Raw genomic sequence first — 130,148 nt, forward strand, 5'->3', positions numbered from 1 at the left:
CACTTAAAGAGTAATTTGCACAACATATGTAACATCATACGCCAATGACTATTTTAATGTAAAGTTCGTAAATCTTGAATTGCATACATTTACGAGGGGTGTGTGTCTGGGTAGTGGAGATAGTGGATAATAATCATATCGAAGCTAGGTCGGTTTCAGTCATCAATACTATACGGGTTTTGAATTCACCCCCAATTATTATGAAAAAGATTAGGCTATATGTACTAATACAAACAGAGTACATGTTTTCAATATTTAACATTATTATACTTAAGACATCACCATTCTTTCATATTTATATGTTGATTCATTTATTTATATTCTAGATAATAAGGATTTAGCTTTAAGAAAATGAGATATAAAAGGAACCTGAATATATATATCCCCACTGATATATGTAGTCATGGGGAGGATCCTGAACTTGACACTGCACACAACTACAATCGATTTTAGAGAGACATTTTCTAATTAACCACAACTAGACCTAGCTACCATAAACATACAATGCTGCATAGTGAAGAAGTGAACACAACTACAAGTCATTTTAGAGAGACATTTCATAACCACAACTAGACCTACCATGCATAGTGAACATAAGACACCAGAACTGCTTGACACTAGTCCACAACGACTTGATGTAAATCTACATCTCGTCGAAGACAAACTAAACAGTCATTGTAGTACATAAGGCAAACCAAGATAAGAAAAAAATATAATCAAAAATTACACATGTACAATCCAACATAGAGCATGCACGGATACTCAATCTCCCTGTTCATAATTGAGCCGGCTTTCCTTATTCAGTGCTATGGTTTCTTGTCGCAACTTCAAATCGTAATTTGAAACTCGAATTAAAAGCTCAATTAAGCTTAAGTGAGATTGTTTTGTTTTTTTTAAAATGGGCCTTGAGGATATAACATGCTGCAATTAAAGTATTCAGGGGCTTAGTTTAAGGCCGCCGTTAAGAAAAGACTTTAAACTAACCAAAAAAGAGGCCCGTTACACTGAAATCAACATTCATAATAAAGAATATAGTACAACTTAATATATTACAACTTGCAAGGTTTAAGAAACAAAAGTAACTCAATAATAATTATTTTTTGGGTGCAAAATGACTTAAAATTATTTTGCATACAAAACAAAACCTAACAATGACAAGATACGACTTATAAGCTAATTAATGTGTATCATTGGTTTTGGATAAGAATTTTTATTACAAATTAATATACTTATTATTTGATTTGATACCAAAGGGACCGTCATGTTCCGCTGTCTCCAAGAGTTAACGAACATCCACAAGTTATCTGTATAATTATTAGTTCAAAAATTATAAAAATACAAGTTTCCACATCTTTGGTTGACTGTTTGTTCGAGAAGAAAACATCAAACAAGAGATAAAGATCTAGTAACACCTTCTAGTTATAAAACTAATACTGCCCAAAAAAAAAACTAAAAAAAAAACTAATAATTGCCATTCTTTTATTTTAAATTATGTAACTTAACATGACAAACCTCAACATCTTTATAGTCTGTAAACAAAAAATTCAGAAATTTGACTAATAAGTTGTAAAAAAAGTGAATATATATAATTGTTTTGAAAGGATTAGAATTTTGAGATTAGATACAATTTGGGACGTTTTAAAACAATGAGTGGTAAAACCAAATGAATCAACAGATGACGGATCCACAAAACCAAAACCATGAGCTCATGACTCCACTTATTAAAACGTGTATTTGTGTTTTTTAAATAGATGATACTAGATGCTGACAAAGTAACCTAACAAAACCCGAATCGGAGAAATCCAGATAATAATACTATTACATAGAGACAGTTTTAGTAATAAAAAGTTTCCAAATCTCATCTCTTTTTCTCTCTCTATCTCTCTGTCGGCTCAAGAACCCTAAACATCTCCAGAAAACCAAAAGATCCTCCTCCTCTTCAACCTACCCCATTCTCGATCTGAGTCTTCTCGGGTGTTTTTTTTAAATTTGTTTCCTTGGTATGGTTTAGACTTTTGTGATTTAAATGGAAGCTGACGTGTCAATTTCCTAAACACCCTTATCGCCAAAATTTCCCAGAAACTAAACAGAACGAAACAATCGAAACTTTGGTCTTTGTTCGTCGATTTGTTGAAGGAGCACGGTAGGGACGATGAATCGTGCTTTGGTCCTACTTTTACACGTTTTCACTGTTTCTTCTTTAGCTTCTGCCAAAGTTATTCTCATGAGGAACAACATCACTCTCTCTTTTGATGACATCGAAGCTAATTTCGGTTAGTTTCTTACCTCTTTGATCCCTACCCTCCTCTGTTTTCGTATGCATCGATTCTAATTTGTCAGGGTTTTTGAATCTGTCTTTGGGTCAACGCACTTACTTTGAGGGTAATGATTGAAAAAGATGAGATTTTTAATATGTTTATTGCCAAATTTACCAATTTTTGCAGCTCCGTCAGTGAAGGGTACAGGTGAAATCGGAGTGGTTTATGTAGCTGAGCCTCTTGATGCATGTCAGAATCTGATGAATAAACCAGAACAGAGCTCTAATGGAACTTCCCCTTTTGTGTTGATTGTAAGAGGAGGCTGTAGTTTTGAAGATAAAGTGAGGAAAGCTCAGAGAGCTGGTTTTAAAGCTGCCATTATCTATGACAGTGAAGACCGCGGAACCTTGATAGCAAGTATGATCCATTCTTCTTTCGTTTCTCTGTTGATCCCCTATGATTCTAATTGCTCTGCTGGTTTTTTGTAGCTTCAACATTGGGCATGTTTAGTTCATGTTTACTGATATTTCTTGAGTTTTTTTATCAGTGGCAGGTAACTCAGGCGGTATAAAGATTCATGCGGTTTTCGTTACAAAAGAAACGGGAGAAGCGTTGAAGGAGTCTGCGGGGTTTCCCGATACGAAAGTTTGGTTGATTCCAAGTTTTGAGAACTCGGCCTGGTCAATCATGGCGGTTTCATTCATTTCATTGCTGGCAATGTCGGCTGTTCTCGCTACTTGTTTCTTTGTCCGTAGGCATCGGATTAGAAGGCGGACAGCATCTCGGTCCTCTCGAGTCCGTGAGTTCCACGGGATGAGCCGCCGCTTGGTGAAAGCAATGCCGACTCTTATATTCAGTTCGTTTCATGAAGACAACACTACTGCATTCACTTGTGCTATATGCCTGGAAGACTACAATGTCGGAGACAAGCTCAGGCTCCTGCCTTGCTGCCACAGTGAGTATCTATATTCTATACAACTGTAACTTGGAAACATTTGTTGGAACCAGCTAATAAATATATGTTTCTGCTTTTGGATGTGTGTTTTCAGAGTTTCATGCTGAGTGTGTTGACTCGTGGCTAACCTCTTGGAGAACTTTCTGCCCGGTGTGCAAACGAGATGCAAGAACGAGCACGGGCGAGCCTCCGGCTTCAGAGAGCACGCCATTGCTCTCATCCGCTGCATCGTCTTTCAACTCCTCCTCTCTGCATTCATCAGTCAGATCATCCGCACTACTGATTGGTCCATCCATAGGCTCATTACCCTCTTTCTCTCCCGCATACGCAAGCTCATCATATATCAGACAATCGTTCCAGTCTTCCTCTAACCGCCGGTCTCCTCCAATAAGCGTAAGTCGCAGCTCTGTTGATCTCAGGCAACAAGGAGCTTCTCCATCTCCATCACCTTCACAGAGATCATACATTTCTCATATGGCTTCTCCACAATCACTGGGTTACCCGACAATTTCCCCATTCAACACGAGATACATGTCATCGTACAGGCCTAGCCCGAGTAATGCGTCACCTGCATTGGCCGGTTCATCGAATTATCAATTCCATCCGCTACGTTACAGTGAATCAGCCGGAACTTTCTCTCCATACACCTCTGCAAACTCGCTTCCTGACTGCTAAATAACCAAACGGTCTTGGTTCAGGTCATATAAGATTATTTTCTTTTGCATTTGAGTTTTTACTACGAAACGTACGAGTGCTGTTTGTGTGTGTAACGGTGCATTATATAGTCTTTTGGTTGAGATGAACATCTTTCGGGTTTAGGTTAGAGATTTTAATACTTCCACAATACACAAACTCGGTTCCTTTGTAGAAATATGAGCTTATGTATATATACGTTTCTCTTCTTGTTGCTGTTCCACAGTATACAAACTCGGTTTTGTATGTCATGATTCTTTTCTTTTCCTTATAACAACTCTAGCTGTTACCACGAGTTCACCAACATACATCTTTGTGATACCACAAGATTCATAGTGCCGTATTCCTGTGAACATTGTAGAACAGGCCCAATAGAGAGTTCATGTTAATGATATTAATTAGGCCCAATAGTGAGTCCATTTTCTAAAAACGACATCGTTTAGTTGATTTATGTAATTTGGTAACTGGGACCAAGTAGACGAAAAGAAACTGAAGTGAATGAAAACTCAATCCCACCGTTTGGCCGGACTTTTCTCCTCCGGCGTCGTTGAGGATCTCCGGTGGTTTGGAGAATCATTCTCACCATGCCGATGAGGCACCTCAACGCAATAGTGGTGTTACTTATGATGTTCTTTACTCTCTTAATCCTCTCTTTCACAGGCATTTTAGAATTCCCATCTGCCTCAACTTCGATCGAGCATTCGATAGACCCGGGATCGAAATTACCTGATTCAACATCGGATCCATTCAGTGATGTCCTCGTAGCTTTTAAAAAATGGGACTTTAAAGTGGGTTGTACTCGGTTCAGGGAGAATCATAAGGATTTGATCCGGGGCAATGTTAGTTCGGGTTCTTTACAAGTATCTGGTGGTGGGCTGGGTTGTGGTAAGCTTGAGATGGAGCACGTTAAGGTTTTGGTGAAAGGGTGGACTTGGATTCCGGATAATTTGGAAAATTTATATTCTTGTCGATGTGGGATGACTTGTTTGTGGACTAAATCACCGGTTTTGGTCGATTCACCTGATGCTTTGTTGTTTGAGACAACAACTCCTCCTCTACAGGTAAATTACTTGTTTGATTGGTGATTAGTTTATAGATTTGGATGATTAGGACAGGTAATATCACACTTTCTCTTTTGTTTACCCCAAATTGGATGTAATCTTGTAATGTCAGCTGCATTCTAGCTCTTAAGTGGTGTGTTTAGGTTCTCAATGCTTGGAATAGCTGTGGATTAGTCTCAATAGCTACACTTCAGTTGATCTGAGTGTGGTCTCATGTCTGAGTTTGAAGCTTTTGAGTATTATGGTAGGGTTGACCATTGAGTGTTTATGGTGTTTTCAAATGAAGCTACTAGAGAAAATCTTTTGGTTTTGGGATTCACTCAAAGATAAACGAAAGTGTGCACAAAAATTTCTTGTTTCAGTCCGGTTATCACGACTGCCTATATGGTTCAAGAATTTTGGCTTAGAAACTTTGTGTACTGCTGTTCTTGTCTTGGCCAATTTCTGTTCCGACTTGCGAAACTTGCTTGATACTAATTTGGAGCGGCTTGTGCATTCATTTTGGAAATTGGGAGATAGATTTGGATGTTCAGGGCAAATTAAAATCTCAGAGCCTTTTATTTCCCATGAAATATGATGTCTGGATCCTTGAGTGTCATTATAGTGATCTTTCAGTTATTGGATTCCGATGATGCTGAGTTGCTTACTTTTTTCCTTAGAGACATGTTGGAGATCCGCTCCGTGTGTACATGGAGTTAGAGGCCGGAAGAAAACGCTCAGGCCGTGAAGATATATTCATCAGCTACCATGCCAAAGACGATGTCCAAACAACCTATGCTGGTGCGCTCTTTCATAATAACAGAAACTATCACATCTCTCCACATAAAAATAATGTAACTAACCTTTTCAACTCCAATTCCATACGGTTCTTCTTTCATTTTTTCGCTTTTTAATTCGATTGATTGTATTTCACAGGATATTCTAGTGTATTGGTCTTCCTCAAGATGCCTCCCTCACAGAGATCGCCTCGCAAAGAGCTTACTCGATTTGATTCCGCAACATTCCTTTGGTAAGTGTCTAAACAATGTCGGAGGCTTGGACTCAGCGCTCTCTATGTATCCAGAATGTGTTGCCGAGTCCAACGCTGAGCCAAAATGGTACGATCACCTCCACTGCGCTATGTCACACTACAAGTTCGTCCTTGCAATCGAAAACACAGTCACTGAATCATACGTTACCGAGAAGCTTTTCTATGCGCTCGACTCGGGCTCTGTTCCGATATATTTTGGAGCCCCTAACGTGCAAGACTTTGTCCCTCCGCATTCTGTGATCGACGGTACCAAGTTCGGCTCGATGCAGGAATTGGCAGCTTACGTGAAACGCCTAGGTGATGATCCTGTAGCTTACTCAGAGTACCACGCGTGGAGGCGGTGTGGACTAGTGGGGAATTACGCGAAAACCCGTGCAGTGAGTCTCGATACGTTGCCGTGTCGGTTGTGCGAAGAGATTAGCAGAAGAGGCGGGAAGAAAGCCGGAGTTTGACAAATCCACCGGTGGTTTTACATGTGTGAGATTGTTACATTTAGAGTGTTTCTGTAAATGTTATCTCATCTGCTCACATCATAAAAGTAAATTCAATCAAAAATTGAAATCTTTCAAAATATCTAGATCTTAGACATGGGTATTCAAAATTATATCAAAAATTCAGAACATTGTCACATTTTCAAATCTTAGGAAAAAGAAAGATAAATTTAATGATAGTTAAATACTAAAATATAATAAATACTTATTTTGCGAAAAAGAAGAAGATAAGTTCCTTCTTGTAAATATAGCAAACAGAAATAAAAAATTGATATACACAAACGTGTAAGTCATAAAATAATTTGATACTTTTACATCAAATTACATACATTTGTCTTCTTTTAACAGCTTTGTAAAGAAAATATGAGATCAGATTTTTAAGCTAATCATACTGAATTTTCTATAAAATCACCATAAATAAAACATAACAAATATACACAAGAAGTTCATAAAAAGAAAGAAAGAAAATAGAAATGGACAATAACAAAGATATGCTGAGATATATTTCTATCCGCGACAAAGCCTACGCTCCAATGAACACGTTTTGACAGCTTCCAATATCTTTCTCTATACATATGGGTTTCTTCTCTTAACGTCAATTTTTTTTTTCCTTCTCTCTTGAGCGTTCTTCGTGTATCACCGATGGACCGACCAAAGAAACGGGACGTGCTACGAGCTGTGAATTCGATGAGCTGTCTATCGGAAAATGGCGAGAAAAAGGGAGCAGAACGGATCCGAGCAGTGAACTCGGTGTGTTCGATATCGGAAATGACGGATGAACACCTACTGACTCGGATGCTAGACCGACCAAGACTTAAACTCGAACGGAAAAAGTCATTCGATGAGACGTCTTTAAGCCTTTACGACAGTGCACATTCATTAGACGGTAGGTCTGGTTGGGATACGCCTGTTTTCTCCATGAAAGACTCGTTAGACCCTAACCCAATGGTCACAGAAGCTTGGGAGGCTCTGTGTCGGTCTCAGGTCTACTTCCGGGGTAAACCAGTAGGAACCATTGCAGCTTACGATCCTGCTTCCGAGGATGCCTTGAACTATGACCAGGTACATTATTTTGTGTTTGTTTTTCAGATTTACAGCCGATGGTTACACTATTCTAAATATTGGGGGAGTAGTGGAACGTTTTGGCCTAACTAAATCAAACATAAATGTTTTGTCTCATTACAATAATTGTTGTCTATTTGTAAGGTGTTCGTACGAGATTTTGTACCGAGCGCTCTAGCATTTCTGATGAAAGGAGAGTCCGAAATTGTGAAGAACTTTCTCCTGAAGACGCTTCATATCCAGGGGCAAGACAAAAGAATCGACAGGTTCAAGCTTGGTGATGGTGCAATGCCAGCGAGCTTCAAAGTTCTCCATAACCCTATCAAGGAGACTGATACCATCATTGCTGACTTTGGAGAGAGTGCCATTGGGAGAGTGGCTCCTGTTGACTCTGGCTTCTGGTGGATCATTCTCCTCCGAGCTTATACTAAGTCTACAGGAGACCTTTCTTTAGCCGAGAGACCTGAGTGCCAAAAGGGAATGAGACTTATTCTCTCTTTGTGTCTCTCTGAGGGCTTTGATACGTTTCCGACTTTGCTTTGCGCTGACGGTTGCTCCATGATTGATCGGAGAATGGTAAAACTCGCTTACATCCTCTTGCCTATGTCATTTCATAAATCCAAGAAACGAACACGTTTAAGTATAGTGACCTTCTTTTCAGAATCTTTGAAGTTTGAAGTCATACAAGCTATTGTAAACTTGATGTTCTATTGCAGGGAGTTTATGGGTACCCGATCGAGATCCAAGCCCTCTTCTTCATGGCTCTTCGTTCTGCACTCTCTATGCTGAAACACGATTCCGAGGGAAAAGAGTTGATGGACAAGATTGTGAAGCGGCTGCACGCGCTGAGCTTCCACATGAGAAGCTACTTTTGGCTCGACTTCCAGCAGCTCAATGACATTTACCGTTACAAGACAGAGGAATACTCACACACCGCAGTGAACAAGTTCAACGTCATCCCTGACTCTATCCCTGATTGGATCTTCGACTTCATGCCTCTCCGAGGTGGCTACTTCGTAGGAAACGTCAGTCCTGCCCACATGGATTTCAGATGGTTCGCATTGGGAAATTGTATCGCAGTTCTTTCCTCCTTGGCCACTCCTGAGCAGTCCAATGCCATCATGGATCTGATTGAGGCCCGGTGGGAGGAGCTGGTCGGAGAGATGCCTTTGAAGATATGTTATCCGGCTATGGAGAGCCACGAGTGGCGGATTGTCACAGGTTGTGACCCTAAGAACACAAGGTGGAGTTACCACAACGGAGGCTCATGGCCAGGTGAGTTGCCTTCTTTTACAAGTCATTGATATATGAGATAACATAATTGATTGAGAATATGTTTTTTGTCAACCACTTTCAAAGACTTTAAATATATAGTAACATGAGCAAAAAAAATGAAAGAAAGATAATATATGCAAGACATGAGTGATTGAAAAATATTGTACTCCTTATAATATACTACATATAGTAGAATTGGGAATCCGATGCCTCTTGGGATTATATTGCCGTCAATGAGAAAAAAGAAAAAAAAAAACTAGCCTAGTAGAATATGTTTTTCATAATGTTTTGTTTTATTCTTCTAAACACACATTTGATTATTAGTGTTTTTTTTTTCGTTTGGGATAATCATTAAACTAATATTGTTGTCTCTCATGTGGGGTGATATGCAAAATGAAGTGCTCCTATGGTTGCTAACGGCGGCCAGCATAAAGACAGGAAGACCACAAATAGCAAGACGGGCAATAGACTTAGCGGAGGCACGGCTGTTGAAAGATGGATGGCCGGAGTACTACGACGGGAAGTCGGGAAGGTTCATCGGAAAACAAGCTAGAAAATTTCAGACATGGTCGACCGCTGGCTATTTAGTAGCCAAGATGATGATGGATGATCCAACGCATGTAGGAATGATCTCAATGGAAGAAGAGAAACATATGAAACCTCTTCTTAAAAGATCTTCTTCTTGGACTTGATGTGCGTCTTCTTTTTTTTGTCTTGTTATTTACTGTAGCCCTTTCATAATTACCATTGACAAACCACAAAAATATTCTTTAACACCCCAAAGTTAATTTTATGTGGAAATTTCAACTATGGTTGTCTTGACTTGAGACCACTTTGGTACTAATACGGACCACCAGGTAAATAAGGGATGGGTGTGTAGTAGGAGCCATTGACTATTGACCATTGACCAATCAAATTCTCTTCTTACAAGACACAATCCGAAAGGAACAAATTAGAAAAATAGACGACTAAATATAAAACAGAATACGACCATTCGATTAATATCATGTACGTCTGTAAACCCCACACTTGCAGACTTGCAGTAATATTTTGGGTACTTTTACTAAGTCAAACACAATAAAATCGCATGTAACTAAAGACTACTAATTTGAAGACAAAAAAAAAAACTAAAAAACGTATTAATTTATGTTTGATGAATCTTGTTTTGAGGTTATGAATGTTTTCGAATTTTGAATGTATATACAGTATGTGAATAAAATAAAAATATGTTTCAGTGCATTTAGGTAGACTAGAAAAAGTAGGTTGAACACTATGAACCTATACACAAAAAGTAAAAGTAAATTCTTTATCCACAATATTAATAACACCATAGACCATATAAATATACTTAGATAGCTCATATCTGTATACAAAATGAGCAAATCATATATATATAGTAATGTTTAAGGAATTTTGATCGTGAAATTTCATAGAAAAAACTTGGGAAAAAGAATCGTTAAGTGATCATAATTTTCTCTGATTTTCATGATCAAACATCATAGTTCTAAGTTCTAACAAAAAAAATAAAAATAAGTATTGGATCGCACGTTGAGTTACTTTATACTACTTGACAGGGGTCAACGAGTTTTTGCTTTTTGTGTCCTTGTTTCATTCCAGATTTTTAGGCCAATTTAAATACATTTAGTGGGAAAAACGGTAAAATATGTTTTTTTTCTACTTTTGTCAATGTATTCAATAATATATCATCGAGTTGAAAACTTGAAAATTGAAATAAAAAAATTAGTGATAAACTCAGGAGATAAACAAGAATAGTGATGAGTCTCTTTCAAAATTCAAAGATTTAGCTTTTTTTCATGTGGGAATAAGAATAAGAAAAAGAAGACTAAAACGGGTTGTTGAAGAGAGTGATTAAACATGAATCACCGCTCACCAGTAACGTCTTTATCTATCGACAAGAAAGAAAAATAAAAAACATATTTAAAAAAATGGTGAGTGGATCAGTATTATTAGCAACCACCAGATAGAATATAATTAACTATAATAAGATTGATTAATCTTTCTTTTCACTAATAATAATTTACCTAATTAGGTGTTTATAGAATTTCTTAACTAGTAGTCTATCGTGACTCTGATTCTAGCTTTCAAATGTGAATTAATTTAACCAACAACAATTTCAAAATTGGAACTAAAGTACACATCAAAAACACTCTAAATTGAAAGAGCTAATTAGGTGAATTATCACATATTATTCAAACCCAAAGATTATCAAACCTAGTTCTTATTTACCTTCATACTATTACTATATAGTTTTAAGAGAGCTCCATATTGTGTAAGAGTGTTCAATTTTATTGAATTAGTTTGCATAATTAACAAAAATTAAGAAAGATTAAGAATGGCCATTTTAAATAACAATGGCAAAAGCAAAGAAGGTGGTGGTGTTTAAAGAGACAGAAACAAAGAACAGTGTATGTAAGGAAACAAATAAGTCAATAAAGGTTGAAGAGAGAGAGAGATGGATTAGTTTCCTTTTCCTCTTCCTCACTCTGCAAATCACACACCAATTCATATCCACTTGTTTTTATATCTCCTCAATCATTCTCTCTTCTCTCTCTCTCTCTCTCTCTCCTTCTTCACAAACTCCATTATAGTAGCAGTAAAGCTCACATCTCCTTCCTCCTCTTAGTTAGATTAGATCTCCTTTCTACAGTCACTGCTTCTCTTTGATTCTTCCTTCAAATCAAAAAGCTTCACTCAGATTATGCAGGATTCGATGTCAAGACTCGGAATTCTCTTTGGGTTTCTTTAAAAATCACATCTTTAGTTTAAAAAAGCGTTTTTTTTTTTTAACTGTTGAGAAGCTTAAAGGAGATACTTATATGGAGCTTCGCACGAATCAGAATTCTGCGGCGGAGTCGACCCTTCAGCTTAATTCCGGTGATAAACCGTCGCCGGGATCAATTCCTTTTGTCGGAGCTATGTCAACGACGACTTCGAGTTCTACGTCTAATTCAACAAGCACGAGCTCGGGCACTGCTCTCGCCGTAGTTAAATCCGCCGTGAAAAAGCCGTCTAAAGATCGCCACACTAAAGTCGATGGCCGTGGCCGGCGAATTCGTATGCCGGCGATGTGCGCCGCTAGAGTTTTTCAGTTGACAAGAGAGTTGGGACACAAATCCGATGGAGAAACCATCGAGTGGCTTCTCCAACAAGCTGAGCCAGCTATCATCGCTTCTACTGGCACCGGTACGATTCCGGCGAATTTCTCAACGCTTAACGCCTCCTTGCGCGGTGGTGGCTCTACCCTCTTTTCTCAGTCGTCAAAGTCTGCTTCTTCGCCGCTCTCGTTTCATAGCACAGGGATGTCTCTGTATGAGGACAGTAACGGTACTAACGGTTCATCGGTTGATCCTTCTAGGAAGTTACTTAATTCCGCTGCTGCAGCAGCCGCTCAGCAGAACGCAGCTGCTGTTTTCGGGTTTCATCATCAGATGTATCCGCCTATAATGTCCACGGAGAGAGCTCCGACTAATTTAGTGAAACCTCCGTATAGAGAAGATTACTTCAAGGAGCCTAGTTCTGGAGCAGAACCAAGTGGGAGTTCTCAGAAACAGGGTCAGTTCCAGGATCAAGAATTAGGTCCTGGTCGTGCCACGGCTAATGTGGTGCCTCAACCTATGTGGGCGGTTGCGCCAGGGACTACAAACGGAGGAAGTGCGTTCTGGATGCTTCCGATGAGCGGTTCGGGTGGGCGGGAGCAGATGCAGCAGCAGCCGGCTCACCAAATGTGGGCATTCAATCCGGGGAATTATCCGGTTGGGTCAGGAAGAGTTGTAACTGCACCAATGGGGTCAATGATGTTGGGAGGCCAACAGCTAGGATTAGGAGTGGCAGAGAGCAACATGGCGGCTACAATGCGTGGTAGTAGAGGCGACGGTTTGGCCATGACTCTAGATCAACATCAACACCAGCACCAACATCAAGAGCCCAACCAAACTCAAACTAGTGAAAACGGTGGTGATGACAAAAAGTGATACAACCACCCTCTTGATCATTCTAATGACAGGCCACACTCGCGTTTAAAGATTCGCGATCTGCGGTTTGGCGATTAGCAACTCCAGTCGTAAAACAGGTTTTGGCGGTTAAATGCTGCCATGGCTAAATGAAAGATATGATGAAAACAGATGTGGTTTCTAAGCTTTTGAACATATTTGTCACATCATTTGTGGGGTTTTTGTGTGTGTGTTTCTGGCTTTCATCTTTTCTTTTGATTGTGAGTTTGATTAATAGATATGTGAATATGTTGGTCTTTCTTGATTTTTGGGAGATCTTTCTACGATTCATTCAAATGGATCAAAAGCAGAGTTTGAGAATTTCATAAAAAACTATTCAAAAGCTGAGAACAACAGCGTCATAAGGAACTCAAACCAGATGCCTGCTTCCTGTGCTGGAGGATAACTGCAAAGACAGGAATCAACACACACCGTAGCTGAAAGCTGTAAGGAGCCTAGAGACTACGATAAGCAGAAGCAGAGTATCAAGCAGTTGCCGCTTCGACTTCGGTTCAAAAACTTGGTGTCATAATCAGATACTCGACCAGTCCTCTATTGTGAGAATGTTGGCGCCATGTATCTATGTCCTAATCCCACCTCTCACTCTCACATGAAACATGTAGCTGTGGACTATCACTGTATACTTGAGCTAATACAGTCCGGATTTGGGTGTCATCATGTCTCGTTGAAAGTTCAGCTTGTTGATGTATTAATGAAGCCAATACTGAGATTGGTACTTGAAGCACACTCTTTCAAGGAATACAAATATAGAACTATCTTCCTTTACAGAGACATCATGAGACCTTGGTATGCGAGATTGGTGTAGCTTACAATACCGGTTGTTAGGTATGGAGCATCGGGGCATCCTCTGTCAGTTGCGGCTTTTGCCAATCTGGTTTGATCAATTTTCAAACTTGATCTCTCTACCTATCTCCCTTCTATCACAGATCTCTGTTATGTTGTTTTGATAGGAAACTAGCAAAATTTAGTTCAAGAGATGTCTTTCTTGGCGTTTGCAAGATCTTTCTACACAAAACTTCCAATTCGAAGCAACGTAAAAAAAAATATATCCATATCGGATTATCATTATTGCAGTATTAAACTGCCAGAAAAAGGAGGAAGAATTAGGAAAAAAACAAACACTTTACCATAACAATAAGACTTGTAGCTAAGGTCCAAAGGGAGAAAAGAAACTCTCTTGCAAAAGCAGAGTTTAAGAATTCATACAAATTATTCAAGCTGGGAACACACAAGTTTCCTGAGTGACTCAACCAGAGGCGGTCTTCCTCTGCTGGAAAACGACTGCAAAGATAGGAACTCCAACACCGATGCTGAAAGCAGTGAAGACACCAAGAGACATCTTGAGACCTTGGTACTTCATACGGTCCAAATTGTACATGTGTTTTGCGTGGAGGTAGTATGGCTCGTCGTGACCATGTCCTCCGCTCATCTTCTTAACTCCAGTCGAGTGGAAGCTTCTGCTTACTATTGATGGTGATAACAAAGAAAGATTCAGCAAGATTTTGAAATGTACCAATCAGGCACTTACGTACCATCTTATAGCTCATACAAATCTCAAAAAATACATCAAAACAAGCTGATCCTAATACTATAAAGCCTTGCTGCTAAATGTCATGTCTATACATATTGCGTTTGAGCAACAAAAGTTTACAAATGCTTGCAGAAACTATCGAAGCATGATTACGAAACTTTCAGAAGCAAAATGTGTACTTTGTTAGGTTCATCTCAGCCTTATGATAACCAATCTGTTTCGCATCAGGCCATTAAGGCGTATCAAGGAATAAGATTCTATAGTCCTATATCAAAATCTTAGAGCACAGGTGTTTCAAACAGAATTTGAATTCCCAAAATTAAACGCTTGAGAAATCGAACGAAGAACCACATCAGAAAACATGGAAATCTTAATCCTTACAATGAAAAAGAAGCTATACCCAAATCAAATCAATCAGAGTATTCGATTTCTAGGCAATCAAAACCCTAGACTACATAAAGGGCGAAAAAACAAGAGAAATGAGAAACCAATCAAGCAAGTAATATATTATTGGGTACTGACCAGATCTGGAGACTGATGCTTCGGAAGAAGCGATGATCTTAGAGACAGATCTGATGCTGGTGCTCAACGCCATGATCAGAAACTAATCGAGAAAAATGCAAATACTAAAGATGAACGAGACGACTTCTCTCAAAATTTTACGGCGAATCTGTTTGGAGGGGGTGAGACTGAGAAAATGGGATTGATAATATTCACACGTGCAAGCGCCATCTTCTTTTGGGCCCGGCCCGTTAACTCTTACACAAGGCCTTTATTGGGTTTATTTTTCAGGAATCACACGAAGTCAATATTCATGTCAGTTTCTTAAACTTTGACGTGTTGGGTTACAAAATGTCCACGTGGCGTGTAAGAGAATCCTAAATATTTTATCTCTCGATGGTCCTCAGCTAGCTATGATTCTTGACCACAAAAAAACACACAGACGATGGAAGCAACGAAGCGTATCTTATCTCTAGACATTTCATATTAAAAACGCACGAACATGAAACAGATAAAAGATTCTTTCTTTTATTTGAAAAATGCTAGAAAAATAAACATGGCTCACTTGCAACAGAGCCTCTACTCCGCCGCTAGGCAAAAGGTTCCTTATCGGGGAACGGATCAAGGGAAGCTGACGTGGACACGTTTTCCGGCGAAAGTACGGTGCGCGTCGACCGAGTCGTTAACGAGTTTGACTGAGAATAATGCGGCGGAGGTAGAGTTGAAGTATCTGGTGAGTCAGCACGGGTGGGACGTGAGGAGGTTGAACAGAAACGACGAGGATGAGATCAGGAGAGTGTCTCTGGTTCAAGCCGAGGCTTTCCACATCCCTCTCGTTCTTTTTAATGATTTTTTCCTTCTCTTTTTCCAGGTTTGTTTGCATAATTCTATATTGTAGAAAAAGCTTCAACATTGTTTTGATCATGGTACATGTATGAAAATTTTGGTATCTTGATATTGCAGGCAGAGGTACTCTCAGCACTTCTTTACAAACTAAAGAATTCACCATCTGACAGGTAAAACACAAATGACAATCTCATTTCTTCAATACTGTAATTTCAAAACGTAGTAAAGTTATATACAAAAAAACAATGCGGCAGATATGCATGTCTCGTGGCGGAGCAAACTAGCGAAGCTGAAGCTTCGTCGAGCTCAAGTGTAGTCGGAGTGGTTGATGTTACAGCTCAGAATGAAAGATCAGTGCTTTGCCATTTTCCTGGTGTTGAAGAGTATCTTTACGTTTCGGGATTAGCTGTCTCAAAAGCTCACAGGAGAAAGAAGATGGCAAGTACATTGTTAAAGGCATGTGATGTTTTATGCTATTTGTGGGGTTTCAAGCTACTTGCTCTTAGAGCTTATGAAGACGATGCAGCGGCTAGGAATCTCTACTCAAATGCTGGTTATAACGTTGTAGCTACTGATCCGTTGTGGACCTCTACTTGGATCGGCAGAAAACGTCGCGTTCTTATGACCAAACGCTTTTCTTAGTCATGTATATTTTACCTTAGCCTTGCACATTGCAGTGATAATAAACATACTACCATCTTAACTGGATAGAGTGTACATGTTCAACCAAATCAGAGAGACAATAACTGAAAACTGAACCAGATGATCATCAAGATTTTTAAGAACAAAACACCTAGCAATTATCCAGACGTCAAACTTTTCTACAAAAGGGTTAAACTAGCAACATGACCATGTTTCGTTTCTACACCTAAGTGGACAAAAACTGCAGACAACGTATTTTCCTAAACGAAAGATAAAAGCCGATCAAACCTATTGACATTCGATAACCTGACATGCTCCTTAGAGCGAACAAAAACAGAGTCAGTGAATGGATAGTCACGCAGATGGTCTGGTGAAGAGTGACATCGCCTTTAGATCTACAGGAGGGAGTTCTAATCCCGGGACATGATTGCCTTCAGGTCCCATCCAGAGACCTCCATTGTGATGCGGCAGCAGTACCGGCGACTGACTGTTGCTCTTCTCTGTTGATGTTTCTTGCTTCTTCTTCACAAATTCAAAGAATTCAGCAACCTGGCGTGCATACCTTTTAATAACACCAATGAAAAAACCGTCTGTTAGATTTAGGATTTCAACCAAGTTATGGTGACATTTACAGTAGTGTAAGAACTTACTGTGCCTTTGCCTCGATATCTAGGCTGAAGTCAATATTGGGTTCACAGTCCAAAACCAGAGCAGGGACCTGTTGAAACCAATGAATCAGTCTAAGCAAAATACATCTTCGACATTTAGCACGAGCATGCAAAAATGATATAGCTTTACCTTCTGGATACTAGAATGCATATGATTTCCTTCTAAGTAGAAGACGCGGTCTTTTATATCAGGATGCAGAGAGTTGTCCATGTGAAAAGACGGTTTACTAACAGACAATACACCATGGTTTCCGCTCTCAAACGGGAGAAGCCAGCTCTCATGCTTCTCGTGCAGATCTTGGAGGTATTTCAGCGAGACTCCACCTTCTTCTGCTCGTTTCCTGAGCATCATTCTCTTGTGGCAAGTGTCTGGACTCGCCCTCAAGTATATAAATCCATCAGGAACAAGTCCAGGTAGACAAGAGACAACCGGATCAAACCAAGAATCATAGATGCTTATCTCCATCTCATTCATCCACTTCGCTTCATGAACCGCTCGCACAAACACCTGAATGCCAAGTTGCACAACATATTAAGTATGCAATCACACATATCAAAACTATCAATTTTTAAAAGCAATTGCTTTCAAATTACCATTCTGTCACTGAAGACACTCCTTTCCATCAACCTTAGAGGTTTAACCCCTGAAGCAGACTCTTTCTCTTGCATCAGCCGAGTGACGAACACATAGTTCTGGAAAGTATAAGCATACCTCTGAGGCTCAGAGTAGAAAGCATCCAATATATTGAAATGGTCAGGTCCAACATCTTGCCACTTATTAACTGGCTCAGGAACAATCTCAACGAGGTCTTGTAACTCCACCGTCTCATTAGCTATTCTCTGAAGAAAAGTTGATTTGCCGACACTAATGTTCCCTTCAACACAAAATGTCAAACGTTTCTTTGCATTTAGATTAGGTTCAGAGCCAGAATCCTTGAGCTCATCATCCACACTCTCTTTGATAAACGTCGTTATACTCTCCGCATGGTTTCTATGTATAATCCCAACAGAGCTCCTAAGATAATCAACCATCTTCTGACTCGCTTTCCAGAACTGAGATTTACAAATCAATCAAAGAATGAAACTTTCAATCATTATCTCAAACCCTACAAGTTACAAAATGTAAGATTTTCAAAAATACCTTATCTTTATAGAGCTTCTTGAGCTCAGCAACATCTCCAATCCCGTTATCAACAAGCTTCCTCTGATTCCTTAAACCCACTCCAGGAATCTTCAGCAAATCTGGGTTACCGATAAACTCACCACTTCCACTAGAACTCCGACTTCTACGGCTCATCCTCACAGGCTTTTCATCTTCTCCGTCAGACTCTCCCTCGCTCTCAACCACTGCTCCAGCAGTAGCATTAACCGTGCTTAAGCCACCATTAGACTCCGAGCAATACAACGCACGCCACGACCCGGTTCGACCGACCCAAGCCCGGTTCGTACTACGGATTCCACCGTCGATTGAGCAGCGGCAAGCTCGGTAACCAGCTGTTGAGAACCGTAACGACGCCGGAGCTGGTCTTCGAACACTCCTCTGCAGGTAAGCAGAGAAACCAACACCGCCTGAAGAAATAGAAGCCGTCTTCGTCGGCATAGTGGAAGTTGGGAAGAAACAAGTAGAGAGAGGCTTAGAAGTGGAACAAGGAGTAAGATTTTTGACGGGGGGCTTAAACCCTAGTGAGATAAAACCGGCGGCGAAAGAGTTCACCGGAGTAGAGAGAACAGGTGTTGAACAAGTGGTACTTTTGCACAGAATCTTCTGCATCGTTTCCCTTAACCGAGCATTTCACATCACTCAAGAGTGCTTTTGTGTGTGGGGGGGGGGGGGTTTGGTGGTTTGGGCGCAAAGAGGAGGAAGATGAAGTTGCGAAAGTTGCGTTTTTAGGGTTTTTAATTTAATTAATTGAAATCATTAGTGTGGTTAAGTATTTAATTAGAAGATATGATTATGGGACTAATACGTTTTTTAAATCCTTATACTGTAATTTTATGGGGCAAATACGTTAAAAAAACAAAATGGTGTAATGATGTGTCTGTGAGTGTGAGGTGTTATTTGTCATTGTTCCGACTTGTGTAGCACACATGACACGTGCTGATAAAAACAACCTTTGGTCTTTTATTTGGGTCAAGCGAGCCTCTTGCTAAATCATCAGTAATTCAAAAAGATGTTACAGATGTAGGCCCATTTCATTTATTGGACCGATTGTGACGTTTCAAATTTATTCCCTTTTCCAAACTTTATTTGATCGCACATATAGTATGATGGGCTTATATAGGCCCATTATAAAATCAAAAGGCCAAGTTTTCTAGGTTAGATTTCTCCTTCCGGGAAAAAGATGATATATAAGTGGCCATTGTTATTAGTTCTTTCTTGTTTGGTTTAGCTTCTACACTACTGTGCGGCGTCTTTTGGAGATAAATTAACCCTAGTTTTTGTGTGATGGCGGAAGAAGCTAACAGTGTTGATGTGAAAGCTTCGACGAAGAAGGATATACGGAATTACCTCTGCCAGTATTGTGGAATCAGCAGATCTAAAAAGTACCTTATCACTTCGCATATCCAATCTCATCATCAGGTTTGAGATCTCCTTCCATTTCGATTCCAAAGTTTCTTCTGTTGCTCTGGGTTCGTTTTTAATGCAACTGAGAGCTTAAGAGTATGTAGAATTGGTGATAGTTTTGTTGAATCGGGAGTTGTTTGATTCGTTTGTGTAGATGGAACTTGAAGAGGAAATAGTTGATGAGGCTTGTGAGGTTGGGGAAGAGACTTCAAGTAAACATACTTGCCAGGAATGTGGTGCTGAGTTTAAGAAGCCTGCTCATTTGAAGCAGCATATTCAGAGCCATTCGCTCGAGGTAGATTTATGCATCCTCGTCATTGTAACTGATACTTTGTAGTCTTTTGAGTATTACTTGGGTTGAGTTTTCGTGCAAATCTACTACAGATGGAGATGCATAGAGATACTTGTGGGTTTTGATTCGTATTGAGTTTTGTTCTTATCGTGATCTGAAAGTTTATGCATTTGCAGGAAATAAATGGCCTTTTTGTTTAATTCAAAAGGCCTTACTTATATTATTGCGTGAGGCATTGGATCCCAAAGAGAGAACTCCAAAATGCGAGGCTACATGTTATGGACTAGTATCAGGTTGGGAGACCTCCTGAGAAGCTCCAGCAAGTAAGCCTCGATCACGCAAAAAGTTTGAGGTCTGATATTCTTTAGTTTAATATTTTCTCACAATGCTATGAATTTTGTTTCAATGATGAGCCATGTTTCTGATGAATTTCACTTTCTCGTCATGTAGAGACCTTTTGCGTGCTATGTGGATGATTGTGCTGCTAGTTACAGAAGAAAGGATCATCTCAATAGGCATCTTCTTACCCATAAAGGGAAGCTCTTTAAGTGCCCAATGGAGAACTGCAAAAGTGAATTCTCAGTACAGGGAAATGTTGGTAGGCATGTTAAGAAATACCATAGTAATGATGACAGTGCTAAGGACAATACTGGCGATCTTGATAAGGACAAATCTTGTTGTGGTGGTGGTGATAAGAAAAATATTGGTAATGGGGATAGTGGTAAAGACAATACCAGTAATGGCAGTTCTCCACCCTCTGAATGTTCAACTGGTCAGAAGCAGCACGTCTGCAAAGAAATTGGTTGTGGGAAAGCTTTCAAGTATGCTTCACAGTTGCAAAAGCACCAGGATTCTCATGGTAATTCCTTCTTCTAATTGCCATCTATTTTACTGTCTAGGGCATTTGAACATTGCTTGTGTCATGTGTCATGTCTGAGAATCATTCTTGTAAAGTGCATTTTCTTGAGCACTGAAAGCAGTTCTTAGCGTTTTCATTTTTTTCTTTTTACATATTTTTGTTAAATATTCCAGATTTCCTATCTCTTAAGGTTTAGATTTACTTGTGCAGTGAAATTGGACTCTGTGGAGGCTTTTTGTTCTGAGCCTGGGTGTATGAAGTACTTTACAAATGAGGAATGCCTTAAAGCACACATAAGATCCTGCCATCAGCACATCAACTGTGAGATATGTGGTTCTAAGCATTTGAAAAAGAACATCAAAAGACATCTACGGACTCACGAGGAAGATTCAACACCTGGAGAATTCAAGTGTGAAGTTGAGGGTTGCTCTTCGACATTCTCAAAGGTAAGAAGCATCAAGAGTTACTTGGACTCACCAAAACAAGTATCATTTTCCAGATTATTTAACAACCCTAATTACATTACCTTGATTTCGCAGGCTTCTAATCTTCAGAAACACGTGAAAGCAGTGCACAAGGATATCCGACCCTTTGTATGCGGTTTTCCAGGTTGTGGCATGAGATTTGCTTACAAACATGTCAGAAACAACCATGAGAATTCTGGGTGCCACATATATACCTGTGTAAGTTCATCCTTAATCTGCATCCTGACTTATTTTTGGTTACCAAATTCCATGACTAGAATATAATCTGACATATACAACTGAATGGTGGTTTCAGGGTGATTTTGTTGAAACTGATGAAGATTTCACATCAAGACCAAGAGGTGGACTAAAAAGGAAGCAAGTTACAGCAGAAATGCTGGTAAGAAAGAGGGTCATGCCTCCCCGGTTTGATGCAGAAGAACACGAGACTTGCTAGTTGCTAGTATCTTACAACCTGGAAATCTAGTAGCACTACTAGGCAGGTGTTACGACTTACGTGTAATTACCTTTTTTTTTTTTTTTTGTAGCGTCTGTAGAAGAAAATATATAAAACAACATAATTAGTAATGTAAAATTTCATTTGGAAATCGAATCTATATCTATCTTTCTTACCTCTAACTTCTTTATTAAGAAGACTATTGATTTTGAATCAAACATTCATGTAGAGAGTCATCTTTTTGGTCCAATCTTTAGTGGTTTGGTCAAAGTAAACAAGACTTTGACTGTTCAACCGTTCAACATTTTCATAAGTCAACGGTCGGTCGAAGAAGCACTAGTTTGAGTATAAACATCTTCTATAGCCCTGGGCACGAAGCAAATATTCGGAAAATTTGAGATATTTGTTATTTGCTTTGCTTCGATCGAATAATTGATTTTGCTATTTGGTTCGATTCGTAAATTTTCGAGTATTCGGAACTTCGAATATTCGAATATTTTTCGTAATATTTGCGAATTACTTGCTTCGCTTCGCTTCGACCCATCTAATTTTTTTTAAAAACAAAAAACATATAGTACAGAAATATAAAGTGCAAAATATGAAATATTAGAGGTTTTTATTTGACATATTTTCAAAATAAGAAAGAAATGTAACCACCGTCCATAGAATTCTCACATTTTATTTTTAATAATGATTTTTCTAGTAAAGTTTTATTTGCTTAAAAACAACATTTAGCAAAAAAAAAAATCCAACGAGCCATAATATAATAATTTGAATAATAGGCCTATCAGATATATACCCAAATCTATAAATACACCTATTATATATATTATATGTATTATATAATAATTTATATTTATACATATATATAAATATACGAAGCGAAGCGGATATTCGGCACTAAAAAAATTAATATTTGTTATTTGCTTCGGTTTTTACGAATACTAGATTTTCATATTTGCTTCGGTTTAACATCTTATACATATTTGAATTTTTCGAATCGAATCGAAACGAATATCGAAGCGAAGCGAATCTAACGAATATTTTGCCCAGGGCTAATCTTCTATAATAATCTAATATAAAGCCAAGAATTGCAGAGATCAATCAAGAAAGCATGGCTACAAACAAGATTTTGGTGATGTCTCTCATAATAGTAGGTACAGTTTTGCTACTCTAGAAAACCATACGAAATCATCAATATCCTCAATCATGTCAAGAATTAAACTTTCTGAAATTTCCATCAGATTATGATGTTCCATTGTTTCTTTAAAAAATCCATTAGGAGCGATGCTAGGAGGAGTAATCCCAGGAGTTACAACAGGAAAGACAGCGAAAGCTTGTCCTCTCTATTGCTTGCAAGTAGAGTACATGACATGTCTTTCCTCCGGCGATGCCAAGCTCCCACCGAGATGCAATTGTTGCCTTGCTCCCAAAAACTGTACTCTCCATCTCTCTGATTCCACTTCTATCCATTGTAAGTAACAAATGATTATAAATCTAGTAAGAAACGTGAACGCCTGATGGAATCCCTTCTTCGAATCCCATCCATTCCTCCCACTCGTCGATTTCACCCATCTCTGTAATCTCCATTTCTTCTTCTTCTTCTTGTCTCTCAAACTTTTGCATCAAACACTGAAAAAATTGTGATGAATAAATAAATGTTTGGTTCATAGGGATTGAAATAACGCAATTGAACACCTGTTTAGTGACTTTGAACACCTGTTTAGTGACTTTGAACACCTTGATTATACATTCATTTTTATTTATTTTTTTGGTTTTTCAAGAAGATCTTGAAATACCAAATCAAGAAAATCAAGAAATCAGACAAAAAACAAAAAAAAAAACAAAAAACCTCGTAAGCGGATTTGATGTCTTTGAAATCCTTGTCCTGTCCCTTGTGCACATCTGGATGATACTGCAATAACTCATTTTGTCTATTAGTTGTAATGTTGTTTTCTTTTCTTGATTTGATTCGGGGGATAATATATTAACAAAAGTTTAGAACTTTTCTCCCAACAAAAAAGATATTAACCTTAAGAGCGAGACGTTTGAAGGCACGTTTGACTTCGGTTTGAGAAGCGAGAGGGGTCAAGCCAAGAATCGTGTAATGACTAAGATCTGGTGACGAGCATCTTGTCGGAAAACGGATTAACCGGTTGCTCCCGGTTTGAATGGTGGAACCGGGATGATTCGTCGGAGCTCTGAACCGGATATTTCGTATCATCATCATCCTTCTTCTTCTTCTTCTTCTTCTTCTTCTTTTTCTTTCTTCTTTCCCATTTTGGGAAATTGTGATGGACCTTTTTTATCTTGTACCCGACGGTATGGTCATTGGATATCCGATTATCCGATTCACATTCCGATGTCACGTCGGTGATGTATTTTAATATTTTTTCTTTTTCTGTGTTTCTTTGTTTGGTCTCTCTTATAAGGGCATATAATCCAACATTTTTCCATGTCCAAAAATAATAAATAAAAAATCCAACATTTTCGCAAAAATATTAAAATGATTCCAAATATAATTCAACATTGTTCCACAACAAATAAAATTATTCCAAACATAATCCAACATTGTTCCAAAAAGAAATAAAATTATTCCAAATTCAAACATAATCCAACATTATTCCAAATTTCTTCAAAGGTAAAACAAACAATGTTTTACTTCCAGTTATGATCATCTGTCCACCCGTACTTTTCGGCCCACCCGTTTTCCAAACCTGAAAGACATAAAGAAAAATGTAGCTCAAGAATCATAAAACCAATAGATTGATCATATGATTATAATTTGGAATATATAAAAAAAGTTTCTAAGAGTATATAGTTTATACTAACCAAATTCAAAAATGGATGGAAGTCGGTATTCTGGCTTCTTGAATTTGATTTCTCCTAATTCACGAAAAATGTCTTCATCAATCTCTGCTACAGTCCTTTTGTCTTCAGGTTGTTCAACTTGAACAATAGCACCACGTCCACGAGACGTCCTCTGCACACATTAACCATAAGCATCAAATGTTACAACACAAGTTCTTTAAACCAATAATCAATTAATGGAAAAAGAAGAAAAATGCAATACTGACCGGTCCATATGCATATTGTCCCAATTCCGTATTGGAGGCTGCAGGAAGGGCAAGCACCTATATATATATTTTGGTCAATAAAAAAGTATTTGCATGTATCAAGTCTTTGTTTCATCCAATTTCCAATATCTTATATGTTTCAACAAATTAAACAATGATTTAAATTATGATATGAGACATTGAAGCAAATCTATATATTAATTCTCTATTGAATCATTGAGATATCTCATTAAATACTCTATCCTTTTAAATAAGACCAAGCAAATGATAGATCTGATAATAACACAAAAACATAATAAATAAAGATATAATTTATTAGATGGTTTGCGCGCGCAAACAATCTAACGTCTTATTCAAATTTTCGCGGGAAACCAACAAACCATCTTATTTAAAATTTAGCAGTCATACAATGATTTATATGTATTCACATATTCGCTTAATGATCTCATATAAGAACTTAAGATATGTAATCCTATATAATGATAGATCTATAGATCCTCATGCAAATAAATACATCATACAAAAAAGTTGAATCATCCCATGGAAAACAACATCAACCTCTCCATAAATCAACACATATTATATTTTAAAATAAATAAATAAATGACAGAGACTTTTCTACATTTTGTAATGAAAATCAGGACTTACAACTGATCGTTTTGGTTCAGGCTCGGCTGATTGTTTGGAGGATTCAGACTGCTTTCCTTTGGAAGACATGCTTGAAGGAGTAGATATGTCACAGTTTTTTTTTTTTTTGGTGCTTCAATGTGATTTGGGATTAACTAGTTTTGTGAGATTATATTAGATTTACAGTTTATGTATTTATATTATATATGAGTACTTGTATATATGTAAATGAAAGAAACATGAAGTACCTTTTTGTAATTTTAAAATTATAATAATTAAAATAAAAATGTCAAAACATATATTTTTTGGGTTTTCCTACTATAATTTCAAATTAAAAAAGAAAAAGAAAGAAGACAAATGTCCAATTAAAAGTAAACTCATAATTAGTTTTAGTGATTTACTAAATGACAGCTGTTACTGAGAAAATATAAATAATAATTGTTAAATATTTTTGGTAACAAATATTTAACTTGTGAAATAGACTTTATATTTCTTTTTTCTAAATATAACACCTTTAACTTTTAGTACTTTATAAAAATAACCAAAAAATTAAAATCTTCACCAGATTTTTTTTGACGCCCTATTGGTGGAAAAAAATTTCTTTCCAAATCAATTTTACAAGTTGTTTTGACCAATTAATTAATTACCATGAGAAATTAATTTACTTGTGTATACCAGGAAATTATTTACCAAAATATATAATGGTTCTCTTTTAATAAATTAAAATTAAATCCAAAATATAATTTGTTTGACTATATTTCAAATAATTTACTTGCTCACTAATTTTGGAGAAATTCATTAATGACTATTAGAGTTTTTGTTGAATAATAGATTAGTCAATCTTATCTTTCTTTCTTTTTTTTGTGTGCACCAGTCAATCTTATCTTATGTTAGTAAAGTTACTGTGAGTTGATTGGGCCTTAGTTATGTTTAGATCTATCGGGCCTTTGTAAATACTCAACCTGACGTAGGCCCATTAGTTCTCACTGTAATTCGACCCCCCCACACTCCATTGTCACTTCGTAAACGCGCCGCCGCGGAGAGAGAAGAGAGAATGGAGGATATTGAGGATTTGTTGGCCGGAGGAGTCGGTGGTGCACCACCGGGATTCCGATTACCGTTGAATGCTGTCGGTATAAATCCGAAGACGACGAATAAGAGCAAACGTAGTAGCTCGAAACAGGATCAGGTTACTGCTTCGAATCGTGACTCGCTTGCTCCACCATCTTTGAAGATTCCAGGAACTCAGGTCATTCTCCTCCAGTCTTTCTCTCTCTCGATTTTATTATCTCATTGCTTCGGTTTCTATATCTATCAACGTTTTTTTTGTTCGTGCACTTACATTTCGTGTCGATGAATTTTTCGCAGACGATATACATCAAGACGTTTGGATGTTCCCATAACCAGGCAAGTCAGTTTATGAATCTTCAGTGGTTGATACTGTTTTGGTGTTGATAGATTTCTAAGTGCCTCATCAGATTACACTTGCCATGTTTGTTACTCTAGTGATTGAGCTGAAATGTTTTAGCTGGGAATAGGCTAAAGCTAATCGTATCTGGTCTTGTCTCGTGTTTTGGTTATTTTTCAGAGTGATAGTGAGTATATGGCTGGTCAGCTTACTGCATTTGGCTATGCGTTGACAGAAGTCCCGGAGGAAGCTGATTTATGGCTCATTAACACGTAAGCTTTTAGCCTCGAGTTCTGTTTACCCAATGTAATTACTACGCTTTTATGCTGTTGAGATATTCATGAGTAGTGTGAAGTGTTAGCAAATATAGTTCACTTGTTCATGGTGTAACATTGTAACTTTATAGTTTTTGATGCAGCATTTTTGCTCAGTATAGCTTTACTTTGTGCTTACATTGTATTTTATATGTGGGGTTGATGCAGCTGTACTGTGAAATCCCCTAGTCAGTCTGCTATGTCTACTTTGATAACGAGGGGTAGAAGTGGGAAGAAGCCTCTTGTGATCGCCGGATGTGTTCCTCAGGGCAGTCGTGATCTTAAGGAACTAGAAGGTGTCAGTGTAGTTGGAGTTCAACAGATTGATCGTGTTGTGGAGATTGTTGAAGAAACTCTTAAGGGTCATGAAGTGCGGCTGCTGACTCGGAAGACTTTGCCTGCGCTTGATCTCCCAAAAGTGGGTAAATTTTTTAACTTTTGATTCTTTTCGTCTTAAATGCTGAGTATTGCTATTCCTAGCACCAAATAAGTAGAAGCCAAAAAACCTGGTTTCAGTACAGTTTTTTTATCTTTTAAATTTTGCTTAGTCTTTCATTACACAATCGTGTTGTTCGACTTCATTTGGGTGCTATATGTGAGGGTTGATAAGTCATTTTCTATTACAGGTGCGGAGGAACAATTTTATTGAAATTCTCCCCATTAATGTTGGCTGTTTGGGTGCCTGTACTTACTGCAAGACCAAGCATGCCCGTGGTCACTTAGGAAGCTACACAGTCGATAGTCTTGTAAGAAGAAGTTTCAGCTTCACAGTAGAGTTTTGATTTGTATCCAGCGTTTTCCCCCTTTTCTGTTTTTTTCTGCCAATTTAGTCTCCTAAACTGCAGGTGGAGCGGGTGAGAACTGTAATATCTGAAGGAGTTAAGGAGATTTGGTTGAGCAGTGAGGACACTGGAGCATATGGTTTCTTTCCAAACCCTTATTTTCTAATTTACTTTTAGTAGTTAAGACATAATTTTGCATTTCGTTATTCTTGGTAGCTAATTATTCTCAAAATGTTGCAGGTCGTGACATAGGAGTTAATCTTCCAATATTGCTTAATGCTATTGTTAAGGAGCTTCCTTCTGATCAAAGCACAATGCTAAGAATTGGGATGACAAATCCTCCCTTTATTCTAGAGCATTTGAAAGAAATAGCAGCAGTGTTACGTCATCCATGTGTCTACACCTTTCTTCATGTCCCTGTGCAATCTGGCAGTGATTCTGTGTTGACGGTGAGTTCAGAGTTGTTTAGGACTGCCAATTTTTCTCGTTCTAGTCTTATCTGAATATCTGTTGCAGGCTATGAATAGGGAATACACAGCAAGTGAGTTCAGGACTGTGGTAGACACCTTAACAGAGCTTGTGCCAGGAATGCAGATTGCTACTGATATAATATGCGGGTTTCCTGGTTAGTCCTGGATAAACATGGAAGTTTTATTTTTTCGAATAAATATAGAGTGAGGCTTAAAAACATTATACCACAATGCAAAATCACATTAGGCACATTCATTAGTTGGATGTGGATAGTTACATGGTCCTACGACTTGAGCACATTGATTGTTCATATAATTGGGTGTGTTGAAGATTTGTTAATCTCTTTTTTCCAATTTCAGGTGAAACTGATGAAGATTTTTCTCAAACAGTTGAACTTATCAAGGATTACAAGTTCCCTCAAGTTCATATTTCTCAGTTTTACCCCAGACCAGGCAAGCTTAAGAATTTAGTTATTTATATAATCTGGAATATGGGAGTGTTTCATAGGTCTAGACCTTAATTTGATAGTGTCATTTATGATATAGGGACCCCAGCAGCAAAGATGAAGAAGGTACAAAGTAAAGTAGTGAAGCAACGAAGCCGTGAATTGACTTCTGTCTTTGAGGCTTTTGCACCTTACACCGGATTGGAGGGCAGAGAAGAGAGGATATGGATAACTGAAGTAGCAACCGATGGCATACATTTGGTAAGCCCATCCTGAGCCACATACATTGTTATGTTTCAACAAACTTCATTTTAAATAAAACCAAAAGCAACTGTAGTTTGTTTTTATCTTTGATTGCAACCACTGTTTCATTTAAAAATTCTTACTTGAATTTGTAGGTTGGACATACGAAGGGATATATACAGGTCTTAGTTACTGGACCAGAAAGTATGCTTGGTAGTTCAGCTATGGCGAGGATAACATCTGTGGGGAGATGGTCAGTGTTTGGGGAAGTGATTGAGACATTTACCACTGCAAATAGAGAAACACAAGCCCGAGAAGAAACAAAGCCGCCTTGTTCAACGAATGTTAGCACTTGTGAGACATGCGCTTGCTCTGCTGAGAGCTGTGGAGAAGAGAGATCAAGAGAGGCATGTAATATCTCTGGAAATATCTCAAGACAGGAAGATGATCTGAAGGGAAAGTCAAAGAAAGAAGAGAAGGAGATCCAAGAAGCTGTTGTACCTAAAAGCAGCGTAGCAAATTGGGGTTTCATTGATAAGGCACTTGTGTGTGGAGTGTTTGTAAGCTCTCTCACCATTCTTGTTTTGATGATTAGCATTGCGTGTAGAGCTTTGCTGCGTCAATGAATCTCTCTCACTGTCAGATTAGTAGTTGTAAGAGTACCAATCTCATGTTTTTAACTATTTTCGTGCTCCCATTATGTATTTTTCTGATTTTGAGTCTTTTTGTTTGTGTACCTGGATGCATATATGATTGCAATTCACGTTGCATACAAAATAATTCGATAATTTGTATGCAAGTAAGAGTATCGTCTGATAAATTGCATCCTAAACAGACAAAAATCTTTGAATTAGACCAAACTTACACAATTATTTACTGGGCCTTACTGTACCAAAACTAGGCCCATTATGTAGTTTCTTCTAAACAAAGGTACGACCGTTTCGGGTACCGTGCAAAACCATCGTCGAGTCAACAAGTTTACTTTTCCTGTAGAGGGGACACGTACCACTACGTGGAGACACGTGTCATTCAGAAGCTAAAAGAAAAAGAAAAATGATTATTTACAGTTCTACATCCCTCCCAATGTGTTTGGATTATAGTATGGCTTAGTGGTAAGGCAGTTAAAGATTTGGACAGAGGAAGAACAACGAAATTAGTAATGACGAATCTATTGGCTTTGAGTCTTCTCTTGAGTACTTTACTAGCGGCGGAGGTATGGTCTCCGACCCCAGTCATGACTACCCACCCAACGGCGTCAGAGGGAGACGTCATCGTCAAAGACGGTCACCGCGTTGTGGTGGTTGAGTACGACCGTGACGGGAAAACCAATACTAGAGTCTCGATCTCGCCTCCATCGGCAGATCAAGAAGGAGAAGAAGAAAAGGGAAGTTCTTTGTTTAAACATGCTAAAGAGAGAGTGAAAGAAACGGCGTCGTATTTTCCACACGTCGGCCAAGGGATCTCGCAGCCTGTTATTACGACGGAGGAAGAAACAGAGGAGGCGCGTGATCATCACTCGACGGCTGGGGAAGTCATATGCGACGCGTTCGGTAAGTGCAGGCAGAAGATTGCGAGTGTGGTGGGTCGGGCTAAAGACAGAACCGCTGATACTGTCGGTGAGACTGCTTCCGATGTCGAAGACGCCGCCGCTCGCAAGGCTCACGATGTGAAGGAGACCGTTACACACGCGGCACGTGACGTGGAAGACGAGGTGGCTGATAAAGCCCACTATGCGAAGGAGAAGGTAACAGAAAAAGCCCATGATGTGAGACAGAGTGTTGCTCATAAAGCCCATGATGCTAAAGAAAAGGTGACGGATAAAGCCCATGACGTGAAGGATACGGTGACTCAAAAAGCCTATGAAACGAGGGAGAGGGCTAAAGATAGAGTGAGGGAGAAGGCACACGATTTGAAGGATTCGGTGGCTCACAAGTCCCAGAATGCGTGGGTGAGAGTTAAGAATGCATTGCGTGAATTCGGGACAGCAGCTGCGGGGATGCTAAGTCCGACGAAGATAGCGAGCGTCGTGGGGCTGACGGCCATATCTGCGGCGTTTGGGACTTGCGTGTGGGTGACGTTTGTGTCAAGCTACGTTTTAGCGTCGGTGTTGGGGAGGCAACAGTTTGGTGTTGTACAGAGCAAGCTGTATCCTGTTTACTTCAAGGCGACCTCAGTCGGAATCCTTGTGGGTTTGTTTGGCCACGTGCTTAGCCGCCGGAGGAAACTGCTCACTGACGCCACGGAGATGTGGCAAGGGGTTAACCTCTTGGCCTCTTTCTTTATGATTGAGGCTAATAAGTCATTTGTTGAGCCACGTGCCACCAAGGTTAATTTACATTTCCCATGGCTAATATCTTATGTTGGTGTAGTCATATATATACATGCAAATGACAGATTAGTTGAGTTTAGGAAATTAAATGAGAGAGTCCAATTAGGGTAATTTTGAGTGGTATATTGTTCATCAGTCTTTTGTCTTGGTACATGAATCTTCTTTTTTTTGGTCGCTGAGTTATAATTTTCTATGAGTTGGGTCAGGGATCTTCTGGTTGTATAATGTTGGGTTTTATATATGTATTGTTGTGGATGTATAGGCGATGTTTGAGCGGATGAAGGCGGAAAAAGAAGAAGGAAGAGGAGGAGAGAGGACGAGTAGTGAGCAGGAGCTAAGGCGGAAACTGGAGAAGCTGAGCGAGAGGCTGAGCAAGCTCAACACATACTCGTCTTGGTTAAATATATTGACGCTCATGTCTCTAACATGGCATTTTGTTTATCTCGGACAGAGACTTGGCGCCGCTTGCTGATCCATACTTTTGCTGTCTGAAAGCCTAACTTGTTGTTGTTGTCTTTGTTCTTTCTCGGTAGCAGCATGGTTTTGTGTTTTGTTGTCGGATTCCATGTGTGATATATTTTGTAATTAGGTCATACTTTCACTTTTATGTTAGAGTTTGTTTAAATTTCATCTTCGATCGGATAGCTATTTTTTAAACCGTCGCTTCCAGAAAATTAAATAGCAGTGTTATTGCATCGTCACGTTGGAGACTTGATGAGGTGATATATAAATTGATCCAACACAAGTTGGTACGCACATTTATGGATGAATTATTGTAGAAGACTAAACGTGCTCTAGAAATAGTTCGTAACTTTCTAAATATAACAAAACCAATGATAGTGTATTAAATTATTATAAAGATAACAAACTGAAGCTTCAGGATGAGACGTAAACAGAGAATCTATTGGAAATAATCACATGCTTATTTGAATGATTCACTAGGCTAGGCATGTTGTAATTAAATAGGGTTCGTTCATCCGTAGATGTATGCACGCCAAGCATTTCGGTTTAAACCTCTGGAGCATGAAAAGTCTTTTGAGGAGCAGCAGACTTCATCGTGTGGAGAGCTTCGACGATGAGATCACATAGGTGATGAGGGTCTGGAATCACGTCTACATCGACTCCGATGTTGATTATGAGTTTGTCCACATAGCTCTGAATACCAATTATGAGTCCCTTATTCAGAAAAAAGTAGACATCGGAATTAATGTTTCATCAATGAAGTTTCCTAACTGTACTAGTGCATGAATACGGTGAAGAAACGTACATATCTAAATAATCTAATATACAGTATGATTGCATGATTTTTCCTTTTAAATTACAATGATATGAAAATAATATGGATAAAAAGTTTAGTTTTAAAAACCGCATTGGAAATATAAATAAATAACTTTTGTGAAATCAAGACAAAACTCCAAAGAATAGTACATCATAATTAATCCGAAACCAATGATTTTGTGCAAGAGAAGAGAGTACCTGTGGAATGCCAAAAGTACTTGCAGCAATGTAAGATATTCGATGGCCAAAAAAGCTAATTTCTTCGGCTGGACCAACCACGTTTGAGAATATCATTGTTGTGCTTCCAAAAATTCTCGTTATAAGAGTTTTGAGTGCCTGATGGAAAATAGGCATCCATATAATTATGGCGATCAGATGCACAAATTACGTTTACTATATTTGGAGCTACATATATATATTAAGATGATATATGTTTTGATTTAAACATTTTACCTTAAATCCAAAAACCTCCAACGTACATTTGAGCAACCCATGGGAAAATAGAGGTTCGAGGGAATGCTTTTTACGATCCATCATAGTTTTGGACTGTCGAACATATTCAAATACATCATCATTTGACTTCATTTCCAAGGGAATCAGAACATAACCTATTGAGTTCCCCCATCTACATTTTGAACCTTTTGCCATCATATTTGCCAAATCCTGCATACATATGCTATGTGTTAAATTGTCACTATTTTAAATACAAAGCAAAGATCGTTTGGGGTAAGTATGTTATTCAGCACCTCAATATCTCTATTTGGCCTTAGATTGAAAAAAACAACACCATGAAGACGTTTTTTGTCTATAATTTTTCTTGACTTTGGAGATGTTTCAAGATCTGTTCACATATCAAGACAAAATGTCAGAATGTTGTTACAAATAGTATTTTATGCTATTTAAACAAGAGTAAATGATTTACCATATCTTTGATGTAAATATCGAGAAAGACCAGCTTGTACCATCCCAAAGAGGACATCGTTTACGGTCTAATGGTAGCAAAAAAAAAAGAGGAAAAGAAAGTCACAAAAAAAGAGAGGAGAAAAAGACATAAAAACTTCAGCTTTCTAGTCAAGCAACGTACCATACTCATGGCGTTCTTCACCATTTTGACATCATCCAAACTAATGATTCGATGAAGAAACTTATTATTCCTAAGTGTAGCTCCTGGTTTACCCATTATATGTGCTGAGGTGTCCTTCGCACAACAAATAAAAATGATAGACTTGATAACTTCAACACAAGTGTGGAACATTACTCTTACTATGAACCATAACCAACCAACCAAAGCAGAACAAACGTTCTTCGCTTTGCTTTTCTTCGGAACCACAAAGGTAGGCAGCGCCTCGGGATCACATGTTTTCCGGGTACAAGCGAGTAAAAGAGACATAAGAGACATCCCATCGCCCAAAGAGTGATGGAACCTAGCCACGGCTACAGATTCGGCATGTGATGTTTTAAGCTTCAATAAATGAAACTCCCATAAAGGTTTGGTCATATCCATTGGAGAGAGAGCCATATTTGATGTATAATCCTCAAGAAACTCATCAGGATTCTCAATGTTGGGATCTATATCCGGAACAATTACATGGTCTTCAACTTTTACTTTCGTTGGAATCCATTTAGCTTTTCCTTTCTGTTCACCATAACCAGTCACCTACACGTATCATATGATGTTAGGAATATATAGTATACATCTGAGAAAGCCTAACCTAATATATTGTGGATATGGTTAAACTTAGCATATAAACAATAAAAATGTGTGTACATTAATTAGTTACCGACCAGTATGCTAGAGAAGCGTGGATGGTTGATCAATGTGTTCTTCAAGCCTTCAATAATGGTTGATGGATTACCTTCGGTTTTGCATCCGATGGTAACAATGTTGAAGACATCGAGACCCGGCAAGCTAAACAACCGTGCAAATGGACTTACTGGCTCCTCTCCTTCAGTCACTTGCCTTTCTATTGCCATGTCTCTTTTTTTAAATTCCCCGGTTTATGGTATTATTTTACAAAGTACATAAGCAAATTTGGTTTATTTATATACACATAGCACATAGCTATGTTATACACTGTCGTAGTTAAATGAGGTTGTTGAGAAGATAAAATGCTTATTTATCTAACTATATATGTATGATGGGTCCAAGAACTGGTGACAATTATATCGTCAATAATAGACTAGTAAATAATTGAGATGGTGACATACATAGCCTATTAAATATTTATAGTGTCAAGCAGCTAAACTCTTCCTTGATCTAATTTCTTTGAAATTTCTTCAATAAACATATATAAAATAATTCTTTGGAGTTTTGGGTAAGTGTCTAGTACAGTCGACAAAGGAATAATTAACATAATTTTCTACATATCGCATATATAACATAAAGCAAATTATAGAGATCGTTAGAAACATGAAGTAAGACAGAAGTTAAGACTCCACGTGAAAGAATAGGACACGGTTCAAAGGTGTGTTAATGTGTGGCAAGAAATAGTATACGTCAATTTTTTGGTGGTTGGTTGGTGAACGATACTTCTTTCCTTTTTCATCATCTGATGTTTATTGATGACACTGTAGAAAGATACTAATTAGTCTACGTACACTATTAAAATGTTAATTTTGTGTGATGCCAAGGCTTTTCATATACTTTACAGAGTATTACAGTACTAATCTATAGTTAAAACTTCGCATGAAGTTGCATCTCCATAACACACATCAGATACTATCCTCTTAATCAGATTCCATGAAAAGCACATTCTGTGATGCAGAGTCTTGAGCATAGGAGATCTCGTCGATCGAGATGATGCAACTATCGCTCATTCGCTCTCCGGTTAGATCATGATCTAGCCTCCCAACTTTGTGTCCTCGATCATCCTCTCATAATCAAAATCCTTGATGGATTCCTCAAGCAACTGAGAGATCAGAGATGTTTCAACTTGAAGTTCACTAGGTCTTACTATGTTTCAACTGAGAGATACACAATCTTATTATGTTTCTCCAATTATCATATCAATCTTACTCTAGTTCACTAGGTCTTTAAAAACAAACACACGTGAAACATTCTTACAATATAAAAAAAAAAAATCAAAAAGACAAAACATAATTAGCATTAAAATTTAAAAGGTTAACAACTCAAACCAGTAATCTCGTTCGTTATCACTTTCGTTGGAGAGAAGAGAAAAAATGACCACGACTTCTGGAGTTATTTCTTCTCATCTCACAGAAGAAGAATACGTCACTGACGCCGTTGACCACCGTGGGATCGCCGCCAGAAGATCTAGTACCGGTAGATGGAGAGCCGCTTGGTTCATAATTGGTAAGCCGATGATTAAAATTGGGAGCTGCTCTCTCTGTTTACACTATTTTCTGAAATTTATGATGACATTTCATATTTTGCAGGTGTGGAAGTGGCTGAGAGGTTTGCTTACTATGGAATCGGATCAAATCTAATAAGCTATTTGACTGGACCACTCGGTCAATCCACGGCGGCCGCCGCCGCTAATGTCAACGCTTGGTCTGGAATTGCTACTGTCCTTCCTCTTCTGGGAGCTTTTGTCGCCGACGCTTTTCTCGGTCGGTATCGAACTATTATCATCGCTTCTCTTATCTACGTTCTGGTTCGTCTCTTCTCTTTCTATTGTTTTTCCGATTTGAAATGATAAAAAATCGAATCTTTATTTAGATCGAATGATAAAAATCGATTCTTTATTAGGATTTTTTGGATTAGATTGAGAAAGAATCTGAATTTTGATGTCAGGGATTGGCATTTTTGACTTTATCTGCGTTTCTGGTTCCTATGACTAGCAAAGATAGTACCCAAGTGACCTCTCCGCCTTCGTTTTTACTCAATGCACTCTTCTTCTTCTCTCTGTATTTGGTGGCTATTGGACAAAGTGGACACAAGCCTTGTGTTCAGGCTTTTGGTGCTGACCAGTTTGATGAAAAAGACTCTCAAGAGATATTTGACAGAAGCTCCTTTTTTAACTGGTGGTACCTTAGCATGTCTGCAGGAATCTGCCTGGCGATTCTAGTGGTTGTGTACATCCAAGAAGAATTCAGCTGGGCGGTTGGATTTGGAATCCCATGTGTGTTCATGGTGATCTCTCTTGTTCTTTTCGTGTTAGGGAGAAAGAGTTATAGGTATAGTAAAAGAATTCATGAAGAGGAGGAAATCAACCCGTTTACAAGGATAGCTAGAGTCTTCTTTGTAGCATTCAAGAACCAAAGATTGAGCTCCTCAGAATTGGGCAGAGATGCGTTGGAGGCAAATTTATCTCCAGAGAAGCTGAGGTATGTTCAAAATATATAGCGATAGTTATCGTAGGCTATGGTTCGAAAGCCTTGTTGGTGTGATTATGAATTTAGTCCACTTTCTTGTGACAGTTTCCTCAACAAAGCTTTGCTTGTTCCCAATGATTCTGCTGAAGGAGAAAAGTCATGTAAGTCTAGTGATGTTGAAGATGCCACCGCTCTCATCAGGCTAATTCCAGTATGGCTTACAACTCTGGCTTACGCCATACCCTATGCGCAGTACTTGACATTTTTCACAAAGCAAGGTGTCACAATGGAAAGAACAATTCTCCCTGGTGTGAAGATCCCACCTGCTTCTCTTCAAGTCTTTATTGGCATATCAATTGTCCTCTTTGTCCCCATCTACGACCGTGTTTTCGTCCCAATCGCCAGATCGATAACCAAAGACCCTTGTGGCATCACGACGCTCAAAAGAATCGGAACTGGAATGGTACTGTCGTGTATCACTATGGTAATTGCAGCGCTGGTCGAGTCAAAGCGGCTCGAGACTGCGAAAGAACACGGGCTTATAGACCAACCCGAAGCAACTGTTCCAATGTCGATATGGTGGTTAATCCCTCAGTATCTGTTGCTGGGATTGGCCGACGTATACTTTATAGTGGGAATGCAAGAGTTCTTCTACAGCCAAGTTCCCACTGAGCTGAGAAGCATCGGTCTTTCGCTTTACTTAAGCGTGTTAGGCGTGGGAAGCTTATTGAGCAGCTTACTCATCTCTCTGATCGACTTAGCCACTGGAGGAGACGATGGAGACAGCTGGTTCAACAGTAATCTCAACAAAGCTCATCTCGATTGCTTCTATTGGTTACTTGCGGTTCTTAGTGCCGTTGGTTTCCTTACGTTCTGGTTCATTTCCAGGTCGTATATCTATCGCCGGGTGGACTAAGTGTAGTTACCAAAATTATTCACTTGTTGTGTGACATATTCTATGTAGGGGGAAAAAAAATGAAAATGTGTAGTTACAAAAATTATTGACCAGCGGAGAAACATATGTGTATAAGAAAAAAAATAAAAATAATAAATAAAGACTCGTTTTGTAAACTTCACTTTCCCATAAGAGACAAGAAAATTTAAATGGTGCAGTCCAAGTGTTCACTTACTTTGATATATTTGGTGACGCAAGTGTTACCAAATTAATATCTTGTTCGTAGTCTTTCTCCAAATGGCTACTTCTGGAGAAGAAAGCGTGATCGACGCCGTGGACCACCGTGGATTCGCCGCTACAAGAACTAATACCGGTAGATGGAGAGCTGCATGGTTCATAATCGGTAAAGCTCTGATCACGAGCTGCTCTGTTTTCTTGAACTTCATTTTTTGAATCTCTTGAGGACTTTTTTTTTTTTTTTTGGCAGGGGTGGAGGTGGCGGAGAGGTTCGCTCACTATGGGATCGGATCAAACTTGATAAGTTACTTGACTGGACCACTTGGTCAATCTACGGCGGTTGCTGCGGCTAATGTCAACGCTTGGTCGGGAGTTTCAACTATTCTTCCTGTTCTTGGAGCTTTTGTCGCTGACGCTTTTCTCGGTCGGTACCGAACAATACTCATCGCTTCTTTTATCTACGTACTGGTTCGTCTTGTTCTGTCTCTTCTTTTTCGATCTGTCAGATTCATTTCAACCTCAAGTTTGAGTTAGATTGTGGCTTCTTTGAGTAGAAACTGAATTGATCGTAATTTGAATTTTGATGTCAGGGACTGGCATTTCTGACTTTATCTGCGCTCCTAATTCCCAACACTACTGAAGTGACCTCTTCACCTTCGTCTTTTCTCAATGCGCTCTTCTTCTTCTCTCTGTATTTGGTGGCTGTTGGACAAAGTGGACACAAGCCTTGTGTTCAGGCTTTTGGCGCTGACCAGTTTGATGAGAAGGACCCTAAGGAGAATAGTGACAGAAGCTCTTTCTTCAATTGGTGGTGTCTTACTATGTGTGTAGGAATCTGCCTGGCCATTTTAGTGGTTGTGTACATCCAGGAATACGTTAGCTGGGCACTCGGGTTTGGAATCCCATGTGTGTTCATGGTGATCTCTCTTGTTCTTTTCGTGTTAGGGAGAAGAAGTTATAGGTACAGTAGAAGAAGACAAGAAGAAGAAACCAACCCTTTTACTAGGATAGGTAGAGTCTTCTTTGTAGCATTCAAGAACCAAAGATTGAGTTCCTCAGAATTGTGCAAAGTTGAGCTGGAGGCAAATCTATCTCAAGGTTCTCCAGAGGAGCTGAGGTATGTTTAAAATATAGCAATCACAGGTGTTACGGTTCGTAGCCTTATTGCATACTTGCATGAATATGAATTTAATCCACTTTTTTGTGTGACAGTTTTCTCAACAAAGCATTGCTTGTTCCCAATGATTCTCTTGATGGAGAAATGGCATGCAAATCAAAAGATGTAGAAGATGCCACAGCTCTTGTCAAGCTTATTCCAATATGGCTTACAACTCTAGCTTACGCCGTACCATACGCACAGTTCATGACTTTCTTCACAAAGCAAGGTGTCACTATGGAAAGAACAATTTTTACAGGTGTAGAGATCCCACCTGCTTCTCTTCAGGCCCTGATCAGCATAACTATTATCTTCTTTGTCCCCATTTACGACCGTGTTTTGGTCCCTATAGGAAGGTTAGTAACCAAAGACCCTTGTGGCATCACAACGCTCAAAAGAATTGGAACTGGAATGGTACTAGCAACTCTCACTATGGTGGTTGCAGCTCTGGTTGAGTCAAAACGCCTCGAGACTGCAGAAGAACAGGGGCTTATAGACCAACCAAATACAACTGTTCCAATGTCGATATGGTGGTTATTTCCTCAGTATATGTTGCTAGGATTAGCCGACGTGCACACTTTAGTGGGAATGCAAGAGTTCTTTTATAGCCAAGTACCCACTGAGCTGAGAAGTATCGGTATGGCCTTTTACTTAAGTGCGTTGGGCGTGGGAAACTTATTGAGCAGCTTACTTATCTCTCTGATCGACTTGGCCACTGGAGGAGACGATGGAGAAAGCTGGTTCAATAGTAACCTGAACAAAGCCCATCTCGACTACTTCTATTGGTTACTTGCAGCTGTTAGCGCCTTTGGCTTCTTTACGTTCATACTCATTTCTAGGTCGTACATCTATCGTTCGGTGGATGGAGTGTAGTTTCTAAATAGAAATATGTCTTTTTTAACTATGTATGATGATAATGAAACCAAATCCACTCGTTCGTACAGACAAGATTACAAAATATAAATGACACACGTACGTTGTAAGTAAAAACAACATTTATTGGAAAGAGTTACATAGAAAGCACAAATAGCACGGGAAATGGAATTAACCGAATAGAGTTTTGCATGAGTCAGTTCTTTACTTCTTTTCGATCACTTCTTCAAACATTTCATTTTTAAACGTTCAAATCGGCAGAGCCTTTTGCTTCGGCAGTGGAATTCATCATAATGTGAAGAGCCTCGACAATGAGGTCACAAAGGTGATGAGGGTCTGGAATCACGTCGACATCAACTCCAAGATTGATAATAGCTTTGTTTACATAGCTTTCTACGTGGATGATGAGTGCCTTGTCCAACAAACAGCATATTAGTTTCGTAGAGTAAGGTTTTAATCATTTAAACACATTGAGAACTGAGAAGTTTATTGGGTAGTATGTACCTGTGGAACACCAGAGATACTTGCGGCAACGTAAGATACTTGATGGTCGAAAAGGCTTATTTCTTCGGTTGGACCGGCAACATTTGACAATATGATTGTTGAACGACCAAATATTCTCATCGCAAGACTTCTCAGCGCCTAATAAAATTCCATTAAACTCATCATTTATATTCATTATATATATATCCAGTTATCAAAATTGAGATTGTTTTACTATCTCACCTTGAGTCCAAAAACTTCCACGGTCAACTTGAGTAACACATAGGAAAATAGAGGTTCAAAGGAGAGTTTTTTCCTATCCATAATAGTTTTGGCTCGTCGGATGTATTCAAATATATCAACTTCAATCTTCATCCATAGCGGAATCAGAGCAAAACCAATTGAGTTTCCCCATGATCTTGGCATTGAACCTTTTTCCATCAGTTTAGCAAGATCCTGTTTATTATATACATGAAAGAAAATATTAATTAGGACGTTGAGATTCCAATTATTTTTTAAGAAAAATGTTGAAGACCGTTTAGGGTGCGTAGTATGTTTGTTTGCACCTCGATCTTTTTATTTGATCTTAGGTTAAAAAATACAACACCATGAAGACATATCTTCTCTAGAGATTTTCTTGGCTTCGGATTTGTTTCAGAATCTGTTTTCCAAAAGCCAAATAAAAAATGTAAGAAATGATAACAAATGTAATTTCATGACAGTAATAAAGATTTACCATATTTTTCACTCAGATATCGTGAAAGACCAGCTTGCACCATCCCAATAATAACATCATTCACAGTCTAATCAAGGAAGGACAAGAAAATAATGAAGCTCCTCATGTTTGGTCAAATTATATTAATTAAACAAGATAAATAAAAAACAAAAACAAACAAACAACATACCATATTCATTGCATTCTTCACAAATTTCACATCATCCAAACTGATGACTCTATGAATAAACTTATTAGGGCTAAGTGTAGCGCTTGGTTTACTCATAAGAGGTGCTGAAGCGTCACGACTGGAGCATGCGATAAGCAAAAACTTGAAAACTTCAACAAGAGTGTGGAACATCAGTCTTACTATGAACCACAAGCGAGCAACCAACGACAAAAAAACGTTGGTTACATTGCTTTTTTTTGGAGCCAACAAAGTTGGTAATGCCTCGGGATCACTTGTTTTCCTACTACAAGCAAGCAAAAGAGACATGAGAGACATCCCATCACCCAAAGAATGATGAAATCTCGCCACGGCAAGAGACTCTGCATTTGATGTTTTCAGTTTCAGTATATGGATCTCCCATAACGGTTTAGATATATCTATAGGGGAAAAAACCATATTTGATGTGTAATCCTCAAGAAACTGATCAGGATTTTCAATGGTTGGATCTATATCCGGAACAACCACATGATCTTCAACTTTTACTTTTGTGGGGATCCATTTCGCTTTCTGTTCACCATGACCTGTCTCCTACAAAGTATCACATATATTAGCAAATCGTATCAAAGTGGCATGCTCGCAAATAAAAATGATAAAATTAATATGTATATACAATGAACGGGTGTGTGTTAATTACTAGTATGCTAGAGAAGCGTGGATGGTTTATCAACGTGTTTTTCAAGCCTTTAATAAAGGCTGATGGATTGGATTCGTTTTTGAATCCAATAGTTACGATGTTGAAGCAATCAAAACCGGGCAAGCTGAACAACCGCGAAAACGGGCTAACGGGCACCTCTCCGGCAGTCACTTGCATCTCCATTGCCATGTCTTCGTTTTGGCTGTGTTTATTTGAATGATTCCACAAAGTGCATGGTTGGTTTAAATACACATGCTAAGCCTCATATATCTTTCAATATTATTGTATTATCAATATTGAAAAGATGTTTAAAAGTTTTGTTCTATATATCAAGCTCTATAAAAACGTTTCTAAAATATTGTATTTCGTCAAGGGCATTTATTATTACTTTAGCCATGTCAATGAGTTCTGATCATAATTAAACGACTTTCTTGTTCTTATCTCATTTTCTTCTTTTTTTTTTTTGTGGTAAAATAATCTGTTTTTTTTTTTTTTTTTTTTTTTCATTTTTAGTTATCAATTTCTTAAGATTCTATTGCAACATTAAGGTCCCTACTGTTTACAGTTAAAGTGAGTAAGTGACTGCTGGCAGGGCAACAGTCCGAATAGTGTCACGATCAAATGGTAAATCAATTCCATGATAACGTGATCAGTATTTTAACGCCGATGTGATTCACTATTTAGTTATTTCTCATTCCATTTGCAAACCATGAATTATTTCCAGTAAAATTGTTAGAAATAATATAATCCATTAGGTTAATTAAACCTAATTAAAATAAGGTGAGTTTAGTTAGGGTTAAGCATGCAGTAGACTTAGAAATTGCAAGGTAGCGTATACCGCAGAGAAAACTGCATGGAGACTTACAGTATAACTTATCTCAAACTTACAATTAATTAAGTCCAACGATTGATTAGAATATATACATATATATTCGTGAACGAGTCCTGAGATTGATTAGTTGTAATTCACAACGATTAAATTGTGATTTTGCATATCGTAATACTAATATGTCAAGATCATGCGTTTACGTCGGAATGGCCTAGTTCACTTAATTTTGAAGACAAGTAAGCTGATCCGAATTAATTATTCGTGGTACTTTTCTTCTGCCAAGGTTAAAGAAAGAAACACGACTGAAACTCTCCAACAGAACCGCACTATTGAAATGTGTAGTGTACTAATACTATAGTGTTTTTGTCATTATCCTAATATATGTCTGATCCTGGAGACTGTACTCTTACCAGCAAGATAGGAAAGGAGTTATTAATTGTACCTGCTGACCAAAACTTCAAAGAAGGTTGTTGAATAGATTATATTACTGTTAAATGTAGAAAAAACGTTTTTTTTCTAATTCGTAAATGTATTACTTTGATGATGAGTTCTCATAAATAACGATTTTTTTTTTCTTTTTCTCATTGTGCATATCCTTTTGGTTTCATACTAAATATGAAAAAGCAAGAGAAATTAAACAAAAAATTAATAAAAAATTAATATATTATATTAATATGGAATGTGATATTTTATGTCTTTTCACAATTTTGTTTTACCAAATCAACAAAATTAAAAGTCAATTTAAGTAGTCAATATCTTAAAACCTTTTTAAAGCAAATTAGAGCCCCCAAAGTCTTAACTCTTAAATACTTTATCTGTCCTATTTTTAGCATTTTGTAATGTTTGTTTATCCTTAATATGTTTTATCTTCTCTTTGTGTGTAAGGTTTTTATCTTGTACCTCGTAAGAATTTCCTACCAGAAAAAAGATAAGAAATGGATTGAAACTATGGACCTATATATTTTTTGGCCCAAATACCGACCCATTGTTTCCTTATATAATAAGCTCAAAACAAAAAGTTATGAACGAAAGACGAACATATGACGTGAGGCGAGATGTTGAAAAAAAAAAAAAAAAAAAAAAAACAATGAGGCGTGAGCTTCATATCTTTCAAATAACCTTTTTGACTGAAGTCAACGTTTTCAAACGACTTTTGAAAAACCAAAAGAAAAAAAAAAAGAAAAAAAAAGGAAAAGAACATATGGTATATTGTTATCGTGTTCCTCATATAACGTGTCCGCGAAGCCAACTACGTCCCACACCTCTCAAATCTCAATCATATAATCTTGCCGACAAATGCTAAATATTGCTCGATTGAGAATAATTGGTTTTATACATGTATTTTACATATATGAGATGTAATGTAAGTTAGGTTAAATAATATATTGTTGTGGTTGTTCATCTTCGTCATAAATGACTCTTTCACATTGGCTTTACATCCCATGTTCATATTTAAACAAACACAAGCACAAGAACTGAAGCAATCTAAATTAGTTGAACATGTTCAAACGACTTTTCAAACAAACAAAGCACATATACTATAGTCCCTTTGATCGGGAACTTATACGCTGCATACGTTAATAGTTTTGTTAATACTTCCCTAAAAGAGTCAAAAGCCAAGAGTTCCTCCTTCAACTGGCTGATGTTTGGAAACTGTCTTAGCATCTTGAAGACTCGTTAGGTCTCTCTACCTACATTCAAGAGAACCTAAGTTGGTCACTAGGGTTTGGTATTCCAGGTGTTTCCATGTTGCTTTCTCTGTTTCATCTTCCTCCTTGGAACTACCTCTTACCGTTTTAGGAGTGGAGGAAAGAAAAACCCTTTCGCTAGAATCACTCGCCTGTGTTTTTATTCTGAAGGTTGCAGTTCATCTTTTACTTTGGCTTCACATCAGATTTATGTTTCAGATTTCTTGTTTTCTTATGTTATCTTGATTTGTATTTAAATGATGCCTCTTTTGAGGAAAATATATAAGATGATTAATATTAAAAAAAAAAATTGAATCAGTCGCGTGTGTTTTCATGGAGGCTTTAAAGAAAGAAGACATCCCGATTTAGATATAGCTAACGCGAACGAGACTCTCCTTCTCCAAGCTCACAAGACTTCCAAACAGTTCAGGTAACATAATTAACAGAAATGTGAAAAAAAATTATATTGAAAAAATGTTTATAGTTTCATTTTCTTGAATATTATGCAGATTCCTAGACAAGGCAGCTATTTCATGTGAAATGGATGAAAGTGAAGAAGCTTATTTGAATTATTGACTATGTATGTTGTAATTAAATAGCGTTTGTGTACATCCATATATGTAAGCACGCCGAGCATTTCCGTTAAACCTCTGGAGCATGAAAAGTCTTTTGAGGAGCAGCAGACTTCATCATGTGGAGAGCTTCGACGATGAGATCACATAGGTGATGAGGGTCTGGAATCACGTCTACATCAACTCCGATGTTGATTATGAGTTTCTCCACATAGCTCTGTATATTGATAACGAGACCCTGACATCGGAATTAAGTTTCATCAACGAAGGTTCCTAACTGTACTAGTGCATGAATACGGTGGAGAGACTTACACTTCTAATATACAATATCCTTAATAAATACATTGCATCATTTTACCTTTTTAATAACAATGATTTGAAATAATATGGATAATAAGTTTAGTTTAAAAAACCGCATTGGAAAAAAAAATATAAAACAATGTGAAATTAAAACAATATTCCAAAGAATACTCATTATCGGAAAATAATGATTTTCTCATTTTGTGTAAGAGAATAGAATACCTGTGGAACACCAAAGGTACTTGCAGCAATGTAAGATATACGATGGCCAAAAAAACTAATTTCTTCGGATGGACCAACCACATTAGTGAATATTATTGTTGTGCTTCCAAAAATTCTCGCTATTAGATTTTTAAGTGCCTGTTTTCCACCCCCACACACCCATATATGGCGATCAGATGCACAAAATACGTTTACTATATTTTGAACTACATATATATATGTATTAAGAATATTTTACCTTGATTCCAAAAACCTCCAACGTTAATCTGAGCAACCCATGGGAAAATAGAGGTTCGAGGGAATGTTTTTTACGATCCATCATAGTTTTGGATTGTCGAACATATTCAAATACATCATCGTTTGACTTCATCTCCAAGGGAATTAGAACATAACCTATTGAGTTCCCCCATCTACATTTTGAACCTTTTGCCATCATATTTGCCAAATCCTGCATACATATGTTATGTGTTAGATTCTTTCTACTTTTTTTTTTGTTAGAAAAAACAGATTCCTACTATTTTAAACAAGAGAAATAAGAAGCAAAGATCGTTTGGGGTAAGTATGTTATGCAGCACCTCAATATCTCTATTTGGCCTTAGATTGAAAAAAACAACACCATGAAGACGTTGTTCGTCTATAAGTTTTCTTGACTTTGGAGATGTTTCAAGATGATCTGTTCACATATTTAAGACAAAATATTGTAAGAATATTGTTAGTTTGTTTCATATATTACTTTATGATATTTAAACAAGAGAGATGATTTACCATATCTTTGATGCAAATATTGAGAAAGACCAGCTTGTACCATCCCAAAAACAATATCATTTACAGTCTAATAGAAAAAAAGAGGAAAAACGGATGTCAAAAAAAAAGGAGAAATTAAAAGACATAAAACTTCATCTTTCTAATTAAGCAACGTACCATATTCATGGCGTTCTTCAACATTTTGACATCATCCAAACTAATGATTCGATGAATAAACTTATTACTGCTAAGTGTAGCTCCTGGTTTACCCATTATATGAGCTGAGATGTCCCTCGCACGACAAATAAAAATCATAGACTTGATAACTTCAACACAAGTGTGGAACATTACTCTTACTATGAACCAGAACCAAGCAACCAATGCAAAACAAACGTTCTTCGCTTTGGTTTTCTTCGGAACCACAAAGGTAGGCAGCGCCTCGGGATCACATGTTTTCCGGGTACAAGCGAGTAAAAGAGACATAAGAGACATCCCATCGCCCAAAGAGTGATGGAACCTAGCCACGGCTACAGATTCGGCATGTGATGTTTTAAGCTTCAATATATGAAACTCCCATAAAGGTTTGGACATATCCATTGGAGAGAGAGCCATATTAGATGTATAGTCCTCTAGAAATTCATCAGGATTCTCAATGTTGGGATCTATATCCGGAACAATTACATGGTCTTCAACTTTTACTTTCGTTGGAATCCATTTAGCTTTTCCTTTCTGCTCACCATAACCAGTCACCTACATGTATCATATGATGTTAGGGATATTTCGTATACATCTGAGTGAGAGGAAGCCTAACCTAATATATTTATGGATAATATATGGCTAAACTTAGCATATAAACAATAAAAATGTGTGTACGTTAATTAGTTACCGACCAGTATGCTAGAGAAGCGTGGATGGTTGATCAATGTGTTCTTTAAGCCTTCAACAATGGTTGATGGATTGCATTCGCTTTTGCATCCAATGGTTACAATGTTGAAGACATCGAGACCTGGCAAGCTAAACAGCCGTGCAAATGGACTTACTGACATCTCTTCTTCCGTTACTTGCCTTTCTATTCCCATGTCTCTTATTTTCATTTCCGGGTTGAAGGAATTGTTCGACAAATTACATATGCAATAATTTTTATTTATAGACATACACATAGCTATTCGTTAATTATTAAATGAGGTTGTTGGGAAAGACATACATATAGGTTTCGTTAATTATTAAATGAGGTTGTTGGGAATCTAAATGCCTCAAATAAATTGTTGTTCAAGAGATAATTTTTTTGAAGCTTTGGGTAAAAGTATGTACCATAAAAGCTCTAGAAATTTTATATTCAGTAAACTAATAAATTTTGTTAATTCCAAGTCAGGTCAATGTATGAACTAACAAAATTTTATGAAAATAATAAGATTTTTTTTATTAATTTATGTTTTTAAGTTTTTAAAATAATTTTTCCTAAAAGTCATCCTTATAAAACAGTTTTAAGTTGTATTTGAAATAACTAGAAACTTGAAACTACTACGGAGACAAAAATACGGTAACTCCAAACTGAATCTTTATTAGAAATTCTTCAAACATAACTCTTACAAACTTATTTTATCAATGTTACACAACATCATAACCTGTGATTTGCCCCTAAACGATTCCTAATCTACCTAGCTTACCAGCACAACAGCTATTGACACTCTTTTATTCACTCACCCACGAACTCACTTTACCCACTTATTTTTCTTGGACCTGATAGAATCTCACATTTTTTTCTCTCAAAAGTGTTAAGCCTAATATAATAAACTCACTTCGTTTATATAGCTCAAACTTCACAGCTCCTTTCTTTATTCAACATGCACTATGAAATTCCACATCATCGTGTTGAGTTCACATAAAACACATATGATTGATTAAACTACTAAATAACAATAGGAAATAGAACAATTAGATAATAGTATATTATAATATCATGCTAATTTTTGAAAATAATTTTTCAATAATGCTTTGATAAAAAAATATTATTAATTAATTATTTACATTATTTTTAAGGGAAACATGAATCATGATCGGTTCGTTTGATTAAATTATTAATGAACCTCTCGTTAATTACTAGTATGCTTGAGAAGCGTGGATGGTTTATCAATGTGCTTTGCAAGCCTTCAATGGCTGATGGATTGGCCTCACTTTTGAATCCCATGGTTACGATGTTGAAGCAATCAAAACCGGGCAAGCTGAATAACCGCGAAAACTGGCTAACGGCACCTCTCAGGCAGTCACTTGCATCTCCATCGCCATATCTTCGTTTTGGCTGTGTTTATTTGAATGACTCAACAAAGTGGATGGTTGGTTTATATACACATGCTAAGCCACACACGTACACATCTTTCAGTATATTTGTATTGAAAAGATGTTTAAAAGTTTAGTTCTATATAAATAAAAACGATTATAAAATATTGTATATCATTTAGGGAATTTATTATCACTTTTGACCATGTCCATGAGTTTTTCATTTTTCACCTTTTTACTTATCAATTTCTTAAGATTTAATTGCAACATTAAGGTCCCAACTGTTTACAGTTGGATTAAAGTGATTGCTGGCAAAGGGCAACAGTCTTAATAGTCACGATCAAATGATAAATCAATTCCATAATCATGTGATCAGTAATTTAACACCGATGTGATTCATCACTTTTGATTTTTGTTAGCATACCATTAGTTATTTTAATTACATTTCATTTGCAAACCATGACCTAATTAAAATAAGGTCAGTTTAGTTAGGGTTAAAGGCTTGAAGCAGTAGAGACTAGTGCAAGGTTGCGTATATATACTGCAGAAAGAAAGAAAAAACCCGCATACAGTATAACTTGTCTCAAACTTACTACCAGCGATTGATTCGAATATATTCAGAACGATTGAATTGTGATTTTGCATTGTAATAATAAAATATATTATGTCAAGATCATGCATTAACGTTGCAATGGCCTAGTTGACTTACTTTTGACGACAATAAGCTGATCCGAATTAAAGTCGATCGTGGTACTAATTTTCTTCAGCCAAAGGTTAAAGAAAGAAACACGACTGAAACTCTCTAAGAAATCGCACGATTAAATTGTGTGTTAGGTTAATATATGTAGTGTTTAATTCTGGTCATTTTCCCTAATGTACAGTACATTCTAAGTTGACGTAGTGTGTCTGATCATGGAGACTGTAGACTTACCAGCAAGATAGGAAAGGAGTTGTTACCTATACATATCCGAGTAGGAATTTTTTAGTGTACCAGTCCAAAACTTCAAAAGAAGGTTGCCTGATTAATCAATTATATATTTAAAAAAAAAAAAAATTATATATCTATATTAACATTTTTGAAGTACCTTTTAGAAAATAACCTTTTATTTTGTATTATTTGCATAATAAATCCTTGCCATTTAAATAAATAACAAACTTTTAAAACAAAATTTGTAATTAAATTACATCAAAATCGCAAAATTAGAAACTAATATTTATTACATTTAACAAAATTTCCTAATAATGTCTTCCTAACAAATTGAATATATCTCCAATATCTTTATATGATCTTATTTGTTTTAAAATTTACATTATTACATAAAACATAAGTATAATAAAAATACAATTTTTTTGCATATGTAGCAATTTGAATTTTTGAAAACGGGCATATATTACTCAATCAATAAAAGAAAAAAACATATACGTATAACGTCCCACATCGGGTAGAAAAATTTAGACAGTGGTTCGGAATCATTATAAGTATGACTAATATGAAACTTAAAAATCCAAAATCTTGAATGGAAGATTACAAAAAAAAAAGTTATGCCAAATTTTAGGGAATCCAAAATTTTAAAATCTTGATTGGTTAAAAATGAGTTTTTGGAAAACAAAAACTAAAATCTCTCTCGAATCTATAAAACATTCAAGGTTTATATTTTACATAAATATGATTTAACGGGTTTGAGTTATATGTTTTTCTTACGGGTTATCTTACGGGTTAACAAAACAAAAAAATAACAAATATAGCTTAAACATAATTTTTTTAGTCCCGCGATTTAAGTAATAAAAATAACAATCAAAAATACAGTTACACAATCTTTAACACTAACAGGATAATAAAAATTAACAAATATAACTTAAATATATATTTTTTTAGTCAAAAAAATCGTCCCGCGGTGTATTGCGGGTTAAAAGCTAGTTACTGTTAAGATAGAAAACACGTTTTTTTTCCTATAATTCGTACATGTAATATTACTTTGATGATGGGTTCTCATAGATAACGATTTCTTTTTTCTCATTGTGGATATCATTTTAGTTTCATCTTTTCACCTTTTTTTTTTGTTTTTTACCAAATCAACAAAATTCAAAGTTAAATTAAGTAGTCAATGTCTTAAAATCTTTATAAAGCAAATTAGAGCCCCCAAAGTCTCAACTCTTCAATACTTAATGTATCCACTTTTTAGCATATTTTATTGTTTGTTTATCCTTAATTTATAATTTCTTCTCTTTGTGTGTTTAGGTTTGTATCTCGTATCCTTAATTGAGTTTATACATGTATATAGGTTTTCGTTGTTTTACATGTATGATTTATGAGATGTAATGTAAGTTAGATTAACTAATACTGTTGCGGTTGTTCATCTTAGTCATAAATGACTCTTCCACATTCGCTTTACGTACATCTCATGTTCATATTAAGACAAACACTAGCACAAGAACTGAAGTAATCTATAACTAGTTGAACATGTTCAAACGTCTTTTCAAATAAACAGAGCACATATCCCTTCTATCGAGAACTTAGGGCATCCTTAATGGGGGTATCTTAGCTTCCTAAGATACCCCTATTGAGCAAAGAAAATTTTTATATAAGATATTTTCTTTGAAAAAGTGGGGGTATCTTAGCTTCCTAAGATACCCCTATTGAGGATGGTCTAATTATAAGCTGCTGAAAGTGAAAAAGCAAAGGCAGTTCTTAGGCTTATTCCAAATTTCCAAATATGGACAACTACTTGCTAATCTAAAGCAAGTAGTAAAATATCATTTTGGAGCCAAAAGAATTGGCTACGTCCCGCCAACCACACAATAGCGTTTTAATATGGTATTTGCTATTAAAAAAACATTTAGAGCTTTTGCCCCCAAAAAAAAAAAACATTTAGAGCTTAGAAAATAAAACGTGGGAAGCGCAGACTTAATAGCAAATACCATATTAAATCATTTCATCGGATTGGTCTGCTCCAAATACCATTGTTATTAATGAAAGTAACTCCAACATTGCCTTTTGTAATACATCAAGCCCAGTTCAAATATTAATACATCAAGCCCAGTTCAAATATTAATACAATAAGCCCAGTTCAAATATTAATACAATAAGTCTGCGACTCCATACATAAGGGCATGTGCATCAGAGGGACCAATTTCTGGTCCCAAATTTTTTTTTTTCTTTTTTTTCTTTTTACAAAAAATTAAAAAAAAAAAAAAAATTATCCAATAGCGGGCCGCCACGTGTCAGTGGGGCCCGCGAATGGAAGAGGGACAGTCCCGTTTAAAGGAACAACCCGCACATAAAATTTTTTTTTTTTTTTTTCTTAAAAAACTGGGGGACTGCCATGGGACCTTCCAATGCCCATGGTGTAACACTATATAGACCAGACACTTATTAAAACGTGGTATAATCATCTGTCTTCTAAACTGAATTGGCTTTTATCCATTTTTGATATGGCTTCATGACAAACCAAGTCAACACGGCATACCAACCACGGGAAAGTAAAAAGTCAAAGAATTGTTCAGCCACATCTATCACTAAATTAAACCAATCTGATCAGTAATTTAGCAAAATTGCATGATTCTTTAAATTACCATTTAAACCAAAGCCTATCATGTTATTCGTGTAATATATATATATATATATAGACATAAACAAGAACACCTATTTTAGTAATAAAAAGAAAATTTTATAAGAGATGATATGATGTCTTTGGGATGAAGCTTGCCCAATTGTCTCACATAAAACTCCGCCATGCAGCGTTCTCCTCCTGGACCTAAAATCATTAACTGCGATGCAGCTTACGCTAAGTTGGTGATATATTAATCAACACACACATGGCATCGTGATGAGACGTATCTGCCTCCATCACCGTTGTCCATCCACATCAATTTCAATTTTATTGAAAGTTCTTATATTACTTTATCAAACAAGAAAAACCCCAAAAAGGTACTTTACTAGAAAGTATTTTATTTCTTTTTATAGAAAAGATTATACTATTTTATAAATTGAAAAAGATTAAAACTGATAATTGTTTTTGTTCCTTATGCAAGTTTTCAAATCTTAAACAGATATAGAAAGTTTCTGTAGTAAATAGAAGATGCAAGAAAGTGTATTTGGATTTTTATTTCACCGCTAGAAACAAAACCAAGTTGATTTATTAATTTTCCAGCCGACATAAAAAAAAATAATAATAATACGTTCATGATTATTTCCTTTAGTCAAATAAATATAAGTTTTCAAATGTGTACATAAATAATAAAAACGCCAAGATTACAATAAACTACGTATGCGATAACTCCTAAATAAACTAATTTGGACCAAGGATGCATCATCAAAAGCTGGAGGTCGATCCCTATCATCAATTGAGTAAATCTAACTTTTCACTTCTTTTTATCAAATTCTAGTAACCACCCGATTTTTGACACTTATTTTCCCCTCGTCCCCAACCACTTCATGTACGGTCTCATTCCTAGCACCAAAGACTTTGAGGCGTTGCAATTATTGATATATGGATCCATGATCCACTGTAACGTTTTCGTCGTGATTCACGTATTAAAAGCTGGCAGATTATAATATGAAACCTAGTCTCGATTTTGGTCATCGTAATGTACCAACTATATATATATATAACCTATAGATCAATAAGCCCTGTCAAACAAATATTTTAACAGGCAAATGTCGATGGCCACGGCCGATACTGAGACTGGAACTACAGTTTCAAACGATATTGTTCAGGGCTCCGTCGATTTTCGAGGCAAGCCATCCGTCAGATCCGCCTCGGGTGGATGGAGATCTTCTGGCTTCACCATTGGTAAAGTTTTTGACCTATTTTTTCTTGCACCATGTATTCAAAGTCTCAAACTAAACTTTCCCGCCAACTAAACAAGAGAATATATATTCCGGCAGGTGCGGAAATGGCAGAAAAATTTGCCTACTTCGGGGTAGCTTCAAATCTGATGACCTACTTCACTGGGCCGCTACAAGAGTCGACCGCGGCTGCAGCCTCAAACGTCAACCTCTGGCTCGGAACAGCTGCTTTTTTGCCTTTGGTATGGGGTTCTATTGCCGACTCGTTTCTTGGCCGTTTCCGTACCATCCTCTTAACCTCCTCTTTCTACATCTTGGTAATAATTTTTATGATCCCCTACACTTGTTTTATGGTTGTTCCTACTTATTAAAATTCTCTAATATACTTATTTTGTGTGCTCTTGAATTTTATAGGGACTTGGGCTGCTTACGTATACAGCAACAATTCCTGATCTTTGTGCAGATCAAGAAACACATGATTCTTGCGTTTCTCAGGTCAAAATAGTAGTCTTCTTCTGTGCTCTCTATCTGATTGCTTTGGGGGAAGGAGGCTTCAAGGTATGTCTTCGAACTTTCGGAGCAGACCAGTTTGATGAACATGATCCTGAAGAGTCCAAAGCCAAGAGCACCTACTTTAACTGGTTGTATTTTGCGATATCAACCGGCATATTCACCACTCGGTTGGTCATCAATTATGTCCAAGAGAATCTGAGTTGGGCTTTAGGATATGGGATTCCATGGCTCTCCATGATGCTTGCCCTGTTCTTGTTCTTACTTGGAATCAAAACTTACCGCTTCAGCACTGGCGGAGAAGGTAGACAAATAAAAAAAACATAGCAACCCTTTTGTTAGAATTGGACGTGTCCTTATTGCTGCAGCCAAAAATCGACGACAAACTCCTTCGGAAGAGACTTGTCTTCTTCTGCCTGACGAAAGTTCGAATAAATACAGGTAATACTAAGTTTACATATTTTTTTTGTCAATATGCTAATCTAAAATTTAGTTAAACCATAAACCTATTACGCATCATCTTTTTATAATAAGTAGTAAATAAATGAATAGACAAAATATTCTAAATCTATAAATCTTAAAGTATGTGTTCGTTCGTTCGTGTGGCATGTTTGATATTTGTGTTTTGTCACTTGTACAAGATAGTAAAATACTTTTAAATAATACAAACTTTGGCATATGCAGATTCTTGAACAGAGCGATAATTTCGTGCGATTCATATGAAGTTGAGGAAGCAAAAGCTGTGTTGAGTCTCATTCCAATATGGATATGTAGTTTAGTGTTTGGCATTGTGTATGGACAATCTCCTACTTTCTTCACAAAGCAAGGTTCTACAATGGACAGATCAATCACACCAACACTCTTAGTCCCTGCAGCTACACTCCAATGCTTCATAAGCCTTGCAATTCTCTTCTTCATCCCAATCTATGACCGTTTATTCGTCCCAATCGCACGATCATTCACTCATAAACCAGCAGGGATCACAACGCTTCAGAGAATTTCCACAGGCATTTTTCTATCAATTATTTCAATGGTGACAGCTGCTTTGGTCGAGATGAAAAGGCTCAAGACCGCTCGAGATCACGGGATGCTTGATTCGCCTGAAGCCATTGTCCCAATGAGCGTTTGCTGGCTGATTCCACAATACGTTCTCTTTGGAGTGTCTGACGTTTTCACTATGGTTGGATTACAAGAATTTTTCTATGGACAGATCCCGGTCGAGCTTAGGAGCATGGGGCTGGCTCTATACCTAAGTGTTATCGGCATAGGAAACTTCTTGAGTAGTTTCATGGTATCGGCCATAGAGATAGCCACAAGCCAGTCCGGTCAAGCGAGCTGGTTCGATAATAACCTGAACCAAGCACATCTTGATTACTTCTATTGGCTACTTGCTTGTCTCAGCTCCATCTCCTTCGTTTGCCTTGTCCATCTCGCCAAGTCGTATGTCTACAAGAGCCCAAAGTAAACTCTCCAACAATTTTGTGGAATAATGTCACGTTGAATGACATGAAAGAAGTTTAATGGAAATTGTGAGACGGATGAATAAATAAAAATTTATTTACTATTTACGTTTTTGTGGTAAGAAAAAATCTTACGCCGAGTAGTTTGGAAAACTTACAAGGAACAGTTGCACCACATTTCAACCAGAGCATGTATATTAGTTTAACAAATACATAACTTAATTATCAAATACAACCAATATTAGACTATAAGATACTATTTCTATTTTGATGCAAGAATCATTAATTATTTATATGACATGATTGAAATAAGTTGATTCTACCCAACCGCTACTCTCCAAGTTCATCTTTAGATATGCTTTCTAGGTTACCATACACATAGCATATGGAGGGAAATATATGGGAGAAGCAGTGGCGGATCCAGCCCAAAAATTAAGTGGGTGCAAAGTGACACTTTCAGGATTCGAACTCACCATCTCTCATATATTATACATGTAAACATAGCCATTTTGCTACATTGATAATTATGAACAAAGTAATTTTTTAAATAATTTGTAAGTTACTGGTGGCAGCTGCCACCACCAACCACAATGTAGGTCCGCCCCTGGGGAGAAGACAAGGTGACACTTCCATCCCCCAAAACTCAATAGTGTAAGAAACAAGCTCAGCACTATATGAACTCAAGGTGCCTACGAACGCATACAAATGAGGAGTTCGGAATTCGATCTAAAAGCTACTCTCTCAATATATCTACTCCTTTGGTTCATTTATTGTAAAAACAGTTTTTTTTTTGTTCTGTGGAATACAATTTGATATTCATTCAAAAAAATAATGAAAAAGGTACTTTACTTTTAAAAAGTCTATTATTAGTTTATTACATAGTACTACTTATTTAAAAAGATCAAAATTGACAAATATATATATATTATTTTAAAAGAAAGTTTTTGTTGTAGTAAACAGAAGAGGTACAAAATAATTAATTTGATTTTTCTTGTCACCGCTACAAACAAAACAACATGATTTATTAACTGGGCAAGTAGCGAACAGAAAATAAAATTCAATACGACTATGATGGAATTAGTCAAAGAAAAATTAGTTTTTATAAAACATCTATATAAATGATAAAAATTCGAAGATTACAAATCATCTGACGTCTGCCAAAAATCTTGAATAATTCCATTGGGCCAGGATGCATCATCTAAAGCTGGAGATCTGATCGGCCGTCTCATCAATTGAAATCTAACCTTCATTAACTTTTTATTTTGACAACTTCATGTACGGTGTCATCCCTATACACCGTAGACTTTTTTGGTTTACGCAGTTATCAATTAATGGAGCAATCAATAGCGTTTTCGTCGTGGCTCACGTGTTAAACGCTGTCAGAATCTAATATGATGAAAACGCTAGACTTAGATAGATTTTGGTCAGTGCATGTGAACTCCAGGACAGGCATGCATGTAGATATCGGCCGTATCATCATCATATGTGAAATCTAAAATCTTGCATTGATTTTTATCAATTATATATAATAACCACCAGATTGTGCAAATTTCTCCTCTTTTCCAACCACTTCACACGGCGTCATTCCTGTCACCTATGAATTTTTTTTTTTTGAATGTAACCTATGAATTTTATAGCGTCGTATTTATCAATAGACCAATCAATAACGTTCTCGTGACTCACGTGGCTAATATATAAGATATGAAAGCATATTCTAGAATTTGGTCAATGTGATGCGCCAAAGTTGTGTATATACTATATATATAACCCTATAGATCAATGTTGACTTTAGAACACACAAAAAAAACTTATAGATCAGTAATTCTGAAACAATATTATAACTGGCAATGTCGATGTCCAAGGACGATAAGGAGGCTGGAATTATAGTTTCAGACGGTATTGTCGAGTGCTCTGTGGATTATCAAGGCAACCCATCCGTTAGATCAACCTCGGGTGGATGGAGATCTTCTGGCTTCACCATTGGTAAGTTTTTGACCTTTCTTCTTTTCACCACTTTACTCAAACATCTTTCCGGCCAACTAAAAGAAGATGATACATTCGGGCAGGTGCGGAAATGGCGGAGAAATTTGCTTACTTCGGGGTAGCCTCAAATCTGATGACCTACTTCACGGGGCCGCTACAAGAGTCGACCGCGGTTGCAGCCTCAAATGTCAACCTCTGGCTCGGAACAGCGGCTTTTTTGCCTTTGGTATGGGGTTCTATTGCCGACTCGTTTCTTGGCCGTTTCCGTACCATCCTTTTAACCTCTTCTTTCTACATAATGGTAATAACTAATCCCAAAGTTTCCTCTTATTCACTAATGGCCAGTTGGTTTTAAGACTGAATCTCATATTTCTTGAAAATCTTTAATGTCTTCTTTATAGGGACTTGGGTTGCTTACTTTTGCAGCGACGATTCCCGATCTCTGTGCAGATCAAGAAACACATGATTCGTGCGTTTCACAAGTCAAAGTAGTAGTTTTCTTTTGTGCTCTCTATCTGATTGCGTTGGGTGAAGGAGGTTTCAAGGTATGTCTTAGAGCTTTCGGAGCAGATCAGTTTGATGAACAAGACCCTGTAGAGTCCAAAGCCAAGAGTACTTACTTTAACTGGTTGTATTTTGCGATATCAACCGGCATATTGACCACTCGGTTGGTCATCAATTATGTCCAAGAGAATCTGAGTTGGGCTTTAGGATATGGGATTCCATGCCTCTCCATGATGCTTGCTCTGTTCTTGTTCTTGCTTGGAATCAAAACTTATCGCTTCAGCTCTGGAGGAGAAGGTAGACATGGAAAAAAACATAACAACCCTTTTGTTAGAATTGGACGTGTCCTTATTGCTGCAGCCAAAAACCGACGACAAACTTCTTCGGATGAGACTTGTCTTCTTCTGCCTGACGAAAGTTCGAATAAATACAGGTAATACTAAGTTTACATATTTTTTTTTTTTTTTGTCAATATGCTTATCTAAAATTTAGTTAAACCACAAACCTATTACGCATCTTCTTTTTATAATATTAAGTAAATGAATAGACAAAATATTCACCTAACTTCAATTTATAAATTTTAAAGTATGTGCACGTGTGGCATGTTTTGTCACATTTTCACTATAAATTTTCGAATAGAGATGTTATATATATAAAAAATGTTCGACCAGATATTTATGTATACAACGTATACTTTACATTTTATTCCACTTTAGACAATTCCATACGTAAATTCTATTTTACACAGACACAAAAATTGTTGACGTTTACATTTAGATTATACAAAAAAAAAAAAGAATGGAAAGTAAAAAAACTTTTGTGTTTTGTGACTTGCTTGCTTCAAATGTTGAAACATAATAAAATGTTAATAAATAAAAAACTTTGGTAAATGCAGATTCTTGAACAGAGCGGCTATTTCGTGCGATTCATACGAAGTTGAGGAAGCAAAAGCTGTGTTGAGTCTCATTCCAATATGGATGTGTAGTTTAGTGTTTGGCATTGTGTATGGACAATCTCCTACTTTCTTCACAAAGCAAGGTTCTACAATGGACAGATCAATCACACCAACACTCTTAGTCCCTGCAGCTACACTCCAATGCTTCATAAGCCTTGCAATACTCATCTTCATCCCAATCTATGACCGTTTATTCGTCCCAATCGCACAATCATTCACTCATAAACCAGCAGGGATCACAACGCTTCAGAGAATTTCCACAGGCATTTTTCTATCAATTATTTCAATGGTGACAGCTGCTTTGGTCGAGATGAAAAGGCTCAAGACCGCTCGAGATCACGGACTGCTTGATACGCCTGAAGCCATTGTCCCAATGAGCGTTTGCTGGCTGATTCCACAATACGTTCTCTTTGGAGTGTCTGACGTTTTCACTATGGTTGGATTACAAGAATTTTTCTATGGACAAGTCCCGGTCGAGCTTAGGAGCATGGGACTGGCTCTATACATAAGCATAATCGGCATAGGAAACTTCTTAAGTAGCTTCATGATATCCGTCATCGAGATGGCCACAAGCCAGTCCGGTCAAGCGAGCTGGTTCGATAATAACCTGAACCAGGCACATCTTGATTACTTCTATTGGCTACTTGCTTGTCTCAGCTCCATGTCCTTCGTTTGTATTGTCTATCTCTCCAAGTCGTATGTCTACAACAACCCAAAGTAAACTCTCTAGCGATCTTGAGGAATAGTTAATGTTATACGTTGAGTGACATGAAAGAGATTAGATGGGAAATAGTGAGACGGATGGATAAATGAAATAGTATTCACAATTTATTTTGATTGTTAAATCATTCTTCATATTTTTGTGTTAATATATCGGTGATTAACGCTTTAGTGGTAATAAAAGCTTTGTATACATACATCAAACTGTAAAAGGAAATAGCATCATTCCAACCCAAAACACAACTTATTCCTCCCCACGTGGGCTGTGGTAACATAGATGACTTAGCTTTAGCAATTGGGCTGCATTAAATATATGTTAATTTACATAATTGGGCCTAACACCCAACTAATCAAATTACATATTTTATAGTTTAGACAATAAGCAACTCAAATAGTTTTTTTTTTGTTTTTTTTTTTTTTGTCAACAACTCAAGTAGTTTTTTTTTTTTTGGTAATAGAAACAACACAAGTAGTTTGGCTGGCAGGGGAGAGAAAAGACAACCTTCTGATGCGAGTTGTTCTGTCTTCATCTGTTGATGCGAGTTCACTATGGTAGAAACAAATATATTAAAACATAGCGTACGTAGGTTTACCAAAAAAAAAAAAAAAAAAAAAAAACATAACGTACGTAATTTTATAAATTTTTTATATTATAATTTCATTTTGTATAGTAGTAGCATAAATCTTATTTTAGGCTTTTAGCCGTAGTGGCATTAGCATAAATCTACTAATATTACACATAGTCGTCATAGCATTAGCATAAATCTACTAATGCTACTAATTTTGTCTAGTAGTAGTAGTAAACTAGTAATAGGGTTAACATAAATATGTTGATTTATGCTTCTAGTTATGTGTAGTAATAGCATAAATTAAAAATTAAATCTTAATTTTAGTTGTAGTAGTATAAATCGTGTGTAAATTTGAAGCCGAATATTGCTAACTCATGCCCGGAGGTAATGTCAATCACTCAATTTGGTTTCTCTTTTGTCATTTCATGATAAAAGAAACAAAGCAAGTTGTCTCGTCATGTGATGTAAAAAGACCATATGATGGTGAAAACGGCAAGTTTCGTTTTTTTTGGGGTCTTTTTCAGGTAAGAAACGGCAAGTGTTCACAATTCACAAACACACTTTTTTTTTTTTTTTTTTTTAATTGTGTTCACAAAACACATTAGACAAAAAGAAGCGTTTGCCCTTTCCGTGAAATTACAAGAACTAGTTACATTAACGTATAATTGTCGGATAACATTTTGCAAATATTTTAAGCTATTTGCTTGTTTGCCCCCAAGTTTCTAACTATAAAAAAAATCCATATTCGTGTAAGTCGTAACGTAAAATTGAAAGAATAAATTAAAAAAAGTCAGATACGATGATCTTAGCATCTTTTTACAAAAGAAGTAAATAATAGTATCAAATATGATTTTATTATTAGCCCTCCCACCTAAATAGATATAAGAAATTCTTAATTATAAGGATACTGCAAACTAGGATCAATCATTGTTAGGAATGTATATAAAAATACAAGTAAGTGGGTTATGAAAAGAAAAGAAAAAAAACCAGCTAAATGCGATGTAAAGAGTGTATTAATAATAATAAGATGGCAACAGCGATGATGAACAAAAACAGCTTTCTTTCTTCTTTTTTTTTTTTTTTTTTTGTGTTGAGAAAAGCAACCCAATGAAGGGATTTTTAACGGATCAATCCGCCATTGTATACTACCAACTTTACTTTTTCGAATATGTAATCAAAATATATATATATATATATATTATTTGTGGATACGTATTTATAAGGTTTAGTCTTTAGAATGTAAATTGAATTCATATTAGGTGGCAGAAAAAACCTTTTGATGACCAAATAGAATATAGAACATACTATGCCATGTTTGGAATTTAAGTACTGTCTTATATGATGACTTTAACCGTGGGGTTGATGACAGCTCTAGTAGTAGTACCTATTGCAATTTTCTCCTTAATCTCTGGTTTTGAGTTCGAGTATAGAATTACAACTTACAACAACGCATCAAACAACGGTACGTGCCAATGTATATATGTTTATAGTATAGATGACCAAATACAATAATTTGAGGATTTCTTTACGTGCGAAGTAGTCTCTGGGTGTTACTTTTAGCTATATGTCTAAATGTGATCATGACATACTAGAGTTGAACCTTGATGAGACTTATGGATTCAAAACTACTCAGATTATCAACACAAATGGAGGTGTTGATATGTCGTAACATAAATACTTCAATTTATTTATACATTTTTGATATAAAAAAAATATATTTATACATGCACATGTGAATCTTTTCGGACCATGAAAGAAATTCTCAAGACTTCGTTTCCCCTTTTCACAAATGAAACTTATATATATGTATAACCTAGATTGAAATATAGTTAATTACTATAAGATTTTTGTCCCAAAAAATTACTATAAGATAAAGACAATGTCCTAACGTTCAGTGTACGTCAACAACTTGAAACAGGTGAAAGAAATGTTTATTTTGGATAGGCATGCAATTGCACACCATCACACTGCACGCAAAAGAAAGGAAATAAAAGCCATGTTTTTTTTTTTTTTTTTGATTAATAACATGAAATAAAAGCCATGTTATTAATTAACTATACTGTATATACTACGTTGATATCTGTGTTAATTACGGTTTAATCCTTTGAAAAAAAAATCTGACGTCTAAATAATTCATCACAAAATCATGACGGTTGATATGATTATATGAACATCAGTCAAAGTTTTCGAATTATGAACAAAACTATCGTGACATTCGCTAATTTGGTGTCAATATCTGTCTCAGTTATTAATTATTATTAACTAGTATCGGATATTATCGACGAATTCATTAAAAAAGTTGAAATGATCTGTATTTTATATTGATTTTCAAACGAGCTTTTTTTTTGTAAACTTTTTTCAAACGAGTTATACTTATAAATTTTTCTGATATCTGGGAGTATGATATGAATAAGTAAGGGCATTAAACGCGGTTACAGATTTTATTTACCAAAAAAGCTTTGTTAATATTCGACGAATTAAATAGTAACATTTTCTTGGAATTAATTTTGAAATCTTCATGAATTTATTGCTTTTGTACTAGAATAAAATACCCAAAAAAAATCTCATACTAATTTTTTACTTAGTTAATACTTAAAACTTTGGATTGAATACTAAACTTAATTTATTTTTACAGCAAAATGAAACTGGCGTCCAATCTTTTTTCGATTACTTGAAAATACAGAAACCAAAAAAATATTTATTAGAACTATAGATACAATCAATTCCAACTTAAATTCTATAAATAAGTTTTTCTACTATAATTTAATATCTGGTTTAGGCTAATAATATTATACTTCTGATTCGTGTTTATCCTTTATAATGAGAAAAATAAAAACATCTTTTAACATGTAATAAGAAATTGTATGTGTTGTTACTAATGTTATGATATAAATAACATGGTGTCATGATTTGAAACACAACTTTACTTTATAATAAAAACATGACTAGCATTAGCATGCTACTGTCCTTTCTCTTTACCGTTTCAGAAATGATTCCACTTTTTTTTTTTTTTTTGCCCCATTGCTTTCTGTATCTAATTTGAAAATATATCTTCTTTAATTGTAAAGATTTTGATAATTAATTAGGCACATAGAAAAGAATCTTGACAACTATGAAGAAAAGCAGTATATAATATCTTCAAATCAAGAAGAATCATAATAAAAATATATTCACAAAAGTGTAAATATAGTAACTAATATAATGTTAATTATGGAGAAACCAATTATAATACAACAAGGTAAAATAGGATTTGGTTAGAAATGGAAGTTTTACCAAAAAAACAAAAGACGGCCGTTGGGAGAAGAAAGAAGGAGGACCCCAAAGAGAGAGAGAGATGTGTGTTCGAATGAGCTGTCAAAACAGCTCCGACCAGTCTGTTCCCTTTTGCCAAATTCCTCTGTTTCGTTTTTTCTTCTTTTTTATTTATAAAAACCTCTCCTTCTTCCTCTTCTCTCTCTCATCACTAACCCTTCTCTCTTTCACTTTCCAAATTCTCTCTCTCTCTTTTTCTTGAATTTTTGAAAGATGGCTCAAGAAGAGGTACAAAAAGCAGCTGATGTCGCCGCCGCTGCTTCCGTGACTGAGAAACCTATGACTGATAAGGAAGTTACGGTTCCTACCCCTGTGCCAGAGAAGGAGGAAGTGGCTGCTCCTCCTGCCTCTGAGGAGAAGGAGGCGGTTCCGGAGAAAGAGTCCTCCCCGGTGGTTGAAGATGAGAAATCTGTTCCGGCGAAGGAGGAAGAGACTGTTGTTGTAGCTGAGAAGGTGATTGTTTTGACGGCTGAGGAAGTTCAGAAGAAGGCACTTGAAGAGTTCAAGGAGCTTGTGAGGGAGGCTTTGAACAAACGGGAGTTCACTGCTCCCGTGAAGGAAGAGAAACCTGCTCAGGAGGAGAAGAAAACAGAGGAGGAAACTAAAGCAGAGGAGAAAACAGAGGAGAAGAAAGAAGAGACAGCCACTGAGGTGAAGGTTGAGGAAGAGAAGCCTGCGGTTCCAGCGGCGGAGGAGAAGTCATCAGAGGCGGCTCCGGCAGAAACCAAACCCGAAGAGAAAGCAGCCACTGAAACAACCGAGAAAGCCTCTGTTGCTGAGGAAGATGGAACCAAGACCGTTGAAGCGATCGAAGAATCGATCGTCTCTGTTTCACAACCCGAATCCGCCGTGGTAGAGACCGTGGCCGTCGCCGAGGAGGAGCCAGTTGAGCCGGAAGAAGTCTCGATCTGGGGAGTTCCACTCCTCCAAGACGAGAGATCCGACGTGATCCTCACGAAATTCCTCCGTGCAAGAGACTTCAAGGTCAAAGAAGCTTTAACCATGCTCAAAAACACCGTCCAGTGGCGTAAAGAAAACAAAATCGACGAGCTCGTCGAATCAGGAGAAGAAGCGAGCGAGTTCGAGAAGATGGTATTCGCTCACGGTGTTGACAAAGAAGGACACGTCGTGATCTACAGCTCCTACGGTGAGTTCCAGAACAAAGAGCTTTTCTCCGACAAGGAGAAGCTTAACAAGTTCCTCAACTGGAGGATTCAGCTGCAAGAGAAGTGCGTGAGAGCTATCGATTTCAGCAACCCCGAAGCCAAATCTTCGTTCGTGTTCGTCAGTGACTTCAGGAACGCTCCAGGACTCGGCAAGAGAGCGTTGTGGCAATTCATCAGACGTGCTGTTAAACAATTTGAAGATAATTATCCTGAATTCGCCGCTAAAGAGGTATCATATTTTTCGTCACAACATGCAATATCCGTGATTTAACCAGGATTATGACATTAACATTAAATTTAGTATTAGAATTAAATATGATATAGTACTAATTTTTCATTAATCATAGGCTTTTAAGAAGTTTATAATTGGTTGATTTTGTTTTTATTTTAATTGCAGCTATTCATCAATGTGCCATGGTGGTACATACCTTACTACAAAACATTCGGATCTATCATCACATCGCCAAGGACTAGGAGCAAGATGGTCCTTGCTGGTCCATCCAAATCTGCCGATACGATTTTCAAGTAATTAAACGTTCTTTCACTTTAAACCATTTCATAATACGTTTTTTTTTCCTCACCGAGGCTTATATTATATGTTGGTCGAAAACAGATACATAGCTCCTGAACAAGTCCCAGTTAAATACGGCGGACTTAGCAAAGAGGTTCCTGCAGCCACTGTAGAAACCGTAACAGAAGCTATCGTTAAACCGGCAGCAAACTACACCATTGAATTGCCTGCTTCTGAGGTACTATTTTGCCTATAAACCCTATATTATATACATTCAGAATAGGATTACTATTAATAGTCTAATAAGTTGATATTGTAAAAATGTTGTTGATTAAGAAGGGTTAATGTTAATTTGTGGCAGGCATGTACGCTCTCATGGGAGCTTAGGGTTTTGGGCGCAGACGTGAGCTATGGAGCTCAGTTTGAGCCAACCACCGAGGGAAGCTATGCTGTGATCGTCTCTAAAACCCGGAAGATTGCATCAGCTGACGAACCGGTGATAACCGATTCTTTTAAGGTGGGTGAACCGGGAAAGATTGTGATCACAATCGATAACCAGACTTCCAAGAAGAAGAAAGTGCTTTACAGGTTCAAAACTCAACCAAGATCTGATCTTTGAAACTTTAAAATCCAAGAACCAAGAAAGAAGCAAAAAAAGAAGAAAGTTATTTTGTTATTTGGGGGGGAACAAAATTTTAATTAATTAATTTAGTTTGTTATATTATTTATTATGTTTGAAATCTCAAGACGTGGTTGTGTTTTTTGGCTTTGTTTTTGGTATTGGGGTTTGTTTTTGTGTGTGGGAGAATATGTGATTAAAATTCAAAAGAAGAAAAACACTTTGTTTCATTTTTGTTTTTACCTTTAACTTTTTTTTATTCCTTACTTTTGTTTGTAAAATTGTGTATATCTTAATGTATCCATTACTTACATTTGTCTTTTTCTATTTACTCCTTGTTCATGAAATTGATTCTGAAACAAATATGTTTTCTTGGTAACGCATTCGGAAAAATTAGAGTTGAAAGTTACATTAGGTAATGCTCATACCAAATGTTTTAAGTCTAATGTAGTATTATCATCAAGGTATAGAGATAATGGTCAGTGGATATATAGCTTAAGCCTTAAGAGATAAGGAGAAGAGACGTGTCAAGACTGATTTGTAGATTTGTTGTTGTATATCAAAAGATTGATAGAGAGATATGAATATAAATATGAAAAAGATCCCTCTGTATATGTATATAAATAGATGGAAGTGGATAACACTGAATGAGACATTAAGGACGAGATATTATAAGAATGGACCCTCTTTTGTTGAAAAAATATATGGACTAATAAGTCGTGGATAAGACATGGATCACAGAATCAAAAGCACATATTAGATTTGTCATAAAGAGAAACAAATAAATTCAACTGTATAAACTCTATGCTACTTGTAGGATTTGTTCGAATCTATTTTCTCTTGGAAGACCAAAGATAAGTCTGTTCCGGGTGTTTATTTTCCAAAGACAAGTCTATTTGTCGTATTATTTTTCAAAGAGATGGTTCGAAATTTGACTCATAAATATCGGATTATAATGAATAATTAGTCTGTTTAGAAGATTGACCACAGATTGAGTTCAGCTGTTCAGGATGTTAAAACGATTTAAGAGCCCAACAGAAGACAGAACAATGGTCCTAATACTGACAATAATTTTGTTTAAGTTTGTAATCAATGAATGGCCGTTGATTTATGTTCGAACTTTGAATTGACCTAATTAACATAAATATCTCACTGAATATTATGTGTATTGCCCAATCTAGTCAATGAATATAAACTGCTAATTAAACTAGGCTCATGATTTGGATTAGATTCGTTTCACATGCAAGTTAAATTATCATCTTCACGATATATGGTTTATAATTATCTTTTGATGATGAAACAAAACTAAGTAAAAAACAAAAACATGATTGGCAAGCAAATGTAGATTAACAACAAGTAGTTTATACCTTTTTAACGTGGAATAATATTACCAAAACATACGAAAATACACAGATAAATAATTGATGGGGGATAGGTGTGAATATTTTTTTATTTTATTTTTTTTGTAACAGACTTGATAGGTGTGAATGTTGACAAATGCAAACTAATAATGGCTAAATTGGCTATGCCCTACTCATTAATTAAGTCTAAAGTTAATATCAAGTGACTTGTCATCAAGTCTAATCCGCATGTTTATCAAAGTATATAATAGTTAAATAAATACTATCAACTACGGCCCTTACCAGTTACCCTAATGATCAAAACAAATAATTTCATCTTAAATTATATAAAACAACTGTATACATGTCATTGCCCTTTAGGTTTTTCGTTTCTTCTTCTTCATCCACCTACGTGATTACTTAAACTGGTCTAATTGTATACTTTTTTTTGTGTGTCGACAATAGCATAATATAATTTACAATTGATATGTAAATTTCAATACTAGAAGCTAAAAGAGAAAGTATTTCTACCAAAAATAGATTGTTGCTTCACCATAAATACCATCATCGTATATTTAGAATTTGGACTATTTTATAACAACATCCACCAAGAATACAGAGTGTCAACCTGAAAACAGCTAAAGTTGAGTTTTAAGTTTTTTTTTTTGGTAGAAAGCGTGAATTTGTAATGCTAACATAATTGAATAATATATGTAAAAAGAATGGGAGTGATCATAATGTCTGGTCTGAAGACAGTTCGGAGGATCATATGAAAAAATGCATATATAATCTTAGCAATAAGAAAAAGAAGGGGACATGCGTGGACCGACACAACACAAACAGCCATGAATGCAATTTGAACATATTCACTACTGCCCCTAGTCTTCGCATGTGCTTCTTCATCAATTCCTCATTCACTTTCTATTTGCTTTTTTTTTTTTTGTGTTTCTTACTTATATAAAATCTTAAGAGAAAATGATAAGATATCACTTTCACAAAATTGAATTACACAATACTTGTGGTTGGTTGATCACTTCACTTCCATAAATAGTGAGATACAGTATGTGTTTACATTACATATGTTTGTGAGTGTGAAAAAGAGTTGTAATACATAACGAGCGACTAACAAAATTGATAAACCGCCAAACATGATTTTCTTCCATATTCAAAACTTTGTTTAATTTTGATTAGTAAGCAACGATAAAACGAGAAAAGCGTGAAAAGGGTTTGTATGGTAGTGTAAGGGGTTGATCTTCTTGTCATATGGGTTCAAACCTTCTTAAGAGACGGAAATGTACATTCTTTAAATCGGAATGGAATAAAAACTGGCTTCGGATACCGGAAAAAAGATTATGGGCAAAAAAAGTTGAAACTCTCGCGGTTTAACGGAAGATAAAATAAAGTAGCCAAAGCTAAAATACTTTTTGTGGTTTTAATTTGTAGGTGGAAATAGTTAGGTTAATTCATAAATAAAGCTCTTTGAAATCTTGAAATTGCATTGATTTTGAAAGAATTTTCACAATCCATAATTGACATTTGAATGATGCAACAGCCAACAGTTTTTGAGTAAGCAAGACACAGATTGAAACCTCTCCCACCCACTCCAGTCTTGAGACAACAACAACCTTATGTCAGTGTCGGAGAGAAGTTGTTCCAACGTGTAAATCAACAGCCTTACGAATCTTTTTCTTTCTTTCTTTCATTTATTTTGAAATTGAATATAATAAACCTCGTGATTTAGACTTGATGTTGCACGACACCTAATAAGACGTATACGGTTGATTTCATATAAACAGACACGATCAAATAAATTGGTTGAGATTTTAAAGATCTTTATTTCAGGAAGTCATGTAGATATATATTCTCCTCAAATGATTACAAGAGCAAAAGATGCAGCAGCTCCATTGTATTAAACCACACATAAAATTACATAACATTGATAATGCAAACACTCTCACATATACAAACACATATAAGACGCATCTCACTTCTGTTTAAAGAACAACAAAAGTCTAGAAACCATTTTTTTGTAAAGTAAAAATGAAGTTTGGAAAGATATTTGTTTCTAAAACTTAGAGAGGTTTGACATTGAACCTGTAGACGAGCTTCTTCTTCTTAGAGGTTGGGTTGTCTACTGTGAGTAAAACCTTGCCAAGCTCGTTCACTTTGAAGCTATGGGTTAACACCGGTTCATCGGATGGTCTCATCTTCCTTGGTTTCTGTATAACCACCGTGTAAGCATCTTTCTCTTCTGGCACAAACTCTGCTTTGTAGCTCACTTCCCATCCAATTACCCTTATCTCCCACACAAGTTCACATTTCTGCGCCAACAACAACTTGTAATCAGACTTCACAGGATTTTACTAAGTATCATGACTCAGTGACCATGGTGTCATCTTTCAACTGTTTATGTTTTACGAACTGGATATTGCGGTAAGGACAGCACTAACCTCGTAGATTATGATCTCAACAGTTTGTTTTGTTCCGGGCTTAACAGTGATCTCTGAAGCTGCATCTTCCAACGAAAAGTCTGGATTGCAGTCACAAGGATCTACACTCAATCCTCCGTATTGTACAGGAACTTGCTCGGGTGAAATATATCTACAGTCCCACATTTTCCAAACAGAGTTAAGAGACTTTATATAATTGGTTAAGAAACATGACAAGTAACAGAATCAATCAGAATATGTCTAAAGTTACTTGAAAAGGGTTTCAGCAGATCGTGAAGGACCAGCAAACACTAGCTTGCTCTTTGATCGTGGTGTCATGAACGGACCAATCACAGTGTAAAACACAAGGTACCACCAAGGAACATTGATAAAAGCCTGAGACATTTTGATCAACAAAAAAATTAAAATATACCAATATTTCAATCATGTCTTAATCTGGACCATGAAGAGGGCCAAGAGACAACATGCTCAGATACCAATGAAAGACAATTAAACAGGATAAACAGAACCATGTTCTGCTCCAGTTTAGATTTTTGAACCAGTTTCAAAAGACAACATGCTCCGATTAACAGAACCATGTTTTGCTCATCATAAGTAGATCATCAGATTCGCAATTCTATAAACTAAAGATCTTAAGGAAACCAATATAGTGTACCTGTTTGAAGACAAACTCAGGGTAATTGTCTTGAAGCAACTCAACAGCTTGCTTAGTGGCGGATCTAAGCTCTTTCTTACCCAATCCAGGTGAATTCTTCATATCATTAACCTGAAAAATAGTAGAAACCCCACCAGAGCTAAAATCTAGCTTCCTAATACTCCTCTCCAAGAACTGAATCCTTGTCCTCAAGAAATGCTTCCTCTTCTCCTCATCCGAAAACGTCTTGTTGTAAAGCTCCTTATTCTGAAACTCACCATAGACATTATAACAAACAGGGTGGCCTTCCCGGTCCTGTCCATGCATAAACACAACCTTGTCTAGATCATCCACAAGATCTTCCTCAACCAGTTCATCGATCTTGAACTCTCTTCTCCACTTAATCGTGTTCTTGAGCATAGCCAACGAGTCTTTCACCTTGAAATCCCTAGCTCTTAGGAACTTCAGCAACACGACGTCGCTCCTGTCGTCTTCGAGCAACGGGATTCCCCAAATCGTGACTTCTTCTGGAGTGTTTGCGGCGGCGTCATCAGGCTTAGGGGTAGAGCCGAATTGGTGATTGTCTAAAGCATCTCGCACAAGACGCTTGAGTTCATCGAGTGACTTCTTCTCGGAATCTGATAGATCGGAAAGTTTGCTGCTTTCTTCTTTGAATGAACCAAGATTCAGTGGAATCATGCTCTTCTTCTCTTCAGCTACTTCCTTACTCGATGCTTCTTCGTCTCCAAGCTCTTTCTTCTCCGTCGACGCAGTTTCCGTCTCCGTCACCGTCGGTGGATGATGCTCTTCCGGCTGAGCCGCCGCGGTTTCTTCTTCCGGCTTGGTGGTGGCTTCCGGCAAATCAGTCACAGTCTCAGTCACACTCTTGGGAGCTTCAGCCTCTCTCGGTAGAGTAGACTCCGGTGCATCCGATGATGTTTGCTTTTCCGGTGTAACGAGAGTGGTGGTAATAGGTTCCTCCGCCATTTTTTCTTACTTGGCCGTCTTGTTCTGTGATTGTTCCTAAATTGGGTAAAACTGAGTTTTTGGGTTTATAGTGGAGACAAAATGTAAAAAAAAAAAGCGTTGAGACGTCCAAGTACAAAAGGGTATATTGGTCACGCCGATTGACCTGGTTTTTTAATGTTGTCGTCAGCGTGCGACATTTACAGTCTGCTGACATTAACTTCGCATAAGGTTTGGGTTTTTTTCTTTTCCGTATTTAAAATTACAGTATTGCTTCGTTTTTTCTTGTTTTACCACTAAATTCCAAATTAGACATCAGGATTTTTGTGTGACAAAGACAAAACAATCGTCAAATTCGAATCCAATGATAATTCACGAATAGTGCCTTTTTAATCTTTTCAGTTTTTGTAGAAGAATCAAAACAGAACAGATCCACGTGACCAAAAAAAAAAAAACTCATATTTTGGATTTTATATATTCGTTTGTTTTTTAATTTGTTTTAACGTCCTGACTCCTCCTTCACTGCTGCACATCACCGCCTCCACGTATCTATCGGACACTGTAAAAATTCTTCTGTTTTGTCTCTGTAAAGTGTAAACAACTCAACATTATTCGAATCCAAAGTACATGTAATAAAACATATAAGTAGACCCAAAAAAAAAAAAAACGGTTGGATGTAAAAGTATGTTAATGATTGGGGCCTTAATGGGTATACTATAATCAATTGAGCCCAATTATAAGCCCAAATTTGTTGTGACAGAGAAAGGAAACATCACGAACAACAACGGAAGAACAATTAAAAAAACCTCTGAGAGCGACCAAATTAATCGGAAGAGGAGATAGGTTTCGTGAAAGACATGGCAGAGAAGAAGGGTGCTGTGCCACCGGACTACGATGTCAATGCTAAATGGGACGCATGTCTCGATCTCACCGTCCGCCGCTTCGTTTACTCTTCCCTCGGCGGCGCATTCGCCGGTCTTCTTTTCTTCAGTTCAGTGTTTCTATATGACTCTTTACTCGATTCTCGTTTTCTGATTACTTTTATCTGTTTGAGAAGTCAGATTCTTAGAATGAATTGAAATATAGGATGATTGCATAGTGTTTAGTTTTTTTTTTTTCTTTCTAATTTGGATCATATGTTGTTTGATTTAGTTTTCCCTTTAGAGTTTTGATTGACATTTATGATTTATCATAATCTAGTTCCTGAATTTGTTTAGGGAGTCCTGTTACAAGATGGGCATCGATAGCTTTGGGTGCTGGAATTGGTATTGGCTCTGCTTACACTGACTGCTCTCGTGCTTTTGACGCACCTTCTTCATCTTCACCCAATTTAGCATCTCCCAAGACTACTCCAAAGACTTCTGTTTCTCAGGTCAGTTGGAATCTCTCTTGGCAAATCAATACATTAGTTTGGTACATAACTTGATACTAGAGAGCACAAATGTTATAGAGAGATTGTCAGAGATTAGAAAGGTTTTGATTGTAGCTGAAGAACCAATATCTTTGTCTATGGTAACGTAAATTGAGAAGGGTCGTTAATTCCACATTCTGAGCATTTTCACAGTGTGGTTTCCTATTTGATAAAAACAAATTCATGACTGGCTGTGTCGTAGTGATTGCTATTGAACTAAGGATTGGTGAATACAACATATAGAGCTTAGGTTTCTACCCTTGAATATAGTTTTGACTTTTGGTGATTACCAGGTTGAAAGCAGTTCTCTCTTGCAACTTCCATTATCAATGCTCACAACTTTGTAATGTGCGATGAGTAACACAAGAAGAACAAAAAGTAGAAGAATAGTTTTAGTTGCAAATGTGGGTTTCTGAATTTTCAGTGTCAATGAGTAAAGATATGTAATAGCGTTTGCCTGATTTATCTTTGAACAATCAATCTTCTTAAGTCCATGAGAAAGTAGGACTCAAGAGTTAATCTCATTTATTTCTTGTTGCAGGGAGCGGACGAGTAGCCAATGACTATAAACTGGAAGCTACTAATGCATGCAAAGATCAGGGTATCAAGAAACAGAGCTTTTGAATCACGCAATGATTGTTGAATTGTTTCCTTAAACCTGCAAGGACAAGTCATTTAAGATAGTGTCGCCTGTAAAAACCTCTTTTTTTTGTGCTATCATTCACTCACGGTGGTTTTAAACTACTACTAAATTCAAAATGTTACATCAAGTCACGCCAACCTCAATAACAGCAAGGTTTGTTACTCTGATTCGGCCGTCCTTTATTATTGCTTATGCCAAAACGATGTCGTTTCTTTCCTGTTGAAAAATTCTCAAACCGGAAATAACCGAACGGGTTCCACATGTGAAGGATAGCGAAGGACCACCAATTAAAAAAGAAATTAGACCGAACCAATCCGAGTTCCGATAGGTGGACCGCCATAGTCACCGACTAAAACAAAAACCTTCGAGCACGTTAATCTTGGAAGACGACGACGAAGAAGAATTAACGGAAGAAGAAACAACTCAGAGAGAGATGAATAGTCCACCGGAGAACGATCTTTGCTCGATATGTCATTCCCACTTCACCGCTCCTTGTCAAGCCAATTGCTCCCATTGGTTCTGCGGTCATCTTTCTCTCTCTCTCTCTCTCTCTCTCTCTCTCTCTCTCTTCGAATCATTCCTTTCTAGTCTTCTTTTTTTGTTCGTGTGTCGTGATTTGGTTCCTCTTGTACCTTTGCTAAGTTGGTTCGATGAGATCGGATGATTTTGACCTGAGGCTTATTTCCATTTTTTGTTATCACTGTTATTGCTCTATCATGATCGTTTGCTTTTGGTTAGAGATTCTATTGCATTTTAGAATCCAACTGTAGAATTTGGAGTCAAGTATGATTATTAAATGTGGGATTTTATCCTTTTTTCTAAAAAAAAATCCAAACTTTTTAACAGTTTTTGTTTACCCTCTCTGCTTTAACAGATTCTTGTATTTGGTTGACTGTGTGGTTTCAGAGTTTTTGGAACTTGATAACAACTATCGAATTTTTCATATTTATAGCTTTTACTTTGTATCTTGTTTTCAATCTCTTTATCTTAGGTCGATTCTGTGTTTTTGTTGACCTTGAGTTTGTGAGGTAAAGACCTTTGCTTAGTGTGTTCTTCATGTTCACATGTCCATTGCAGCTTGGTGAGAGTTATTTTAGGATGTTCTGTCTCTCTAACTCTGTTTCATTTATTTGTTAGGTAATTGCATCATGCTGGTGTGGACGCATGGATCTAGTACATTACAGCCATGTAAATGCCCCTTGTGTCGTCGTCCAATTAGTTTACTGGTTCCTTCAGAGGACACAATCAGAGACCGCAATGACGGTTCAGTTGCTGAGGTCCTTGGTAAGCTTGAAACGTACAACCGACTCTTTGGTGGCCGATCAAGTAGTTTATTTCAGGTATGTGTTTCTATCCCTGTGTTTTAAGTTGCATTTTTTTGGTCTTTGTGAGAAAAAGCAACTTTTTGAGATAGATAAGAATTCAACATGAATCTTGATATGTTTGGTTTAACTTCAAATTTGGTAATATCAAATCTCTTTTAAGGAAATTCTTTTTTCCGTTGGCAGAGGATGCAAGACCTTCCCTTCTTACTACGGAGGTTGTTGCGGGAAATGATGGATCCACAAAGAACGCTTCCACTTGTCATTAGAGCTCGGGTTTATATCGCAGTTAAGTTCGACCTTGATCTCTCTCTGTTTACAAAGCTTAGTCATGTTTAAGGTTATTATTGTTCTATTTGGAGTTAAAACGTTAGGACTAACGCAATGTCTTTGCATTGGATGCAGATGTTTCTCAGTTTTGTTTACATTGTCAGTCCAATAGATCTCATTCCAGAAGGTGATTTGTCCTTCTTATCCTATGAATCGTATCTCTTAGTTTTGTCTCACTGTCTTCTCACTAATCCTTTCTTTAACTAATTTATTTTAGGAGTTTTGGGGATAGTCGGTTTGCTTGATGATCTTCTCATAGCCCTGATTAGTTTCCTCCATGTTGCTGCCCTGTACCGCTCGGTTCTCTATTTCCGTCATGCCGGTTCGTGAACCAAAGAATGTTTTCGACATTGTGTCGCACTTTAGAGATGTACTTACCTTTTCTTCTGTCTTTGATCCTTTCCCTTTACAAATACACAATTGTTCTGTGTGGCCAAGGAAAACAAAAATGTGTGATGATAAGATCACAGCACGAAAAGCTTGGAACCACATATCAATCATCTTCGTACCACTTTCTCTACGCTAGTCTTTTTGACCTTTCCACTCAAGATTGTTAATTATGGTTTGACCATCTGACTGAGAAACTCCGAGATGGGTGATGGTGATGGTCAATATCAATTCTCTCCGACACAAATCAGTAATTGAGTGGTCCTCTTCTATACACCTTGATATGTTTAATCTCAGTAGCTGCTGAAAAGTCTTCACGGGTTTTTACGATCTTCATCTTCAGTTCATATAGAATCGCATAATCTTTTATTGACCAAAACAGACGTTGTGTAGATTTAAGAAGTTGGGTATTTCAAGAATCAACGGATTACTAGTCTGTCCAGAAGTCTCAGCCATGTACAAAATTTGGTTATTTGAAAAGGTCTTTTTGATGGTTTCGACTAAAACTAAAAGTTGATTTCCCATTAGTAGTCTCCAAGGGATGAACCGTTTGTTGTACACACATTTCATTCAAAGAGAGACAACACAATGTGTCATGGATGAGTGGACCATAAGATAGAACCACAATTTATTTTTGTCTCAATACGGTCACACGTGCATAGATAGAGTTGTACAGCTCGTGGATTCTATTCACATGTATACACCCCAAAAACACATACGCGTGATAGACTCATCTTTTTCATGTGCATGTCCCGAAAGTGACGTTGCTCCACTGAACTCACCCGCCTAAATCTTCAAAACGTTTCTCATGTCCCTCGATATAAATGCACTGGTTACCATATTCTCCATATTTTTCTTCTCTTCATCATCCAGCTTCATTAGTATATCACTTGTCACTTTTAAGGCAAACACACATTACAAGAGTTTAATTTGGCCACACTTATAACGGGTATTACACAAAAAGTATATACATACTTAAAATACACAAAAAATTCCCATGAAGAAGTTGCATAATCTTCTTGTCTTGTAAACAATTGTATTCATAATACTCTGACGTGACGTTGTGATTATTATACACAGGTATGGAGGACAGATATGCTCTTCTCATCAGCTTCTCTCTCTCATCCGATCAATATTATTATCATTGTTGGGACGACCCTACTCGACAAATTATAGACACCCACGTTTACATTATTGTAAAATATTTATATTATTAGCTACCCTCATGGCCTACTACTCTCACTATTAGCTTAGCTATTTTTCATACTGAGACCTCATCTATATTCAATGTTATGTCTGATACAATATGATCAACATATAGTTTGGTACACATAGAATGTTTTTACGGAAACACCTTTACTTGATAGAAATTACAATTCTTGATACATTGTTATAGTATGTGTGTAAGATCTTTTTTATAAACTGATAGAGATAAAAGTTTCGTGAACTTTTGTAAAGCATCGATCCTTTTAGTAAACTCAAACGAATATCTAAGATGAGTGAGTATAATAATCTAGTGTTTGTTGTATCAAGCGACATTAACTTTGAATTCTCTAATGTCTCCACCACCAATAGAAGTTTTTTTTTTTTTGTAATATGGAAAGAGACCAGGCAAAGAAAGAAGCCAAGTTAATGAGAAAGGGGAAGGGATACAGCTGGGGAAGTCAACATCCAAAATTCCAAATCAAAGATCTTTCTTTGATTCTCACTCACATAATTTATTAAGCCGTATCTCTCTTCCCACTTAAACCGACACTATACATTATCGCAAGAAAATTAGGTATTTCCTCACGGCTAATAATACTTTGATTATTTAGTAGAAACTAGAAAGTACTGTATATAGCAAAATGGACTATATTTTATTTAAGTTTTCCTACATTTTAATTAATGCAACGTTTTATTTACATGATTCTTGTATTGAAAATCATTTACGTAAAACGAAATTTGTTTTTATCTTGTAATTAAAGATTTCGATCCTTTAATATTTTTAAAACAAGTATACTAGCAGCATTATTGATTTTGGCCAAATAGTATGGGGAGAAATTTTTTAGTGTTTCCTCTACAATTATTGTTTTTGAAATCTTTCTGTCTCTGATTTCTTTCTCGTGCATTGTCTCACTTTAAAATAGTTAATTTTAGATATTTCTTTTGAAAAAAATAAATAAGAAATACTGTAGATTTTGTAAAAAAAATAAAGATTTGTGTATGATAAATAATAGTAGCACTCTAATAAGGGTCATTACCTACTAGGATATGATTGGTAACTTTGATAAGGGGTACTGTAGACTTGAATAAAACAATCAAGTAGTATGAGTGAAAACTAAACAATTTAACAAAAACGTTACGATGGATAATTGATAGCAATATTACCATTTATTTTTGTATTGCTATACTTACTGAAAATAATATCAACAAATATTTTTATATCATTATTTTCACAAACTATTTAATACTTACAACTCTTTTTTGCCATCTAATTACGTATCGTAATCTCTTATTATCATGCATCTTTCATGGAGATCGAGTTATAGTTTATGACTATTTCACCATCTCTTTACCGTTTCGAACAATGTCATAGGCCATTCATTCTTTGTCTTTGATATCAATCAGAAAAGAGAATTAAACCAATGATTAATTTTTCATAAAAAGTGTGTGTGTGAAGATCATTTAGAATTTGATTCGGATCAAAGAGGATAACAATTAGAGAAACGGATGTAGAAAGAAAAGGATATTGATGCGGTTAGACGATTCTTATCATACTTCACTTAAAAGGGTAATCCACGCAACTATACCATTTTTTTCATTTCTTATGTTCTTTTAGTGTTTTTTTTTTTTTTTGCTATGCTATAATAAGAGAATATTAACACTATACATAAGAAACCAAATGGTTCTTTTTTTATCTGCCTAACTATATATTATGGATCAATTCGATTCGTTCTTTATTAAAACTCTAATAAAGTAATAACCTTCATTGGTTTCTCCAAGTTTATTGTTTTACTCATGTGTGTAAGATTAGAGTTTTCTAAGTATATGATTTTTCTTTTTTCACTTCTCTTTTTATCAGGTTATTGTAGCTAGGAACTATATGAATAATATAAATGTTTCACGCATTAAACTTTTTTTTTCTTATAAAACATTCAACTAGCTAGTTGCTACTATTTCGAATAGGATAATTTATCGTTATCACAAAAACAAAAATCAAATAAGAATTTTTTTATCCAGACAACGACGTATCATTATTAATAAATAAAATTTGCATAATGTTTATTACAATGCATCTCCACTTATTACATATCAATCCATCTAGAAACATTAAACACGAAAGATGAATGTGGTTTACATCGATGAAACTATTTGTTTATGTACAATGCTGTTTGAGAGTATTAAAGTTATATATACACCGTTGGATTTTATTTTGTAGTACTAAACTATATAGAATCGGACAATTAAGAAAGATCATCACAACATATGTCAAAATCAGTATTGTATGGTGAGAGAAGAAAGAGAAGAGAAGAGAGTCGATTAGATAAATGATGAAACCTTTTTTGGCTCCAAGTCTCAACGACAACTCTCTCCTCTTGTCTCTTCCTCTCTCTCATCTTCTCTCCCCAATCTTCTAACAAGTCTTCCTTTCTCTCTCTTTCTCTTTCTCTCGTATTTCTTGGAAACATCTTTCTCTGTAATTGTTCTTCTTTTGAGAGAAACTAAAAGTTAAATTTTTATTTACAATTCCTTATTCCACTTATCTACAAATCAGGCACCTCCCTCGAGATCAATACTTTTTGTTGGTACCTAGAGATTTTATTTTCCTAGATAGAGGTCCAAGAAAAATCACACAAAAAGGTCTCAAGAAACCACAAACAAAGTCTTGATTACGACCCTCTTCCCTGTTTTGGATTCTGTATTTTCTGAACCCTCTCTCAAATTTTGCCTTCAACAAAACCTGAGAGTCTGGATTGTTTTCGACTATCTTAGGTACATATCTTCATTTATCTTTTTTTGTTTTATCTTTTTTCCTTTTCTTGGTTTTATGTTTTAAATCTTTAAGCCTCACACTCTTTGTTTATTTGACTCAATCTAAGGTTGTTTTACTACCAAAGGTTTTAAGGTTAGATATTGTGAAAAAAAGTTACTATGAAAATTTCCAAAATTTCAAATGTGTAGGTTAGTTGCTTTACTAATAACATAATTACTTTATATCCACTAAGTTCAAATCATTAATCCTTAATCTATACTCAATTCTCAATGTTGGGTTCTTCTTTTTTCACTGTTCAATACTTTTTAAGTTTCTATTCACTAATCTAGAAAGTGAAAGATCGATCATTTGCTTTACTTTCAAACCAAATAATTAGATTAGCATTTAGCAGAAAAATATTAAAAAAAAAAACAACTTTCTGCACTGTAATTGAGTACCTTTAAAGCTCACTTATGGAGTTTGTGTATGTTTTAGTACTTAAGCAAGCTTAATCTGTCCATTTTTACATATAATCTTGTTGGTGATAAACTCTATATTTGTATATCTTCTTTATATATAACCAATCAGTTTTTTTTTTTACATATAAATGATTTATTTATATGTGCAACAACTTAATTTATTCATTATACAAAATTATGGAAGAATCACATGAACCCATTCTTTTTACAAAATCTTTATTATTGATTTTGCATAATAATTATTATTCATATATGCATGTACGGAATATAATAATATACAAAACACAATTGGCAAATCATAACACAACTACCAACCCCCACATAGACATTTTGATAGTATATATTTTTCCTACTAAATTGTCTTTGTTCTCAATGTTAATAATATTGTTTAAATCTATTTCTAAAGTGAGTCCCTGTGGCCAGAGTGGATGATTAATTGTGACTAATTTTACTCTTTTCACATTAAAAGATTTAAATATGTAGTGGTTTTGTTTGTTGATTTCATTTTTTTTTACATTTTTCTATGTAGGTGGATGCCTAATTACAGTGCATCAACTATGATGAAAGCCTAAGCTGTAAATTGACCCTTTTGCCCTTGGATATTGCCGGAAATGTCGAGAAGACCGGATATCCAACGTGGCACGCTCGCCACCGTGGTCGGCATAATACTCCTCTCATTTTTCCCGCCAAATGTAGAATCGACCGTTGAGAAACAAGCTCTGTTCCGCTTCAAAAACCGCCTCGACGACCCTCACAACGTACTCGAATCATGGAAACCATCCGATTCGCCGTGCGTGTATCGCGGCGTCACATGCGATCTGATCTCGGAAGAAGTCACCGGTATATCTCTAGGGAACGCAAATCTCTCGGGCACTATTTCTCCATCAATCTCAGCTCTCACGAAGCTCTCTACGTTGTCACTTCCATTTAATTCCATCTCCGGGGTGATCCCGCCGGAGATCACCAACTGCACGAACCTTAAAGTCCTCAATCTCACCTCAAACCGACTCTCCGGAACAATCCCAAACCTTTCTCCACTGAAAACCTTAGAGATTCTCGACATCTCCGGGAACTTTCTTACCGGAGAGTTTCAAAGCTGGATTGGGAATATGACTCAGTTGGTTTCTCTCGGTCTTGGCAACAACTACTACGATGATGGTTTGATTCCTGAGAGTCTTGGAGGTTTAAAGAAACTGACTTGGCTCTTCTTAGCTCGCTCCAACTTGACCGGACAGATACCAAACTCAATCTTTAATTTAAATGGTCTAGACACTTTCGACATCGCCAACAACGCAGTTTCCGGTGATTTCCCACTGCAGATCACAAGATTGGTAAATCTCACCAAGATTGAGCTGTTCAACAACAGCTTAACCGGTAAAATCCCCCCGGAGATAAAGAACTTGACTCGTTTACGCGAATTCGATGTTTCTTCGAACCAGTTCAGTGGTTCTTTACCTCGAGAGCTCGGAAATTTGAAGGAGCTCAAAGTTTTCCACTGCCATGAAAACAACTTCACCGGCGAATTCCCTTCTGGTTTTGGCGAACTTCGTCACCTCACTTCTATTTCGATTTATAGAAACAACTTCTCCGGTGAATTTCCGGTTAACATCGGCAAATTCTCGCCGTTGGACACGGTTGACATATCTGAGAACGTGTTTACAGGTCCGTTTCCAAGATTCTTATGCCAAAACAAGAAACTACAATTCTTGCTCGCCTTGCAGAACGATTTCTCCGGCGAGATTCCTAGATCTTACTCAGAGTGCAAATCTCTTTTGAGACTAAGGATTAACAAGAACCGCCTTAGTGGTCCTGTTTTTGAAGGCTTTTGGGCTCTACCACTTGCTAAGATGGTTGATCTCAGCGATAACGAACTCACCGGAGAGATTTCTCCGGTGATTGGACATTCAACGGAACTGAGCCAGCTCATTTTGCAGAACAACAGATTTGTCGGAAAGATTCCTCCTGAACTAGGTAAACTGACCAAAATAGAGAGGATTTATCTGAGCAACAACAACTTTTCCGGGGACATTCCGACACAAGTGGGAGGTTTGAAAGAGTTGTCATCTCTGCATCTTGAAAACAATTCATTAACAGGATCTATCCCTCTTGGATTGACAAGTTGTGTCAAACTTGTTGATCTGAATCTTGCTAAGAACTTCTTGACAGGAGAAATACCAAATAGTTTATCTCAGATTGCTTCTTTAAACTCGTTGGACTTCTCAGAGAACAGGCTGACGGGTGAGATTCCGGCGAGTCTTGTGAAGTTGAAGCTCAGTTTCATAGATTTTTCTAAAAATCATCTCTCAGGTAGAATACCACCTGATCTTTTAGTGGTGGGAGGATCCACCGCGTTTGCAAGTAACGAGAAGCTTTGTGTTGATAGCCAAAACGCCAGAACAAGTCAGAATTTGGGGCTGAGCGTTTGCAGTGGCTACCAACATGTGCGGAGGAATGGTTCACTCGACGGCACACTCTTGTTCTTGGCTCTTGCAATTGTTGTGGTGGTGCTTGTGACTGGTTTGTTTGCGTTGCGTTATAGAGTTGTGAAGATACGCGAGCTTGATTCAGAAAACGGTGATATTAATAAGGGCGATGCGAAATGGAAAATCGCTTCTTTCCATCAAATGGAGCTGGATGCTGAGGAGATATGTAGGTTGGATGAAGATAATGTGATCGGAGCTGGAAGCGCGGGAAAAGTGTACCGTGTTGATTTGAAAAAGGGTGGCGGGACAGTGGCGGTTAAGTGGTTGAAGAAAAGAGGAGAAGAAGCAGTTGATGGAACAGAGGTCTCTGTTGCGGAAATGGAGATTCTTGGGAAGATTAGACACAGAAACGTCCTGAAGCTCTACGCTTGTCTAGTCGGAAGAGGCTCTAGCTATTTGGTGTTTGAGTTCATGGAGAATGGGAACTTGTACAATGCACTTCGCCAGACTATCAAAGGTGGATTACCAGAATTGGATTGGTACAAGAGGTAATCTTTGTTCTCTACTCTCAACAAGTATGGATCCAAGATTACAAGAAAGAAAAGATAAATAATTATTTTGCCCCCTTTTGTCAATAAACAGATATAAGATTGCGGTGGGGGCGGCTAAAGGAATCACCTATTTGCATCATGATTGTTCTCCTCCAATCATTCACAGAGATATAAAGTCAAGCAACATTTTGCTTGATGGAGATTACGAGTCGAAGATCGCAGACTTTGGAGTTGCCAAAGTTGCAGACAAAGGATATGAATGGAGTTGTGTTGCTGGAACTCATGGCTATATGGCTCCTGGTGAGTTTTGCCTTTTCTTCAACTTAACCATCGATCCTAGATTCAGCTCTGCCTCACATGATGAAAACTGAAACTGATTCTTTATTTGGTTGTAATTGTGATGTGATGACTGTAGAGCTGGCTTACTCCTTCAAGGCGACGGAGAAGAGTGACGTGTACAGCTTTGGCGTGGTTCTTCTAGAGCTAGTTACCGGTCTTCGGCCGATGGAAGATAAGTTTGGAGAGGGCAAAGACATTGTTGACTATGTCTACTCTCAGATTCAACAAGATAGGAGGAACCTCCAAAACGTCTTGGACAAGCAAGTTTTGTCGTCTTACGTAGAAGAAAGCATGATTAGAGTTCTGAAGATGGGTCTTCTCTGCACTACAAAGCTCCCAAATCTCAGACCGAGCATGAGAGAAGTCGTGAGAAAGCTTGACGACGCTGATCCTTGCGTTTCCAATTCTCTGGACAGAACCGGGAAGATTACGGTATAGGTTAGTTAATTTAGTTATCATAGACGGGTTAAGTTTGTTACCCGTTTTGGTTCAGACTTCAGAGTCGACACAAGAGTATTGGTTTGTTCAAAACTCGAGTGGAAAACACAAGTCACTAGTTTTTCATATCTATATATTTGCAGTGAAAAGGCAAAGAGTTATCATAAAGAGATTTGGATTTAAGTTCTTCAGTAAACATAATAAACTATATAATGAATTCACACTACAACGAAATGTAATCCCATCAGTTGACGATTTCGATTCCGGTGAGAGGAAGTCCTTCATGCAACTGAAGAGCGAGGTCTCCCACAATCTACATTTTACAACACTAAAGAGTTTAGAATCCATATCCAACCAAAGGCAGATGACATATAAAAAGAGTGGATCATCCTCGGATATTGTACCTTGGCCATGGACCTATATGAATATTCGGTAACCCCAGCGACGTGAGGGGTTATAATAACGTTTTTAAACTTCAAAATCGGATCATTTGAATCAAATGGCTCGGACCATGCCACGTCAATACCGAGGCCTCCTAGATGACCAGACTCCAGATTCTGGTAAGCTGATTCATAGTTAATCAGACCACCTCGGGAAATATTTACAAGTAAAGCACCCTGAAACAACAAAAGAGATATCAACAGTCATCAGTCATCACAATCTAATCCAACTCGTTTCTTTTCCTATATGAATGGCCCCAAGTAATCACCTTTTTCATTGAGCTTATGAACTTCTTGTTCACGATCTCCGCCTGAGAGTTATAAGATCATCATGTATATACAGCTAAATTATCTAATAATTTGCAGATGGGTTTTCACCACCAAGAAAAATTCATGCATATATCAATGTGCTTGATAAGTTTCTAATGAAGAGAAGTGGAAACTTACTGTTTCTTTGTTGAGCCTCAAACAAACAACAACTATATCAGCTTTTCCCGCGAATGTGTAAATGTCTTCATGGCTACCTCTCTCATCAAGAAGACTGGCTGAAGATAAAAGTTAACAAATTACTAGACATCATGATGGGTTTGTCAAGGCAAACAGAGGAGTTAACAGAGAGCCCATACAGTCCAAGTCGGTGATAGAAGAAGGCCAGCTTCTTTTTGTGGCTACAACTCTCGACCCAAATGGCTGCAACCGTTTAGCCAACTCTATTCCAATGTTTCCATATCCTAAGATAAAAACCTGTATAATAAAAAGAAAGAAGAAAACCTTTTTAAGGGCTACACACTAAAGATGTCAAATGCAGATTACGTACTGAGACTCACAGTTTTACCGAGAAGCGTGCCACCTGTTGGTTCTCCAAGTCGTCTGCTTCTCAGAGATATTTGCATTTCGTTCTGCAATAAATTAACATAGAATTATAACTAGAAAGCAATATCAGAACTAGCACTTGAGGAACTAAGCGATATACTAATGGAACCATACAGAGGCAAATCAAATAAATAAGCCACCTGTTTCTTCAGAAGGCCCAGCATTAGATATATAGCCATTTCAGAACAAGATGCTGCATTTCCATTACCCTCACTGGGAATTCTGGCGACCTTAATCCCATTTTTAGTTGCAGCATCAATATCAACACCTGCAGAAGTATATAAACAGGAGATAAAATTAGATAAACTACAGCTTTCTTTTGGTCCAATCTACGAGGTATATGCTTAATCATGTATTAATTCATAAGAAAGCAGAGACAGATACCATCAAGACCAACACCATACTGCATAATAAGCTTCATCTTGCTGGCACGAGATATAACATTCGAATCCATTTGCATCGTCATTGACACACATATATGATAGTTCTTTATAACCTCAGGGACATCACGGTAATGGACAACATCGACCTACATGAAAAACCAAACCATAAAAAAAATAAACAACAACCATCTCAAAATTAGAATTTTTACTACAATTGAAAACTAGAAACACCAACACAGATTCTAAACATGGTCCTGCAGAACTTGTTATAAGAAAGTTTGAAGTAAAGAGCTTGATTTACATAGTTTAAAACCAAATCTCAAACACTAGCACCTACACAAACATTAAACTAGTCTAGGAGACTAAAGTTTTCAACTTTACTTATTGGTAGAACTTAGAAGAGATCAAAATAGTTAATACCTGAATAAAAGGATAAGCTTGCAAGTATTCTCTGGTGAAATTGTAGGAATCAGGAAAATACGGACCGCAAAATAGAACATGAGTTACATGCATGTCATTTGTCTCAACAATTCTCTCAGGCTTAATAACCTTACTTTGCCTAACCAACATCACAAAACATCCAAATTGAGATTTGACTGAGACACTCGACTTGGTATAATACAAAAGACAAGCTCGGGGGATATAATAGATCTACAACAAGTCAACAAATTCATAGAGAAGCCGTAAAGTTCTTTTAAGGAAAAGGGCGAATTTTTGATTCACCTGGAGATGGAACGAGCCAAGAAAGAGTAGGGTAAAGAAGCGACGTTTGAGATTCTGTTTCGGAACGTAGCTTTGGCGATTTGGAACATTATCTCGGCACTCTGATCACAAGATTTGCAACTGTTTCATTAGTTTCTAGACTTTCAATAATTTCCATATGTTTCCCATATAAATAGTTTATTACAATTTAACCCAACACTTTATAAATTATCTTACTCAACCCTATAGGGAAAAAAACACAGAATTGGACCTCGTATGTGTTCAATTGTTACGTAACGTTTTTTAAATTTGAAAACGAAGAATGCAGAAATAAAAGGGGAAAAATTTATGTACAGAGACTTTCTCAATAACCAAATTACATAGTATCTGACGGAGTAGCATGGCCTGAGCGAAGGTGATCCGACGAACGTTCGCCGACGTTGTTGTTGTCTTTTCCAACAAACAACCGATCAAACGGTGATTTCATAGCTAGAAGCAAATTCTTGGGTGAACCAGCATGCACCTGATCAACACTGCCACCTGGAGACGTGATATTGATCGAACCTGTCCGGTACGGAGGAGTTATCGAGAATGGTCTACGGTCTAACCGGCCATCTTGGTCGAACCGTTCGTAGAAATAGTTTCTCCCACTCCCTAAGCTTCCGGTTCTGTATCCTCTCGCTGAACTCATCACCTGAGGTAACGCCACGTGGCCTTTTGAAAGGCTTGGATTCACTAGTTTATTGTGTATGTCTTGCGGTAATTTCAACGTGAACCGGTCAAGATTCTCTGAACGTTGACCCGTCCAATCAGAATTGGTGAAAATTCCGGCTAAATTCCATCCGGTAGACATAGACCTACGTGGCATACTCTGGTTACAAGTCAACGCCACCGAGTCAATCAACCGCGCGTCAGGTGAACCCAAAACTCTAATTCGATCCCCGGTCGGATCCGAACCGAGAGAGTCGTTGGTTAAACCGGGTATCTGAATTATGGATTCCCCCGGTACAGGGACGAGATCAGCGCGGCAGAGAGGACACGTAGCGTGAGAGCGGAGCCAAGCGTCAATGCAACCGGGATGGAACACGTGGCAGCATTTAGGGATCAAACGCAGCGTTTCAGCCTCTTCGAACTCGTTTAAGCAGACAGGACACTCGAGCGCTTCTTTACCGATCCTTAGCGTCTTCACGGTTGAGTATCGGAAAGTAGGAAACGTCTCGATGACCGACGCGTCTAGCCCACGCGCCGGTTGACGGTTCAGGGTAAGCCAGTTCCCGGCGGCTTCTTCCGTGCTTCCGTAGTCCATCCCCATGACTCGCTCGAGACATCTACGGATGTAGACGGAAAAGAACCCAAGAAAGAAGAAGATGCTGACGAGGACTATCATGAGTATGGCCATGGTTGGGTCAAACCGAGAGCTACCTCCGGGAACGTCTGAATCGCCGTGAGTGGCTTGACCAGCGGCGATCTGACATCCGCCGAGGTTGGAGAAGAGTAGCAGAAAGAGGAGTAGCGATAGGATAGAACCATGATCATGACCACCGATGAATGAACGGTTGAGATTAATTATACCTTTCGTGTTCATGAAGACCAAACTTTCGTCGGTTTGGCTCTCCAGTCCATGCAATGAAAAACAACAATACTAATTTGGTGTGATCAACGTAGATTGGTATGAACTGATCAGAACTTGAGGAACATCAAGAGACAATACTAATTTGAGGTTGCTCAATGGTTGGTAGGTTGACTTTGAAGTTTCAACCATGGCACTATTTAAAAGATGTTGCATCATAACTAATGAATATGTTTTTGTTTTTGTTTTCTTATGTTGACAGCGTAACTAATGAATATTGTAGATACAACATATTTGTTTAAAATATATGATGTGATTGTGATGTTTCCGTCAAGAAGTTGGGATGTATCTATCAATGAGACCAACCATTTAGTGCCAATATCGCCAAGAGATTTGTTGTTAAATTAAGTGATGCTTCTATAACTGTTTAGTTTCTTCGTACGTAATTTTGCTGTTCCTTTCTATCTTCCAAAATGTTTTAGCTTATCTCACTATAAAGTCAATGCCTTTTAATTTTTTTCACATTTAATATCTTAAAACGAACAATATTAGTGAATCAGCTCGATATATGGAACTTTTGTTTTTAAAAACATAATATCTTTTAGAGAGATTTTGATGCATCATATAGTCATATAGAACCATCATGGTAACCTCTAGCTAGATTATAAAACAGTGTGGTGTGTGAGATGGTGGCTATTTGGTCAAATAAGGTTTTAGAAATTGTGTATGTCTGGCAGAGGATTTTGTATTTTGCACTATTATATGGGTTTATAACGCAATCACGCATGAAAGTTTCACGTTGACGAACAAAATAAATTTTAATACGTGAAAGTGATCACTAATTTTGTCTTTGCATCGTGCTTCGTCCCATGTCGTCATCACGTCGTTTTCTAATTATAGGTTATATTCTTATTTAGTGAATAAGTCTATATTGGTTGCATCCTATATCTCTTGTTGATTATCTATAAAAAAAAAAAAGTAAAGGTTTCAAGAGCCTCTATTTGATTTTGATCATCCTCCTATGAGATAATGATTGGATATGGGATGTTAGTGACTTCGACGACGGGATAAAATCATATTTTAACACATTATATAATTAAATATCTTAAGTATAAAATGAACATATAAGTCTGATGACCAAAACAATGAATATAGTTTTATATATGTTTTTATCGGATCACTTAATTAAGTATTTTATACCGACCGCAATGTCTTTGTCCAATATTTCTTCAACAAAATTGTATAATTTTATGCGAAAATGATATTTCGTTGAATACGTTATAGATTATGATCTTTTTCTTTACCAACAATGTTTCATTGTTTTGTATTGTGTGGTCATACTAGCTCGAAGCGAAAGTGTAGCAAAAAGTGTCCCGTTACACTGTTCCAGATTATATACAAAAAGATAGGAATTAATAGTCGAGGCCCAATTAATTGTAAGTTCTTTGTACCAGTCGAGGCCCATTACTACTTAGCCGCGAGCCTCGCATAGCGACTTGCAACCACATTCACAGTGAGCCGCGCCTCACATAGCGTATTGCAATTACGTTCAGATGGATTAATGACTGATGTATATGGTATATATGTGACACAGAGAAGAAAGACACACACGTATTTTACCAATACATTTTTTGCTTTACTGATTCACTCACTTTTAAATAAGAAAGTGTAGTAGAAGTACAGAACCATGGCTATGAAGCCTATGCTGTTGTTGTTCAGCAAAGACACACAAACCCTACAAATCTATTTGTTTGCATGCAGTCTTGTAGATGTCCTGTTTCTATGGGAAAAGTATATAATACAAATTTAAAATGATATTTTTTTCTCGCTTTACAGCTACCTAAACTCTCATGCTATATAACCATGATCTGTACTATTTGTATATCATATAATTTTTTAGAATAAGACTCCTATATTTCCTAGCTAAACTAAGCTTCTATAATATTGAACGGGACGAAGATCATTTAGTCCACCATCATATCATTGGACTCCATGGATTTATTATAGCATGTGAGGTGAGGTAAAGACTCGTTTCATTTGAGCCCAAAAACACGTACTTTTTTTGTTTACTATATATTGAACATATATGAAACATCCATCGAGACAGCTAAGCAAGCTTATATATATAGTATTTTATAGAACTAATGAAAATTTCTTACTGGTCAATTCTTACTAATTTCTTAAAAATACGATGATAGATAACTATGAAGAAAAAAGAAAAAAAAAAAAGATAACTATGAAGTAATATCCATTTGGCTCTCGAATTTTCTAAGGAAATACTTGTGAACATTTTACTTATGTTGATGGTTGTTCACTACAAGCAAGCAACTGTTTTATCTTTACGTATAATCGATAATATAATTCTTGTTGTTTTCCTTTTGTTTTGAGCTTAAAAAGGGATAAATTGTGGAATTGCGAAAATGAATTTTGTTGTATCTTAAATTACAAAACAAGATACCAAATATAGAAATATAGAATGTGGTTTTCTAAAATCTCGAAATTAAAAACAAACACTCTTAGTACGTATGGGCCACAGAAAAATTAGATTATTAACCCGATGATTCACATATCTATCGCAATCTAATTTCAAGACAAAAAATATATATAATAATTAAGTACTTAAGAATATAATGAACACATGCTTCGGAACAAGTACAGTCCTCGAGTTAGAATTTCAGGTAGCGGGGTTTCCGCTTAAACCACATGCTAATCTCAGAGATTTGTTTTTTAAAAATGTAGATTAGGGTGTAAATTTGTTGCCAGGATTGCTTAGTTGTAAGCTAATTTATGTTTAAGAAAAAGAAAAAATATATATGAATTGATAGGTCATTGGTGTGTATATACGAAATTTTCACGTAAGAAGTCATTTTTTAAAATTGGTCAAAACCTATCTGACTAGTGTAAAACTTGACTTTAGCATAGAATTTCACTTTTTTACAAAATACCTTTTTAAAAAGATTTTCACCCTAATATTTGCAAAGATAATACCTTATATAATATACCTTTTCTGTAAATCTTAGGATAAAAACCCTCTAAAATCCTTTGCATTAAAGATGGTCTAAGACCATTTCCAAAAAAAAGTATTTAACTAAATATTTAATTTTTAGAATCTATATATATAAAGTTAACTTTTACTCTCTTCTCCTTAAGCCACATCATCATCCACCTCATTTTATTATTTAATTTTTAAAATTAATTATACTATTTTATCATTTAATTTTAATATTTAAACCTATGTAAATAAGTTTTTCCAAAATGAATATGAAAGGTCTTTTTATATTATACATTATAAAACTAAAAAGATAATTGATTAAGAGTTAAAAAAACTTACTAATTATCGAGTATACTAACAAATATATAAATAATAGATTATAGTTTTTAGTGAATGTTTAAAATATATATATGATTATATTTACACAATGTAAACCTAAATATAATGAGATTTAACGGGAATAAAACAAAAAGTAAGAAATTTTGAAAATATAAATCTATCTAATTTATGTCTCAAAACATTTTCTAATATAAGTGAGATATGTCGGAGATTCTTATTTTTTATAAACATATAAAAAGGTAAAAATAAAAATAATATTTCTTTATAAGTTTCTAATATGAATTTAACTATTTGTTTCCAATACAACACATATGTTAAACTAATAAACAAAATAAAAAATTAACTATATTTCATAAAACTGAAAATTAAAATAAAACATTATTAAATGAAATAAACTAAATATAAAGTAAATTATACTAATATGTTAAATTTAAAATTGTTCCATATGAAAAAACAAAAAAAATATATAAAACATAAAATCAGAAAAATATATAATAGTATATAAATGATCATTACGAGATATAAAGTACGACAAATCCAAAAAAGGAAACCGTAAAACAAAAAATAATAAATTATGACAATATATAAAGAGATAATGTAAACAATTAAAAATACAAAAATTCGCCCGAAACCCACAAATCATGTTCAAATTTCATGCCAACATATAAAAGGGCCCAAAATACTAACATCTAGATCTATATTTGGTAAAAACCCTAATAGCACACGTTTCTCAATGATTATCAACCGCACTTTCATTTACGCCCACACTTCGACTTATACTATACACACTTAATTTTTCAACGACAAATGAAACTAAAACTCAATAGTTTTTCTATACAAACACAATTTAAGTAATAAAAAAGTAAAGTATGGTATAGTGAAAAAATAATTAGTAAATAAAATACGAACCAATTACTCATAAACAATATAATAAACTCGCGCGCTACGCAACCGACTAGTTATTTATAAAGTCCACCATTGAAGCAACATTTTTTAGAATTCAACAAAATTTTATTAATCATTAAATTTAATAAAAATTTGTTTGACACTCTAAATTAAGCATCTATCATTAGAGATGCTCTAAGACCGGAAAAAAAAAGTATAGTCAGACTCAATACATAAATAATTGTAAACATATGCGTGCCATAATCCGACGAAGATATGGCCAGGGCATCAAGAATCATGCATATGTACGAAAACGTATTAAATTAAAACAATACGTTAATTATATATGTATTTCACTAATAAGGACATGATAAAAATGGTAGAAGAGCGTGCATCTAACTAAATACGACAAACTGAAAACTTGCGACGTGTTATTTGAGTATGTGCCTGAACAAATTAAAGAATTTACAAAGATCGCTATTACCCTAGATTAAATCATAATTTAATTCAAGTTGGATAGGAATCTGATATAAAAAAAAATTGCATAAATAAATAAAGTAATCTCCATATATATACAAAAATGATTACATTCTCCAAGAAAAAACCTCTTCGTTCTTAGTAAAAAAAAACAAGTGCATGGAAATTGTGTATAATTAGTATTATAATCGCGGAACTATCAGAAACCCCAACCAAAAAAAACCGTATGGAATGTCTTGCTGGAAACTAGAGTCATTATCGAAAAAATTAAATTTATCGAGCCGATTGAAAACGATATACACATTATTTTGTGTAATGTATTCACGCTGTCGGATGACGAAGATTTACATATGTATTGAAACAACAGGTTTTGGTACTATGGTAACTTGTATGTCTTCTTGTTTTGCCGTATATGATATTTTCAGGATTACAAAATAGTCTTTTCCAATTAAAATTTAAATTCAATATGGTCAAATTAATCAAGTTTTTCTTCATGCATGCTTTATAGTACTTTATACTTATATACAGAAAAAAGGCAAAAACCGTTAATCTTAATTAACTACTAGTGATAACTTAAACAGTTTGCTAAGACAAACATTTACTTTTAACAGAATGAGTAAATAACTGAGCAAGATTTGATAGAGTAATAATGAATCAGAGGATGAGATAAAAAGTAGTAAATGGGAAACAAAGACATTGGAAATGGTATTGCTGCAGAAAGCTACTCAACTTTTTGATCGGAATTAGAGAGAGAGAGAGAGAGCTTTGGATTGTGTTATTGGGAAGACCACTCGGTAAAAGAGAGAAGTAGCCAATGTTTGAGATCATTAGAGAGAGAGAGAGAGGAAGAAGAAGAAGAGTGTTCAGTGTTGTATGACTTGTGAGGTCGGTCACATGGCTCACTACTCTCCTCCCATTCTTGTTTCAGTTTTACTTCTTTGCCCTCCACCACCGCAATTTATGATAACTATTTTGGAAGTTTTGTAAATTCACAAAACTTTAATATGATTGTAATACTATAATTTATTGAAAGATGTAAATTTAAATTTCTCACAAAAAAAAAATATATATTTTAGATTAAATATAGTTCTAAAATTTTGTATTTGTATTAAAAAAAAAAATTACAGTTTTAGTGTTAATATTGTAAATAATCATGTAATTTTGGATTGGTGCGACTGAAACCTATTATACACTTCCAAAGAGGTTCATAATTATAAATTACGTATAACATAATGTTGTTTGGAAAACCATAAGATAATCATTTTCAAGTATTATTATGAACTTATCCGGCAAATCGACAAAGTTAATTTGTAATTGAGCATCTTTGCTTGATTACACAGTTCTTTTACAATTGAGAGAGCTGCTCCAACGTTGGTTTGATGTATTAACTATGTTCGTGGGAAGTAAAAATTCTCTTTGCTTCTTCTTTTTGTTATCGCTTTGTTTTATAATAATATACTTTATATATATATATATATATATATATATATATATATATATATATCTATTTTAACTTCATCAAAAATTAATTTGTTAATGAGAAAATTGAAAACACTCTAACACAATGTATATAATACGAAGTGATTAAAATATTCAATAAAAGGATGCGTCATTATATATGTAAACAAAAATTATACTTATATGTTGTTGTTTTAATGAGTTCTTTTCTTGAAAGTTCTATCTTATGCCACGGGTTAATTTTTGTCATGATTTTGCATAGGGCCCTTTTAGATCTTATATGTTGGATCGTTTACTCTGTGCATCTGTTCTTAACAGGAAATCGTTTATGCATAAATATTATATGTCGGGGAGTGATCATTATATATTAGATGGCCAAAAGTTGATAAGAAAATCGAATTATTACAAACACTATTTTATCAATAATTCATTTTTATTTCATATATGATTCATTAAATATATATTATGAGTTCGATGGGACAAATCTTTATCAGTTGTTTATTATGAAATAATTAATATATATATATATATATATATTTATATAAATTCAGTGTGTTGTGCTAGTACCATTATTATGTCATTACTAAAGTTTAACTAATTGATTAATTGGATATGTACACAATAAGATGAACATTTGTGAGTGGAACAAGTACTGTTTCTTATACATTATAACTAGGTTCCGACCCGCGCTACAGCGCGGGGGAAATAATTACATATATATGACTTTTAACGGATTAGAATATATTACATTTTAATTTTGTTACAGTGCAGTCGATTATGGTAAATCATATATTTGTATAATAAGTTTAAATAAAATAATAAAGAAAAAAGCGAGTAAATAATCATATACTAAGTTTTGATACAATTAAAAACACGGTGAAAATTTAACAGCATGAAATAATATTTGTCGATAAATTATTCATTTTGACCATTTTTGTACTAAAAGTAGGAATATACGTAAAAATAACATATACAATATATTTTTTGAAGGACCAACCCGTAACCCAATTCATTTCGTAAAAAAACATTATTTGTAACTCGCTTTATCATTATAATTGTGATTTTAACAAAACGACCCGTGAACTATCTAAAATTTACATAGTTTGATATATAATATATTTTATCAATAAAAATTATGTCTCCAAAATTACATTTATGTCTTCAAAAAAATATTTCAATATTTTAAATTCTTAAATTCTTATATATTTGAACATTTTACTTATGATATTTTGAAACTATTTGAAATTTTAAATATGCTCATGTAACAATGGTTTTAATATTGGTCATACTTATAATGATTTTAAACCATTATCCAAAATATTTAACCGAGTGTAGTTGAGTATTATATGCCCGTTTTGAAAAATTCAAATTGCAACATATGCAAAAAAAGTTAAATTTTTTTAAATTTTTATATTATATAGTATAATATCAAAAAATTAAAAATAATATTAAATAAAAGTGAAAGAAGAAGAATATTTTTTAAATAGATTGTATTAAATTAGTTAGAGAAATATTAGTAAATCCTATAATTAGTTATGAAAATAATACAATCCTAAAATTAGATTTGGAAAGTAATTGATGTATGTATCTAAACCCATTAATTTATCCAACTTTAAAAGATCCAATTACAAATTTCGGGTAATTTTCTTAAATTGACCCGACCCGAAAACACTTTTTGTACTTCTCTTTTACTAATATAGGGATTATTCTCGAGACATAGGACTGATAAATCAATCAATCCGATTTTTTACTTTTAAAAAAAAAAAAAAAATTAGTAGGAGATCGAGTAGTCTTTACCTTATTATTGTTGTATAAGTTAAATCATTAACGTTCTTTTTGTTTTCAGAATAACGTTGCACTTATTCTTGTTAATGCTCTATAGTAGGACTATTTTCTACTATACTACTCATGGTTTTGAAATTATGTTATGTTTTTGTGACGAAAAAAAAAACTATAGGTTACACGGACTTAAAAGGAGACAAGAGCATCATATAGCCTTAGATTTTATTTTTTTCCACCATATTTCCAGAATAGGATTCTTGATCAAATGATTTTATCTGAGATTTTGTTTTGGATCACATTTAAGTTGGTGTTTCTCTCTATTGGCTAGCTAGCTCAAGCGCCAACCAACTTTGTTACACAGCAACCCTAAGACGTATCATAGCCATCCGATTCTCACATCTTCTCTTCCGCATAAAAGTTCGCTCACAGTTAATGAGACAGTAATGCTTAGTTAATCAGACTAATAGAACGATGCCACCTAGTTAATATGTACAAATTAAGCTCATAGTTCTTATATATGTCAACATCAGAGAATACTTTGTTTAAACATGACATGATTACATTAACAAAGCATATATACCCCACACGCCGAAATGCTATTCTTATTTCTTTTATCCTTGATATTTTTCTCTGATTAAATTTGACCGTATAAGTGGATCGAATGCAAATATGTAAGTGTTTGATTCGTATCACTTTTGGAAGATCAGATTTATAATTTGAATGTGGATTGTTATGATCATTATTTTACTAAGATTCGTAACTTCGACAATCGAGTAATTATGATGGAAAAGGAAAAATATTGCTTATTTTTTTTTCTTTTAATTTCTGTTTTTGCAAATCTCCAAATCAATTTGGTTTCTGAAGCAATTAGAAAAAGAAAGTATGTGGCGAACGGTGAAAAGTTAAGTTTTAATTTTCTTAATCAATATGCAAGTAGGTTGTCTCAGTTTGATCAGAATTTGTTTTTTAGCTTAATTATATTCTTGTATGTTATCAAAGACGTTTGAACCAACATTGTCGAAAGTATATTCTCTTTAGACGAATTTTTTCATATTTTTAATGTCTTCAAAGTGTATTTAAAAACTGGCGTTAACAAAAAGTTGGTAGAATTAGTCCTTTAGAATATGGCACTGGCACATACGATTCATATAAATATAGATGTTCTACAAAATTCCTTACTTATGCCATATATATAGTGTATTAATACAGGGAAAAATGAATATGTATACGAGTGCGGCCATGTATAATGTTTCCGTTTATACGATAAAGTTTTTATTTTATTTTTGAATATTCAAAAATATAAATAAAATTTGCTGTTGGTTTGGAAAAACAAAACATAAAAACTAAGTGGCTATGATTCACTAATCAAAAACTAGTACGTAGTTATAAATGTTGATTCATTAGTTGTTGATAAAAAAAAATTTAAGATTCACGTCATAAATCATTAGATCCAATCCAAGAGCTGTATAAAGGCAAATATGCTTTCGGACCCATGCATGGTTTTTGATGTTTTTTACGGTTATTATTCCATTACGGGTAGGGTTATGTTATAAACGATATGATCTCATAAAAAGAATGAATCAGCGGTCATTGTCTCCGCATGGTTCGGGGAAATATATATACTCGTATAAATATATACATAAGCCTTTAGATTTCGAATTGCATTTATAAAGCTTTGACGTCGGCTGATACTTACATAGAAACAAAAGAAGAAAAAACTTTGTCATCAAGCTTCCCCCCTCTCCCTCTCTCTCTCTCTCTGTCTATCAAATACGCATTACACACGCACCATAGAAGCAAAATATTACTTGAACACCTAAAAGGTGATATACAACATAATTATTATCCCAAACCAGTCCAAACCTGGTAATTTAGCTTTCAGTCGAATACATTGACTCACATGATATACGGCTAAATAAAAAATACAATAAACCATTAGATATATGGCAACGTATAAAGTCGAGACTTAAACATGTTAATATTTTCTCTCTCTTCGAACATGAGTGTAACAAGACGAAACCCCAAAGCCTGCAAAAACACACAGAATCTTTTCTTTGGTTTTGTGGACCGGTCTACAATCTCACGTGCAAAACAAAACATACACCATCTCTCTCTCTTTCTCCCTCTATATCTCTACTTTTTCTGAACTCAATAGTTTTCGATATTTCTTGGGAGCTTCTATTGTTGAAAAAACATTTCAGCTTTATAACCAACCTCTCACAGGCTTCTCGTCTCTTCCATACATCATCAAACCACCCTTTTTGAGTTTTTTTCTGTTTCTTTTCTTCTTCAGTTTTTCTTAGTTATCTTTTGGAAAATTTCTTTTCTTTTATTTTCATTTGAAAAAAATCTTGTGTAGAGGGATAATAACAAGTTCCATTTCCCTAGTGTGTGTCTTTACCTTTTGCCTTGTCTCCCTCTCGAGACAAAAAGAGAAAGACAAACACTTTCTGTCTTCTTTTTTCCTCTCTCTCTCTCTCTCGCTCGGAACCTTTTTCATATTCAAGTGTATATTTTCAATAATTTTTTCCTAGCTAACGATGGCCTTGGAGGCTGTTGTTTACCCGCAAGATCCATTCTCCTACATCTCTTGCAAAGATTTTCCGTTTCACGACTTATACTTTCAAGAAGAAGAAGATCGAGATCCACAAGACACCAAGAACAACATTAAGCTAGGGCAAGGACAAGAACATGTGTTCGCGAGTAATAATTACAACGGTAAAAGTGGAGACAACAGTGATGATTATAATTACACCGAAGAGGATCTTCAATGGCCGCGAGACATTCCTTTTGGATCTGCCGTCGATACCAAGAACCAGCCCCCGCCGTTGGATGTGGCGGCAGGAGGTAGGAGGAAGAGGAGAAGGACGAGGTCTAGCAAGAACAAGGAAGAGATCGAGAACCAGAGGATGACTCACATCGCCGTCGAGAGAAATCGCCGGAAACAGATGAACGAGTACCTCGCCGTTCTCCGTTCTCTCATGCCACCTTCTTATGCTCAAAGGGTTAGTCTTTACATACAAACAGTTATATGTATAGAAGTGTGTGTGAGATGAGCGCGTGGTTTCTTCAGTGCTTTAGCTTTAGCTGTAAATTTCTTGACGTGTCAAAAAAAAAGAAAAAAAAAAGGCAAAGCCTATGTTCTAGACTTCTAGCTAATTAGGACTTAGTATATAGACTATACATATAGTTAGATATGCATGTGTGTTTATATGCTTTAAAACATAAATTTGAGAATGATGATGGATGAATGAAAGCCGTTATATATGATGACAAAAAGTAAAAAATATTTCTTTTTTTTCATAATATTAGATCATGTAGTCTCTAAAATGAAATTTTCGTTAGTGGAATTGTGGGAGCATATATAAAGTCTTGAGCATCATTGCACCCAAAAAAGACTATACAGATTTATAGATGGATGATGAAATGGTGACACAATAATTAAATTTTTTAAATAAGGTACGAAAATATAGAAATGTTTGATTGTTTTTGCAAAACCTTTTGCAATTTCTATGGGCTAAAACTAACTAACCAATGGTTGGTGGTGGTTAAAGGGAGATCAAGCGTCAATCGTAGGGGGAGCCATTAGCTACTTAAAGGAGCTTGAGCATCATTTACAATCGATTGAGCCTCCGGTAAAGACCGCCGCAGAAGACACCGAAGCTGGTCGCGACCAGACAGATACGGTCGCTGCTGCTAGCTCATCCGGACCATTCTCGGATTTCTTTGCATTTCCTCAGTACTCGAACCAGCCTACGTCAGCGGCGGCGGCTGAGGGGATGGCGGAGATAGAGGTGACGATGGTGGAGAGCCATGCAAGTCTGAAGATACTTGCAAAGAAGCGACCGAGACAGCTTCTTAAACTGGTCGCATCGATACAAAGTCTAAGGCTCACTCTTCTTCATCTCAACGTCACCACTCGAGATGACTCCGTCCTCTATTCAATCAGCGTCAAGGTACAATTTTTTTCTCTCTCTCTCTCTCTCTCTTTCTCTCTCTTTATTCATCATTTTTTTTTTGTAAGTAACGAGATTAGAGTGATATATAACATCGTTTTTAGGGTTAGTGGGTTGATTTTGAAACTTCAAATAAAAAGTGGTTTTTATGGGAGACTAATCATTAGTCTCATTGTTAGTTTTTGGGTCAATGAATGATTCATTGATTCTTTTCCCCGTCACAATGTTTTTGATTCATTTAATGTGTCTCTTATTAATAACATGTTGTGATTAATTTTTCTGGGCAAAATAAGGTTTTCGAATAACAATAATAAAAAGAATCGGTTCTTTTTTACTTGGTTAGGGCTGGCCTTCAATTATTGGGGGGTCAAAATCATCGTTTCATATTTATTAAAAAAACAACAAATTTTTTATTTAGTACAATCATAAATATTGATTCTTGTAAGAATCAGGGACCAAAAAGATGACATATGCCTACACATGTGTGAATGTGTGTGTACATATGTATATATGTGTACTGTGGAAGTTTGGTGGTCACAGAGAACTGTGGATGCACTGTGCACGGCAGAACGAAATGACGCCACTTGTTTCAGGACACATTCATAAGCTTCTTCCTCGAAATATAAACATTTACTTTTATTATTTTTGTTACTTTTTGTGTTCCTATATCAACCTTTTTTCATGTAACTTATAATCATTTTTCTACAACTTAAAATAATGTATATATAATGTGTTTTATTTCAGGTTGAAGAAGGTAGCCAATTGAATACAGTGGAAGACATCGCAGCAGCTGTGAATCAAATCCTAAGGAGGATCGAAGAAGAGTCATCCTTTAGCGGTAGCTAATAATATAGTTGAACTTTAGTTATGACACATTTAGAGAAACTCTAATTTTTCATGTGTGATCTTTTACGCTCTTTTTTCATTTTAAACTAAATAAAAATGAAATAAAGTTCTACGTTTGTTTTTGTTAATTAACGTTAATTGTAATGCTAAAAGAAAACTAAAAACAAACTAAACACATTATTTCTAGGATTTTTGTGTAATTGACCTTATAATATAGACCTACTAACAAAAGAGGAACTAGCTAGCTTATGATGAATTCTATACGAGAATAGTAAAAATGGATTTGGTCCAATACTTTACTATCTTGGATGCTGCTGTGATTCCCATGTACATGTGAAGTTCCTTCGTTTCAAATCTCGTAAACAGAAGCTTGTTAATCAATTGTTAATATCAACGGATTGTCTCAATATATATATGATGGTCTTCGATCTCTTAGTCTTGCTCACATAGAGGATATGTAGTAATTATCATGATCTAAAATAAGAGGAGGATTGAGGAGAGGTAGACTGTAGATACCCAAGCAAAGGGCAATTGTTTGAACAACAGTGACCAAACTAGTTAGTTTGAGGTCGTCGAAGACGTAATTCTAATTGGGGAGACTTTGTCTGACTCAATCCGCCACTAGTTTTTTAAGGGAAAGCAAACATATATAGTTTCAAGCTACTTTTGTACATTCATAGAAAAAAAAGGGAATCCCTTTCCAAAGAAACACATTAAAACTAAAAAAAGTCTCTCTATCGCATTCTTAATTAATATCAAACCTAGTTGCACTAATTATGACATCACATGCAAATTGTCCAAAATTCTCATTAATTATATCCTTTCTTACACCAGAGCCAAACTAATTTGAATCCAACAAAAACACCCACTGATATTTCTTAAATTCCAAAACTTATTCTCTGTCGTCGTTGCCACATACCAAATTCGTCTCTAATAAATCCTCACGTGCTTAAGAATACTAATTTGTTGACCTACATTATTGGTAAATTATGAGGAAAAAAACAAAAAAGAATACATTATTGGTAAGTCTGAACTCTGTAGTATAATAATAGGGATCAAAAATTAAAAGTTTATATTTATATAGAGGCTAAAGCTGTGTAGTTTTATTGAGAAAAGGTAGGCTATCTAAATTTATCCTCAGTTTAGTATAATAATTTCTCTAAAACTAAAGCCAAAGAAAAAATAAGTTCAAAAAAAATAAAACTGGTTACTTGTGTCTCATGGAGAATGATGTCTTTGTAGGAAAATAAAAATATCTGTAAAAGAAGAATAATGAGTATGATTTGCTCCAATGACTTCAAGCATTCTCATGATTGTTTACTGAATGAATGGTTTGCAATTTGCATTCGCTTTAACGATAATTCTACATTGACATTTCCTGTCTCAACGATGATTCGAACTGAAATAATAATTAACTCGAATATACATACATAAATAGTACAAAACCGAGTCAGTTCCACATGCTTCCTCGCTAGCTAGTAGTACTTTGCTTGTATGAGTTCCATGCACTCATGCAGTAGTCTCTTGCCCGTGTTTCCTGTTTTGCCAATCAATTGAAATATAGTTTGGTCAGAGTCATATTAGTATATTACCCTACGGGTAATGGGATTACATAAACAATCCAGCAAGGCTTTGTACAAAACAAATTAGGAGACAGAAGAAGTTAAGAAAATGATTGAGTAAAAAAGTAGAGAAACTTACGATCATGAATCATGATGATGATAATGATATATATTCGTGACTTTATTCTCTTGAATTTGATCTTTAATTTTTTTTTTTTTTTTTTAAACTCGGATGGAGGCACAGAATCAGCAGTACATGGGATTCATGCAAGAAGACGATGATGATTGTCGTATCATGAAGACATATCAAAGATCTTTCGAATCTCTGTTTTTTCACTTTTAGGGTTAAAAAGCAAAAGCCAGAAAAAGTAAAAAGTAAAGGCTATCGATGTGATTACACCAATAAATCAAAAATTATATTCCCTCTCTATTTTATCAATAAGAAAGGACCTCTCCATTATATATATACACAGCTGACTGTTAGATTTTAGCATCTTTTTCATGATTGAGATTTAGAATCATCAACTTTTCCTTAACTTTGCCTTAAGTAAATATTGGTTTTTTAGATGTGATTGAAGTCGATATATTTCTGTACCACTAGTTTTATTATATGATCTTAATGGAATACATACAGTATTTTCACATTATAGTGAAAACCAAATTTGGATACCATGGCCATATATAGCTTTCTCCTTGTGTGAGCCAGCCACCCACAAAAGTAAAAACATAAACTTTTTCATGTCTGTATCATATCTCTTTCGCCATTTCGCCATACCTTCAAGCTTCAGAACACACGACACCGTTTTTAACATATCTGATTCGGTTAAAATAAGCATATAGTGTTAGGCCATTTATGGATTTGGGCGGGGTATCATGTATTCAACATTATGCACATATCCTAGACTAATACATGTAGTTGTGGAAGAATTCGAATGGTTGATGCAAAATCTAAAGTATGTGTAATTTTGAATTAGAAGACAAGTTTACAAATCTTTCCACTCAATTTGAGATTAGTAAGAATTTTGCTATCTCAAATCTCCTTGTTTGTCAAATTGAATATAGCAACAATAGTAGTAGTATACATGAACACATTAAAGGTCAAAAGCAAAAAAAAAGAGTGAACACAATCGTATAAGCCTATCTAATCATCTATTGAGAGTTGCATACACTTGAACATTTCTGCATTGTTTATTTACTCTTTTTTTATTAAAAAATCTCGGGAAAAAATGGTTTTACTACAGCGGAAAAACCGAACTCTTGTTTTTGTTGAAACATGAAACAGAGGAGCTTCCACTTGTCTTCAACGTAACGTCTGACTGTGTTTTCCCTGCATCTTCTTCGTTTCCTTCGCCATTCATTTCACTAGAATCAATGGATACACAACTTCTCCGTGATGCAACCTTGTGATCACTGTTTTCTTCAGAACAGCTTGCTTCGAATTCTCCGATGGGTCTGGTGGAGTTCTGACTCTGTTTCTCCCATGATCTTCCCTGAAAATTTATACTTTCTATATGGGTTTTGGTCTGCGAGAGAGAATTTAAGGAGTCTCCTCCATTTGGATCCACACAGTCCACTAAAACCCTAACTTTCTCTTTCGTCTCTGTTTCAGACCCCTCACCGTCGATTTCATCCAAACCTCGATGGATCTCGTTACCAAATCCATTAATCTCAATTCTGACATCATAATTCGGATATGTGTTGTCCGAATCATCCCTCTCTTTAAAACCAGATTCATCCCCCTCTCTACCTAATTCAGCTCTGTTCTCAATATGGTCATGATCTTCTTCACCAACTCCATCGTTCTCCAAACGTGATCCTGATCCTTCAGGAGTTACATCGACCGGACCAGAGCACCTTGGAGTGGCGGCACTGATCATCGCAATACCAGCACGACACAGAGGACAATTGGTGTGAGAACTAAGCCATGTGTCAATACAAGAGATGTGGAAAGCGTGGTTACATTTAGGCAATAGCCTAAGACTCTCTTCTTCTTCAAACTCACTTAAACAAACAGGACAATCTGTTCTCTCGATTAAACCATCTCCTCTCTTGTAACTGCAGATCGTGATCGAGTTAATGATCGATTGCTGTAAACCTGTTGTTCTGATCAACCAGATTGGGTGATCAACTTGGTCCCTATCTTGAAACTCATCATCTATTACCGTGTCGTTGTCTTCGTCATCGGATTGGTATCTTCGGTGATTGTCACGGTTTACGCTGTCTGAAACGAATTTAGCCACAATGAAGAATCCGGTTAAAAGGATGGCTAAGACCGCACCAGTGATTGTGAGGATGGTTATGGCGTCAAAGGAAGATGAAGGCTGGTTTTGAGATGGTTGATAGACGGCTGAGATTGATGGAGAGGGAGAGGGAGATGGAGATGTGATCAAATGTGGTGAAGACCGTGGTGGTAGCTGAGGGGATATGGCGGAGTAATCTGGTTCTCTATAGCAATTGTAAGGGCAAATCGGATCGCAGATTCCTAAGGAGCAATCTAATGTTTTGTTTGTCTCTGATGCTAAGGTAGGGAAGAGCTTTCGATGCTTCTTCTTCCCCATTAAAGAACACACTCAAGAAGGAGTATTGTTGCTTGGAGTAGAACAAATTAAGATGAAGAAATATTTCATTGAGTTAAATTTTTCTTGTTTGATGCTTTTTTTTGTTTGTTTAGGTTGTGACAATATAGAAGAAGATTGATATTATCTTGGGGTCATATTAGGGAGGAAGATGAAATTTTCTTCTCATCTTAAGGTATTGACTTGTTCTGTGATAAGTTGAAGCGTCTTTCTAATTGTTTAATTGGTGAAGAGTCGTAGTCATGAAAGCCATATTTTACCTTTGAGCTTTTTGACTCTTTGGCTTTCGAAGATTTAAGTTAAAAGTTTTATATCTTCGTTTTGCTGGCAATGGCCATCGGGCTTCGTCATTTTGGCAAAATTATAATATTAAAACTATATTGAGACTGCAATTAAAATTAAATAAAGACTGCAATCAAAATGTTTTCTTTGAACCGATAGTTTTTAACTGTTCTCGCTCGAATGATGTGGGCAATATGTATTCTGGAAAAGTAGAAACTTTTAAAACTTCAGTTCCACCAATATGAATAACATACAACCCATACTCTATTAATGGTTTAATCTCGTACATGATGTAAGAACTCTTTTCTGCAGTAATCAATATATAAAACTTAAAAGAGAACTATGCCATATGTCTTCACGTAAATGTTGGCTTTTTCTTGTCGTCGCATACTTTTGCACTTTCTTTAACAATTTTATTATTGTTTTACTTCATTTGCAATATGCGTCAGACCATTTGAGGAAGTTCTTTGTGGTACCAAAGACTCTAAGAATTGGTGTGTTGGCAAAGTTAACTCTAAATAGTGTTTTACTGAATAAGGATTTCCACGCAGTCTCCTTGGTGTCATTTTTTTCAGGAAGCTTCGTTATTTTCTTGATATTAGATGTTTTATGGGCCTAGTTTAGGGCTCATGTGTGTGCTGTTTAAAGAGGCCTGTAGTCTGCTAAAGACGTTAAATTATTTTGAGATTTCTATGTATTTCTGGCAAATGCCCAAGACAGATCATGAATAATGGTCAACATCAAACGTAATTTAGTTAAGTGTATTGCTTTTATGTGGGCAGTCTGATGTCCAGCAGAATTAGTTGCTGCGTCTCTATCATATGCATGCTTTGTTTTGCATCTTTCGGTGAGATAATTTTGGGTTTTTTTTTCAAACTAATTACTCAACTATCAGTATCACCTTTTTAGTAACTTAGATTATAAATTTAGTATTAAGCATTACTGTAATTTTAAGAAATATAACTGTTTCGCATAAAATTGATTGAAAGGAGGATACCTCCTTTGTTGTTTTTACCATACACTAAACATTAGTTATAGCCTTATAGGACTATAGGACGTCCTCTAGAACATGCATGATCACACATCCACTTACATTTGTTGTAGTGTTTTATAATAAATTATTTCACGTCACATACTCGAGTTCGGTTGTTGGAGAGCCTCAGTGATTGCTCGTAAGAAAAGTTTGTTCATCTGCTTTGGTTTGGTCCATCATATTGAATCATTAAGCGAACTTTGATGACACATCGTGACTACTTTGGGTTGCATCATCATTTCAACTTTTTACAAAGGGTTATTGAGTGTGACTTTATGATGTGTCACCAAACCTCATATGACCCAATTTCTTGAGGTGTAGCGATATTTCCTTTGTTGAGTATGTCTAAAGCTAGAGCAGAGGAGGAACAAGTCCTTATCCCTAAATATGAAAAATTATAAGTTTTCAAAACTTAAATGATGAGAGAGCTTTAGTTGGAGGGCTAGTGGACCTAACTCTACTAACTCCAACATGCCCCTTTGGTTCCAAATCTCTCTATATATTTGCTCATAACTCACATTGAATTCCCTTAATTAGTCACACAATTATAAAAGTATAGATACTGTTACACTCGATACACAAACATGGCAAAATTGATTACACTTGTTGGTTTTCTTGTCATCATCTTCTTCAATGTGTTTGAACCTGCCTCTTCCGCCAGTCACCCCGTCGAATGGTCTCTCGGGAAGGACTATAGCTTGGCTACCGGAAAGCCCTTTGCTGTCGGCGATACCATCGGTATGTATATACATAGCCTCTCTTATACGTAGCATACCAGTTGTTTCAACCACTAATAGATGCATTTGCATTTACATGTTAAAAAATTACATTTTAAAAAAGCAAAACATTATTTTTCAAGTTATTTTTTTTGATGATATATGTTTGTAAAGTATAATCTATTTTTGACTGCAACTAACAAAATGTTTTAAAACCTTGGTAACGATAACAATGTCGAAGTCATAGTTGTAATATATATATTTATACGTTCATGTACATTGTGTTGCATATAGTGTTCAACTACGGTGCGGGTCACACGGTGGACGAAGTGAGCGAAAGTGACTACAAGAGTTGCACATTGGGGAACTCAATTTCTTCGGACAGTAGCGGAACCACAAGCATAGCTCTTAAGACATCTGGTCCTCACTACTTCATCTGTGGTATCCCCGGACACTGCACGGGCGGTATGAAGCTCTCAGTCACCGTTGCGGCAGCCTCATCAGGCGGCGGTGGAGGCGGCACTAGTGACAAAACTACACCAGCACAAGGCGGAACTACACCCTCAGAAGGCAAAAAGGCTAGTCCTTCTGCTTCGGCCACAACCGTGTTAAAGCCGTTGGAATCTTTGGTTGTGACTTGTGTAGTTGCATTGCTGTACTCTTTTGCTCTCTCTTAATTAGCTGGTCTTTTGAGTGTTTTAGAGTGGCTCGACTCGTTTAAAGGACCCAGGCTAGAGGCAGTGCTATTATTATATATGCTTGTTATTATTATTAATTATCTCTCATGATTTTTCCTATGCTTTTTGCTTGGGCACAATATTATTTTCATTTCATCTGATCTGATCATGAATGTATTTCTTTATTGTTACAAGCATTGACTGAGAAAAGTAACTTAAAGCACCATCAGTATTGATTAATAAGTACATTTCTAATTGACGGTGACACCATCAATATTGATTACAAGCTTTTTATTAATAATTTTAGTAGTGTGAAATTATGAAAATTTTGAAATTATACATGGGATTTGAATCTTTTAATCATGAAAGTGACGATAAAGAAAGAAATGACACGTGTAATTAGCAACTGCCAGATGGGTGGGCATTGACCTTGGAGGACATTTTAAGCATGAAGGCCCAATAGCACCGGCCCACCGACTTACCTAATTAGGTGGACCCACTGGAGATCTCAATCCATCTTAGCCGTCCATTTATATATAAAGTACTGTAACCACTCCCAGATCTCATAACTCTTAAACCAACACAAAGTTTGGTATAAATTAATAATGTTTGCATCTACCATACCTACTTTAAAAAAAATAAAAATCATTTATTTACACATAAACAAAAATGTTTCTACTTAAGTACTTATCTTAAGTTCTTAACTAATCAGAAATTAGTAAGAATGAATACTTCAAACAAACTTATAAGTTACGACAAGACCAATCATAAACTAACAAAAGTCTTCATTAAGTCTGATAATAAAACAAATAATTCTTACAAGAATCCCATGTTGATTTTTCTATCTTCATTTTTTTTCAAAATTGAAAAGGACAAACAAGAGGAAGAATAATAAAAAGAGAAGGATCTCGGAAACATCATGGAAATTTTAAAACCAGCGTAGCATTGAGTTTACACGACGCACATATAAATACAAACACAAGTATGTTAACAAACACACAGAACAAAATACTAAAATTCAAAACACCTGCAGAGCTCACGAGACAGAGTACTAGCTCCTTTCAACTATCATCAATGGCTAATGTTCTCATCAACAGAAGAACAAGAAGAGCAGTGAAACCAGAGAACGCTAAATGGAAGAGATCAGATTCCAAATCCAATACGAGTTCAGAGAATAGTAACTTCTCATGCAAGAAGCACACCAAACATAGACAGTCTCCTGGAATCTGTTCACTCTGTCTCACAGAGAGGCTCTCTAACTCTAAGCTGTCTCTGAATTATTACGACTACACTAAGAAAACAGATCAAGCGTCGGGGTATTGCGGCTCATCAGCGTCTTCTTCTTCCTCGTCGGTCTCGTCTTGCTACTCTTCTTCATCGGTCTCTTCTTGTTCGTCTCCTTTGCAGTATCGGTTTAGATCAGAGAAGAAGAAGGATGGCAAGAAACAAAGCTTTTTGTTCAGATTATTACTCGGATCCATCGTAGACTAGTATTAACTAGTTCTTTTATTTCCATCCATAGTTTTATAAGTTCATCTTACTGCTTTCTGTAAAATTCATTATTCTTCCATCTTTTATATTTTCACTCGGCACTGTAAAAAAAAAGAAAAAAAGATGCAATAAAATTTTTATACCTACACATTGTTGTTCGTGACCAAATAAAAGAAGTTATAACTTCATTTTTTCGTACATCACAAGTCTGTGATTAATTGTATTATATTGATGATTATGGAGCATTTGTTTTTGTAAGTACAACACATATCTATCTCAGTTAAATTATCGAAAAACGATTATGTTGTGGTGGTTAAAAAAGAAAAACCTTTTTACAATTAAAACATAATTTCATAATAAAATACTTGGTCCAAAGTAACTTGTGAAACAACTACCATATTCAATGCATTTAAATTTATATGTTACAATTTTTCTATATCAACTATCAACACTTATTAAATGTTGAAAACGAAACAATCCTTCTGACGTTTCATTTTATTCTAAATTATAATTTATTAGTACTAATTAATAAAATAATTTTATTCTAAATCAAAAGATAATGACATGACTTGAAAATGTTACATTTTCTTGTCAAAAGAAGGAAACAAATCTTATAATTTTAGATTAACAGTATATGTATATCTATGAGGAAAGAAAAAATAGATAAATATACGCGGGCGCCATGGCGTGATAGGCTGGCACATGACTTTAACTAGTTGCCAGAGTGAATGTACGGTTAGAGGACAAAGACGTGTTGTACTTTCATATTATATACAGTTTGATTCACTTCGTATTCACATTATACAGCTGTTCAGATTTTATATTCAGCCGTACCACTAACGTTTTTGATGCATCCAGTCAGATAAATGCATGCATTATACATGATTGCATGTGTGCGTTGCGCGTCCTGGAACTAAGAAGATACCGATACTGTATATGATGATCACCTCTGAAGCCCCGTGAAAGTTCTTTGAACCTTAATTTTGTTTTTTTATTTTTTTAAATTATCTGCAATCATTGATGAGTTAATATTAGCTATGTTCAAACTATACAACTATTATTAATCCCCATTCATTAAATTAAACTGTAGTTTCAATGATAAGCATAAACAAATCAAGTGTACAAATAGAACCACATTAAGCCATCCAAGTACGATTTTAGAATATGTTAATATAGATATTAATTAAGTTAACTCACCTCGAGTGAGATCACACCACTACTAGTACTCAAAATACTGGCTCAACGTAGCGATGCACACTATTTATGAACTATGGAGATCAAAGAGAAACTTTGCACCGTCACAACTCCATTTACACGGACTAATAAGGCTGGCCAAAACACCCTTGTGGTGAAGATATTAATTCTTTTTGACCTTTTTCATAAAATGTTTCTGAATAATTGATTGTTATTTTTAGATGAATAACTTAAAATTATTTAAAGAAGGAAAGAAAAAGTATTATATATGCATAAATTTAGATATTGCTCGGTCAAAATACATACAAGCTTTGGATTGATACATATTTTTCCCCATTATATTGATAGAAACGTCCAGTACATCTATATTTGTGGAGTGGATCTTATAAGTTTCTCGAACTATTGGAGATCATCATCTTCCTAGAACTGAAGTTAATTGCGTATATTTTGTGTTTTCTAGATTTTACGACTTGGTAGTTTTGCTGACTTGTATTCTCGTTCAATTCGTTATACACCTCTAATTCAGTTTACATGTACGTAAAAGTCTCTTGACTCCAGAATCTCAAATACAGCCAAAAGAAAAACAGAAATATTAAACCGTACGTATGGGTGGAGGACGGGGTCATATAGTCAGACAAATGAATGAGAATACTAGTATTACTATATACATATGACCTTTAATTAGGTTTTTGCCTATGGTAGAAAGTATGAAATGAGAATTGTCTCGTCTTTATGACCTTTACCATAAACTGAATCTTTGACATACGTACATTCCAATTACATTACAAAAGATTCTTCGTTTTCAATTAATTAAACCCCACGACTGACTATTGAATTTGATTTTGCACTACTTTTCATAAGAGCATCATCAATGCAAGGTTCTTATACTTAAGATTTACACATGAGAGGATCTTCCTTGCATTGATGATGACCTAAATACCATTACGTAAACTTTGAATGAATAATGTACGGTACACAAGACAGACTAAACATTTAACAAATTATTATTAATTTCTTTTTAAAAACAAAAAATTAAGGTTGATATTATTTTCCGAACTAGAAACGGATAAAATACGCAACATATTAAAACAATAACTCATTTTCGAAGTATATTTATTTGTACGTAAAACATGTTTATAATTAAGAGACAATAATGTTCTTCTATCTTTTTAATCTGCAACCACTGGAAATAAATACAATTTATGAGCAAAAAAATATGTTCATCCCAATCTACAAAAGAAATTGATCATCCCAAGTACGGCAACTATTCGAAGGCCTATCTCCGGTCTTAACTCTTCTATGTACTCTTTTAGTAACTAAATATCCTTTGTGATTTGGTTATGTCCGCTGAATTCGGTTATCTAGCCACGTGTCAGTATAATGACCTTGCCCGTAAAATAAAGGTTAATCATTGCCCGGCTGCCCGGGAAATCAATTTCAAATTTCAAAGGTTGTAAAAAAGGATCAACGGTCCTTTAATAAACGCTAAAATAACCGCAACGGAAAAACCAGCGAATCCGATTCTCTTACTCACAAATATTCTCTCTTCTTCTTCACCCATTTTGAAATTTCCTCGCTCTCCATACTCATTTCTCTCTACTCACCTTCTTTTCTTCTCCCCTGCGATTTTGTTGTTGTTGTTGTTGTTGTTAATGGAAGATTGTTGTGATCCTGTTCTCGCTACGGATGCTTCTTCGCAATGTGAAAGCTTCTGTGAGATTTACGATTTGATGACTATTGTTCTCTTTAAAATGTTCCAATCAAGTTCGCTCACTTTTTTTTTTTTTTTTTTTTTTTGAATTTGCGATTTTTAGCAGCAGCTGAAAAGGCAAATGTATCGAGCTCAACGGCTATGGAAATGGTAGATCTGGATTCAAATTGCGATTTGAGTAACGGTTAGTCATTCGAAATCTTACGAACGGTTCTGAGTTCACTGTTGCTTTACTGATTTTGGATTTGAACATTTAGATGTTCGTATGGAAGTATCGAGCCCTGGGTTGATGAATCTGGAACAATCTAGTGATCCTGTAGCGTTAGATGGTAACCAAACCTTTCATTTGTGTTCTCCCCTTTTGTGAAAATCAATCGCTTCACTCTAGAGGTTAATGGCGTCACATTGGGTTCGATTGTGTTTTTTTTCCAGGCAAACTTGTGTTAGGTTTTTCATTAGCATCTCCTGATCTAGTTTACTGTGGCGCTTCACCTGATTTACCCAGAGGTAGCTATGAAGATTCTCCAGAATTGGCTAAGAAGATAAGATTTTCTACTGAGCTTTCTCTAGAGAATGGAATTGATGGTTCTACTACTACAAGAGATGGACGTAAAAGCCAAGTTGTCAAGTTCTCAGCAATCTGTCAAACATTTGGCTTTGAGTTGTCTCCTGAGTCTTCTTTTGAATTACCTTCTCCACCTAGAAACTTTAGGGAGAGTACAACTCCTGTAGTTAGTATCAACTCTGGTTCTATAAGCACGGATGTGACCCTGGCTGATGAAACTTTCATGAAGGATGACTTTTACAGTGGAGGTGAAACTATCAGGACTGATGCTGCTGTTGGTAATGAGGATGAGGTTTTGTTGTATCAAACAGCTCGAGTCGGTAATTTCGCTTACAAGTTTCAGTTACTGGAACCTGGGGACTACTTCATTGACCTGCATTTTGCTGAAATCGAGTTCACAGAGGGTCCTCCGGGAGTTAGAGTTTTCGATATATTCATTCAAGGAGCAAAGGCAAGGCAGCAATGCATTTTGAGTTTTTCTTATCTTTTTATTTATCACATGCCCATTATGATTTGATTGAAAATATTGCAGGTCATATCCGGCCTAGATTTGTTCTCGCAAGTAGGAGCAAACACACCTCTTGTGATAGCTGATCTAAGGATGCTCGTTGGTCAGGAAGGAGAGTTATCTATACGTTTAGAAGGAGTGACAGGAACTGCAGTTCTATGTGGCATTTCTATTAGAAAAGAGGCAACGGCTAATTGTATGTAACTAACCTTTTTGTGTCTTGTATGTTTCTATTTTCTTCTTCTTCTTCCATGTGAGGTATTGTGAGTTAGAAAAACTAATCTTCCATTTCCAGGAATTTTTCACAATTCTGATCACTTTTTATTTATTTATTAGATGTTGAGAATACTGGAATGCTAGTGGTTAAAGGAACAACTGACACTGTTCTGTCCCAGCCAACTCAAGTGAGAGATCTTCCACAAGCTTGATATTTCTAGTTTAATTGGGGGTGGTTACATATGTTGCAAAAAATTAAACTATCCTGCTGTTTTTAGGAAAATGTTGACTGCAGAACAGAAGAAGAGAATGAAGGGATGAGAAGTGACTGTGAGCAGCAGAAGACAGAGATGGAGGACATGAAGAGAATGATTGAGGAACTTAAACAGGAGAACCGAAAAAAGAGTAGAGAATGCGAAGAAGCATTGAATTCTCTCCGTGAGATTCAAAATGAACTAATGCGCAAGTCGATGCATGTTGGTTCTTTGGGTATGTAAATCATTGTCTTCTCTGTTTTGTCTTCCATTGCAAGTGGGAAAGTTGACATTGTGTTACTTGTTCATTTCAGCGTTTGCTGTTGAGGGACAAGTCAAAGAGAAGAGCAGATGGTTCTCTTCACTAAGAGATTTGACAAGAAAATTGAAGGTACGCAGAAGCAAACTTAAAATAAAAGATCAGCAACCGCAAACTCTCATGCCTCATTTTACTTCGTATTTGTAGATCATGAAAATGGAGCAAATTAAGCTGTTGGAGGAGGCATCCACATACAAATTGCTAGCCCAGGAGATCAACGAGTTCAGCTCTCACATACAGTCCAGAGGTGAGTCTTTGTCTTTATATCATATGAAATTACCACTAGCACTAGAAAGGTTTTCTTCTAAAATGTGTTTCTCTGAATTCTGATCTGTTAACATCTGTATCCAACAGTAAAGCAGGACGCTGAACTGCATGAAAATCTCAAAGTCAAATTTGTAGCTGGAGAAAAAGAGAGGAAGGAACTATACAACAAGATACTAGAGCTAAAAGGTTTGTGTCTATATCCAATATAAATTCTAGAGGGAACTCCTTGACAAAAATTGGCAGCCTAACAGCTTACGGTGATCATTATTTCCGACAGGTAACATCAGGGTCTTTTGCAGGTGTCGACCTCTAAACTTTGAAGAAATTGAAGCAGGAGTATCAATGGGAATTGATGTTGAGTCAGCCAAAAATGGGGAGGTCATGGTCATGTCAAATGGGTTTCCCAAAAAAAGCTTCAAGTTCGATTCTGTTTTTGGTCCTAACGCTTCCCAAGGTAATCGTTGGCATCAATTATCAACATTTGCTACTTGCCTTGTAGAAAATCTCATCTCACCATTCGACATGTTGTTTCTTATACTTTTACAGCTGATGTTTTTGAAGATACTGCTCCCTTTGCTACGTCGGTTATTGATGGATACAACGTTTGCATTTTTGCCTATGGCCAGACTGGTACTGGGAAAACTTTTACCATGGAGGGAACTCAACATGATCGTGGTGTAAATTATAGAACACTGGAGAATCTGTTTAAAATAATTAAAGAAAGAGAAAACCGCTACAATTATGAGATCTCGGTCAGTGTCTTGGAAGTTTACAACGAGCAGATAAGAGATTTGTTAGTTCCAGCTTCACAAAGTGCATCTGCGCCGAAAAGGTAATAGATAAGTTTTGTATGCCGTTCTCCTTGTGTATTCTTTTTATGAAGTTAAGCATGGAAGGTCCATGGTTCTTTAGTCTCGTTCTTTATGACTTGGAGTTTCAAAAAGGACTATAAGTAACTTCTTGCTGCTTCTGAGCTAAATTTTGGCTAATTGGTCCTATCACTAATAGTAGCTCGATACTCCTTTCTTCGCAGATTTGAGATAAGGCAAGTGAGTGAAGGAAATCACCACGTCCCAGGATTGGTTGAAGCACCTGTAAAAAGCCTAGATGAGGTTTGGGATGTGTTGAAAACAGGAAGTAATGCAAGGGCTGTTGGGAAAACGGCGGCTAATGAGCACAGCAGCCGATCTCACTGGTCTGCCTACTTACTAGTGGTAGTTTCCTTTTTTATTTTTCACGAAGAGAAGACTATCTGAATGTATTTTCTCTTCTTTTCTATGCATAGCATTCACTGTGTGATGGTAAAAGGGGAGAACTTGTTGAATGGAGAATGCACAAAGAGCAAACTGTGGTTAGTTGATTTAGCAGGAAGCGAACGGGTTGCAAAGACAGAAGTGCAAGGAGAACGGCTCAAGGAGACTCAAAACATCAACAAATCATTATCTGCTCTCGGGGATGTCATCTTCGCTCTCGCCAACAAAAGCTCTCACATTCCTTTCAGGTGGATATGATACATCTATTTACCTTGAATTACTACAGAAAGTTACATTCACCAGTTTTCATCCAACTTGCGTTTGATTACCCTTGCAGAAATTCAAAACTCACGCATTTGCTTCAGGATTCTCTAGGTGCTTAACTTTCTTCCTACAGCTGCAACCACTTCCTTTTGCTTACATATGTTTCATTTACCTCTATTCTGTTGATCTATTATGGAGCTTACGATGAAAAATGACTGGCATATGACAGGAGGAGATTCAAAAACCCTCATGTTTGTTCAAATCAGTCCTAACGAGAATGACCAAAGTGAGACACTATGCTCACTTAATTTTGCTAGCAGAGTGAGAGGGATAGAGTTGGGACCTGCCAAGAAGCAGCTAGACAATACCGAACTCTTGAAATACAAGCAAATGGTAAGCTAGATGTCCACTTGTGTGTTTATCGAATCTTCACCTAGTGTTCTGACTTCTGAGCTGTGCTAATTTTTATCAGGTTGAGAAATGGAAGCAAGATATGAAAGGAAAAGACGAACAGATTAGGAAAATGGAGGAAACAATGTACGGTTTAGAAGCAAAGATTAAGGAGCGAGACACTAAGAACAAAACCCTTCAAGACAAGGTAAACAATACTCACCATAACCAAAAACTACAACATGGATTATAACATTTTCAGCCTGCTGAAAGCATCATATATCACTTTCTTTATTAGGTTAAGGAACTTGAATCGCAACTGCTGGTAGAGAGGAAGCTTGCACGTCAACATGTAGACACAAAGATTGCTGAACAGCAGACGAAACAGCAGACCGAAGAAGAAAACAATACATCAAAGAGGCCGCCGCTGGCAAACATACTGTTGGGATCAGCTTCAAAAGAATTGGTAAAACTAACACGCCCATCAGCCTTAGAGAGCACCATCAGCTATGATCTAGCTCCGTTACCTGACGGTGGCCTCAAGTACACTGACTTCTCTGAGAAGGAGAACAATCCAGAAATGGCTGATCAAGTGCATATACCTAATAGGACAGGAAGATTCTCTATCTGTGCAAAACGAATTCCATCAGATCTAGCACCAAGAAGGAGTTCTCTTGCCCCAAACACATCAACCTCGAAAGAAATGGTGAATCTAACCCGACCACCACTCTCAGAGAGCACCACCAGCAATGATCTACCTCCTTTACCCAATGGTGGTCTCAAGTACAGTGACCTCATTGAGAAGGTGAACAATTCAGAAATGGTTGAGCAACTGCAAATACCTAAGAGAACAAGAAGATCCTCTATCTGCGCAAAACGTATTCCACCAGCTCCAAGAAGGAAGACTCTTGCCCCAATGCCTTTCATGCCAATCACATCAACATCAAATTTGTCAATATTGCCACCATGCCAAGCTATTACAAACTCGCCTGGTGAAAAAAGTGGCACCAACCAAGTGATCTGCACCAGCCCCAAGCTATACAGAAGTAATGGGAAGACATTGACCAGCATACTGAGACGAAGCATGCAAAAAAGAGTGCAAATGAAATCTTCCCCGAGGCAGCAACCATTGAGAAGAGGTGGCATTAATGTCGGGATGGAGAGAGTTAGGCTGTCTATAGGAAGCAGAGGAAAGCTAGCACACAGAGTTCTGCTTACCAATGCTCGTAGGGCAGGTCTGAAAGAGACACCGCAGAAACAAGAGCGATGGATCTGACTGAACCTATTAACTGACCTGATATGACTTAACAAGTGTTCTGCTTTCCAATGCTCATTAAATTTTATTTTTTTGGGAGGATGATTGATATTTTATCAACCTCCGGGTTCCGTGTGCGTCTGTGGATTTGGTTTGACCCTATTGTATAGATGGTTCTGGCTTTTGTGCTCTCGTTCAATTACTTTTTTTTTTTTTTACATAGGAAGATTCCAAGAAGCTATAACCGTATTCCATCAAGATACATGATTACCGAGTTTACATTGAAGCCATAAACTGCATATCATCGAAACAGATGTACACAAAATATAACAGCAGAATCCACAAGATGAAGGCTAAAACAAAGAAGAATTGCAAAATTCATTCAATTCATGGTAGTGAAACTCATACGCTCAGGTTATCTGAAATAGCAGCTGTGATCCTTCCTCTTCCACCCTATAAATGCTTCCCCTTCGGATCTATCTGCATCTCTCCTACTCATTTTTGTAGTTTATTTTTTTAATCACTCCTAAAAAAAGGTTATATTTTAAAAAATAAATGACTACAGTACAGTATATATAATGTAACGCATGAGCGGTCGGTAAGCAACATGTAGAAACGTTTAAGATTTTTGTTCTCAATTAAAACAAAAAGATTAGATGGGTTGGTTCTCTCAAATATATCGTTTTATAAAAATTCGGAATTTATTAATTTTTCTGAAAAAACAAGAATTAGGAATCCTATTCGAGAAGGGGAGTGACACGAGATCTCAAACTAAGAGCTCAAACTACGGGTACGACTGTCCTTTAGTGTTGTTGCCATCACACTTTTTCAACCACTCCATTTCTGATGTTGGAACCGTGCACATGCCTGAGCCGTTGCCTCCAACGTTTGCTTGTTCTGTGTCTTCTCCTCCTTCAAGTACAGAGGTCTTGCCTCCCATGATAACATCCATGAATGCGGTATCATGATCATCTTTCGAGGCTTCCTCCTTGGCAACCTCGAGAGCTAAACTTTCTTTAATATCTTGCATGGTTTGATCCTTTAACAAGATTGAAAAAAACATGTAAACCTTTAACATATTGTTCGTTTTTTTTTTTGGTCTGAGATACGATCACATAAAACCAATGTTCAATATGAAACAGTCATATATACATACATCAAGGTATATATATAAGTTCCGCATCAATAAAAAGAAAGGTTCATGATGACTTAAGAAAGAAACTCAAAGGTAATATAATCAAACATACCTCGCATGAAGGCTCAGCCTTTACCTTATCCCGCAACCTACGCAATTTGTGTCTTCTGAATTTCACACGGTATCTCTGGAACTGTATCCACAAGTAAATAAACCACAAACGAAATAACTCTATTTATTACAAACAACCAAAGAAAACAAAAAAAAACTAAGCCAAAAAGATATAAAACATTGGAAAAAACCAATTGTCACCGAATTTCTAAAGAGGCAAAATCGAGAGCACGAACCGGAAACTTGTTATTTCCGTGGGAGTTGTTGACATCCTCAGAATCAGCCATGATCACGGCCGTTTCGGATTTGGACACCGATCAATGACTACTTAGGGACGAGTTTGAGAGAGCGGCGCGCATCAGCTTCAGAAGACAAGTGTTATTTACTGGGCCTGGGCCCTTATTTAGTTAACTACGTAAATAAAATTAGGTCAATTCGACCCAGACCCGGCCCTGAGAAAAAGTGTTGTAGTACAGTAGTTAAACCTCCGCCAGCAGCTTGTTTGGTGTCCGGTTCGAGCCGTTGTGTGTGTCTTTAGTCAAAAAGTGTAATTTGGAACAATGGTCCGTGATGCAAAGTGGTGGTGGATGAAAAAGGAAACTATTTATTGCTTTTGTTGAATATTAAGCCATTTTGCAAACGTTGGAGGCAACGGCTCAGGCAATTTTGTTAACTAGGATTTCTATGTAAGCAATTTATTTTATATATAGGAAGATGATAAGAGTTAAGACTCCCTATTGTGTGAAGATGGTTTCCAAGAACCCATAAGCATAATCCATCAACATTACATTATCTAGTTCACCTTCTAAGCCGTAAACTGCATATTGAAAGAGATGTACACACAAAAGAAACAGCAGAATCTACCACAATTTACAAGATGAGGCTAAAACAAACAAAAAAGATCCGCTTCTTGCAACTTTTCAGTTTCAGCTTAGTGAACTCACTCGGCTCAGGTTCTCTGCGATAGCATCTCTGATCCTCCTGGACCCGATATATGCTTCTCCTTCGAACCTCCGAGTCTTCTCCTCCTCATCTTTTTCATCTTTCCTCATCTCACCAGCTTCACAGCCATTCACACATTCCTCTAGTGAGTCATCATCATCATCTCCAGAATTCACAAGAAAATTATGCAACAAGCAACACGTCGTTATGACAAACGGCAGAAACTCGATTGTCTCTGGTTTCCATTTCTTATCAAGAATCTGCCAACGAGCTCGAACCTTAGCAAATGCAATCTCAACAGTATGCAATCCAGTGTGTACCACATTGTTGAATTCTTCTCTAAAACTCTCCTCTTCCTCCTCGTTCGAAGTCAAATCATACGGTGTCACAAGCCATGGCAATAAAGGAAGACAAGAATCTCCCAAAATGTAACGAGGAACCAATACCCCATTCCCAAGTTTGGTCGGAGCTCCACTGAGGACTTCCTCTGCAATTGAGAAAAGCTTCGTCTGTCTGAAAATGGCTTCTAGTTTCATCGTACTTGGCCAACCAGCTGAGATATCGACGAATCTGCCATTGGAATCGACCAATGCTTGAACCAAAATCGACCCTTTTGCACCAAGAAGCTTCCCTTTAACCTCAAATCTCCCGAATCCGAGAACACCGCAGCAATTGGGGAGCAGATTAGGTGAAAAATCGGGTTTTGGATCATCAAGCTGTTGACTTAATTTCTCATTGATGAGTTTACAGACAGTGAAGAAAGAGCGTGAAGCTTGGGAAGTGGAATCAAACCCGAATCTGTGAACGAGAGACTCGTAAGAAGCACCGTGAGCGAGACGGAAGATTGTGGCAGCGAAGGAAGGAAGCGAAGCAGGGGTTAAGATGGAGTAGAGACTGAAGAAGGTGGACTTTGACATTCGGAAACAAAGGCACCAGCGAGGATCATCCTCGTCTTCTGTGGCGGAGGTTAAGAAGCGGTTGAACCACGTGGCGGTGGTGACGGCGGGGGAGGGGGAAGGGGAAGGTGAGATTGGGAGAGATGAGATTAGGGATTCGAGTCGGAGAGACTGTGATGGCGAGAGGAAGAGATCGTTGGCTTGGAGAAAGGAATGGGTCACGGCGGCGGCGGAAGAGAGACGACGCAGTAATGGGTCTTTCAGACCAAGTTTGCTGGATACATTTGTTGGGTTTTTGTCGGATTTTTGTTTTCCGGCGGTCATTGTTTTTTTCCCCGGCTAGTGTGAGATGGAACTGCCGCAACTTCACAGCTAACTCATCCGAAGCTTTGGAAAGACCAATTCTGGTTGAGAAATTTTCTACCCATTTAAAACCGAACAAAACTTTGGTTCGGTCAGTTTAAATTTTAGCTTGGTATAAACAGAACCGAAAGTTTGGTTTACTATACGTTCTGAATTTCGGTTTGGTGGCACGAAAAATAGGATTTTCGGTTTTTTTTTTTTCCTTTGAAAATAATTGTCTTGGTGGTTAAACCGAATCCATACCAATTTTGCCAAAGTCTGGCTCGATATGGCTAATTCAGTTTGGACTTAAGCTAGGCCTGACTTTACAATTGAAAGGCTGGAGTTTTCAATTTGCTCATTAATCAGGAGAGAAGAAACAAACTACAATTAAAATGTTCAAGACAACTAAAAGCTTTGATTCATAGGCATCGAAGTATGAAAGAGAATTAGTTAACCTTTTGTCATGCTTTTGTATCCGTATAAATTAGTTACCTCAAGAATGTATAATTATCTTTTCGGCTTTACCAAAATCTTTTGTACGAGTTCTCTTTAATGATTGTTTTTCCTTTAATTTGTTACAACGATGACTATCCATCCTAGGCTTGTACTAATCAGAGCATGAATGCCTAAAAAGTTGGACAGTTCGTTGTGTAATTCACCAGAAAGAGATAGCTAAATCCCATATTCTTCTTAACCTACCAGGTTTAGCTGATACTTTAGCTAACTGATCCTCCATTAGCCTCTCTACGTCTGGTCCCATATCATGGACCATTTTAACCGACTCAGAGAGACGGTTCAGCAAATTCACCAATGCAATCACCTCGTTCCGTTGCAGTTGCAGCTGTTCAAAGAAAAGATAGGATTTACTTCAGTTTCAGCTGACACCAAAATACAAAACCGATGCATAAAGATGTTTTGAGAAACTCACAGTCTGATGGTCTCCAGTGTCTTGATTTCCAACAGAGAAGAGAATTTTCAATGCTGTACCAAGACCCTGAACCTGAAGTTTCCCCCAAAGCCGGCATTTTTCACAACCTACACAATCCATCAGTGCACTGCAACACATACATTTACTTAGCTGTATTACTATTACCACTCTCTTTACGTTTGCCAATAGAACATATCCATTTTCAAGAAAAAAATTAGACAAACCTTATATTTCTGAATTGTTTCTGGATCTGCTGTTTCAGTTCTGGTCCACTTTGACCTTGCCACAGCTTAGCTTCATCAAACGGAACAGGACATGCTGTTTGTAGTTTTGGACTGTACAATAACTGCTTAATCAAAGACTGTGTTTTCAGATCTTCAGCATGGTTTCCTGTGTCATACTCTGCTTGCTCCAAGTATGCTGTTGCCTGAATCAAACATTGTAACTTGTAAGAAGTCATTCCATAAGACTAATAGTATGATTTCAGAGAAACATATAAATTCCCAAAAGAGAGAAGTTACTTACTTTTGTAACAGCACGTAGCACAAATAGGTAAGTGAAGTACATATTTCTAACACGATCCGGATGTCTCAGAATACGATCATACATCAGATCCATGTTCTGTCCCCACTGTATTTCAAAGAAAATACATATCAATCAAGACCATAAAATATATTCTTGTTGGGAAACTTGTCTATCTTTTACTCAGAAACACAAACCTGGTTGTTTGACTCATCAAGAAGGTAATCAGCAGCTATGTGCATCGAGATTGAAGAATGAAGACCGGATATCAATTTGTACAATACCTTTTTCTCTGGACATGTCTCTCCAGATGAATCTGCACAAACCATATAACATTTCAACATACATCATTATACAAGCCTTTGTCCCCAATACTAATATAGTGGGGAAAAAAACAACTCACACTTTGGGCAGTTCTCTGAATATATGGAGTCCCAAATCCTTCTAGCTGATGGTCCAGTATAACCAGTATACCTTTCGGGGTTTAATTGAAGATTGACATAAGTCATCTCACCTGCACATAAGTCAATTTAAAACATCAAATGCTCTTTTAGTAAGTATTTACAGTTTGGTCTGTTTAGCATATACTCAAAGAAGATGTCCCTAGAGCATTTTTATGTAACTACGTACTGCTATCTGTGTCATCTTCGTCATGCGTCCATGGATTCTTCGTTTCAACCCAACCTCTGAATGCTCTGTTATCTATAGTACGGTCAACAGCTGCCTGTGGTTTTCCCTCTTGACACTTCAGATCATCAGAAGGAAGTGGCCTTTTAAACGGTTCTGGAAACTCAGTCTCGGGACATTCACAGACACTGCAATCACGCAAACGACACATTCCATCGTCTGGCCAGAATGGGCAGTCACACCAGAGTTTAACCTATACCCCCACATTTATGAAAAACCAGGCATAAGTCACGAACTACACCTCCATATAGTTCGACATAATGTGATTCAAAAGCATCACTGACCTTAAAGTACCGGAAAAATGGTGTAGTGACGAGATCTTGCAATAAAGGATTCAAAACCTCACTATTGAGATTGTCCACTGTTTCATAATCACAACAACAGTCTTCAACCATGCCTTTGTATTTACCAGTTCCCTGCATTCAAACGGAAGATAAATAGATAAAAAAGATGCCAAAAATCAAATCCTAATCAATCTTACAACAACATTGATAATCACACATCTTCCATTTAAAAAAACATTGGTACATTTCAGAGAAAACGTTTCAAAGCTTTAGCTAAACAATGTGATAAAAAGATTCAATTTTTATTACCATTGGCTAAAAACTGTGATCAAAAGATTCAACTTTAACTATCCTGAATCCATCGGTCACAGATATCCACAATTTCAACAATACCCAACAACAAACTTCATCCAGAAACACAAACAAAACACGAAAACTGTACTTGAGAGAACTTAAAGTCAATTTCCTTAATCGAATGAACAAATGATACAAAAGTCAAAGCAGGAGATGGAGAATTCAAGAGAGTGAATCCAAAACCTGAAGTGAACAGCTACAAGAATTTCGATCGCTGGAGAAGAAACCGACATTAGAAGCGGTCCTAGAGCTCACAGCAACTGCCAAAAACACGACAACCAAAGTCGCTAAAGGCCATCGCCATGTTTTTCTCTTCCCCTCGCTCTCTTCTTCTTTGATTGCGCCTTTTCCCATAATGATGACGAATTGCGAATTATAGGAAGGACAAAAAAGAAATGAAAATGAAAATATCAAAATGGGATAACAAATCCTTTACAATAAAAATTAACAAAAAAGACACGTTTTTTGCGTCTTCCGGAAATTCTCAAAACCCCATTGTTGTGTTTGTTTTTGTGTCTGAAGATCGCCTTAAGCAAGCAAAAGTCATAAAAATGCGTTAGCTTCATCAATGCGGACATCTTTGTTTTGACATTTCAGCGCGACGTGGGTTTTGAATAACACGCGCTTTTCTCTAGCCGGCGCGTGTTGGAGGCAATGTGTTTTCTTCTCGTGACGTGCATTAGCCAATAGAATGCTTTTATTCTCGTAATGGTAATAAACACATGTTGCCTTTTTCAACGCTTCCAAGTCAACGACCATTCGTTTGACTAAACTAAACGCTTTTCTCTATACGACGCTGCCGTTTCATGGTTATAATCATCATAAAGAAATGTAATTTGGGCATGTAGGTTAGATTATAAGTCCGTCTAATTTGGGCCTAGTTGCTTTGGGCTGATTGCTAACGTACGAGTTCAGATCCACACATCGTAAATTTCGATCGTCACCTTGTATTCCAAGGCATTCGTTGGTGGCTTTAGTGCCCTAACCCCTGTTTTGTATTTGTTGTTTTATGAGGGTTATGTTTCTTTGTGTACTCCGAAAATCTAAGGTCTACAGAGTGAGATAAAGAGATGAAATTACGATGTGACCAACAGAAAAAATGTTTTTTCGTATATAAACGTTTATTATTAAACTAAAAAAAAAAAAAAAACTCACTATGGTCTTTATTTAGCGAACTCTCCAGAACCAAGATTTTGTTGAGAGAGAAAGAGAGGTTGAACGTCACTAAATGGTCTCTCTGCGTACACAGGGTCATGAATCAGACAAGTCTGGTCGCCATATATGGTCGGTCCATCGATATTAAGGCCTTGGGGACCTTTTTCACTAGAAGGTTATTAATTAAACACGTCAAGTAGTTACGTGTTTCAATGTGAGCAACATATACGTAGTAGGCTGTAGGTAGGAAACTGGTCTGTATGCATATTCATCTCTCTTCTTTTCTTCCACTTAATGATTGTCGTTTTTTTAAGACATTCTTTATTTTCAATTGTCGTCAGTCATACGTCTAAATATGTATGAATAGTTTTAAATGATTGTGAAAATTGTATTAAATGAATAAGAAAGAAAAATATGGACGACGGATGCAAAGATGTTGAGAATCAACTCTCCTTTACTAACAGCCCTAGCTTGCATGCATGTTTATCCGCTGAGGATTTCTATAAATACCAATACAAAATGTATTTACTCTCACAACTCACCAAAACCCTTAAAACAATCACAATGAAGAAACCTTCGGTAGTCTCATTTCTCATTACTCTCTTGTTGGCTGCAGCTGTCTGCATTCAAGGAAGCGAGCCGGTGAAGGACACCGCCGGAAATTCACTTCAGCCGGGTAAACAATACTTCATCCAGCCGGTTCAAACGGGGAGATACGAAGGAGGTGGTCTTGTCCCATCCGGCATTGCAACATTTCCGACCTTTTGTCCACTTGGCATCACCGAAACACGCCGTCGATTCGAACCGGGCCTTCCGGTTAGCTTTGCTTCACCACTTGGCGTGGTAGAATTTGTTACGACATCTTCCATTGTAAATATCGAGTTCCACTCCGACGACTGGCCGGTGTGCAAGGAGTATTCCAAGTTATGGAAAGTGGATGATTCCTCATCGGTTCCCAATATGCAAGCAATTACCATAGGTGGTACACAGCTGGCACAAAACAGCCAGTTTAAGATTGAGAAAGCAGGAACAGAAGCAAACACTTACAAGTTCACCAGCGTTACCGGAGCAGGAACGGTTGGATTCACCCCACAGGGGTTTTTACAAGCCCCACAAATAGTTCTTACCAATGATAATGCTAAGACCTTAGTCGTCAAATTCAAAAAGGTTGATGATGCTACTACGGCTTCTACTTCTACTTCTCGCATTGACAAGTTAGCCGCCCTCAGGATGTTCCCTTTCTACTAGTGAACCAGTCAAAATCATGTAATGTAAAACCCCGAGACTCTTCATGACCATGGCCAAATATAATGGATTGAGATAATACTAGCACGCATGTCTTTATTATGATAATACAACTTGAAAAATAAATAAATAAATAAAAGAAGTGTAATACAACAAATATATATATATATATATATATATATATATATATATATATAAATTCAACATCTATCAAATAACTGAAGGTATCACAAAAATGATATAATTTGCTAGTTCGATTCAATATAATAGAATTTGAAGATGGTAAACTATAAATGTATTGTTTTAAAAGCAAAACAATATAGTAAAATATATTCTATGCGTTCAAAACAAGGCAAATGACAAATACAACTTTTGGAGAATTACAAAGCAAATTAAAGGTTTCTGATCAGTTAATGTAATGATCACGTTAGTACCTAGCCATATTGGTATTGTTTTGTGCTCACTAGACCTTTGTGAGTTCCCAAAATCAAATTCCGGTACACAGAGGGAGATTGAACTAGACATAAATATTCATATGCTATACATCCGATAGAATTCTATATCTACAACATGCTACCTCTTTAATAACACGATTTGTAAGTTGTAACTATGGGGGATTAATTAAGATATACATATGGTACGTTATACTATTTCTGGATCTGCAAGTCTATCTGATTGTGCTAACATAACATGATGGCTTTTGCGAATTATATGTAAGAATAAGAAAAAAAAATGAACATGAAAATATCAAAATTGGAGAAATAATAACAAATCCTTTACAAGAAATTAACAAAAAAGACACGTTTTTGCGTTTTACTGAAATTCTCAAAACCCCATTGTTGTGTTAGTTTTGTGTGTGTCTGAAGATCGCCTTAAGCAAGTAAAAAGTCATAATAAAAATGCGTTAGCTTCATCAATGCGGACATCTTTGTTTTTGACATTTCAGTGCGACGTGGGTTTTGAATAACACGCGCTTTTCTCTAGCCGGCGCGTGTTGAAGCCAATGTGTTTCCGTCTCGCCAATAGGATGCTTTTGTTCTCGTAATGGTAATTAAAAACATGTTGCCTTTTCAACGCTTACCAGTCAACGACTATTCGTTTGACTAAATTAAACGCTTCTCTCTATGCGACGCTGTCGTTTCATTGTTATAATCAATAATCATCAAATTATGTAATTTGGGCATGTGGGCTAGATTATAAGTCCATCTATTTTGGGCCGAGTTGCTTTGGGCTGATTGCTTACTTACGAGTTCAGATCCACTCATCGTAAATTTCGATCGTCACCGTGTATCCCAAGATCTCAGTTCTATAAAGTGAGATAAAACTCGAAATGCATTTTTGTATAACTTCTTCACTGAGACAAGTTTTACTTTTACCCTGCCCATTTCGATCAGGTTCTTGATTATTTGTCGACTTATGGTTAGTGGTCTTTAAAAAACTGGTTTATCATTGTCATAAGGATTTTGAATTGTTTCCACTCATTTGTTTTCTTGAAAATGTGATAAAATCATTTTGTTTCATTCTCGTATGAGTTTGTAATTGTAGTAAGTTCTTTTTTTAATTAGTTGGGGAAAAAAAAAGTGTGGCCAGAAATTAAGAGAGATGTGGGGAATGATTTCGTACGTTGTTTCACCCAACTTTAATACTCTGCTTCAGAACCAATTTATTCATCGTCCTTTTATTTATTTATTTGGTATACGTGTTAGCTAACATGATCATTGTGCATTTTACTCGTGCTGAAAATCTAAGTCTGAATTGATTACCTCAGAAGTCTGGTCCCCTCTGTTTAACTCTCAGAGTAGTAAAAAAGTTAGAAAGCAAGGATCACAGACTATGTGAGTTAAATTTAGGGTTTTACTCTTTTAACATCATGTCCAGTTTTAACCGCTGAGGATTTCTATAAATACTGATACAAAATGTGTTAGCTCTCCACAACTCAACTCACTCAAATCCTAACAACACACAAAACAATCACAATGAAGAAACCTTCAGTAGTCTTTTTTCTCAGCACTCTCATGTTGGCTGCAGTTGTCTGCATCCAAGGACAAGGACCGGAAGAGGTGATGGACAAGGACGGTAATCCAGTTAAACTCGGTGAACAATACTTCATCCAGCCGGTGAAGACCAAAAGTAACAACGGAGGTGGTCTTGTCCCAGCGGCCACTAATATACTTCCCTTTTGTCCTCTTGGTATCACCCAATCACTCCTTCCGTACCAACCTGGCCTACCGGTTAGCATCAAATTACCATACCCTCTAATGGAAACAATTGTTAAGACATCAGTAGCTGTGAACATCGAGTTCAAGTCCGACATCTGGCCGGTCTGCAACGAATATTCCAAGTTATGGGAAGTCGATGTTTCCTCATCAGCTCCCAAAGAGCCTGCGATTCTCATTGGTGGTAAACAACGAGAGAAGAATAGCTGGTTTAGGATCGAGAAGGCCGGAGAAGGAGAAGGAGCAAACACTTACAAGTTGACTACCGCAACCGGAACCGTTGGAGCCATCCCTGGGACTTGGTTAGGTGCACCACAACTAGTTCAAACCAATGATGATGCTAAGACCTTACTCGTCAAATTCAGCAAGGTCGATGATGATACTACGGCTACTACTTCTACTTCTCGGGTCGAGAAGTTAGGTCTACGGATGTTCCCTTTCTACTAGTCAAGTGGTAACTAAAATCATGTAATATAAAGCCTGAGACTCGTCCATGGCCAAAATAATGGGTTGAGATAATACCCATACCCATGTTCGTATTATCCATGAATTAAATAAAACTATGCTTTCTAGCGCTTTATCATGAGTCCATTAGGGCATTTTTATCGCTAGAGTCGTTCGGCCCTTAAGACAATTAAAAAACTCAGATAATCCAAATAGTGGAATTGTAAGGTGCATTCGCTTTTTGCCGGAGATGTTTTGATAAAAGAGTCTTAGGTTACGTGTAATGTTGTGATAGGGTGTTTATTTTTGTTGGTTTTAAAAGATTAATGTTTTTTTTGGTGAATTGACGGGAGATAGTGTCCACCCTATGTTTTATTAAAAAAATCAAAATTACACATAAATGTCACGTCGCTCAGGTGGACCAACAATATCCTCATTTAAAATCAACACCAAATCTATCGGTACAAAACTCAAAAAATAAAAACCTAAAGACAAAGAAAACACATAGTTAACTCGCCCATCTGCAAGACGGTTAGCTTCCTTATACACATGCGATGATTAATGTTTTTATTGCTATGGTTTTTGCTTACCTAGATTTTTTTTGTGGATCCCTTTTCTTCTCATCCTTTTCTATTTTCTCTTTTATTTTTTCTACTTCTTCTTCTTTCTCACTCACTCACTAGTCTTGTTTTGTTTTGTTAGGTTGAGACTTGAGAATTACATATTAAGATTTTTCTTAATTTCTTTGTCTATTTCTAACAAAAAACACATACGAGGTTTTCTTTACTTTATGATCAAGTAGAAAAAAAGAAAAAAAAAATCTGTCCCGGTTCCCAATGCAGAACCCCTGGTTCTCCAATGGCCGTGCTTCCGCCTTGAATCCAAGCGTTCCCACTGCTGGTGGTAACCTCAGCCCTTCTCCCCCAGTTCCCCCAGACCCTCCTGATCCCTCTCTCCCCCACTGTTCCCTTTCCTCGTTTCCCCCTCTGTCTCCTAAGCCCCAATCTCTGCAAGTGTCTTCTCTCCAAACTGCTCCTCCTGTAGGGCCTGGTGTGAAGTCTTCAGACTTGGTTGTTGCCTCAAACTCTACTACTACTGATGTTGTGATGCATCCAGTTGACGAAATCGCTACTCCTCCAGTAGATCTTGGTGTGTTAAACCCTAGATCTACAATCACTGTTCAAGCCATGAACAAAAGTACTGCCCCTGCGAAATTCACTGTTTTAACTCCCAAATCCTCTTCTCCTTTACTCACCAATAAAGCGTCGACCTCTTCATTCCCCCCAAACCCACCACAAACAGCCTTCCCACTTCCAAATAAACCCTCCCAAACCCAAAAACTAGCCTCCCCAAAAACTGGATCTCTATCCTCTTCTTTACCTACCCCACCCCAAGGACAAACATCAATTGTCCAAGCAGAACAACTTCCTTCTGTTACTCCGATTGAAAATCCTAAAGCTCCTGGTTCGACCCCCAGTGTTCCTGGACCAGCTGCTCCTTCTACCAGCCTCCCTCAAGCCACAGGAAAGAAAACCCTGGTTGAGCGGCTGAGGAAGAATGTGAATAGAACATTACAAAGATTAGCCCCTGTATCTTTATCTAACTCTGGAAGGCCATGTGTTCACATCCCTGATGCAGTCTTTCACAGAGGAGCTGAGCTTCACAAGGACTTCATAATCTGTTTCTTCAATGGCAGGCCACCCCTCTACCATCAGATTCAGAGTGTCCTTAATCATATTTGGGGTAAAGGCCAGCGTTTGGAGATCCATGTCAACCACTCAACAAGATCCATGCTTGTCAGAATCCCAAATGAGTACATTAGGCAGAAAGTCCTTGAAAGATGCATTTGGTATATAGGGGACTCCATGTTCCACACCACCTCCTGGTCCGCCAATTACTCCTCTGACACTCCTGTACTTGACTCAATCCCAATATGGATACATATGCTCAACATTCCTCTTGACCTGAGAACCATTGAAGGAATCAGTCTCATCTCAGGGTTAGTAGGAGAGCCTGTAGAAACTGATGATTTTACTATTAATTTAGTGAGTTTGAAAGTTTCTCATGCAAAGGTAATTGTCGATCTTACAAAGCCCT

General features: G+C 36.4%; 38 protein-coding genes across 40 annotated transcripts in view; 23 read left to right on the top strand and 15 right to left on the bottom strand.

Annotated features, from left to right (window-relative positions):
• Window positions 1-1,788: 1,788 nt before the first annotated feature.
• On the top strand, window positions 1,789-4,157 carry LOC17895109 (receptor homology region, transmembrane domain- and RING domain-containing protein 2). Its single transcript, XM_006302199.2, has 4 exons — window positions 1,789-2,273; window positions 2,445-2,675; window positions 2,806-3,213; window positions 3,308-4,157. The coding sequence occupies exons 1-4, from the start codon at window positions 2,153-2,155 to the stop codon at window positions 3,886-3,888; spliced, it is 1,341 nt and encodes a 446-aa protein (XP_006302261.1). The 5' UTR covers window positions 1,789-2,152; the 3' UTR covers window positions 3,889-4,157.
• Window positions 4,158-4,405: 248 nt separating this feature from the next.
• On the top strand, window positions 4,406-6,581 carry LOC17895957 (alpha-(1,4)-fucosyltransferase). Its single transcript, XM_006302278.2, has 3 exons — window positions 4,406-4,967; window positions 5,627-5,800; window positions 5,883-6,581. Exons 1-3 carry the CDS (start codon window positions 4,491-4,493, stop codon window positions 6,447-6,449), a joined length of 1,218 nt encoding a protein of 405 aa, XP_006302340.1. The 5' UTR covers window positions 4,406-4,490; the 3' UTR covers window positions 6,450-6,581.
• A 594-nt stretch (window positions 6,582-7,175) lies between these two features.
• On the top strand, window positions 7,176-9,518 carry LOC17896578 (probable alkaline/neutral invertase F). The gene is made up of 4 exons (XM_023788239.1): window positions 7,176-7,550; window positions 7,695-8,126; window positions 8,267-8,825; window positions 9,225-9,518. The coding sequence occupies exons 1-4, from the start codon at window positions 7,176-7,178 to the stop codon at window positions 9,515-9,517; spliced, it is 1,659 nt and encodes a 552-aa protein (XP_023644007.1). The 3' UTR covers window position 9,518.
• Window positions 9,519-11,253: 1,735 nt separating this feature from the next.
• Window positions 11,254-13,126, top strand: LOC17894142 (transcription factor TCP22). The gene has a single exon (XM_006301915.2). It carries the CDS (start codon window positions 11,663-11,665, stop codon window positions 12,815-12,817), a length of 1,155 nt encoding a protein of 384 aa, XP_006301977.1. The 5' UTR covers window positions 11,254-11,662; the 3' UTR covers window positions 12,818-13,126.
• Window positions 13,127-13,890: 764 nt separating this feature from the next.
• Window positions 13,891-15,065, bottom strand: LOC17894461. Its single transcript, XM_006301702.2, has 2 exons — window positions 14,910-15,065; window positions 13,891-14,320 (listed from the first exon to the last, which is right to left on the bottom strand). Exons 1-2 carry the CDS (start codon window positions 14,980-14,982, stop codon window positions 14,103-14,105), a joined length of 291 nt encoding a protein of 96 aa, XP_006301764.1. The 5' UTR covers window positions 14,983-15,065; the 3' UTR covers window positions 13,891-14,102.
• Window positions 15,066-15,333: 268 nt separating this feature from the next.
• On the top strand, window positions 15,334-16,444 carry LOC17895422. Its single transcript, XM_006301485.2, has 3 exons — window positions 15,334-15,759; window positions 15,852-15,904; window positions 15,989-16,444. The coding sequence occupies exons 1-3, from the start codon at window positions 15,391-15,393 to the stop codon at window positions 16,374-16,376; spliced, it is 810 nt and encodes a 269-aa protein (XP_006301547.2). The 5' UTR covers window positions 15,334-15,390; the 3' UTR covers window positions 16,377-16,444.
• A 23-nt stretch (window positions 16,445-16,467) lies between these two features.
• Window positions 16,468-18,872, bottom strand: LOC17894624. Its single transcript, XM_006301998.2, has 5 exons — window positions 18,186-18,872; window positions 17,639-18,097; window positions 17,175-17,552; window positions 17,027-17,094; window positions 16,468-16,938 (listed from the first exon to the last, which is right to left on the bottom strand). Exons 1-5 carry the CDS (start codon window positions 18,813-18,815, stop codon window positions 16,731-16,733), a joined length of 1,743 nt encoding a protein of 580 aa, XP_006302060.1. The 5' UTR covers window positions 18,816-18,872; the 3' UTR covers window positions 16,468-16,730.
• A 565-nt stretch (window positions 18,873-19,437) lies between these two features.
• Window positions 19,438-21,859, top strand: LOC17896156 (transcription factor IIIA). Its single transcript, XM_006301733.2, has 6 exons — window positions 19,438-19,625; window positions 19,765-19,905; window positions 20,353-20,761; window positions 20,972-21,207; window positions 21,301-21,444; window positions 21,542-21,859. Exons 1-6 carry the CDS (start codon window positions 19,491-19,493, stop codon window positions 21,680-21,682), a joined length of 1,206 nt encoding a protein of 401 aa, XP_006301795.1. The 5' UTR covers window positions 19,438-19,490; the 3' UTR covers window positions 21,683-21,859.
• A 922-nt stretch (window positions 21,860-22,781) lies between these two features.
• On the top strand, window positions 22,782-23,350 carry LOC17895969. Its single transcript, XM_006303007.2, has 2 exons — window positions 22,782-22,839; window positions 22,965-23,350. The coding sequence occupies exons 1-2, from the start codon at window positions 22,797-22,799 to the stop codon at window positions 23,162-23,164; spliced, it is 243 nt and encodes an 80-aa protein (XP_006303069.1). The 5' UTR covers window positions 22,782-22,796; the 3' UTR covers window positions 23,165-23,350.
• Window positions 23,158-24,123, bottom strand: LOC17895392 (chaperone protein dnaJ 8, chloroplastic). Its single transcript, XM_006302924.2, has 3 exons — window positions 23,715-24,123; window positions 23,535-23,597; window positions 23,158-23,314 (listed from the first exon to the last, which is right to left on the bottom strand). Exons 1-3 carry the CDS (start codon window positions 23,910-23,912, stop codon window positions 23,180-23,182), a joined length of 396 nt encoding a protein of 131 aa, XP_006302986.1. The 5' UTR covers window positions 23,913-24,123; the 3' UTR covers window positions 23,158-23,179.
• An 86-nt stretch (window positions 24,124-24,209) lies between these two features.
• LOC111832078 lies at window positions 24,210-25,525 on the bottom strand. The gene is made up of 4 exons (XM_023788372.1): window positions 25,408-25,525; window positions 24,760-24,816; window positions 24,515-24,665; window positions 24,210-24,399 (listed from the first exon to the last, which is right to left on the bottom strand). Exons 1-4 carry the CDS (start codon window positions 25,474-25,476, stop codon window positions 24,341-24,343), a joined length of 336 nt encoding a protein of 111 aa, XP_023644140.1. The 5' UTR covers window positions 25,477-25,525; the 3' UTR covers window positions 24,210-24,340.
• Window positions 25,526-26,398: 873 nt separating this feature from the next.
• On the top strand, window positions 26,399-29,829 carry LOC17894502 (threonylcarbamoyladenosine tRNA methylthiotransferase). Its single transcript, XM_006301172.2, has 11 exons — window positions 26,399-26,635; window positions 26,755-26,793; window positions 26,975-27,066; window positions 27,277-27,526; window positions 27,735-27,854; window positions 27,954-28,029; window positions 28,131-28,339; window positions 28,407-28,515; window positions 28,721-28,813; window positions 28,907-29,067; window positions 29,205-29,829. The coding sequence occupies exons 1-11, from the start codon at window positions 26,441-26,443 to the stop codon at window positions 29,673-29,675; spliced, it is 1,815 nt and encodes a 604-aa protein (XP_006301234.1). The 5' UTR covers window positions 26,399-26,440; the 3' UTR covers window positions 29,676-29,829.
• A 322-nt stretch (window positions 29,830-30,151) lies between these two features.
• Window positions 30,152-32,041, top strand: LOC17895913. The gene is made up of 2 exons (XM_006302180.2): window positions 30,152-31,375; window positions 31,641-32,041. Exons 1-2 carry the CDS (start codon window positions 30,209-30,211, stop codon window positions 31,848-31,850), a joined length of 1,377 nt encoding a protein of 458 aa, XP_006302242.1. The 5' UTR covers window positions 30,152-30,208; the 3' UTR covers window positions 31,851-32,041.
• Window positions 32,042-32,216: 175 nt separating this feature from the next.
• Window positions 32,217-34,646, bottom strand: LOC17896283 (O-acyltransferase WSD1). Its single transcript, XM_006302143.2, has 7 exons — window positions 34,442-34,646; window positions 33,741-34,313; window positions 33,579-33,645; window positions 33,403-33,497; window positions 33,110-33,319; window positions 32,855-32,992; window positions 32,217-32,554 (listed from the first exon to the last, which is right to left on the bottom strand). The coding sequence occupies exons 1-7, from the start codon at window positions 34,628-34,630 to the stop codon at window positions 32,387-32,389; spliced, it is 1,440 nt and encodes a 479-aa protein (XP_006302205.1). The 5' UTR covers window positions 34,631-34,646; the 3' UTR covers window positions 32,217-32,386.
• A 1,151-nt stretch (window positions 34,647-35,797) lies between these two features.
• LOC17894066 (protein NRT1/ PTR FAMILY 5.14) lies at window positions 35,798-38,002 on the top strand. Its single transcript, XM_006302022.2, has 4 exons — window positions 35,798-35,969; window positions 36,053-36,270; window positions 36,411-36,943; window positions 37,037-38,002. Exons 1-4 carry the CDS (start codon window positions 35,837-35,839, stop codon window positions 37,845-37,847), a joined length of 1,695 nt encoding a protein of 564 aa, XP_006302084.1. The 5' UTR covers window positions 35,798-35,836; the 3' UTR covers window positions 37,848-38,002.
• A 29-nt stretch (window positions 38,003-38,031) lies between these two features.
• On the top strand, window positions 38,032-40,162 carry LOC111831915 (protein NRT1/ PTR FAMILY 5.13). The gene is made up of 4 exons (XM_023787492.1): window positions 38,032-38,229; window positions 38,314-38,531; window positions 38,654-39,180; window positions 39,276-40,162. The coding sequence occupies exons 1-4, from the start codon at window positions 38,124-38,126 to the stop codon at window positions 40,090-40,092; spliced, it is 1,668 nt and encodes a 555-aa protein (XP_023643260.1). The 5' UTR covers window positions 38,032-38,123; the 3' UTR covers window positions 40,093-40,162.
• Window positions 40,163-40,333: 171 nt separating this feature from the next.
• On the bottom strand, window positions 40,334-42,342 carry LOC17895669 (O-acyltransferase WSD1). The gene is made up of 7 exons (XM_006302142.1): window positions 42,154-42,342; window positions 41,481-42,047; window positions 41,312-41,378; window positions 41,142-41,236; window positions 40,819-41,031; window positions 40,597-40,734; window positions 40,334-40,504 (listed from the first exon to the last, which is right to left on the bottom strand). The coding sequence occupies exons 1-7, from the start codon at window positions 42,340-42,342 to the stop codon at window positions 40,334-40,336; spliced, it is 1,440 nt and encodes a 479-aa protein (XP_006302204.1).
• Window positions 42,343-45,139: 2,797 nt separating this feature from the next.
• LOC17894065 (O-acyltransferase WSD1) lies at window positions 45,140-47,603 on the bottom strand. 2 transcript variants are annotated; one of them, XM_023788121.1, is made up of 7 exons: window positions 47,399-47,603; window positions 46,686-47,258; window positions 46,530-46,596; window positions 46,340-46,437; window positions 46,003-46,212; window positions 45,765-45,902; window positions 45,140-45,480 (listed from the first exon to the last, which is right to left on the bottom strand). In XM_023788121.1, exons 1-7 carry the CDS (start codon window positions 47,600-47,602, stop codon window positions 45,313-45,315), a joined length of 1,458 nt encoding a protein of 485 aa, XP_023643889.1. In that variant the 5' UTR covers window position 47,603; the 3' UTR covers window positions 45,140-45,312. The 2 variants fall into 2 exon arrangements, with proteins under 2 accessions (XP_023643889.1, XP_023643890.1); XM_023788122.1 differs by lacking the exon at window positions 45,765-45,902.
• Window positions 47,604-53,401: 5,798 nt separating this feature from the next.
• On the top strand, window positions 53,402-55,650 carry LOC17894001 (protein NRT1/ PTR FAMILY 5.12). The gene is given in 5 exon segments (XM_023787700.1): window positions 53,402-53,578; window positions 53,674-53,891; window positions 53,989-54,378; window positions 54,380-54,525; window positions 54,769-55,650. Coding segments are annotated over 5 exon segments (1,671 nt in total). The 5' UTR covers window positions 53,402-53,442; the 3' UTR covers window positions 55,550-55,650.
• Window positions 55,651-57,350: 1,700 nt separating this feature from the next.
• LOC17895759 (protein NRT1/ PTR FAMILY 5.12) lies at window positions 57,351-59,834 on the top strand. Its single transcript, XM_006302031.2, has 4 exons — window positions 57,351-57,527; window positions 57,611-57,828; window positions 57,929-58,464; window positions 58,927-59,834. The coding sequence occupies exons 1-4, from the start codon at window positions 57,392-57,394 to the stop codon at window positions 59,705-59,707; spliced, it is 1,671 nt and encodes a 556-aa protein (XP_006302093.1). The 5' UTR covers window positions 57,351-57,391; the 3' UTR covers window positions 59,708-59,834.
• Window positions 59,835-63,726: 3,892 nt separating this feature from the next.
• LOC17895678 (patellin-1) lies at window positions 63,727-66,025 on the top strand. Its single transcript, XM_006302017.2, has 4 exons — window positions 63,727-64,982; window positions 65,151-65,278; window positions 65,367-65,502; window positions 65,626-66,025. The coding sequence occupies exons 1-4, from the start codon at window positions 63,801-63,803 to the stop codon at window positions 65,881-65,883; spliced, it is 1,704 nt and encodes a 567-aa protein (XP_006302079.1). The 5' UTR covers window positions 63,727-63,800; the 3' UTR covers window positions 65,884-66,025.
• Window positions 66,026-69,038: 3,013 nt separating this feature from the next.
• On the bottom strand, window positions 69,039-71,359 carry LOC17895490 (patellin-3). The gene is made up of 4 exons (XM_006302110.2): window positions 70,329-71,359; window positions 69,924-70,048; window positions 69,674-69,824; window positions 69,039-69,544 (listed from the first exon to the last, which is right to left on the bottom strand). The coding sequence occupies exons 1-4, from the start codon at window positions 71,292-71,294 to the stop codon at window positions 69,296-69,298; spliced, it is 1,491 nt and encodes a 496-aa protein (XP_006302172.1). The 5' UTR covers window positions 71,295-71,359; the 3' UTR covers window positions 69,039-69,295.
• Window positions 71,360-72,068: 709 nt separating this feature from the next.
• On the top strand, window positions 72,069-73,494 carry LOC111832023 (MICOS complex subunit Mic10). The gene is made up of 3 exons (XM_023788120.1): window positions 72,069-72,263; window positions 72,491-72,645; window positions 73,226-73,494. The coding sequence occupies exons 1-3, from the start codon at window positions 72,131-72,133 to the stop codon at window positions 73,238-73,240; spliced, it is 303 nt and encodes a 100-aa protein (XP_023643888.1). The 5' UTR covers window positions 72,069-72,130; the 3' UTR covers window positions 73,241-73,494.
• A 138-nt stretch (window positions 73,495-73,632) lies between these two features.
• LOC17894306 (E3 ubiquitin-protein ligase RNF170) lies at window positions 73,633-75,522 on the top strand. The gene is made up of 5 exons (XM_023788119.1): window positions 73,633-73,851; window positions 74,465-74,667; window positions 74,836-74,937; window positions 75,055-75,106; window positions 75,197-75,522. The coding sequence occupies exons 1-5, from the start codon at window positions 73,761-73,763 to the stop codon at window positions 75,307-75,309; spliced, it is 561 nt and encodes a 186-aa protein (XP_023643887.1). The 5' UTR covers window positions 73,633-73,760; the 3' UTR covers window positions 75,310-75,522.
• Window positions 75,523-79,023: 3,501 nt separating this feature from the next.
• Window positions 79,024-83,719, top strand: LOC17896353 (receptor protein-tyrosine kinase CEPR2). The gene is made up of 4 exons (XM_006300240.2): window positions 79,024-79,341; window positions 80,330-82,771; window positions 82,866-83,074; window positions 83,190-83,719. The coding sequence occupies exons 2-4, from the start codon at window positions 80,412-80,414 to the stop codon at window positions 83,549-83,551; spliced, it is 2,931 nt and encodes a 976-aa protein (XP_006300302.1). The 5' UTR covers window positions 79,024-79,341; window positions 80,330-80,411; the 3' UTR covers window positions 83,552-83,719.
• Window positions 83,668-86,306, bottom strand: LOC17895796 (hydroxypyruvate reductase). Its single transcript, XM_006301682.2, has 10 exons — window positions 85,971-86,306; window positions 85,668-85,806; window positions 85,249-85,393; window positions 85,005-85,132; window positions 84,819-84,890; window positions 84,618-84,735; window positions 84,439-84,536; window positions 84,261-84,302; window positions 83,956-84,168; window positions 83,668-83,864 (listed from the first exon to the last, which is right to left on the bottom strand). The coding sequence occupies exons 1-10, from the start codon at window positions 86,057-86,059 to the stop codon at window positions 83,796-83,798; spliced, it is 1,113 nt and encodes a 370-aa protein (XP_006301744.2). The 5' UTR covers window positions 86,060-86,306; the 3' UTR covers window positions 83,668-83,795.
• Window positions 86,229-87,801, bottom strand: LOC17895340 (RING-H2 finger protein ATL11). The gene has a single exon (XM_006301194.2). It carries the CDS (start codon window positions 87,532-87,534, stop codon window positions 86,326-86,328), a length of 1,209 nt encoding a protein of 402 aa, XP_006301256.1. The 5' UTR covers window positions 87,535-87,801; the 3' UTR covers window positions 86,229-86,325.
• A 9,901-nt stretch (window positions 87,802-97,702) lies between these two features.
• Window positions 97,703-100,382, top strand: LOC17896618 (transcription factor bHLH96). Its single transcript, XM_006302493.2, has 3 exons — window positions 97,703-98,457; window positions 99,007-99,408; window positions 100,153-100,382. Exons 1-3 carry the CDS (start codon window positions 97,993-97,995, stop codon window positions 100,252-100,254), a joined length of 969 nt encoding a protein of 322 aa, XP_006302555.1. The 5' UTR covers window positions 97,703-97,992; the 3' UTR covers window positions 100,255-100,382.
• Window positions 100,383-103,000: 2,618 nt separating this feature from the next.
• Window positions 103,001-104,702, bottom strand: LOC17895582 (RING-H2 finger protein ATL54). The gene has a single exon (XM_006302206.2). It carries the CDS (start codon window positions 104,372-104,374, stop codon window positions 103,052-103,054), a length of 1,323 nt encoding a protein of 440 aa, XP_006302268.1. The 5' UTR covers window positions 104,375-104,702; the 3' UTR covers window positions 103,001-103,051.
• A 1,513-nt stretch (window positions 104,703-106,215) lies between these two features.
• LOC17896171 (blue copper protein) lies at window positions 106,216-107,285 on the top strand. The gene is made up of 2 exons (XM_006302833.2): window positions 106,216-106,445; window positions 106,718-107,285. Exons 1-2 carry the CDS (start codon window positions 106,292-106,294, stop codon window positions 107,098-107,100), a joined length of 537 nt encoding a protein of 178 aa, XP_006302895.1. The 5' UTR covers window positions 106,216-106,291; the 3' UTR covers window positions 107,101-107,285.
• A 753-nt stretch (window positions 107,286-108,038) lies between these two features.
• Window positions 108,039-108,724, top strand: LOC17896394. Its single transcript, XM_006302819.2, has one exon. It carries the CDS (start codon window positions 108,085-108,087, stop codon window positions 108,589-108,591), a length of 507 nt encoding a protein of 168 aa, XP_006302881.2. The 5' UTR covers window positions 108,039-108,084; the 3' UTR covers window positions 108,592-108,724.
• A 2,591-nt stretch (window positions 108,725-111,315) lies between these two features.
• LOC17896360 (kinesin-like protein KIN-14Q) lies at window positions 111,316-117,003 on the top strand. Of its 2 annotated transcripts, none has more exons than XM_023788050.1 (18): window positions 111,316-111,498; window positions 111,600-111,680; window positions 111,754-111,825; window positions 111,929-112,512; window positions 112,594-112,765; window positions 112,906-112,973; window positions 113,064-113,274; window positions 113,354-113,430; window positions 113,506-113,605; window positions 113,713-113,811; window positions 113,903-114,079; window positions 114,172-114,457; window positions 114,659-114,820; window positions 114,911-115,126; window positions 115,216-115,253; window positions 115,372-115,535; window positions 115,615-115,740; window positions 115,831-117,003. In XM_023788050.1, exons 1-18 carry the CDS (start codon window positions 111,438-111,440, stop codon window positions 116,806-116,808), a joined length of 3,672 nt encoding a protein of 1,223 aa, XP_023643818.1. In that variant the 5' UTR covers window positions 111,316-111,437; the 3' UTR covers window positions 116,809-117,003. The 2 variants fall into 2 exon arrangements, with proteins under 2 accessions (XP_023643818.1, XP_023643819.1); XM_023788051.1 differs by having other exon boundaries at window positions 111,603-111,680.
• Window positions 117,004-117,469: 466 nt separating this feature from the next.
• LOC17896377 lies at window positions 117,470-118,411 on the bottom strand. The gene is made up of 3 exons (XM_006302926.2): window positions 118,270-118,411; window positions 118,035-118,115; window positions 117,470-117,826 (listed from the first exon to the last, which is right to left on the bottom strand). Exons 1-3 carry the CDS (start codon window positions 118,318-118,320, stop codon window positions 117,572-117,574), a joined length of 387 nt encoding a protein of 128 aa, XP_006302988.1. The 5' UTR covers window positions 118,321-118,411; the 3' UTR covers window positions 117,470-117,571.
• Window positions 118,412-118,751: 340 nt separating this feature from the next.
• Window positions 118,752-120,286, bottom strand: LOC111831952 (protein ANTAGONIST OF LIKE HETEROCHROMATIN PROTEIN 1). The gene has a single exon (XM_023787690.1). The coding sequence runs from the start codon at window positions 120,193-120,195 to the stop codon at window positions 118,960-118,962; it is 1,236 nt and encodes a 411-aa protein (XP_023643458.1). The 5' UTR covers window positions 120,196-120,286; the 3' UTR covers window positions 118,752-118,959.
• A 392-nt stretch (window positions 120,287-120,678) lies between these two features.
• On the bottom strand, window positions 120,679-123,588 carry LOC17894504 (endoplasmic reticulum oxidoreductin-1). Its single transcript, XM_006302159.2, has 9 exons — window positions 123,175-123,588; window positions 122,638-122,769; window positions 122,297-122,546; window positions 122,070-122,180; window positions 121,864-121,982; window positions 121,670-121,774; window positions 121,369-121,571; window positions 121,145-121,271; window positions 120,679-121,057 (listed from the first exon to the last, which is right to left on the bottom strand). Exons 1-9 carry the CDS (start codon window positions 123,343-123,345, stop codon window positions 120,872-120,874), a joined length of 1,404 nt encoding a protein of 467 aa, XP_006302221.1. The 5' UTR covers window positions 123,346-123,588; the 3' UTR covers window positions 120,679-120,871.
• Window positions 123,589-124,638: 1,050 nt separating this feature from the next.
• LOC17894337 (cysteine protease inhibitor WSCP) lies at window positions 124,639-125,478 on the top strand. Its single transcript, XM_006302721.2, has one exon. It carries the CDS (start codon window positions 124,666-124,668, stop codon window positions 125,392-125,394), a length of 729 nt encoding a protein of 242 aa, XP_006302783.2. The 5' UTR covers window positions 124,639-124,665; the 3' UTR covers window positions 125,395-125,478.
• A 1,854-nt stretch (window positions 125,479-127,332) lies between these two features.
• Window positions 127,333-128,183, top strand: LOC17894686 (cysteine protease inhibitor WSCP). The gene has a single exon (XM_006302717.2). The coding sequence runs from the start codon at window positions 127,368-127,370 to the stop codon at window positions 128,052-128,054; it is 687 nt and encodes a 228-aa protein (XP_006302779.1). The 5' UTR covers window positions 127,333-127,367; the 3' UTR covers window positions 128,055-128,183.
• A 531-nt stretch (window positions 128,184-128,714) lies between these two features.
• Window positions 128,715-130,148, bottom strand: part of LOC111832176 — a gene marked incomplete at its 3' end in the record, with an annotated part of 1,975 nt that continues 541 nt past the window's right edge. Inside the window, 5 exon segments of the mRNA XM_023788544.1 lie at window positions 128,715-128,721; window positions 128,872-128,975; window positions 128,977-129,227; window positions 129,303-129,431; window positions 129,969-130,112. Of these exon segments, the coding sequence (XP_023644312.1) occupies window positions 128,715-128,721; window positions 128,872-128,975; window positions 128,977-129,227; window positions 129,303-129,431; window positions 129,969-130,112 (635 nt within the window).

The sequence above is a fragment of the Capsella rubella genome, unplaced genomic scaffold (assembly GCF_000375325.1).
Source record: "Capsella rubella cultivar Monte Gargano unplaced genomic scaffold, Caprub1_0 scaffold_2, whole genome shotgun sequence".
NCBI classification, from domain to species: Eukaryota; Viridiplantae; Streptophyta; class Magnoliopsida; order Brassicales; family Brassicaceae; genus Capsella; species Capsella rubella.

Coding starts and splice junctions, on each gene's coding strand:
- LOC17895109 (XM_006302199.2), top strand. CDS start 2,153: ATGAATCGTGCTTTGGTCCTACTTTTACACGTTTTCACTGTTTCTTCT. Junction 2,274..2,444: donor TGACATCGAAGCTAATTTCG/GTTAGTTTCTTA, acceptor CAATTTTTGCAG/CTCCGTCAGTGAAGGGTACA. Junction 2,676..2,805: donor CCGCGGAACCTTGATAGCAA/GTATGATCCATT, acceptor TTTTTTTATCAG/TGGCAGGTAACTCAGGCGGT.
- LOC17895957 (XM_006302278.2), top strand. CDS start 4,491: ATGCCGATGAGGCACCTCAACGCAATAGTGGTGTTACTTATGATGTTC. Junction 4,968..5,626: donor CAACAACTCCTCCTCTACAG/GTAAATTACTTG, acceptor TTTTTTCCTTAG/AGACATGTTGGAGATCCGCT. Junction 5,801..5,882: donor TCTCTCCACATAAAAATAAT/GTAACTAACCTT, acceptor TGTATTTCACAG/GATATTCTAGTGTATTGGTC.
- LOC17896578 (XM_023788239.1), top strand. CDS start 7,176: ATGAGCTGTCTATCGGAAAATGGCGAGAAAAAGGGAGCAGAACGGATC. Junction 7,551..7,694: donor ATGCCTTGAACTATGACCAG/GTACATTATTTT, acceptor TCTATTTGTAAG/GTGTTCGTACGAGATTTTGT. Junction 8,826..9,224: donor CAACGGAGGCTCATGGCCAG/GTGAGTTGCCTT, acceptor TGCAAAATGAAG/TGCTCCTATGGTTGCTAACG.
- LOC17894142 (XM_006301915.2), top strand. CDS start 11,663: ATGGAGCTTCGCACGAATCAGAATTCTGCGGCGGAGTCGACCCTTCAG.
- LOC17894461 (XM_006301702.2), bottom strand. CDS start 14,982: ATGGCGTTGAGCACCAGCATCAGATCTGTCTCTAAGATCATCGCTTCT. Junction 14,321..14,909: donor AGCATCAGTCTCCAGATCTG/GTCAGTACCCAA, acceptor CACCATCAATAG/TAAGCAGAAGCTTCCACTCG.
- LOC17895422 (XM_006301485.2), top strand. CDS start 15,391: ATGAAACAGATAAAAGATTCTTTCTTTTATTTGAAAAATGCTAGAAAA. Junction 15,760..15,851: donor TTTTCCTTCTCTTTTTCCAG/GTTTGTTTGCAT, acceptor TTGATATTGCAG/GCAGAGGTACTCTCAGCACT. Junction 15,905..15,988: donor AAGAATTCACCATCTGACAG/GTAAAACACAAA, acceptor ACAATGCGGCAG/ATATGCATGTCTCGTGGCGG.
- LOC17894624 (XM_006301998.2), bottom strand. CDS start 18,815: ATGCAGAAGATTCTGTGCAAAAGTACCACTTGTTCAACACCTGTTCTC. Junction 18,098..18,185: donor AGAAGCTCTATAAAGATAAG/GTATTTTTGAAA, acceptor TGTAAATCTCAG/TTCTGGAAAGCGAGTCAGAA. Junction 17,553..17,638: donor GTGTCTTCAGTGACAGAATG/GTAATTTGAAAG, acceptor CTTGGCATTCAG/GTGTTTGTGCGAGCGGTTCA.
- LOC17896156 (XM_006301733.2), top strand. CDS start 19,491: ATGGCGGAAGAAGCTAACAGTGTTGATGTGAAAGCTTCGACGAAGAAG. Junction 21,208..21,300: donor GCTCTTCGACATTCTCAAAG/GTAAGAAGCATC, acceptor TTGATTTCGCAG/GCTTCTAATCTTCAGAAACA. Junction 21,445..21,541: donor GGTGCCACATATATACCTGT/GTAAGTTCATCC, acceptor TGGTGGTTTCAG/GGTGATTTTGTTGAAACTGA.
- LOC17895969 (XM_006303007.2), top strand. CDS start 22,797: ATGGCTACAAACAAGATTTTGGTGATGTCTCTCATAATAGTAG. Junction 22,840..22,964: donor GATGTCTCTCATAATAGTAG/GTACAGTTTTGC, acceptor AAAATCCATTAG/GAGCGATGCTAGGAGGAGTA.
- LOC17895392 (XM_006302924.2), bottom strand. CDS start 23,912: ATGATGATGATACGAAATATCCGGTTCAGAGCTCCGACGAATCATCCC. Junction 23,598..23,714: donor TCAAACGTCTCGCTCTTAAG/GTTAATATCTTT, acceptor GAGTTATTGCAG/TATCATCCAGATGTGCACAA. Junction 23,315..23,534: donor ACATCAAATCCGCTTACGAG/GTTTTTTGTTTT, acceptor CAATTTTTTCAG/TGTTTGATGCAAAAGTTTGA.
- LOC111832078 (XM_023788372.1), bottom strand. CDS start 25,476: ATGTCTTCCAAAGGAAAGCAGTCTGAATCCTCCAAACAATCAGCCGAG. Junction 24,666..24,759: donor GACAATATGCATATGGACCG/GTCAGTATTGCA, acceptor TAATGTGTGCAG/AGGACGTCTCGTGGACGTGG. Junction 24,400..24,514: donor TCCATCCATTTTTGAATTTG/GTTAGTATAAAC, acceptor TATGTCTTTCAG/GTTTGGAAAACGGGTGGGCC.
- LOC17894502 (XM_006301172.2), top strand. CDS start 26,441: ATGGAGGATATTGAGGATTTGTTGGCCGGAGGAGTCGGTGGTGCACCA. Junction 28,030..28,130: donor TGAGGACACTGGAGCATATG/GTTTCTTTCCAA, acceptor AAAATGTTGCAG/GTCGTGACATAGGAGTTAAT. Junction 28,516..28,720: donor TATAATATGCGGGTTTCCTG/GTTAGTCCTGGA, acceptor TTCCAATTTCAG/GTGAAACTGATGAAGATTTT.
- LOC17895913 (XM_006302180.2), top strand. CDS start 30,209: ATGACGAATCTATTGGCTTTGAGTCTTCTCTTGAGTACTTTACTAGCG. Junction 31,376..31,640: donor TTGAGCCACGTGCCACCAAG/GTTAATTTACAT, acceptor GTGGATGTATAG/GCGATGTTTGAGCGGATGAA.
- LOC17896283 (XM_006302143.2), bottom strand. CDS start 34,630: ATGGCAATAGAAAGGCAAGTGACTGAAGGAGAGGAGCCAGTAAGTCCA. Junction 32,993..33,109: donor TGGAGGTTTTTGGATTTAAG/GTAAAATGTTTA, acceptor ATTTTCCATCAG/GCACTCAAAACTCTTATAAC. Junction 32,555..32,854: donor GTACTTTTGGCATTCCACAG/GTACTCTCTTCT, acceptor TTTCTGAATAAG/GGACTCATAATTGGTATTCA.
- LOC17894066 (XM_006302022.2), top strand. CDS start 35,837: ATGACCACGACTTCTGGAGTTATTTCTTCTCATCTCACAGAAGAAGAA. Junction 35,970..36,052: donor AGCCGCTTGGTTCATAATTG/GTAAGCCGATGA, acceptor CATATTTTGCAG/GTGTGGAAGTGGCTGAGAGG. Junction 36,271..36,410: donor CTTCTCTTATCTACGTTCTG/GTTCGTCTCTTC, acceptor TTTTGATGTCAG/GGATTGGCATTTTTGACTTT.
- LOC111831915 (XM_023787492.1), top strand. CDS start 38,124: ATGGCTACTTCTGGAGAAGAAAGCGTGATCGACGCCGTGGACCACCGT. Junction 38,230..38,313: donor AGCTGCATGGTTCATAATCG/GTAAAGCTCTGA, acceptor TTTTTTTGGCAG/GGGTGGAGGTGGCGGAGAGG. Junction 38,532..38,653: donor CTTCTTTTATCTACGTACTG/GTTCGTCTTGTT, acceptor TTTTGATGTCAG/GGACTGGCATTTCTGACTTT.
- LOC17895669 (XM_006302142.1), bottom strand. CDS start 42,342: ATGGCAATGGAGATGCAAGTGACTGCCGGAGAGGTGCCCGTTAGCCCG. Junction 42,048..42,153: donor CACGCTTCTCTAGCATACTA/GTAATTAACACA, acceptor GATACTTTGTAG/GAGACAGGTCATGGTGAACA. Junction 41,379..41,480: donor TGAAGAATGCAATGAATATG/GTATGTTGTTTG, acceptor TTCCTTGATTAG/ACTGTGAATGATGTTATTAT.
- LOC17894065 (XM_023788121.1), bottom strand. CDS start 47,602: ATGAAAATAAGAGACATGGGAATAGAAAGGCAAGTAACGGAAGAAGAG. Junction 47,259..47,398: donor CACGCTTCTCTAGCATACTG/GTCGGTAACTAA, acceptor TGATACATGTAG/GTGACTGGTTATGGTGAGCA. Junction 45,481..45,764: donor GTACCTTTGGTGTTCCACAG/GTATTCTATTCT, acceptor TTCCGATGTCAG/GGTCTCGTTATCAATATACA.
- LOC17895759 (XM_006302031.2), top strand. CDS start 57,392: ATGTCGATGTCCAAGGACGATAAGGAGGCTGGAATTATAGTTTCAGAC. Junction 57,528..57,610: donor ATCTTCTGGCTTCACCATTG/GTAAGTTTTTGA, acceptor ACATTCGGGCAG/GTGCGGAAATGGCGGAGAAA. Junction 57,829..57,928: donor CCTCTTCTTTCTACATAATG/GTAATAACTAAT, acceptor TCTTCTTTATAG/GGACTTGGGTTGCTTACTTT.
- LOC17895678 (XM_006302017.2), top strand. CDS start 63,801: ATGGCTCAAGAAGAGGTACAAAAAGCAGCTGATGTCGCCGCCGCTGCT. Junction 64,983..65,150: donor CTGAATTCGCCGCTAAAGAG/GTATCATATTTT, acceptor TTTTAATTGCAG/CTATTCATCAATGTGCCATG. Junction 65,279..65,366: donor TCTGCCGATACGATTTTCAA/GTAATTAAACGT, acceptor GGTCGAAAACAG/ATACATAGCTCCTGAACAAG.
- LOC17895490 (XM_006302110.2), bottom strand. CDS start 71,294: ATGGCGGAGGAACCTATTACCACCACTCTCGTTACACCGGAAAAGCAA. Junction 70,049..70,328: donor CTGAGTTTGTCTTCAAACAG/GTACACTATATT, acceptor AAAATGTCTCAG/GCTTTTATCAATGTTCCTTG. Junction 69,545..69,673: donor TTGAGATCATAATCTACGAG/GTTAGTGCTGTC, acceptor TTGTTGGCGCAG/AAATGTGAACTTGTGTGGGA.
- LOC111832023 (XM_023788120.1), top strand. CDS start 72,131: ATGGCAGAGAAGAAGGGTGCTGTGCCACCGGACTACGATGTCAATGCT. Junction 72,264..72,490: donor CGCCGGTCTTCTTTTCTTCA/GTTCAGTGTTTC, acceptor GAATTTGTTTAG/GGAGTCCTGTTACAAGATGG.
- LOC17894306 (XM_023788119.1), top strand. CDS start 73,761: ATGAATAGTCCACCGGAGAACGATCTTTGCTCGATATGTCATTCCCAC. Junction 73,852..74,464: donor TTGCTCCCATTGGTTCTGCG/GTCATCTTTCTC, acceptor TTTATTTGTTAG/GTAATTGCATCATGCTGGTG. Junction 75,107..75,196: donor AATAGATCTCATTCCAGAAG/GTGATTTGTCCT, acceptor AATTTATTTTAG/GAGTTTTGGGGATAGTCGGT.
- LOC17896353 (XM_006300240.2), top strand. CDS start 80,412: ATGTCGAGAAGACCGGATATCCAACGTGGCACGCTCGCCACCGTGGTC. Junction 82,772..82,865: donor GAATTGGATTGGTACAAGAG/GTAATCTTTGTT, acceptor GTCAATAAACAG/ATATAAGATTGCGGTGGGGG. Junction 83,075..83,189: donor TCATGGCTATATGGCTCCTG/GTGAGTTTTGCC, acceptor TGATGACTGTAG/AGCTGGCTTACTCCTTCAAG.
- LOC17895796 (XM_006301682.2), bottom strand. CDS start 86,059: ATGTTCCAAATCGCCAAAGCTACGTTCCGAAACAGAATCTCAAACGTC. Junction 85,807..85,970: donor TTGGCTCGTTCCATCTCCAG/GTGAATCAAAAA, acceptor GATGTTGGTTAG/GCAAAGTAAGGTTATTAAGC. Junction 84,736..84,818: donor GCACGCTTCTCGGTAAAACT/GTGAGTCTCAGT, acceptor TTTATTATACAG/GTTTTTATCTTAGGATATGG.
- LOC17895340 (XM_006301194.2), bottom strand. CDS start 87,534: ATGAACACGAAAGGTATAATTAATCTCAACCGTTCATTCATCGGTGGT.
- LOC17896618 (XM_006302493.2), top strand. CDS start 97,993: ATGGCCTTGGAGGCTGTTGTTTACCCGCAAGATCCATTCTCCTACATC. Junction 98,458..99,006: donor CACCTTCTTATGCTCAAAGG/GTTAGTCTTTAC, acceptor TGGTGGTTAAAG/GGAGATCAAGCGTCAATCGT. Junction 99,409..100,152: donor TCTATTCAATCAGCGTCAAG/GTACAATTTTTT, acceptor GTTTTATTTCAG/GTTGAAGAAGGTAGCCAATT.
- LOC17895582 (XM_006302206.2), bottom strand. CDS start 104,374: ATGGGGAAGAAGAAGCATCGAAAGCTCTTCCCTACCTTAGCATCAGAG.
- LOC17896171 (XM_006302833.2), top strand. CDS start 106,292: ATGGCAAAATTGATTACACTTGTTGGTTTTCTTGTCATCATCTTCTTC. Junction 106,446..106,717: donor TGCTGTCGGCGATACCATCG/GTATGTATATAC, acceptor TGTTGCATATAG/TGTTCAACTACGGTGCGGGT.
- LOC17896394 (XM_006302819.2), top strand. CDS start 108,085: ATGTTAACAAACACACAGAACAAAATACTAAAATTCAAAACACCTGCA.
- LOC17896360 (XM_023788050.1), top strand. CDS start 111,438: ATGGAAGATTGTTGTGATCCTGTTCTCGCTACGGATGCTTCTTCGCAA. Junction 113,606..113,712: donor CTCTCACATACAGTCCAGAG/GTGAGTCTTTGT, acceptor TGTATCCAACAG/TAAAGCAGGACGCTGAACTG. Junction 115,254..115,371: donor TTTGCTTCAGGATTCTCTAG/GTGCTTAACTTT, acceptor GGCATATGACAG/GAGGAGATTCAAAAACCCTC.
- LOC17896377 (XM_006302926.2), bottom strand. CDS start 118,320: ATGGCTGATTCTGAGGATGTCAACAACTCCCACGGAAATAACAAGTTT. Junction 118,116..118,269: donor ACGGAAATAACAAGTTTCCG/GTTCGTGCTCTC, acceptor TTGTGGATACAG/TTCCAGAGATACCGTGTGAA. Junction 117,827..118,034: donor AGGCTGAGCCTTCATGCGAG/GTATGTTTGATT, acceptor ATCTTGTTAAAG/GATCAAACCATGCAAGATAT.
- LOC111831952 (XM_023787690.1), bottom strand. CDS start 120,195: ATGACCGCCGGAAAACAAAAATCCGACAAAAACCCAACAAATGTATCC.
- LOC17894504 (XM_006302159.2), bottom strand. CDS start 123,345: ATGGGAAAAGGCGCAATCAAAGAAGAAGAGAGCGAGGGGAAGAGAAAA. Junction 122,547..122,637: donor CATTTTTCCGGTACTTTAAG/GTCAGTGATGCT, acceptor GTGGGGGTATAG/GTTAAACTCTGGTGTGACTG. Junction 121,272..121,368: donor AAACAATTCAGAAATATAAG/GTTTGTCTAATT, acceptor TATGTGTTGCAG/TGCACTGATGGATTGTGTAG.
- LOC17894337 (XM_006302721.2), top strand. CDS start 124,666: ATGTATTTACTCTCACAACTCACCAAAACCCTTAAAACAATCACAATG.
- LOC17894686 (XM_006302717.2), top strand. CDS start 127,368: ATGAAGAAACCTTCAGTAGTCTTTTTTCTCAGCACTCTCATGTTGGCT.